General features: G+C 42.5%; 9 protein-coding genes and 4 non-coding genes across 18 annotated transcripts; 10 read left to right on the forward strand and 3 right to left on the reverse strand.

Annotated features, from left to right (window-relative positions):
- Positions 1-23,174: 23,174 nt before the first annotated feature.
- On the reverse strand, positions 23,175-36,761 carry gata2a (GATA binding protein 2a). Of its 4 annotated transcripts, none has more exons than XM_005450242.4 (6): positions 35,988-36,761; positions 31,359-31,762; positions 30,010-30,585; positions 27,175-27,332; positions 25,096-25,221; positions 23,175-24,375 (listed from the first exon to the last, which is right to left on the reverse strand). In XM_005450242.4, exons 2-6 carry the CDS (start codon positions 31,585-31,587, stop codon positions 24,076-24,078), a joined length of 1,389 nt encoding a protein of 462 aa, XP_005450299.1. In that variant the 5' UTR covers positions 31,588-31,762; positions 35,988-36,761; the 3' UTR covers positions 23,175-24,075. The 4 variants fall into 4 exon arrangements, with proteins under 4 accessions (XP_005450299.1, XP_005450298.1, XP_003442719.1 ...); XM_005450241.4 differs by lacking the exon at positions 35,988-36,761 and adding an exon at positions 32,009-32,301; XM_003442671.5 differs by lacking the exon at positions 35,988-36,761 and adding an exon at positions 32,009-32,299 and having other exon boundaries at positions 27,175-27,320.
- Positions 36,762-46,492: 9,731 nt separating this feature from the next.
- rpn1 (ribophorin I) lies at positions 46,493-52,116 on the reverse strand. The gene is made up of 10 exons (XM_003442752.5): positions 51,750-52,116; positions 50,738-50,802; positions 50,196-50,502; positions 49,894-50,103; positions 49,620-49,812; positions 49,431-49,530; positions 49,195-49,333; positions 47,920-48,039; positions 47,540-47,785; positions 46,493-47,452 (listed from the first exon to the last, which is right to left on the reverse strand). Exons 1-10 carry the CDS (start codon positions 51,987-51,989, stop codon positions 47,270-47,272), a joined length of 1,803 nt encoding a protein of 600 aa, XP_003442800.1. The 5' UTR covers positions 51,990-52,116; the 3' UTR covers positions 46,493-47,269.
- A 254-nt stretch (positions 52,117-52,370) lies between these two features.
- trnaf-gaa (transfer RNA phenylalanine (anticodon GAA)) lies at positions 52,371-52,443 on the forward strand. Its single transcript has one exon. It is a non-coding gene; the product is annotated as a tRNA-Phe (tRNA).
- Positions 52,444-53,958: 1,515 nt separating this feature from the next.
- trnaf-gaa (transfer RNA phenylalanine (anticodon GAA)) lies at positions 53,959-54,031 on the forward strand. The gene has a single exon. It is a non-coding gene; the product is annotated as a tRNA-Phe (tRNA).
- Positions 54,032-55,917: 1,886 nt separating this feature from the next.
- trnaf-gaa (transfer RNA phenylalanine (anticodon GAA)) lies at positions 55,918-55,990 on the forward strand. The gene has a single exon. It is a non-coding gene; the product is annotated as a tRNA-Phe (tRNA).
- A 561-nt stretch (positions 55,991-56,551) lies between these two features.
- rab7a (RAB7a, member RAS oncogene family) lies at positions 56,552-61,292 on the forward strand. Its single transcript, XM_003442670.3, has 6 exons — positions 56,552-56,899; positions 58,508-58,586; positions 58,770-58,896; positions 59,409-59,627; positions 59,801-59,929; positions 60,010-61,292. Exons 2-6 carry the CDS (start codon positions 58,534-58,536, stop codon positions 60,103-60,105), a joined length of 624 nt encoding a protein of 207 aa, XP_003442718.1. The 5' UTR covers positions 56,552-56,899; positions 58,508-58,533; the 3' UTR covers positions 60,106-61,292.
- hmces (5-hydroxymethylcytosine binding, ES cell specific) lies at positions 60,174-63,901 on the reverse strand. 2 transcript variants are annotated; one of them, XM_013270012.3, is made up of 7 exons: positions 63,741-63,901; positions 63,359-63,580; positions 62,886-63,029; positions 62,580-62,774; positions 62,231-62,385; positions 61,962-62,154; positions 60,174-61,872 (listed from the first exon to the last, which is right to left on the reverse strand). In XM_013270012.3, the coding sequence occupies exons 2-7, from the start codon at positions 63,545-63,547 to the stop codon at positions 61,684-61,686; spliced, it is 1,065 nt and encodes a 354-aa protein (XP_013125466.1). In that variant the 5' UTR covers positions 63,548-63,580; positions 63,741-63,901; the 3' UTR covers positions 60,174-61,683. The 2 variants fall into 2 exon arrangements, with proteins under 2 accessions (XP_013125466.1, XP_019214217.1); XM_019358672.2 differs by having other exon boundaries at positions 63,359-63,485; positions 63,741-63,892.
- A 392-nt stretch (positions 63,902-64,293) lies between these two features.
- On the forward strand, positions 64,294-70,053 carry LOC100704329 (tubulin monoglycylase TTLL3). Its single transcript, XM_025907445.1, is given in 15 exon segments — positions 64,294-64,392; positions 64,988-65,112; positions 65,874-65,977; positions 66,069-66,240; positions 66,331-66,386; positions 66,503-66,631; positions 66,717-66,831; positions 67,529-67,590; positions 67,727-67,778; positions 67,781-67,910; positions 67,988-68,166; positions 68,245-68,488; positions 69,124-69,383; positions 69,527-69,702; positions 69,792-70,053. Coding segments are annotated over 14 exon segments (1,854 nt in total). The 5' UTR covers positions 64,294-64,392; positions 64,988-65,012; the 3' UTR covers positions 69,867-70,053.
- Positions 70,054-70,774: 721 nt separating this feature from the next.
- Positions 70,775-77,501, forward strand: uqcrc1 (ubiquinol-cytochrome c reductase core protein 1). Its single transcript, XM_003442669.4, has 13 exons — positions 70,775-70,932; positions 71,899-72,039; positions 72,159-72,245; positions 72,362-72,491; positions 72,714-72,912; positions 73,583-73,662; positions 73,767-73,882; positions 74,039-74,182; positions 74,607-74,767; positions 74,860-74,945; positions 76,635-76,723; positions 76,809-76,884; positions 76,978-77,501. Exons 1-13 carry the CDS (start codon positions 70,870-70,872, stop codon positions 77,040-77,042), a joined length of 1,437 nt encoding a protein of 478 aa, XP_003442717.1. The 5' UTR covers positions 70,775-70,869; the 3' UTR covers positions 77,043-77,501.
- A 4,696-nt stretch (positions 77,502-82,197) lies between these two features.
- On the forward strand, positions 82,198-85,065 carry LOC100704776 (urocortin-3). The gene has a single exon (XM_013269918.3). The coding sequence runs from the start codon at positions 82,318-82,320 to the stop codon at positions 82,723-82,725; it is 408 nt and encodes a 135-aa protein (XP_013125372.1). The 5' UTR covers positions 82,198-82,317; the 3' UTR covers positions 82,726-85,065.
- Positions 85,066-85,720: 655 nt separating this feature from the next.
- cidec (cell death inducing DFFA like effector c) lies at positions 85,721-90,496 on the forward strand. Of its 2 annotated transcripts, XM_005450237.4 has the most exons (7): positions 85,801-85,936; positions 86,884-86,988; positions 87,269-87,337; positions 87,459-87,612; positions 88,310-88,459; positions 89,045-89,238; positions 89,973-90,496. In XM_005450237.4, exons 3-7 carry the CDS (start codon positions 87,285-87,287, stop codon positions 90,193-90,195), a joined length of 774 nt encoding a protein of 257 aa, XP_005450294.1. In that variant the 5' UTR covers positions 85,801-85,936; positions 86,884-86,988; positions 87,269-87,284; the 3' UTR covers positions 90,196-90,496. The 2 variants fall into 2 exon arrangements, with proteins under 2 accessions (XP_003442798.1, XP_005450294.1); XM_003442750.3 differs by lacking the exon at positions 86,884-86,988 and having other exon boundaries at positions 85,721-85,936.
- A 1,032-nt stretch (positions 90,497-91,528) lies between these two features.
- Positions 91,529-105,506, forward strand: LOC100703794 (probable G-protein coupled receptor 22). The gene is made up of 2 exons (XM_005450236.4): positions 91,529-91,804; positions 102,472-105,506. The coding sequence occupies exon 2, from the start codon at positions 102,583-102,585 to the stop codon at positions 104,119-104,121; it is 1,539 nt and encodes a 512-aa protein (XP_005450293.1). The 5' UTR covers positions 91,529-91,804; positions 102,472-102,582; the 3' UTR covers positions 104,122-105,506.
- A 2,332-nt stretch (positions 105,507-107,838) lies between these two features.
- On the forward strand, positions 107,839-107,911 carry trnaf-gaa (transfer RNA phenylalanine (anticodon GAA)). The gene has a single exon. It is a non-coding gene; the product is annotated as a tRNA-Phe (tRNA).
- The last annotated feature ends 2,164 nt before the right edge of the window (positions 107,912-110,075 follow it).

Consider the following 110,075-nt stretch of genomic DNA (forward strand, 5'->3'; position numbering starts at 1 on the left):
GAAAAAGTTTAAAGTCTTAGATAAATAGTTTATGTTTTGAAAGAAGATGACATATGACCTATATATACAGATCACCAAATATTGGTCCTCAATTAGTCAGTATTGGTTGGGTTATATGTAAAAGTAATGGCAATAAAGGCGTTTATATAGCACATTTCCTTACAGATCATCTCAATGTGCTTATATAAAAGATGGAAACATAAAAACGTACGTAGGTTTGCCGTCCCTTCAAGTATCAAAACAAGAACACCAAGTTTACAGAGAAATAAATTCCAAGCTAACACACAAAGAGAAAACACACACAGAGCAATTAAATGTGCACCTTTGAGAATAAAAAAGGTTTTAAATTTGTTTCCACCTTTTTTTTGTCCAGTTCTAAAAATTTTCTAGACATCCAGCAGTTGATGTCTACTAATTTGTGAACAGAGGTTAGATCATCAGAGAAAAACAATGGGTATAACAACTAAGACTGAAACTCTGAGTCGCTGTTGATCTTTAGGTCATTGATGACTTTAGTAAGAGTCATCTGTCCTTTGATTGGTTCTGAAACCTGATTGTTGCTTATCATAAACTCTATGAGTTGAAAGTTCATTCAGTTATTTCACATTTCTTAAAAATATTTTGTTTTAGAAACATGAGTAAATATAATATGAGTCTATGCTATTTTTCTTAAGTTGTTGAAATACAGATTTGCACATTTTGATTACGATCACAGCAAGAAAAAAAGTGCAAGACTTTATCTGATCTTCCAGTTTGTTTGAATTACAAGTGAAAATGTAGACACCGAGTTTCGTGGCAGTCATTTAATAAGAATGTGAGACAAGAATATGCGCTAGATAAATGACTACAAGAGGCCTAGATATTACCTTGAATATTAGAAACTTTACTCAGGAAATTAACAAATTTGTTGCATTTAGTGTTGGAAAGAAATCCAGTTGGTATGGTTGTGACGGGATTAAATAGTTAACAATGGATCAGAATAAAAAAGTAGAATTACACTAATTATTAGCCAATGGCTCGGGCTTTACACTGGTCTAAATGCTCAGTTTCACAGTGGTTTCTCTGTTCTTGAATCTGTTTGATATCAAAGATAGGACATGTCCCCAACAGGGTTATCACCTTCTGTTTAAACTTTCAATTTGGGTTGGGCAACCAACCAGAAGACAGTTGGTTTGCGGATTTTTTGCTCTTCCCTCATAAGAGACAGAAGATGAGGCTGCACCAAAGCCCAGTATAAGAAAAATAAGGATAATTGTGAACTGTGAATTATTTGAAACTACTCTAACGAAGTCCAAGAATAGAAATATAGACCTGGCAACTGTAATCTCACAGGCAATCATCTCAGATTAGTGTTGTGTTGAGGATGATGCAGGCAAACCGGTTGACCTAGTGAGACTTAAAGTGTGATTTAATCATCGCTGCCTTCTTTCTGTGATCACCTGTACTTTCTGTTACAGCTCAACTCATAACAACGCTGTATGAATGTTTCCTTTGCCAGATTGACTGATCAAAATTGATTAAATGACACTGATCCAGGAATATAATAATGCCTGTGGTAATCATCACATCAGCACACGGTTCAGGCTTTCAGTTCTTATAATTTAGAGGCATTTTTGCTGGAATAGAGGAAAACTAATATGAGAAAATTTTGTGCAACGCTGAAAATGTTTAAACTCACAGTAAGAAATTATATACCAATCTTAAAGTGCTATAAAACTGTGCATATAAGCAGACATATAAAAGCAGATTTCTGCCTCTGACGGGCCTCAAAAACAATCTAGTATGGATCGAGCGTTAAGCTAGGTTGGCCGCCCTTTCACTTTGAGACGAGTTTAATAATGCTTTGCTTTGTCATAACAGAGATCACATTTCTGAACACAGTGAAATCAGTAGTTTTCTATGAATGACATGATTCAGTGGTTTTGGGGACATATCTCAGTCCCCTAAGGCTCAGCTGTTGAAACATGCACAGATCCTCTTACCGTAGACCAAAAAGATAGTGCTTGTAAGTGCAGAGGCATTACGAGGCATCCTAGAATAGAAAATTATGGCACTTTTTATGAACTGTGTGTGTGTTGTACTTGCTTTTCTTAGGTAACACTCAGGCTGCTCTCGTGATTAACATTAGTCTGCCCTTGCTGGTGATATAATTAAGGATTTGTAAGTGATAAGTGAGGAGTTGAAAATCTGACCACTTGACAGCATTATCTAACAGTTGACCGATTAAATAGTTGTGGGCTGTGTGCTTAAAGCATGTTTTGACACCTGTGGGCTGCTGGAGTGGATGTGCTCAGTTTGCGCGTGTCTGCATGAAGGGCAGATGGATTTAGGATAAGTAGAAGTGAGCACTCCCCATCACTCTGATGGATGGAGGTCAGGGAGGTGCGGGGTTCTCCTGCCCACCCAAGGAAGATTTTATTGGGGATAGGAGGAGTGCTGCCACGGACTGCTTTACCAGTTCAGGACTCAGATTCCTGGCCAAGATTCATGATTGCCCTTTACAGGAATGTGGTCAGGCAACAGGAACAGTGTGTGTGTGTGTCTGTCTCTCTCTGCATGTGTGCGTGTACATGTTGTTAGAAGTTTTTGTGAAGTGCCCAGCACACAAGCAAACTGAAGTGTGCGCTTAGGGTGTGTGCCGCTACACTCGCGTATGTGTTTGTTCTAGACTAGACTATACTTTTAAACCTGGATTGAGAGCTGACACTTCAGGATGACTTAGTGGGAGCAATGAAAGACAGTCAGGGCTTGTCTTGTAAAAAGTACAAATTTGCGATTAGGGAGAGAAGAACCAGCATTAGGAAGGAACACTGGCCTGAGCAGCTTTATTACTGCCAGAGATTTACGCTCGACTTTATTCCCAACTGTCACTCGTAAAACTAAAGGAGAGGAGAGGCGCAGAGAGGGAGGGGATGATAAAGTAGCACGGCGCTATATGATAATCAAACCCAAACAGGAAGTCAGGCGGAGGACTTGGCAGGGGACGAGGATGTCATCGCGAAGCTTGATGCTCTGATGGGGAACGATATTTCTGTTATTACTCAATTCACCTTCAGTCAATGCCCCCCCCCCCCTCCCCGAACCGTCTTTCAAATGAAACCCTTTTTATGGTCTTTCAGAGAAAGAAATTCAATACAAAAGCTAATAATAATTTCACTTACATCATGGCTGACTGCCTTATGCAATAGGATAATTGCCGTATCCTTATTAATTCCTTTCTAACATAAACATCCTCTGTCACACAGGCGCACACATGATAGTGTGATCATGAATGTGTGTGGAGGGGCATATCCTCGGGTGATCTTTCTAAGAAAAAAAATAGGAAAAAAAAATGCTTTGACAACTTGAGGAGGAATTTGAAAAACTGTCCTGAGGAGTGTTTCTGAGAAAACAGATAAGATAAACCGATGGAGGAGTTCAATGAGGCATTCGGAGAGATCAACCCCTTTGATAAACTAGGAGATAGAGAGAGGAAAAAGGGAGGGGGGGGGTAGTTCAGGTATGTGTGAGGTAGTCAGATTTAAGAGATGCAGTTGGCGGGTTTTGTGTACGAGATTGTTGTTAGATTGCGGTATCTTATTTGAGAAAGCTAGATACATAGAAGTGGTAAGAATCACTTTTGAGCGCGGTGCCTGAGCATGCGGGATGGGCCGCGTGCTGTTGTTCAGCCACGCTTGGCTCTACGAGCCCCTCACTCGGACTGCATTGTAAAATCACATTGATCTGGCCTGACAAGGCGTTGAGTCTTATCCCCGCAGCGCAAGCTTAGGGGTTGACGCCACCGGCTGAGGAGGATAGCAGCGGCGGATAAGATGAGGGAGAGGCGAAGATCCTCTGCCTCATCGGCCGCATTAAGAGATGGGAGGAATCTAAAGTGTAAAATCGGCCTCTTTTGCGATCAGTTGGGATTTAGCACTGGTTTATGGCAGTCGGCGCTGGCGCTGAGTTCTCCTTCCTGACAGGGTAATCGCCCAGGGGCTTAGCGCAACAGGAAGAACAATACCTCCCACTTCCTCTCATCTCATCTCACGGATGATCTGGACAAAGTACACGTCCACATCGACCATATCTGCCGGAGCGAAGCAGCCTGGGAGAGACAGGAGGATGACAGGCCGAGGCCTGAGAGAACGCTTAGAGGACCAGCGTGCTGTCAGTGAGGGGCAGGCATGAAAGAATGTTTGTGTTTGTCTGATGTGTGTATGTGTGTGTTGTGGTTGTTGTGTATGCATCCCTCCGTGTCTCTGAATATACTGTTTATGCATTTGTGCATCACTTTGTGAGTTTGTGGGTTTTTTCTCTCTCTGTGGTCTGTTTGTGCGCACACAGCTTTATTAGATTACGTCTTTGCACACCTTAATCATGTATGTGTGTTTACAATATTATTGGACGTGTGTACCTGCACTCAAATAATATGCTTATAAATGTATGTGGGAAAAAAACACAGCAACCAAGATAGGGGAGGGGGGGTCAGTGCTAATCTGCCTCAGGTTTTAGAATCTCGAATCCTTCCTGTTCCCACTAATAAGCACCCTAAATAAAGCTGTATCTCTGACACATGCAAATGAAGCAACGCAGCAGTTTAAAAAAAAGATCAAAAGATGAGAAAGGCTGCTATTACAGTAATCTACCTCAGCGGAGATGAGAGGCTTTTATCTGGCCTAAATTAACTGTCTGATCCGCAGTCCATCATCAGCCACGGGATCAGGAAAGCGTCAGGTACCGCTGCGCTGCACAAATGTGTTTCCAACATAAAACACTAAAAAACAGCCAGCGGTCTGCTTTTATCAGTTATGCAGAGTAAACTCATTTTAAATCTTTTCATCTCCGCCGAGCTCTTTCGGTGTGGCTCCTAAAAAAAAAAAACGCTGCATGAGGGGGTGAGTTTGGCAAAACTGAGGAACTGCTGAAGTTGTTGAATGCAAATGGGATACACTTACGATCTGAATCAGGAGGCAGACGCTACTCTGCCAGCTTTCTCTGTTTCATCTGTGCGGGCTGAGCCGGCTGCATTGTAACTCGAGATACAACTCTCTTCCACGTAGTCGCTCTGTCCAGGTGCTGGGCTTCACTGCCCGTCTAAATCTGTTAAGTACAGTCTCACTCCTTTCTGTCTAGCACCGTGATAAGAAGCAGAGTTTTCCCGTCTCTACCTCACACGTGCATTCTCATATAACCCGGCCACTACTTTGCATCATTGGGGTTTATTTTACACGATAAGCGCACTGAGGGTCCATTCTCTCACAGCAGATCTTAAGGAGGACCCGGAGCCCTAAAAAAAGGTTTTTGCTCTCTGAGGTATGACGGCCATTTTTATGGCGCTGGCCATTGCACTTAGCGGCTTGTTGCCAGGTTCTCATGTCAGGCTTTTGCACAGCAGAAAAGTACACCACTGTGTAAATAAAAACAATCAGGGGTAATTATGTTACCATAAAAGTCCGCTGCTCAAAAGCCTGAGAGTCATTAGAGTGAGACGGAGTTGTTTTTGCACGCATAAATCACTGATACACACACATCGGCACACACAAACACATCTGTGCATGCACACACAGACACGTAATGTAGCCCGAGGCATGACCTCTGCCCTGCAAGAGCTGCTAATATGCTTAAATGACTGCCCGACAACTTAAAAAACATCCAAAGGGTGACTGCTCAGCGTAAATGACATGTGCCTTTGACCATGCAATTAGCACCACAAGCGGCCACAAGAGGTCCCGCCTGTATGTGTCAGTGTGATACAAACTGAAGTTCATATCGATGCTTGTTTGACAAGCGTATATTCCCGTCTTTGTTTAGTGTGTGTGTGTGTGTGTTTGTTTGTGTGTTACCTGCTTCTTTTGGCTGGAAACTGTCACTGTCTCCGTCTAATCGGATTGAGAGAACACCAGCGGCTAATGCAGCCTGCTGCCATCAAGTCGTCCATTTAAAGCAGCGCTGATCTGATTGCCAGGGTTTATTGATAAATGGAGCAAGCAGGGACAGGGCCGAGCACCCCCACGTTCCCTCTGCTGTAGCTCTTTTCACTGGGAAGTGCTTCAGCTTTTACCTAGTTAGCACCCTTATCAGTCACAGTGAGTTTGGGGTCACTTTGGACAGGGACCTAGAGGGAAATGTTAAATGTAATTTCATTGACAGGAAATGGGGCTTTGGATGCGATTAGATACTTGTGGGACAGGTAGGGGAGAAGAGAAGTGCTGTGTGGAGTTTGTTTAAAAGCTGAATGTGCGGCCTGCGGTCCTTGTATCGCTCAAAGGAATCAGCCGCACTGCAAAGTCATTCAGTCACTTCACTTCAACCTCTGGCTGGGATTAACAGGCTGCTACAGTGCATCCATTTGGTTTTTATTTTTCTATTATTTTTACCGACTCGGGGGGAACTGTCTGAGAGAGCCATAGGTGCCCTGCTGTCACCCAGTAAAAAATGTTCGTAACACACTCAGATTCAAGAAAGCAAACTGCGAGGGTGAGCAAGGCTGCCTCTCCGGTGCAGCAGAAAGACAAAGATTTCCAGATTGAAATGTTTGTGTGAATAAATAGCTCTCCCCAGTGACTTGCGTTCAAGTATGTGTGTGTGCAAATCCTTTACTAGTCATCTCCCTCGTTTTCTATGACTTCCTGCGACTCCCCCACCCCTCGCAGCCCCCCTCCCCCTCCCCCTCACGCTTGTGGCCACCACTCTCCCAGTTTCTGTCGCTCTGCGATCTTATCACACCTCTTCTGATTTCATTTGACCGTCGACGGCTAATCAGAGGCCAACATCTGGATGGTTCCCATGGCAACCGGCAGGACCAAATATTCTGGGCCTTAAAAGGTGGGTTGAGGTCTCGGTGCGGGGGTGCTGGGGAGCAATGAGAATTTCCCCGAGATTGACAGCTTTGATGGAGAGAGATGAACAGAGGCCTGAATGGTGCTACACTGCCACTGTGTTTTGTTTAGGGGGTTTTTTTCATGCAGTGTGTCTTTGTGTGTGTGTGTGTGTGTGTGTGTGTGTGTGTGCGTGCGTGTGTGTGTTTGGGTGGGAGTATATGTGTTACCTCATTTCCCCTGAGTCCGCTGCCCATCCCATGGACCCAGTGGGAAAGGGTGGAGCGGAGGGCTGTTTGTTTGTGAGTCTGTGTGTATGTGTGAGTGAAAAAGAGTGCAGGTTTAGCAACGGAGCTATTTTCTAACTGTACCAAAGGGCTACAAGCAGCCACAACAGTGGCCACAGCTTATAAATACATTCATACGCACAATAGTGTTTTTTTTCCAATAGTGGGAGAGAGGAAGTGCGCTGAGCGGTGTGTAGACCTCTGCCGCCTTCATGTTGAGTCACCGAGAGCTTTACAGCATTACCAAGGCTTTAGTTAAATCATCTAATGTCATAGCTGCCGGTAGACGTCAGTAATTCTGTTAGCTTTCTTGTCTTTAGGATGCAGCTTTGTCGCCACCAGCAAGACAGATAGGTTCACATTGGATTGATCAGTGGATTGAAGGATCACTTCACCTGTTAATTACTGTCACTCTCCTTCTTTCTCCTCTCATATGAGCATCCCTCACTGCACTGGCCTGCCTCTCTTCTTCATGTATTCATTAACCAAGGTCCATTAAAGTTGGACTCCCCGGGGCAAGTAAAAACCTCATTTAGTGCAGTCGGCTCAGCCAAGACGGGAAACGCCAGACCCCCTTAGCTCTAACTGGATTAGGAACCAGCCAACGGATGGGCCGCAGGACAGAACTCTCTGGTCCAACCACTTAAGACCATGCTACACCAAATGAGAGGTGGATAGGATGTGAGTGAACCGCTCGGCAATTTGGGGATTTCCATAAAAGAACATTAGCATTTTACTATAGTCTGTCTTTGCTTGCTTTCTTATCTTTTTATAGTTTCATTTTGTTCCTTCTTTAATGTAAGGTGTGGAGAAACGCACAGAGGATCATAAATATTTACTGACTGATAAAGGGGAGTACTTAAAGCTCCAGGAGATGGGATCTCAAGTAGTATTTCTGTTTCATTAAACTGCCGTAGCTAACGTCAAGGTTAGCGCTGGAAAAAGTAAGAGTTTAACACTGAGCAGTTAGTGATAATGGCTATGGGGACTTCACTGATGTGGTTTGATAATAAAATAATCAAACGGTCCCATGAATTAAATGATTTACATCTTGCTGATTCACTATTGCTGCGTATTTGATATATTTTCAGCTGAGCCTACTTCAAACCAGTGAAGCAAAATTTAAATTTAAATGAAAAGCACTCCACATTTGGAGGACCTATTGCTCTTTTTTTTTAATTTAGGTAATTTTTTTTAATCTCTCTTTTTTTTTTTGTGGTGTAAAAAAAAACTAGTGTCATTGCCAGTATTTTTTTTTATTTTAATTTTTAAAAAACTGTCAAAGGAAAAAGAACTATTACTATTAAATAAAATTATGTTTTAAAAAAACACTTGAAGTAAAAGGTGTGTTTTAGCAAGTAAAAAAAAAAATATTTGGAGATTTCAGGTCATTCAAGAGTTTGAACGATCACTGATAAACACAGCGGTATGCAAGCACTCCTCTCATCCTTCCAGCCCTCCCTCCCCGACTCGCTTATCTGGCTCTCTCTTGTGACACATTTTAGGACTATTCTTTGATGATTTACACGTCTTTTCAAAACAGGATCACAGATCCCGCCAGCTCAACCCGTGTGCGCCGTTCTCTCCCTTTCAGATATTACTCACACGGGACATTAATATGTTTTATTACAAGAATTTTGGTTTGTTTCTAACCACAATGATTCATTTCTTATTGTTGTTAGTCATGTGTAACCATTGTGTTTCATAAGAAAAGGAATTTCTAACTATGAGACTTTGCACCTGATGTGTTTTTCCTTTTTCTGTGAGGTAAAAAATCTCGAACTTTATTATATTCGAAGAAAAAGTTTTAAAGAGGTAAAGGTGAGGTTACGAGTCAGAGACAGGGTGGGACTTTCCTCAGAGAGTGCAGCATACCAAGAGAGGACGGGAGGGAAGGAGAGAGGAAGACACGTTTTAGACCTACACTAACACAAATGTTGTTTGATCTGTCGGGGAGCTGTAATTCACAACAATAAAATTAACTGCTGTTTCATCTCCCCTCCCCTCTCTTTCCTCTCGCTTTGACACCTAAATCAATCACCTCGTTTCCGTGCGGAGCTCTGACGCTCTTTTAGAGGTCAACAGGCGATAAATTTCTGCACAGTTTACATTAAGGTCTTCGAATGCCTTTATGATGTCTCATCATTTAATTTATGTTGCTGATTATTAAACCCCCACCCACCCACCGCCTTTTTTTTCTGGCTGCTTAAAGCTCAGGATTATGTGTGATGTGATCATAATCAGATACAGTGATATTATCCAGTGTTGTTAGCTCATTACCAAGTAAAAGCACAAACAAAGCCCGCAGCAGGATGACGTCTCAGTTGACAGTTGTGGGCGTTTCCTCATTATTGCCATGCACTATTGGTCAGTCTGAATCATTGCACACCAAAATACATCAACCATGCCTGCACCAGACTGGCCTTATAAACCCTACCGTTAGAAGTAATACTCCAGGGAGCACAGAGAAGCTGAGGGTGTGTGCATGTGAGCATGTGTGTGTGTGTGTGTGTGTGTGTGTCTTTTGAGGGGGGGGGGGGGGGGAGTAGAAAATGAGGGAAATAGAAAGTAGAGAGAAAGCTACTGAGTGTCAGGGGGATTGTATGGATCCATTATGGTGCAGCTATAATTAAGAGGGACAAACAGAATGTGTAGGAAGAGCACTGCGGCGCTAACCACAGCCCGCTGGGATCAATAAGTCTCTATTTACATCAGGCTGGACAGGAGCTGTCCAGCTCCCTGAGTGCTGAGCCTCACTTTGTGCGGTATGACTCAGACTGAAACATCAGGGGCTTCCATTGAAATGTGAAATATTATCTACTGAGAGGTACAGTGTAACACGCCGTGCAGACAGCGCACTGAAAGGATCTCATGTCTAACACCTGTTGAAGGCAGCTAAGAGTACATGGGAGTAGAATAAGAGAGGGACCTGTTGGGGAAGATAATGAAATCAAAATGACAAGACAAGAGCGACGGATAACAGGAGCCCACGTTGAGGAGATGATGACAGGCAGAGGGAGGAGCGCTGATAACCTTGCTAGCTAAAAAGCTTCCTCTGGAGCTTAATCAGGCGTCCCCATTACAAAGACGAGCTCCCAATGGCTGCCCCCTCCCACTGCTTCCTCCCTCCACCCTTTCCAGCGCCTGATGCTCCCCTCGATAAACGGCATTATTAATTAAAAGGCTCCAATTGAATCTGTGTCTGATGGACGAGCCTTGGGACGATTAGCTACAGGACCTGACAGAGCTTATTTCTACATGACGGAATCTGTCGATAAAGGGAAGGAGACAGGTTCACGCACCAATACAATGTCAGACGCACAGAGACGGGAACGGTCACACTGACGGAGCCTTTTAAGTGAACATTTGTTTTCTGTTTGGGATTTGGCTGATAGCTGATTTTTTTTTTCTTGTCTTTCAGCTCTTCATCATACAGTTTACAACATTTCAGTCAGTGCAGAAGAGACACAATGCAACAAACAAATATTAGCCTCCGACACTGCCAAATGCAATGCCATGGTGCAGATATCTGAACAAAATCACAGAGAATAACAGCATTTGTGTCTTTGTACCTGTTTGGTCACCTAAGAGGTCGTTGTCTTAATTTAGGATTGTTAAAACAACAGCAAATAGGATGATACCTTCACCACCTCAGACTTGTCATAGAGATTTCGAAAGCTTACCTGAGTTAACCTGAAGTTTCTACCTGCACATTGCTGTGTGTCTCGAAATGCTTGGCCATCTAGGGGGCAAGAACAGTTTACATTAAGGTCTCATGCATGTGTGTGTAGGGAGCAGTTACAGAAAGCATTGTCAAAAAGAAATGTCTTGTTTTCATTTTACAAGGTTCTATTAGGTAAACTGACTTTGCATCAGACTAAAATTTTCTCAGACGGATGGTCTGTCTACTCACATTAACACAGTTTTTACTGTGTGCACAGTCAAAGAAAATCAAAATAAATCCAGGACTGTTGTCACTACATTTTTCCATAATTGTGCAGCAACATCGACATTAAAATGCTGCTTAAATGTGAATGTATTAGTCATAACAATTTATTTATTTTCCAGAATATGGAAACTTGTCATTTATAGCTCTATTCCTTTTGGTTGTCTGATGGTTTTCAACAGCTTCATCTAGTCAGAGATGTCTAACTGTTAATATATCCTCAGCTTCATTTAAATATATTTTGTGACATCGATCATATATTAGGACCCGTGAAACCACCTATTAGGACACATTCTCACAGGTTGTACGTCTCTGATTGAAGGTTAGGCAATAACTGCTTATTGGGAGGTATGTAGACATGGCTTGGCTTGGCTGGGACGCCCCATCACCTCGGCTCCTCATCCTCAGGGGAAGCCTGAGGGATCAGATAAGACCAGGTTCCCAGATCCGGGTCAGATTGACAGCTGAATGCCTGAGGAAGAGTGATTGGCTTGGGACTCAGATTGGGAGGAGGATCCCTTATACTGGAGGGCCCCCAAAGGGACCTCCGGGGCCCAGAAAACATTTGGACCATATTGGTACTGATTGCTTGATTGGAGAGAAATCGCTCTGGTGACAATTCATTACAAATAATAAAATTGGTTATTATAATAGATTTTATCCAGCTAATTTTATAGGGCTGTGTGTGGTAGACTCATCTGTTTGTTTGTTTGTATCTAGCTGGCTTGTGAATAGGCAATAAAACATTTATAGCTCATGCAGTTTGAAGAGAAAAAAAACCTTGACAATTAAAGTCTCCTGGGATGCTTCGTGTCTTCCTGCTGTTGCAGGGCAGAACAAGATAGTTTAATAATGATAGCTTTAGTTGTGGTTGATTCCCACATATGTATCAACCATTGATGCAACCACATGTTGAAGTAAAGGTCAAAGGGTAAACTCAAGGATTTTATCTAGAGAAAACCATTCAGTATAAGCAGTAAGAGTCGCCCCTCAGGGTCCAAGCTTGGCATGGCTTTTAAAATAAGACTGGAGTGGTAGATTTTGGTTCATCAACTAAATAGACAAAGTTAGCCCTTTTATAAGTTGTAATTCATTTTAACTACATTTTATAACTTGTGGCCTTGTGATTACGAAGTTGTGTTTTGTAATTTTTATTTTTTGCTTGAACATGCTTATTTAACATAGTAAACTAAAGAACAGATGTAGCTTTCAGCAGCTTCTGGGAAAGGGATTGTACTCTGTGTTATTCTGTGTTAAAAGGAGAAAAAATAAAAGAATATTGAGGGTTGCTAGAAAAAGAGGCGACTTGCTCTCAAGGCCATCTAGGACTCCTCCGGGGCTTCTGACTTAACCAGAGAAATAATGTTGGTGCAGACACAGACGGCATTATTGTCCTTAGCCTGCAGACAACCTTTCACATATTTTCCCTTTTTGGTTGATGGAGCTTTGAGACTTTATGTCTCTGGTAGACACACATACAGGCGCGCGCACACACACGCTTGATTATATACACATACACATGCCCTTTATAACCGTGAACTGACCTATTAACCTACTACAGAGCGCCATTTACATCCAGTCACACACGCTCACATATGATTACGCACTCGCACGTCGCACTGCGTACGCACGCAGACTCGTGGACTCGGGCGCTCCGCAACCGTCTCCGTGTGGCACATACACGTGCTGAAACGCACACGGTGATGGTCGGACAGACTAACTGGCTCTTGGGCTAATTGAGTGGAGTGTGTGGCCCCGGCCTGACCCCTCTGTAGCCGAGGACGCCGCTGAGCCTCGGCTTTGATACATTTGATACGGTTTAAGTGAGGAATGAAGACCTGAGCTTGTTTACATTTGACCTGGATTAGCGTTGGTGATGGTGCAGTAACGACAGAGAGAAAGTAACTGAGAATGAGAGTCAGAAAAAGCAGAACCTTTGAAGGGCATGAAAAGAGGAATCAGTTGCGTGTTGTCATTGTTTCATGCACATCTTTGTCATCTCCACTTTTTTTTGTTGTTGTTAATGCTAATTGTGTGGACACAAGATGAATATGTTGACATCGCTGAAGCCGGCTCGTGCTCAGTGTTCAGCTTGCCTCTTATGAAAACAGCTCGCACATTTGCAAGGCCTGCCCAGAGTAAAGGGAGCAGCGTACTCTCTTTGCTTTACTTTGTCTATCATTCCTTTGTGTATTAGTAAAATCACTACCTGGGTATTATTGTAATTGACTGACTGAAAACAGGACATATCTGATATCTCTGTCTCTGTTTCTGTATGTGTCTGTTGTTTGATCTCTTACTCCCTTTCTCGCTCACTCTCTCCTTTTTCCTCCAGTAATGATTTGATGTTGCTAATGGCTTCCTAAATTTTGTAGAAAGGGCAGAACTAGCAATGTCTAGAGTTTCAGGCACTGGAGGTCTGCCAGACAAGAAGGGGAAAGCATGGAGGGAGGGGGGATTCAAGAGAGGTTAGGCTGGATTGGATAGTTTAGGTAAGGATATTGATTACTGAGGACTGACAGGGTGTTATCCTCATAATGGTATGCTTTCAAGATCTTTATATTTCATGTTGTTCCAACATTCATCCTTAACAAAATTGAGAAATCCCCCCAAATAAATCAAAGTGCATGAAGTCTTAATTTTCTTTTTTCCAGGAAATGTTAACAGCAGTGGTGTCGTCAAAAGACGGAGCATAAAATAGCGTGGAAACTCTGATTCATAAGTAGCATTAATTGACTTGTCACATAGAAAAACAAGTAACAAATTCTGGATTGGGCAAGGCCATAAGTGCAGTGAGTAAGTGATAACATTTTGCCTCAAGGTGTGTCTGGCCACTGCTGGGACTAACACACACGGACACACAGCCTTGATGCTGCCAGTAGAATGGATTCTATTGTTGAGAAGCTCCACTGCCCATTCAACTTAGCCCACATGAAAGCAGTCAACGGAAGGGAGAATGACGAATGAGTGTGTTGGTGCTTGTAGTTTACATGCTTCTACATCTGCTGATGTGTGCGCGTGCGTTCCCGCGTGTGCCTGTGTGTGTGCACGCGCGCGCTGCGGCGGCGGCATGTTTTTGTGTGTTTGCTTGTTTGTCACATGATGTCCTGTGGCGATCCCTAACTAACCGTACAGGCGCCAGTAGAAGGTTGGGGGGTGGGGGGTGAGGGTGGGAGACGGGCATGAGCAGACACAGAGCAGGGAAGAGGAGCTATGGAGCCGTGGAGGGGGGCGCTCTGGCTGACTACTGTCACATGATGGGTATATAATGAAGCCAAACTACATTCAAACTGTTGAATAACTGCGCAAATGACTCATGACCTGACTTAGCATTGTGTAAACATGTGGCTTCAGTTCAGTCTTCTTAATAAACCACCATATGAGAGGATGCACTGCTGTCAGTGCTAGAAGCAGACAGCTTCACACTCTTTTAAGAAGTCTAATGAACGCTAAGAACCTGTGCCATAGAGCTGGGACCTGCTAATGTTCTCCCTGTCCTTTGATAGTATATGTGTGTGTGTGTGTGTGTGTGCACGCGTGTGTGTCCTAGAAACTTGGATCTTGGATCTCCTGCCAGCTTTCAGTACACGGCCTGTGAAGTATAATGTCGGTATTAAAAATACTTCACCGAGGCAGAGCATTTCATCACTTTCAAATTAAAAACGAAAGATTATGCCAAGGTGCTGTTTCAGACCACTTTTCCTCGCTGGCTTGACAAGAGTCCATAGTCAATGGACAATGTATGGACGCAAGCGATGCTGAAAGGAACCACAGTGGCTTTCTGGAACTCTTTATCACAGAGGCTTACTAATCCTGTCATATCTAATGCTCACACTCCATTAATCAGCCAGGCTGTGTGTGTGAGTAGGATTGCGTGTTCCATGTGGCCGAGGTGCTGGTGTTTACCCAGTGCGCAAGCCTCGGTTGGCCGCAGGCCTGGTAAGCCTGGCCATGATAGGCCACTGTGAAATGCATCTGACAGAGGCAGCCCATTGCCCTCTCCATTGTAATTGTGTTTGCGTTTGAGTGTGTGTGTGTGTGTGTGTGTGTGCGCATGAGCATCTGTGAATCTGTCTCAATCACTGTAGACTCTGCTGACTTTACTGCGTTGTGTACACATTGTTTCCAACTTTAGTGTGTACAAGTGTTTTTGTGTCAGTGTATAGGGATTATTTTTAATACTGAAAGGAACAGCAGACGTTTAGCAAATAGCTGAATAGTTGAAGAAGGGATAGAGAGAATGTTAATAGGGTGGGAAAGGGGAAGTGAATCAATGGAAGGCCCTGGCATTTTAGCTTGGTCAGCCCGGCCCCTCTCCACCAGTCTGTCGACTATATTTTCCCCTCTTTTCGTTCTCGAGCTTGCGATCAGTTCTCTTTCCCCTCTCCACTGCATTCCACACAGTTTTGTCATCCTGCCAAGGAAACAAATCAGAGAGCCCTCTCTCAGCCGCCACACTTTTCCTTTGTCTCGTTCTGACTTTCTCCGCTTCTGTGTGCTCCGCTTTCCTGTTCGGTCCCGCACCCAGCGGTCTCACCAACACTTCGCCGTGACCGGCCGCAGCCTGTGATGTCACGCAGGGAGCAAAGGCTGTTGGGTAGTGACCCGAGGTCAAACGAGCTTGTGTCCAGCAAGCATTTCTGCTGCCTGAAAGCGTGTTGTAAAATGCTCATTCTTCCTTTCCAGGAGAGTGCTTCCCTTGTTTGGAGAAAGTGTCTCCTGTTTCAAGAAGTCCGTCCTGCCCTTTTAAAGAGTTTCAAAGTGGCTCCCCGATTCCCTATTTTTCTTCCTCAGCTAATTTGATGTGTCTGTACTTGCCGGTTATCATACTACAGAGCCTGTTATTTGCGCCAATAATTGAATGAAGCCATTTACGGCGCTGACTTTTTAATTAATTTTCATGGGTTGTTTTCTTTTCCTTTTTTTTCCCCCGAGATGATCTCCAGTGAACCATGGCAGTTGTGAAATGTTTTAATCAGACGTGTAAATGGAATAATTCTATCAGTCAATTTGGTCTTGTTTTTATTTTTTACACGGGTGATTAACCATGTTACCAATTGGCTGGGTGGATTAGCTGGATTAGATGTTCCGTGTTTGTGTGTGTGTGAGAGTATGTGTGATGCCAATTAATGATGGTTTGGCAAGCTAGAAGTCAATCAGGGGCATAAACATAGCAACAGGGAAATGTACTCGACTTCACCAGAGCAAGAGAAGTGAGATTATACCTGCCCACATGACCGCAGGCCTCTTTAAGTGCCCCACCTAGGTGGAGGAGGAGTAGAGGACGGGACGCCTGAGATGTTATGCAGGATCTGTTTGAGAGTTTCTTGCTGGATTTCTGCAGGTGTTGATGCACCGGGAGCATGTATGAAGAAGCTCCCTGTGACAGTTAAACCTCTCACCATCATCTATGTTCTTGGCAACCCTTAGTACCGTGAGCAGCTCCGTGGTAAACGTGTTGCTCTGCTGTCTCCCGGCTCTTATCAGTTCAGATAGCCCTCACATAGACATTCATACCCGCACAGTCAGATCCTCTGCTAGCCACAGCAGTAGATGGAACTGATGCAAGGCTTCTATGACGACAAGAGGACAGGGCCTTATCTGAAGTTATGGTGATGGCCATGATGGAATGATGACAATCTGCTTCTTGTGTGTTTTCTTACGGGTAGTACTGCGCAGATGTACACCTGTGCAGGCTTACAAGCACAAGCACGGTCCGCGATCAGGTGCTTTACAGTGTACGAATGCAAATAGCGACGTTTAACATGGTGCATCCGTTGCATTCGAGACGAACATCCACTTGGCCAAAGAGTCCATGCAAACAAGCAAATGATCATGGTCATGCAGAAACCACAGGGAAGTGAGTTTATGTCACTGGCCCGTTTTTTTTGACTCATCGTGCTTTCACCGCTGTGTCTTTCTTTCCGACAAATATGACAGATGCATATCAAGCTCTGCAGTCTGCTCAGGGGAGATAAGGACCAGTTAGGTGCTGGGGTTGCAACATCCCACTGAGCCAATGAGTGAGCACAACACCTTTCTCATACCGATCGTCAACAGATAGGCCTGCAGTGCGTGTGTGAGTGTGCGCACGTATGATGCCTCTGATAATTCCTGTCTCCACTGAATTCTGGCATCGGCAGTGTTATGGTTCCAGGTCTGCGCACATCTCCTGTTCTGAAACTTGTTTGAAGTAAAACAGAAGTTGTGTAAGCAGATTTGTCTGTCCGGTACACAAAAGTTAAGGTTTCTTGTTGTAAAATAGTTCAAGGCTGTAGTCTTACTGACCTTACTTATTTGTTGCTTTCTTTTTTTTTTTTCTTAGTGCCAATTCACAATGACAGTCTTCTCAATGTGCTTTATAAAGTAAGGTAGATTCCCTTGAATATTAAACAGAGAATGCTGCTTGGTGAAGTGGCAGTGGTGAAGAGAAAGAACTCCTTTTTAACAGGAAGAGCTCTCCAGCAGACCCAGGTTCAACGAGGGCAGCCATCTCTTACAGCTACATAGAAGATGAAGGGAAAGCAAAAAGAAAAGTTCAAAGCATAGAGTAAAGAAATGCTATGGAAGAGACAAGACAAAAGTAAGTCATGGATAAATATAGTGACTGCAAAAACAGGTTTGTGATATCTAAATGTTAAAATCTGTCTAGAAACCAAAAGGTTTTCTTCTTTTATCTATGATTTGTTTCTAAGAGCAGTCATCATGCAGTTTTTCCTATTAAAAATAAAACTCTGACCTCTCTCATTGATCACATTGTGCCTTTTTTAAAAATTTGTTTTTGCTGAATAAAAATGTCCTGTATATGTTACCATGTCTTCTTATCTGTATTAACAAAGTCAGAGACACAACAAGATCTTTTCCTGGAGATAAACAGATAAATGTTGTCTAGGAATGCACACAACCGATGTAGTGTTTTCCGCATGAGCGACTGGACTCGCAAGACCGAAATGAGATCTGGATCCTGTGAAATTTAGCAGGAAGGTTTCTCTGGTGTACCAGCGCATTTATGCAAACTTGATTCGTGCTTTTAGTGGAAGCAGGTAATCTGGGAGAACCTGAATACCTCAGTGCATTAGGGGTAGCCATGCTTTGTTGCAAGGACAAGTTGGTCCATGAGAATTAAGGAGGCTTGAAATTAAATTCAGGGCAGCCACAGAGCAGCTCTGTCACTTAATCCACCTCACAAGCAACTATCGTTGGTCTACAATAGCGACTTGAACAGCTTGGGAGTCTGAGCTTGGCACATCAGGTCTCTGTGGGCTTCTACTGTCCTCCTGTTCTCTGTCTGGTCATCATTTTCCAGTGGGAGTGTCCAGAGGATCCATCCAGGGGTAGGCACCTGGGTCCTATCCGTTCACTCCTGGCTTTGTTCCAGGATGCCCTCAACTCCCCCACTCGTAGCTTTCTCCAGTTACCTGTGAATGAAAGCGAGAGGAGCGGGACCGGGGCTGGGAATGGTGTGGGACATTATATGGGTGCGGAAGAGGATGGCAGGTCCAGACGCCCACTCCCCTGAGCCCTCCGAGGTATTTGTACTGTACTTGCCCCCCAGTTTGTCAATGGGAGCCTGCAGATGAATGGGCTCATTTGTCCTCAGACAGTGGGGATGAATTTTGCCTGTTGGAGCAGGTGAGCAGGAGGGCCTTAGTGCAGCATAACACAGCATGAATGAGAACGTGAACACTACCTGTCCCAGGTGAACATCCTGAATGCTCCCTGTCCCAGGTGTGAGGAGGCTGACCTCGTTTTTCAGGGTGAGCTGAGGGAAGGGTGCTCTGCATGTCCACACCCTGCTTCCGACATGGACTTCTCAGCAGGTTACAGACAAATTACACAAAGGATGAACGCATCGGTACAAAAGAGTTCAACAGTTGGATGACTGATGCTAATTTATAAAGGTCTCAGGCTTAAACACTACAAACTTCCTGTGGTTAGGAGAGCTGGAAGGTGTAGGAATTTTGTATCCGCTGTGTTTTAGCACGGAAGCAACTTCCCCAGAATAGGACAAATAATCATTGTAGAGTACGACGTGGGAAGCAGAAAAGAACTATAACTGTATGCATAATTCAGAAACGTCTCTCAGTATTAGAGCACCACTCCCAGAAACCTTTTCGTTAACCACAAACTATGACAGTAAGGTGGGTTTTCTTTCCCCCTTTCACTTTTCAAGTTTCATATTAACAAGCTATCCAAACTTACTGATGCTGACCAAAAAAATCATGAACTAGTCTCCTGGGGTTAAAACATATTACCTTTTTATTTATGCACTTGTTTTTTCTTTAACTCTTAGGCTGTAGGGCCTATTTGGAGTGATTCAAATGATGTAACATGATCTTGGGTAATTAAGAGATATATATTACATATAGAAGAGTTGTATGGTTGGCTCTCATGCCCTGATATAGTTTGTCCCGACCTCAAATAATTCAACAAATAGTGAACATTTTTCTAAAGTCAGTGGCAGAGTGATTTTTAGCATTAGGTACTCATACCACAAACTGAAAGCTGCCCTGAAGCATGAAACTTTGCACGGAATTACTCTTAAATACTGTACAACCATGCACCCCTTGTAATCAATCTCTTTTTTCGCTGTCTCTGTCAGACCTCTGTGGTCTTAATTGGTCTTAATAGTACAACAGAAGTATTTCCTGTTTGAACTTCTCGCTTCCTGTTTTTCTTTTTTTTTTGCAGTGCTTTGAAAAAGCTGTGTCCTCAGTCAAGCTTGGTATGCAGCTGTCACTAGCTGGTGGCCTTGCAGTGCTCGGCCCGAAGGGGAAGAAAATAAAGCGTCAAGGGCCTTGAAGGTCATAAAAAAGCGAAAGATTACCCAAGATCAAAACACTTCTTCTGAATAATTTTCGACACATGGAGAGATCATTAGTGAGATTTGGTGTTCTAGCAGGTCAGGATGCGGTAGTTTCCTGTCAGCAGAGGTCATCGCTGATAATCTCCTGTCAGCTCTGGATCGCTCTCTGAGTGACAGCTATGACTGTCAGAGCCCCGCTCATCACATCATTGCTACGTGCTATACTTGATTAATTTTAGAAGAGTTGCTCGAGTGGCAAATGGTGTGTATCAGTAGAGGTTTCCATGAATAGTGTTCACCAGGTGCTTTACTGAACATACACACCTTTTTCCTGTCAGGCTCAGTCAGACGGGTATTTCTATGAATTTCTCTTGATCCGTGAAAAGAGGAAGTTCACGTGTCGGCCTCTTTATATAGCACAAACACTAACTTGATAACCATTACAGTTCAAACAGCTAAAAGCTCAGTTAATGCTTCATCATAGCGTGACTTAAGTTCTGTTTTCGCTCAAGCTCGACAAATGAACTATTTGGGGAACTTTATAGCGACCCAAGGCATGAATAAATGCCCTGTGTTTGGATTATCTAAATACTGTCCTGACTAGCAGTCTTAATATCCTTGTAGGGGTCTGAGGAAGGAGGGATGCTTTTTTAGCTAGGCCCAGGCAAAGGTCAACCCCCATTGCAACACACACGCATTGGGAGACCTGCATTTGAACTGCACTGCACTTCCTTTCATCTTCTACGTCTTTCTCTCCCTAACTCAACTTTGCGAGGGGATGGTCGGGATACCTTTTGATTCCGCTAATTCAATTTGATGGAAAAACAAATACGCTGGAGGAGTGGGAGACAAGAAGAGAGTGGGAGTAGTAGGGAAATGGGGGGGGGAAATGAAGAGGTGGTTAGTTATATGCAAGTGCAGGGGGGAATGAGTGGTGGTGGGGATGGTGGCGAGGGAGGTTGAGTACAAGCGGAAGAGCAGAGGGGAGAAGGAGAAGGAGGCAGGGAGTGGAGATGAGTTGAAACATCCAGTTCCAGGTTGAAGTCGTAAACCTCTCGGTGCTCTGATCTAGGTGGCCACCATGTTAAACCCCGCCAACGCATCTGAGATCTCTCCTCTTCATCTCCTCTATGGAATGCCACTCTGATAGGGAAGATAAGTAACATCCTATTTTACAGCTTTTTTTTTTTCTTTTTTGTGTCACATAATTCAGGATGTGAGTTAGAAGGAGATGTCTTCTTCAATGTAGCTGTTGGTTTAGTGAGACCTAGTGAGTAAAAAGGATACAAAACCCTCTTGTTGCAGAAACTGAATCAATTTAATGGAGTAGAAAATTGAGCAGGAGTGGCACATACAGACACCGAAATACTTCACCAAGAAGTAATTTCACGTGCAAGCGTGCGTGCCTTGTGCCTGCTACCTAATGCTACCTAACCCTTGTGAGGCATGTGAGTTAAAATGTAGGCCTGCTTCCTACAAATATGCACCCCAGGTTTATGATGCTTGGTCACACACCACACCGACCTTGTATGCATGTGCACTTGCATGTTCATGTCTGCATGTGTGCTTGCGAGCTGCTGGCCTGGCAGACTCTGGTATTATTTTTGGGAGAGCTTCTCCTTCCCTCTGGAGGGCCTCATTGAGGAGTGCTGGCTCTCTCCGTCTCCCTCTCTCAGTCCGGGAGTCCGGCCAAGCCCGGCCGAGCGGGCTCGCTGACTATAGCGGTGCACAACTTGCTGGAGTCGTGGCCCGTGCGAGGCCCAGCTCCAAAAACACTGTGCTACACACAGATGCTAGGCTGCTTGCTGGCAGTGGAGCGTTACATTTTCACTGGTGTTCAGCAAGTGGATCAAGATGATCCCACCCCCTCAGTGAAAACAGACATTCACATGCAGTCCTTCAGTGCTGTGTTCATGCATGTTGAGCCAGTCAGTGTTGGGAGTTTGCTACAATGTAGCATATGCTAACCCCAGAGCCTTCCAGCTCCACTGGATAACGACATGGCCTCTATATGTAAAGCCTGGATAAATATTATCTTCAATGTGAACTGATCAAGCCTCTGGGAAACTCCAGCAGATCAACCTCTGCAGCAGTCCAGCAGATGTGAAGAGGGTGGGGGGGTTCAGGGAGGGGTAGTTGTCTGATTTCACCGTAGACCATTTAATCGGATGGTTTGTGCTGTGGGTGTGTGAGGGCATGCTGAACTCAGTGATGATGACCTCAAATTGGCCCTAATCGAGCAGGCTCATTAGCGGCTGGCTCTGTTCAAAGTTTCTCCAGCCCCTTTATTTTACTGTAATCGTCCAAATGGGAGGGAAGAAGCAGAACAACAAGCGCGGAGGGAAGAATAGAAGACAAACAGAAAATAATGAGCGAGCACGAAGAGGGAGAGTGAAAAAAAGATAAACAAAAGAGAAAGAAAAAGAGGAGGAGATGAGGGAGAAACAAAGCTGACGCCTGCTTCCTGGCAGCCTCAGCTGCGAGCACATCTGTGTGCGAAGGGTTCAAGCAGACCCCCATGTGTTTGCTCAGGTCGCCTGATTGCCTTTCCTTCCTCTTCTCTCTCCCACTAAAGACCCACTGTCCTTCCTCTCACTCCAATCACCCTGGCCAAGGCAGAGAGAGTGAGAGAGGGCTACTCCGACAGACGCGGGGAGCAAGAGCAGCTCCTGCTGAACTGAACTCATGACTCAGTATTTTTCACATGCAAATTCATCAAGAATTTGGCTGTTAGAGATTGTTAAAAAAAGAAAAGAAGAAGGAGACCATGCATGGATTACTTGGTTAAATTAGGGTGTGAATTAGTGTGTGAGAGCATGTGGGTCTCTGCATATGTATGACTGTATGACTCGGGAGCCCTTGGCTGGAGCCTGCTGTCTGGGTACAATGGTCCAGCCCGGGGCTTTAACTCCACAAAGAGGCCTTCTCTTAACAACGAGCCATCACAGATAGAGGAGGAGCCTGACCAAAGCATTACCACGCTTAAGGGATCACAGAGCTTCCCTTGATACATCTGATATCACTTATGATTTTAATAATCAAGCAGTCTTCATTAAAACGACTGTTCAGGCCATAATGTCTGTCTGTGTGCACAATACTGTGAAAACACTTCAGACACATGATGTGTTCTATCAAAGAGGTACATTATCAAACCCTAAACAAACAGAATCACAATGAGAAATCCACCAACATAGCAGGAGTAGTTTAAAAACAAACTGGGCTCAGGTATAGAAGTTGTTGTTTTTTAAAGGCAAGGAGTGGTCACGCTGTTTTTCTTCTCTTTACTGCCCTTTGTCAGTTGGAATGTGTGCAGCGTATAAGGATAGAGACAGATCTTACTTCAGTATTAAACTTTATTTCCTTTTCTGTGTGAGATGGAAAAATGATAAAAACGTACAGCTCAGGGACTTTTTCATCTAAGACAGGTCAGTGTTTTCTTTACATAATAACCACGAAATTAAAATCAGACGTTTTCGTGTGTTGGACGAAAGCTTAAAGAGTGAAAATAAATTATCGTAGCAATAATTATAACAATATAACAACAATAATAGCAATTAAGCATTTATAAACACTCTATTTACTGCGGGGTTTTTTGTTTTTGTTTTTTTTTTGCTTTGTTTTCATAAAACTCTGTTATCAAAAACAGGTGGTGTGTACAATCCAGCATGTTAGAGGGGCACTGGTTTTGGGGTGTACTGTTGGTTGGGTCTGACTGGTCGGTAACAGGGGCGCATGACTTCTGCGGCAGTCTGAAGACTTCCAGCACTGAGGAGCAGTCGTGAACGACAGCCTGGGGACGGACAGGGCGCGTGTGTCTCTGTATATAATGAGATGGTCGTGAGGTGAAAACAGCGGTTCTTTTTAAGACCTCTCATGAGTCTCCTGTTGCAGGATCAAGGAGAGGTGGGTACCAAAGTGACTTAGTAAAAAATAAGCAAAAAAAGAATGACAAACATCTCCAATCCTGCTAGCTCCTGTCACCCAAGGCCTAACAGACCCCTCCTCACATTAGCTCTTCACAGAGTCCACTTAAGTCTCGCTCTCCGCAGCGGCTCATCAGTGAAGTCAGGCGTGACGCAGCCTTAAGTCATCAAGTCCGACTGAAAGTCTTTTCCCTACAACCACTGTACACAAAACAAGGCTGCTCAGCTGTCGGCATGATTCGGGAGGCCATTTAGTGTTTATGGCGATGTGATGACTCCTACAGGCGAAGGGGGCTCTGGGTCTGAAAAGGCCTCAGTGAGGCTCAGCCCAGACCGGCGAGCGATTGGAGTGGTGGGGGTGACCGAATGAAGGGTGAATGGGCGTGGGTGTAGGCAGCATGTGTCCCGAGTGGCTGAAGGGGGGCAGGTGACCCATGTGGGTCATGTGACTGGCGAGGCCGGGCGCACCACCAAAGGGAGAGGCCTTGTCCTGCATGCATTTGGAGAGCTCGTCAAAGCCATCCCCTGATCGTTTGTTCCTCTTGGACTTGCTGGACATCTTGCGGTTGCGTGTCTGGATGCCTTCTTTCTTCATGGTCAGAGGTCTGTTGACCTGTGAAGAGCAGAAGAGCGGCACATTAGCTCAGGCGTGGCGAACAAAAGCACCACTGACAGTGTGAATACAGCATTGTAGACATTTAGGTTCAGGTTACTGTCACAGCTCCTTTACAGCCTCTTTATTTTAAATCTTAGCAGAAATATGTCACATGTTGCAATGACTTTTTTTTATTTTTACTATCCCAATAGCCTTTTATGAATAACCTCAGTGTTATTCATAAAAGGCTATAAATAATGAGCAGCTGTTTTGCATATATAGCTCCATTATAAGGCGAGTCAGGGGCGTGTGTTTTTTTTTAATCTTTTGTTTAATTGTCCAAACCAAACAGAACCACAGTGGTCATTAATGAATACACGGGGATGAGGACCAGGCTGGCCTCTGAAAGGAGCAGCCAGCAGACAAATCCTCATCAGTGTAACCGACGCCGTTACACTGAATGACAGTCCCACCCGGCAGCCTCTCCGGGGAGTAACGCCCCCCATTGAAACAACGATGGTTTAATAAAAAAGCCGCCCGGTGGGTTCTGCTCGACAGGGTGAGCAGGCTTTGCCTCCGCACTCTCACTTTCTCTGCTCCTAAATCGATACGAGCTGTCCGCCCACTTAACCAGTTAAGGACCAGCAGCCCTCCCCTCCTCCTTCCATCCCAAACCCCACACTCATTTTTCTTTTTACTTTTTTTTTTTTTTACCACCCCCCTCCTGAAGCTACTTACATTGTGCAGTTTAAAGTAAAGGCCGCAGGCGTTGCACACCGGATCTCCGTTCCCGTTGCGCCTCCAAAGGGTGGTGGTGGTGGTCTGGCAGTTTGCACAGCAGGTGCCTGCACGTCTAGCAGCGGACTGAAGGAAGCAGAGAAAATGCATCATAAATACTAAACCCGTTCACTTGTGGAAGGAAGGTCAGCGCAGGCGCATCACAGCAGATATCGTTTCTGAACCATCAGCAGCAGCAGCATCATTTAGATTAAACAGTTGTTGTGCCAAAAAGTGATTGTGACACCCCATTCCAGAAAATGTGCGACACGACGGGAAAGTTAATGGGAGGTTTTTCTTAAACTTCTTAAACGGCGGCACGTGAGGTCCCATCTCTGACCGCACAAGTATGTGCAGACAAGCATCAAAAGAAGCGACACACAGACTGGAGAAATGACTTAACTTCTCTATTGAATCAATTGCATGTATGTCGACCGCTACAAGCATGATCAAATTTTGTAATTTGTGCAATAAGACATGGAGCCATTTTTTTTCTTTCTTCCCCCCCCCGCAGATGTCTCTCACGCTACTCTACAGGCCCGCTAGTAATTTTATTTAATGATAAGTATGCTATTAATGGAGGTCTTGCGTAAACTCCGCATTTTATCACGATCCAAGAAAAAAAAAAATGGGCCGCGAGTCGTGTGAGACACGGTGTCCTGCCTGACAATATGCCACTGTGCCCATTACAGATCGATTCTTCACACATAATAAAAAGCATTAGTTTCACATGCAAGGAGCCTCCGGTTCCGTGCCGTGCGTGCAGCATTCAGGTTAGTCTTTTAATTCATTTCAGGTGGAGTGGTTGCTGTTTACCTGGAGAGCAGCAGCAGCAACAACAACCCAGGTCATTTTCATACGGGGTAAATAAATCATAATTTAAAAAAAAAAAATGGAAAGCGGCTGTGCATTAAGCCTAGCACTGCCCACCGATAATGACAAACAAGAGAACAACATAAATCCATTTATTTTCCAGTCCCCGCCCCTCGCGGTCTGTCTCTTCACACATAAGCGGCTCCTCCAGTGTTGTGATAATCTCTTTATAGTATATGTCAGTCTAGCCATAGAGAATGCAGCGCGCTGGTTGAAGGCGGAAACAGCCGGGAGCCTGACTTCCTTATCTGGGCCGGCCAGATATCCGGATAGGAAACAACTGGATGCCCCTTTGAACACAACTCTGAAAAACACTTGAGCTGAAAATGCAAAAGCTACAGCCACATGGGCCGACCCAGTGGAAAATGTAATGGACTTTTTTTTTTCTTTTACGAGTAGGAACGACGTGGAAATCGTCAAGGAACAACACGAAAAACGATCATTTCAAAAACGAGTTTTAGTGTTTCAGAAAAAAATGCGGTGGAATTTTTAGAATTTAGCAGAAAGTGTTAATGAAGACCATCAGAGCCATCATAATGAGGGTGTGTGAACGAAGTCAAAGGTTACGCAGCTCAAAACAATTTATTAGTTTAGACCTTATTTTTTAATACCTTAATTAATATAAATCGACACATTATTATTATTATTATTATTATCATTATTATTATTATTATGCAAGCATTTTGGTTAAAAATTATACCTATAAAATATTTTAACAAAATATATATAAAGCATAGTAGATAGATAGATAGATAGATAGATAGATAGATAGATAGATAGATAGATAGATAGATAGATAGATAGTCCAGTTTTAGCAGGTTTATTGTGAATAAAGACTGAGCAGCCCTGTAACATGGCACAGCCACCTCTCTGTCCTTGCTGCCTTTCATTTACTCAAGCATGGTGTTAACTAAAGCAGCATGGGCATTGGTATCAGTAACAGTATCAGAAGTACCAGCAATAATGATAGCAGGAACAATGGCAATAGTAGCAGTATTGTAACAGGCCATGAAGGCGGATCATCGGGGGGTGAGAGGGACAAACAATTCCAGGAAGATCATAGGGAAAATATAACTTTCCTGGAATTGTGCTGCCGGCATCTGCTTTGTGCTCATATTTGGGTGCCTTCTCTCAGAGTGAGGGGATGGAGCGAGAAGTAGGACTCACCAGCCTCCGTTTGGGCTTGATAAGCGGTCGGTTCTGGCCGTTCATCTTGTGGTACAGTCCGCAGGCGTTGCACAGGTAGTGGCCGGTACCGTCCCGCCGCCACAGCGGGGTGGATGTGGCACCACAGTTTACACATTCACGGCCCTCTGCATATAGTTCAAGAGGAAGAGACAAAAGGAAATTTTATATAATTAAAAAGTTCCACCCTCTTTGTGGAGCAGCATCTAGCAGCTGTGTAGCACAACCTGGTCAGGTAGTTATAGTAGAGTTATAGTAGAGTGGTGCATGACCTCAGATGGCCTTGTAATATGAAGTCAAAAATTGGGGTAGTGACAAATGTCCATATGAGTGTGCAGGTGTACCAAGTGTGCACGGCTGCCCAGGACACAGACACCTCTATGTAAACTGATCCGGAGTGGGGAGGCCAGAGACAGCCAGAACATGTCCAGAGGTGTCCAACAAGAAGAGTGAGACACACCATCAAATTAAGCCTACATTATTGATCAGCTTAGTGCGCACCCACGAGAGGAAAGTAAGTGTGTGTTGGTGGTATTAAATGTGTCGGAAAGTGTTTGATGAGAAGCTGATTGGTGTCAGAAAAAGCAGTGAGACAGCATTGTATCAGCACAAGTTGTAATATAGTTTCTATCATTCTTGGTGACTGGATCAATACTCAGTGTCCTGTGTGTGTGCATTCTCTTCTGTACAAAAAGCTGCTTAAAAAAAACAAACTATTCCCACAAGTTTTTCTCCCCCCATTCAGGTTTGACTTCAAACAGCCTGTTGCTAAACCAACAGCTCATTTAATTCAAGTGTTCCCCTCTCCCTAGAGCATCACCTCATTATTTCTGTTATAATGCCAGCGACACCCAAAGTCCCACCCTTGCACCACAATGGGATCTGACCTGAGCAAAAAGGGGGAAAAAAAGGCTAGGTTCCTTTTGAAATGCATCTCTTGTGTTTTCGTACCTCCCTTCTCTTCCCCTTAAACAATTTCACAAGTCGAGCGACCACACAGAAGCAGTCTCATTAATATGCTTTACATATTCGCCCACAATGACTTACAACTTTTTGCCTTGCACAATGCTCAGTGTCGAAATACGAAAAACAAATGGGAAGGCGAAACAGCTCGGTGCATAAGGTGAGCTGCACGAAGGGAAGGAGCTGTGGGTTTGAGGGCCAGTTCCAACAGGAAGCGGTACCGTGAGGTATTCGTGCTGACAGAGAAAATGTCATTGTGGCATTTTGTCCAACAATCAATCACAATTACTGGCACTGGACATTGACTTTGATAGATAAGAGCCTTTTTTTTTTTTCTAACGTCGTGGCAGATATGTTTGTGTTGCTGATTCAGGCACAGTCTGGCCAGGCTCTTTTAAATGTCACAGTATAACATTTCTCCACCACAACAGCTCATATTCGCTCAGGATTATCAGGTGTGTTAAAAAGCACGGCGACAAAGGATGACAATGCAGATAATTGCAAAGCTACATTCGGAACAATTTGTTAACACACTGCGTTTTTTGTTATTTCACGTCCATTCTTTCTTTTGTCCAGTAACTCAGTGTACCACAGCTGGAACAATGTAGGGAAATTACACACTCATTAAGTAGACTGAGTTGTTTTTTCAAATGTCTGCCCATTAGTGTCAGGCATAAAGTCTAAGTATCCCCCCTTAAATTTGACTCCCAGCACATGCAGCATATTGAATCAAGTTCCTGTCCAGACAGTCAGAAAATATGCTGCTTTATTATGAACATTTTAATGTCTTTAAAATTAAGGGGAAATGGGAAACTGCTTGAGTTCTTTTTTTTTAATTCATGGTTGCTCATTGCGCCAGAATGCACTCTCATCTTCACAGAGAATCAGATCTGCTGTGAACTTGCTCGCCCCTCCACTTCATGTCAGCGCAGTGGGCCAAGGCCGTGCTTAAAAACACAAACAGCAGGGCTCTGTCGCCTGTGCTTTGTTAGTGCTAGGGAGAGCGGTGGGCGGGGTGGAGGTCGTGATTTGTTCACTTGGAGGTATACAGGATATGGCAGGAGCCAGGGCGTCGTGACTCCCTCGTTTTTTAAGCGCAATAAAAGCCACATTTAAAAGAAAACAAGCCTATGGCACGAACATGTACCTGCCTGAGCACCGCTGATGGTGTGGAGTCTGAATGTAAAATTAGTGTGTAAAAATGTCAGTGTTGGACTTTTTTCTCTCTGCTCAAAAAGCAGCTGAATTATTTCACTTATTTTTAAAAACCTATACTTAACCAGTTTATATGGATCGTTCAGTTGTTATCTATACGTAAAACCATATACACATATATATATGAGTAACCAGTCAGTCCCAAAAATTATATAATCCCACTTTCGTTCTCTATTTTTTGCTAATTCGCCTCGATTAGACTGACATTTTAAGTGAATGAATCACACAAGTATGAAAAAAAGTGTAATGGGACAAATAAGACTTGACGGTGTCGATGTGGAAATTATCGCTCTTTTTTTTCCGTATAAGCAACTCACTGGAGCAACAAGTCTGAGCCTCGAAGTTTACATAATACAAGCATTACGAAATTGATAAATGCAGTTACTAGGAATAAATGAAAGAGAAAATAAAAGAATAAAATGATGCTCACACCATAGTGGAAATACTAATATCACCTTTACATGGAGACAAATGAAATATTCATCAACCGATGATTGGTTGTGTAAACTAACCTATATTGCGCAACGCTTCACCGCTCAGCTGAATAAACCATAACCATTTAATTAGGCCTTATCGATTTGATCTGCCATCTGATGAGAGAAAGGGGGGAGGGGGGCTCAAAACACACGTGAGACTCACCTGAGCTCGATCTGGCTTTGCTTTTGCATTTGGGCGTAAAGCTGGACGAGGACCCGCCGAGCAGGCTGCCGGGGTGGAAGAGACTGCCGCCGTATTCGTGAGGTGTAGGGAGAGAGTAGGCCGGGTAGGTTGGGATAGGGTGATGCGTGGCTGGGGCCTGGCTGTTCATCGAGGCCAGGCCGCTGCGGAGCGGACTACAGCTCTCCATTTTCATGCCGTCCGTCAGCGGCACTTGGTATTTTATCGACTCCTTCTCGTCCATCCTAGTTGAGGTGGAGGTCGGAGAGGTAGGGCCGGGGTCCGGGGACACGTCTTTGGGAGGGGTTGGGGGGAAACTGTACAGGTGCGGGCTGGAATGCGACGCTGGAGTGAGCGAAGATACCGGAGCGGTGCCGGTGCTGCTACTGCAGGGGTAGCCGGAGCCGGCTGGGTGAAGGCCGGGTTTGCTGAAGTGGCTGACCGCCCATGCGTTGTGGTGGTGTGCAGCAGACAGTGCTGCTTTCCCGGGGTCCAGCCAGGGAATACCGGGGCTGTGGATGAGGTGTGGCCGGCAGACCTGGTTCCCAGTGAGGCGAGCTGAAAACCATAACAGTCTATTTAATATGGCTGTATTTTGCTTTAATTTCTCAGTAATTCATAAGTCTTGTCATTAGTTTGCAACTCAGTTAAAAAAAAATCTTACCTGTTAAATTCCCTGAATTTCTCAAATCCGACATTTAGCTCCAGATGTAGATAAAAAATTCGTAGTTGATTTAAAATAATAGATTTAAAAAAAAAAAAAAAATCGAAATTAAGTAACCTCTCTACAAATAGTTTCCATTAAATGAAAGCAGCCGACATAGCATTATTGAAGCCTACAAAAGTGTTAAATAAACAGAGCTCCTTGTCTGGGCATTATCTTTTCGTCCGCAGCAGCTCTCGGACTAAAGGTTGTTATTAGTAAATTTGCGCTTTTTATTTTATATCCGGGAAGTGCCTCTCTCCCTCCAGAAACTCCTGCCCCAACAGAGAGGGGTTAAGTGACATACTTCCCTTTCCTCTTGCTGTCATTTGTTAGAAATTCCTTTTATGTTGGTGAATTGACCCAGGAAAGTCAAGAAAGACTTTTTCTAACTAATTGCTGCACAGGTTTTTGTTGTTAGGCTGGTAATAAGCCTTTTTACACACAAAAATTATTAGCCTTTAATATCACACACACACATTAAAATTATGGTATTATACGACTCTTTTAAAACATGGATATATAAATGGAATATTTTTTTAAATACAATTTTATTTATATTATATTTTCAGACATCTTATCTTATCTGGCCTCACACTTGGTTGTCGTAAACTTGAGCGCATCTTACCGTGTGCTTGGCTGTAGGTGACCCTTGCTCGGGAGTTGGTGTAGTAGGGGTTCCCTTGAGAGTCCAAGTGGTTCAGAAACATATCAACCTCGTCCTGCGGCAGTAAAGGCGCCATGGGCTCCATGTAGTTGTGGCTCAGGCTGTGGTGGTGAGAGTCCGGGTGCTGACCGTTCAGCACAGCATGATGGTGCGCCATCCACCGAGACTGATCTGCCGCTGCGACCTCCATGTCTGAGCTGACAGTCTCTCTTTTTTCCCTCTCCCCTTGAATGCCTCTCTGTTTAGGCTGTATTTGCCTCCAAGTGGAAGTCGATTCCTCCTTAAAATATAGTTCCTGAACTGTGATTTACAGCAGAAATAGAATCCTTAAATAACTCGCTCTCCCTCCTTCTCCTCTGGGATACCTGCAAAGAGACGAAAGCAACATATTAGTTTAACAACACGTCTCTTCTTCCATGCAAAATCGAAGCATCCTTCGTTACTTTTATCTAATTATAGCGGATGACACGTGAAGTAAACTTTGCACATGCAATTTAGGGTTCCTGCCATTACAAGTCGGGGGAAAAAACAAAGTACATCGCTGTCTCCAAGTCGAAGCAACGTATCCTGTATCCGCTTAAAGAAAACACTTAAATGTCTCATCTGGATACCTGTTGCAGTTGTGATCAGCTGATGGCATACAGAGCCCTGGATGTGTAAACCTCTTGATCCTTGCAGTGCTCAGGCGCATTAATGAGATGTGGGGCAGACTGCTGCGGCTGGCGCCAGTAAATTCCCATATCAAGCCACGTGGGGCGGGGCGTCGGTCTGGACCAATCATAGTGGGCACTGCCGCAATTGGCTAACTGCATCCCTGCTCTCCTTCTTTCAATTTTAATTTTCCTGCACCGAAAAACTAAAAGACTTATCAATCAGCAGTGTAATTTCTCGGGGATCTTTTTTTTCGCTCATGAAGCTCAAACGAAATGAGCAATCGACCTCTGATAATCTGCCTTTTTAGCGACGGGCTGAAGACAGAGCCTAACAATGTATGAAATTTACGCCATATATATGGCCTAATGTTAGCTTTTTACAACGTACCCATGCAGGCATAGCTCCCCTTGCTCTCTATAAACCCATTTACAAAATATCCTTAAACTTTTCTTTTTTTTAAAATACTTGTGGGTGATGTTTAAAATTCGCACCCACTTGCAAATGTCTTTTCTTTTTATGCCACAGTTGACTGCTTAAAGCTGCATATCAATCCTTATTACTAGCAATAAGCGTAAGTGTTTTGGTTGTTGTCTGCCCCATGTAAATACAAACAGCAATTTCAGCACCTCTTAAACCAACAGAGGAGGAGTCGATTTATGACCCCGAATTGCCCCCCTCCCATTGTTGAGAGCGCCTAATTGTCTTTAATTAGTATCACGACATTCCTTTTGTGAAAACAGTGGTTTTTGTCTCGGGGGCAGAGCAATCAAAACATAGTTTGCATTTCTAATGACGCCCGTTGATAATTTGGCCAGACAAAAGGGGATGGGCGCAAGGCCTCACGTTGCACGTAGGTAGGGTACGAAAAGCCAGTGAGTGACTGTCAGAGCGTCTCCCAACGCGCTCATTCACAAACTGCCCACAAAAACAAAAATGAAAGCTGGCGGGGTATTTAATGTTTAGACAAAAAGGTAAAAAGGGGCTTCTGTCCAATTATATTTTTTCTTGTATTTATTTATATCTTTGTTTATTGAAAGCGTGCGTAAAATGAGCAGCACATGCGCTGTTATTTGTGCGCAAGTAGATCTACGTGCACTGCCGCTGCGTTTGTGTGATTGACAAGGAGTAATTGGAAGGTGCCCTGAGCAGACTGGCCGCCACGCCGACGCCGGGATCCAACGTCACAGAATCTAACTAGGAGTTGAGCAGTGTGGGTGAGGGCCTGCGGGGGGGTTGCCGGGTAGCCACGTGAGACCTTCTGATACCTGTGCAAATTCTTCAGGTAAAAGAGCCGTCATAAGTCATGATGACACGGTGCAGGTCATTTAGGCGATAATCACGTTTGATGTCATACCTGCGGTATAACTGCGCGCCTGTGTATGTGTGTGTGTGTGTGTGTGTGTGTCAGTCATCAGTCATTAAATCTCGGGCATGTTGCCAGAGGCAGCGAGTTGATGAGCTCAGCCCTTTGAGCTTGTCAACTCCTAAAATCAACAAATTAGAACATGTGTGGCAGCAGAGGCCCAGCGACTCCAATAACTGACATTCCAGTGGAAAAGAAGCCACAGTTGCCAGGTGGAGTGAAGTCTACCTTAATATGCTTATTAATTGTCACTGACAAATATTGTGTTGTAATTTACACTGCATCAATCAACAATACTGCAGCAATTACGCACAATTTAATGCTGCACAGTAATTGCTGTCACACGTTTGAACCCTGAGCAACAAGGACTCCCTCTGTTTGAGCCTCAGTGAGTATGCAGCGATGCTCTTGATCTTGTAGCCATCAGTGAAAGGACACTGCACACTGTGGCTCAGACTGGCCGGTCTGTGTTGCATTCTGGCTGTGTTAACCACTGGGAGAGTGGGTCAGGCTCAGGATAGCTGCTGTAGTATTCCCATTGTTGTTTGCATGTTTGCCAAATGGATTACTCAGCAGGATTTAGCCCCTCTGTAATTTATACCTTCATTAATCCCATTTGTATCTTTGCTGGAACAAAAAGATGGGAGAGGGTGATGGAGGGTTAGTGGGAGAGGATGGGGGGTGGGGGAGTTTCTGTTGCCTTTTCCCCTCTGTCTTTCTCAAGGACACAGCAGTATTGTTTCACCCGGCGATGCTATCCAAAGAGCGGAGAACGCGTCCCCTCGCACAACGCCTCCTGAGCTGGGCGAGAACTGTGTGCAACAACTGTATCGCCGTGCAGCCACAGTGGCTAATGAACAACAAGATTATCATTCCGATCCATGCTGTTATTAAATGGGATTGGCTTTATCTACCTGTTTGTTCCCATTGGGCACGGTCATCCATCATTATCCAGAGTGGAGGTGTGTGACTGTGTGCCCAACTATGTGTGTGTGTGTGTGTGTGTATGTGTTTTGGGGGGTGGAGGGTGTGAAGAGCCACTGTGGGGCTTGTGAAGATAAGCAGAGCCAGAGAGAAGAGAATGACACAAACCAGCTGAAGCATTATTGTCCCCTTTACTCACGGCTAATTAGATCGAGCCAGGGCACAGGGTGGGTGGGGGGCTTTATAGACACAAGCACCCACCATATAACTGCTGAGAGAGGGGGCCTAAGAGCAGCACAGTCTCCCATTTACGTCGTTTCGGAATCAAAATAATAACATTTCAGAAAAAGCGGGTAGGACATTAACATGGACTGCACACACTCAACAAAAAGTGATTACGGACCACAAGATGAACCTAGTTTTACAGTCAAAACCACATATTGGAGCTATAAATAGAAAAAAACCCACATTTGGACCTCTTACAGCATTTACTCACAACTCCATCTTCATGCCACTGTTCTTTGCTGTAATCAGTTCAATTCAATTCACAGCTTTATTTATACAGCCCCCAAATCATAACAACAGTTGCCTTTATATCGCAAGGGAGAGACTATGCAGTAACACAGAGAAAAGCCTCCATGAGCAAACACTTGGTGACAGTGGGAAGGAAAACCCCCTTTGTATCGTCACACACAATCACGCCATGCCTCTTAAATCATGCACACATAAAGCAGACCCAGCAGCACAGGTAAGAGAGGATGAAAGAAAAAGAAAGGTGCTCCTGCGTGCCGGCGGAGACCCCCCAGCCCTCCCCCTGTCTCAGCTCCGCCAGTGTAGTGATGTGATTGCTCCTTCTACTGATCAAAGAGGGTTACTCGAGTCATTATGCGTTTTAAAGCGTGACAATTGAATACCTTTGTCGTCACTAATATCTCGCTGATGATACACTAAACAATTTAGTGATCGAGGTTTTTTTTTTTTTTTTTTTTGGACCAGAACTCCTTGCCCACGGCAACACGAAAAGTGAGCCACATTAAAAAGGATTATGCGCACGGATTAATTCGTCGATATATATATATATATATATATATATTATTGATTGATTTATTTTAAGAAGCTATGGCACACATACATCCGTTCTGTTAACCCGGACTTAATCTTGAACTTTTTTTATCGATCATTCGGGAAAAATAAGCGGTGCTGTAGAAATTAAAAGAAAAACAGAGCGCGCTTCCAGTGAATATGAATAATAATGATGAATAATAATATGAATAATGAATGATAAAATACATTACAACGTATGACTGCATCAAACAAATATAGAAAAATAATATCACTGTACCGCTTTAGAGATGTTGCGGAGAGTTATATTTGACCTAATATCCAAATATCTGTGACAGCGGGATGTAGAATTATAAATAAAGAGTTCATAAAGAGTGCACGTGCGATCAGTGTACTTTATTCCTCGATAGCCATGAAAATATAGCACAAGCAACCGTTTTTCTTTTTTATGCTGAGCCTGTAGCAATTATTATTACCAGTACCTTACCTTGAATAGCCTCACATATAATTACAAAATATCAAATAAAATAAAATCATAAATAATATTTTAAAGTTCAGATAGTTTAAAAACGCAGTAACTGACTTACCTCCACCAGTCTTGAACAACAGACAAAGTCAAACCGGAGAAAGTGGAACCATCTGATTCACTGCGCAGCTTCGCGTCTTCTCTGCCCTCCCCTCCTTCTCCTCCTCCTCCAAAATAAATGATAACAATAATAATAACGGTGCAAAATTAACGACCAAACCGAAGAGGTGTCCAGATCTGCCCCGTTTTTATGATGCTGTCGAGACTAAATGGAAAACCCGGTGGCCTGATGGTCGCTCTGTGTGCTCTGTGTCGTCACCGAGCGGAGAGCGGTGAGTGTCTGCGCGCAGTATCCCCCCTCTACTCTCGCTCTGTCCAAACCTCTGTGAATATGAGCACAAAAAAAAAAAATGAAGAAGAAAAAAAAAAGTTGTGTGCCTGTGTGAGAGGCTGCGGGCACACAGCAACGTAATGGCACGTCAGCCAGCAGCGTGTCTTCCGGGTCCTGGTTAAATACAAAAAACTGGCAGCGGTACCTGTTCCCGAGAGGTTCTCAACATACTTTAGGATAGCTTGTCCCTCACAAGCTTTTCAGCATTTCATCCTTTTGTTTTTAAAATGTATATCAACGTTCCTCAAGGTCACTGTGAGCTCTGCCCTGACAGACTGATGTGCTGCTTACCTGAGCCTGACTTGCTTTTAAGCTTACTTTGGTGTAATTTGTGGAGTTAACATAAGGTTTACATACATGCAGGGAAATAAAGAACTGCGCGAGATGTTGGAGTCACCAAGGGAGCGAGCAGAGTCCCCGGACCCAACTTGTCCCAGCTGCATAATGCGCAGTCATTATGATTAATTTGGGGCTGAACCTGAGGCTTGTGACCGGGAAAGAGAGAGAGAGAGAGAAAGAGAGATTGAGGGGGTGGGGGGGTTGAACTTAGAAATTGCATAGCTGGGAAATGCACGGTGCTATTTCTAAAGCTTTCCTTGCTCAACAATTAAAGTCCAAAAGCTACTTTTTAGTGATAATAAATGTTCTCTCTTCTTTACTTGTTTTTTTTGTTTTTGTTTTTTTTGCGTTTTTTGTAACAACTCGGATAGACCGAAAGCCTCGGTCCTAATTGACTTACCGAGATATTTTTTTTCATGATCCCCCCAACACTGAGCTAAACATGTTAAAAAAGAAAGAAAAATACCCATCCCTCTCTCTCCACCCGGTCTTTTTTTTTGTTTGTGTTGTGTGTGTGTGTTGGGGGGGGGGGGTGTTATATCCCACACAGCAACAACAACTTTGTAAAACATGCAAAGCCTCTAAAATCTCTTGCACGCGACCTGGGCTCGTGCGTTGTGCCGAAGCCAGGCAGGTGCAAGGGGCGCGAGGACCTCTGCATCTCGGGGCCCGTGCTCCCCAGAGTGCGCACACACACACATACACACATGCAACAAAAAGGGAAGAGAAAAGAAAAGAAAATGTGAGGTCTGACTGAATTGGTAAACATTTGTTTTAATGTTTGGACTCGTCACAGCAAAAAGCTTGGAGGCACGAATAATAGAAGCGTATAGGTTAACATAAGCACTTCATACTTTCTCAGTATTATTTGGACTCTTAACAGTCTAAAAGTATAAGGTTTTGCGGATTTGAAATAAAAGCTTTCTTTTTTTGTTTTATTTGTTTTTAATATTTTAAATCTGAAAAGTGTTGGCTTGTGTTAGCTTATTTTAGCGAGTTGTTGTGGACTAAACAACGTTGTGTATTATGATTAAGTTGATAATGCAAACCCAATAAATGTGAGTTCACATATGTGTCTTTTAACAACAGTTACTTACAATTTATTCGGTAGTTGTTTTTTTTAATGATGTCTCTCAAATACAGCATTATTATTACTTTCCAGTAAGTTGAATGTTTCTCTCAAATCAAATTCACAAAAACTTAATATAATAATAATTATTTAACAATATTTAATAAATAGTATTTGTTTTGTTAATCCGTTTTCTGTGCATTCTGCACATACTCCGTGTGTGTGTGTGTGTGTGTGTGCACAGCTTTCGTCAGGGAGATATTATATGCACACTGCATTAGATGCCAGGGTCCTTCTCCTTCTGATTATTACCAGGGGTAATATTTCATCGGCACCGCGCAATCTTTGTTCTCTGTGAAGATAATAAATGGCCTAATCGTTATCAGCAAACTGCTGGGGGTGTCAGCACCGACCGAGGCTGGAAGCGGGGTCCAAAGTGCTGCTGAATAAATTGGTGTTCCTTATCTCTCACTCCCAGATTATCGCCGCCTTTTCAAACTTGCACAACAAATACATTCAATGCATCTAATGCATCATTTGTGGGGGGGTGGGGTGGATCCCGCAGGTTGATAGAGACAGATAGGCGCAGGGAATGAGACGTATTTACACGTTTTCCGCTGCAGCTAATATAAGCTCTATTTGACATTAGAAGGAGTTTATTGGCCGGACCACTGGTGCACGCACTTTACATATCACCGCACGCCGTATTAACCATACATCAATGCGATATGATGCTATCTCTCTGATTAGCCTCATCCTTTGCTCTGTGTTAGATTAATCTCTCTCTCCTCTTTCTTCTTCTTCTTCTTTTTTTTTTAAATATGCATCCCATCTTTTGGGAATTTATGATACAGGTTATTTTGGGATTTTACTAAATGAGGCAATATTGTCACACATTTCCAAACTAAATTTCAGTTGTTTTTTTCGTAGGTTGGGAATCAGTCAGGCTATCTACAGTACAGATAAGGTGATAAAGCTCAATTTCCAGCTATAATTGCACTTGTGAAAATGATTCCGTCCTAATAAACACATCGGAACACGATAGCATTATCTTCATTTCCACAATGGGATAAGCCGCTTAACATGCACCGTTAGTTTTCTCTGATTTGTCCGGTCAGCAGGCCTGCTCCTCCACAGCAGCAACACGGGCCTCGCTTTAAAGGCCCGTGTTATCACTTAAACAAACTGCTGTGGCATTTGGTTGAATGAATGCGCCTCGTCCGCCACAATTCAGTTCAGCTTCGTCTAAATTTTACAATTGATGTCAGTAAAGTGCATTTTAATCTGCCCGATCCACTATTCTGAGGACTGACCTTTCTTTAAAATGGAACTTGTAATTTCACCACTTAAAAAAAAGGCTTCGTTGTAAATGTGGTAAGAAAATAGTTGTGCGTTCTTAATCGAGCACGAGATGCAGCATTCAAGAATGACACTTATAGAAAAAACAGAAAATAGAAAAAGAAAACACTCTCCAATAGACACACACACACACACACACTAGCACGCACACACTCTCCCCCCTTTTAATACCACGGCATCTCCACCGGCCCGGTGCTCTGATGGTCTCCTAGACAACCGAGATAACGGTGCAGCAGTTTTCCATATCGGTCCCGGAGTCTATTATAGCTCGGGATTAGCTCTCTTTCCGAAAAGGTCATATACAAAGTCACCAAACCTGCTCTTTTCGCTGCCATATGGCCCCACGTGTGAGGGCACATTCATAAACATGCGTGTGTCATTTGATTTAATGCCATTAGACTAATGGCACTGTCCCGTTTTACTGCGCTTCAAAAACTAGTCATGTAAACTGGAGCCTTGTGAGGAGACAGCGAGACCCCGGTTATCCCCAGGACTGAGACTGCGAGTTTCTGCAGGAGAGACAGCTGGCGAGGAGACCATGTGCTGTTATATAGCGACCCCTGGCGAGAAAGGGATGTAAGGTAGGACAAGTGCTTGGATTGAGAAAGCAAATCACCCTCACTTTAACACTTGTGTTGCAGTCCTGCTCTACAATCAGCAGTTCAAAACGTAATATGGATTTTGTTTTTAAATTAAAAGTGTTCCAGCATGTTTTCAGCAGCAGAACACTGGATCATAGAATCTGCAGGCCTGGATTAGTGCACTTTATCACACTGCTCTTGGCTATCGTCTCTCTCTCCGAGCTATAGCAAGTGTACCCACATCCACCCACCTGAAATAACAATTTTTGCTAATATTCATCACCTCTCTACAGTGCACTCATAACTCATTCACATTTATGGTTTCACACTCTTCCACACCTCTACCACAGCTAATTTGAAGTTCGCCTTTGCTGCAGTTGCTGGAGCTACACACTGCACCCAAATTCAAATAAATACACACTTTGACACTGCTTTGTGCTCTTCAGTGATGGCGAGGACGTGTGACTAACATTGCTCTGTCATTGAGGAATTGCATTAATATGTTTGTGTTTTGTTTCCCACCTTTTAAATTGCCTGTCTGCTGCACCAGATGCTCTGGGTGGAGCTGGTTCAAATACTGAGGTCTAACAAGCTGACTAAACCATCTGCAGTGAAAGCATAGGCTCCATTTTTATTCCTGTAGTTTCCCCACTTTGTTTCCATAATCGTTTGCTCTGCTAGTATATAGAATTATTTGTCTTTATATATTTGTATAGTTTTTTTAAACAGCATTTTCCAATACTCTCCTCATTGATCAGCCTCTTTTGTATGCTCTTACTTTCATTGGCCTGTATCTTTTATATTTTTTAAACCCTTTGGGTAAAACATTCCAGCACTACACCTCTGCGTATGTGTCCTTGGACGCTGTCAGGCTGGATAGGAAGCTGTGCTATGAAAGCTGGACTGTCGCTCCAGTCTCTGATCACTTTTTCAGGGTCTTCGGTGTAATTGGCTGCATTCATTCTTCACTCAGTTCAGTCCAGTCTCCCTTTTCCTGCTGCTGAGAAGTTCCCCTCTAGTTGCGATGCCGCTGTCACCATCCTTCTCTGTAGGGATGGCTTTAGTAGTCGAAGTGATGAACACGGGGTGCGCCAGACACTGTGCTTGGAGCTTTGCCCAGATAGTTCAGCTTTTATCTCATCAGACCAGAGAATGTCCTTTAATGTTGTTTTTTACTAAATATGTGGATGTGGCAACATTATATAGTTACGGTGGCTGTTCTAAGGGTAAATGTCTGACTTGATGGAGGGCAGCTGAGAGGGATCAGTCTCTCTGTTACTATTTCACTGTTGTTGATGTTTCACAGGCTTCTTGAGAATATCCAAGACTTTCTAAATTATTTCATACCTTTGAAATGTTCTTTTCCAAATTTCCAGCAGAAGTCTACAGAGAGTTCCCTTGACTTTGTGGTTTAAAGTGAATTGTGAGCTCTTACACATAGAGGTACTCTCGTACCTTAGTCTGTTCAGTTTGGCAAATGTCTCTGTCTTTTTCTTTAAAAAATTAAAAATAAATAAATGAACATATAAAATGTTTTCTCTCTGTCATTATGACACTGGCATTGATATACAAAACAAATGTGCTCGCGTTCCCATGCATCACATAAAGCAGGCTAAACTGTGCAAAGAAAGTGAAAGGGTGCAAATACTTCCCGAGTCTCTGAAGACTGGGTAACAAAGAAACTGGTATTCAAGCAGCACAGCAAGGGAGGGAGACTAGTGCACAGCTGGAATGTTCCAGCTGGGATTCCCGGTGGCTGGACAGGAAGTTAGAGGAGTTCTAACAGGAAGTGTGTTCTCAGAGAGGGTGGAGAGAGAGAAAGAAGGGGGAGATGTTTCCTGTTGGTTCTCCCTACATGTTTTGACGCCTTGTTCATTCTGGGTCCTCTTCACACCCACCGTGCACACGTACCAGTATGCAAATGCTGCTGGTAACATCCACCCGTGCTAATAACAGACTGCTATTAGAGGATAGTGGTAAGCTGAGAGAGTAAATCATGTACGCAGGGCAGGATTGTGTCACAGGATGCAGATGTCACCACATGAAGTGAAACTTCCTGCCCATCAAAGCAGTCAGTACCAGTTTAATGGACTCACAATGTGGAGCCCATGTAAATTAGGCTTCCAAAATTCAGGAGGGAGAAATGATGGAGGAAAGGAGTAGAGAAAGAAAAAAAACGTGTGTGTTTGCAGGGGGGTGGGGGGGCTGTATTGTAGGAAGAGATTTGATGGAGTGATATGTGGATTGCGAGAGGAAAAATCTCTTTGTCTCTTCTGAGCTCAGTGGACAATCAAAGTTTCCTATCAGCTCTGGAGTAGGGGAAATTGGCTGCCCTGGGAAGGAGAGGGCCACTCTCACAGCCAATGGGAAGTGCCCCTGTCACTCTAATCAGGTCTGATAGAGAAAGTAGGAAACGTGTGTGTGCCCGTGCACGCGCTCAGACGAGAGTGGCTTTTAACAGAGAGCAGCTTTGTTTCACTTGTCTTCGTGTGATCCAAGATGATACAAAGTAGCGTCAGGCCTTCATCTGCAGCTTATCCCCTGCACTGAGGGACATACATGAGCTGCACGGGCACGTTTTTTTTGCCAAAAACTTGCCCTGAGAGGCATGACCATCGGTGCTTTGATGGAGCGCCATGTGGCAGAGATCAGTGGGTCTTAGTGGGAGCTGTGGACAGTTGCACATAAGGGCGGCAAGGGAAGAGGATTACTGTCTCATCAATACAAATCCATACAGGGAAGGAGGCTGACATCAATATGCACAGAGATATAGGCAGGGGCTTTGAGTGAGAGTGCACGGTGTAAACATCTGCACAAGAGGAACACAACGGTGAACTCTGGATTCATGCGGGGGGGTGGGGTGGGTTTTTTTGTTGTTGTTTTTTGTGCCATCCATCGTTCTCACTGTCCCTCCATCTCCACCTTCTCCATAGCAGACAAGAATGCCCCCCCAACCCCCAATCCTCTGTTTGAAGTCCCATCTCCATCTCTGCGCTCCTACACTGTCCTTCCCTTCCTCTGCCTGTCTGAATGTCATATCTGTCAGCCCTGCTCCTCCCCGCCTCCTGCAGCTGCAACCGGGGCTACAGACGCCTTCATTGTCCTCCTCTTCCTCACCCTGACGCTTCTGCACCCGGCCACATCACACCTGCCACCTGCACAGGACGCAGAGCCCTGGGACCTGAGCCGCGGGGGCTTTCATCCACTCCTCACCTCGCCCTTCAAGAGCCTCTCATCCCGGCGCCCTGTCACTGAGGAATGGCCGGTGCAGAGGGCCGCGGCAGAGTGGGACACAGAGCTCCCGTTGTAAAAAAACAAAAAAAGAAAAAAAAAGAAAAGAAAAAAGCGTGTTTTAAGCGGAGCCAGAGGGAATCAGTGCAGGTGAGGCGTGTGTTTGAGGGCGAGTTTTGCGGTTAGATTTGACTCATATTTCTTCTTTTTGATGACATTCCTTTATGGCTGAGTATGAGGAGTGGATGAACTGAATGAATGTATGTCATGAGGAGCGTGGACCTGAGAGTGTGCGCATAATAACATGCTGACAGTGAGGGTGGTGGCTCTGTCTCAGTGATTTATGAGAGTGTGCCGTGAAGGGTCCTCTGAGCAGGATATTGTTCCCTGACTGGTGACTTCTGCCTCTCTCTCTCTTTGTGTGTGTGTAGTTGTGTGTGTGTGTATTTGAGAGCAAGAAAGATTAAGAGGGAGAGTACTGCAGGTGAGCCCTCAATGTAATCAATCACCACCACGTCACCAGGCCTGGGGACTTGTGGATTACCTCTTCAACTGATATCTAGTTTGACTCCAAATCTTTTTTTTTCCCTTCTTTTTTTGCATATTCATTATTTCTGGCAGATAAAGAATGAACACACTCTGCATCATTACTATACTTCAGGAAAGGAAGATAATAATCGACTCCATGCCTCAGGGGGGACCATGACAGCTCAACCACATGGCCCAACCAGTCCAACACCCTGCACAAACCCCACCATCCACCTCAAACACACACACACACACACACACACACACACACACGGTTTGCCACATCAGGATACAGTGCTGCACATGAATTCCGGTTCAAACAGTATTTTGCTCGGTTTACACCAACAGATAAACCGCAGCTCTTCTGTGACCGGTAATCATATCCTGGCCCAGAACTGAAAAGACTGAAAGGCCTCCAATGAGCCACAACAAGACAATGCTCTCTCAGTGAAGAAACAGCCGTGTAGGGAAGCGAATGCATCAACAGACTCATGTTTGACACGAGCATTGAGGTGCAGCCACGTTCGATGGCATCTCCGTCAGTCACATCAGAGTAAAATACCAGAGACAATACAAGTACAGTTTAAGTACAACTTTAAGAGCATTCCCATTTCAAGCTTTGATACCTTCACGTCCTTTTGTAGGTTATTCAGGGGGAAAAAGGACACAGCCTACAGTAGTGTGCAAAAGTCTTGAGCCACCCTTTATTTCTTAATATCTTCTGATGGGCCAGACTTTCTTTTCATTTTTAAAGTGAAGTTTTTATTTGGACATTGACTGCTTTTTCACTCATTTTAAATTGTATCTTTAGGCTGTTCCCATTTCTTTAGCTGAATCTATAGAAATGCTAAAGAAAACAGTTTGATGGGTATAAACTTGTATTGCAACAACAAAATGATTCCCAAAGAGCTATAAGCTGATAATTTGGCCTACTTCAGCATGCTGTGCAGTGTGTCCTTGAAGAAATCTGAGGAAATTGGACAAGTGAAGGACAAAAGAAGAAGCGGCAGGCCTAAAAAAAGACCTACAACAGATGAACAGTATCTGAAAATCACGTCCTTAAGAAATAGGAAGTAATCCAGCAAAAACCAGACACGGGGCCTGAAAGATGCCACCGTGTCTTACAGATGTCTGCAACCATCTGCAAAACACGGTGGAGGCTCTGTCATGGTTTGGAGCTGCATTTCAGCAAGTGGTGTTACAAATGCAACAAATTATAGTCTATTATAGAACTATTCCTGAAGACTACTTAAAGAGACTAGAGGACAGCTTAGCTAAGAGAGTTCAGGTTGCATTGAATCATATCTCCCATGGAGAAAGAAATTGATTTTATTACTTGAATCAAAAACTTAAAAAAACATAATTTAATTTCAGTTTGGACACGCGGTGTTCAGTGTGTGACTTAAATTACAAATCATGATTCATAATAATGCCTAAATTAAGAGCTTTAACTGCTATCCCTGCAGTCCCTGACCCCAAATTCATCCTCTTATCATTTCATGTGGGGAAGATAACTTTAAATGGCATATTTAAATGTAATTAATAAAAAAATCAAAGGTAATAAATTAGCCCAGTAGTTCAATGCAAAAACATTTTGTTCAGTATGTGTTTGCTGATATACGATACACAACTTAGTCTCTGTCATGATTGCAGCCATTAAGGCAGAAACTCGCTTCAATTTAAAGTAAACATTTAAAGTTTCGTAACTCCATGGAAGATTAAATAAATGAGTTAATGTTTAACTTGCAACTTGATAAATTATGTTGATGTCATTCATTCTAAAAGATGTGTTGCATATATATTAGTCTCCATCACAAGGTTACCTCTGTATGATGAAGTGCTGCTCTGAAGTTAGAGAGCAGATGAACTCAGACTCCCTATTTACTGAAGAAAGGAAGCTCACTGGCCACTTCATTAGTTACACCTCTCTAGCAGATCCAGTAAGGTGTTCTGAAAATTTTGTCTGTCGTCCAGTAGATTTGTCCAATTTCCTATTCACCCGCATCCCAAAGGTGCTCCATTAGATTCATGTCACGTTCAAGGAATCAGTTTGAGAAGATCTGAGCCCTCTGACATCAACAAGGCATTTTCACCCAGAGAACCGCCGCTCCCAGTAGATCCACAGTTTCAGCCCACCTGGCACTAACATCCATGTCACTTAAATCACCTTTCTTCCCCATTCTGATGCTCGGTTTGAACTTCAGCAAGTTTTCTTCACTACATGTTGTTAGATTGGCTGATGAGGCATTTGCTATAACGAGCAGTTGAACAGGTATACCTAATTAAGTGGCTGATCGATGTATTTGTCAGTGTTCTGTCTTTAACGTCTCAATGTCATTTAACACTTCCACATTAAAAAAACCCGTCTCTGGTGCTGAGGTGGACGTGAGCCCGCTGCTGTGAGAATGAGACTGTGTGGCTCTCTGGACTCGCGCCGCTCCAAATCTCCACTCAAGTAAAAACATACAAACAAAATCACCATTGTGTGGTCTTTCACCAGCAACCAAGCATCAGTGCTAACAGACATTGTCTTTGCTCTCTCCCTGCTGCGTATTTACTGAATGATTATTGTATGGCACATACAATATGTGCACACTGTCATTGTGAGGGGAACTGGGCTGTTATTATGGAGCAGGAAATGACCTGCCAGGACCCCTAGTGACCTCTGAGGGAAAGCGATGACCTCAGACTGACCCTTCTGTTTGTCCTGAGCTCATACTGTGATTGAGGCAGGTCAGCTCCTCTGCTGACTGGGTAGGAGAAGGCCATAGGTGGGGTTACTTTCAAGCAAGGAATGCAACAATGAGCAGGAAATTCCCTCTGAAGTGCCCATTTTAAAAGAACTAGTCAGTGTGGAAAAGTGGCTTTTTCTTGTTTTGATGATGTCAGGATGGCACAGTGTTAATTTTAGTTATCTCAGTATTTGAAGGCACAAGCGGGATGAAAATGCAATTTAATAGTTTGACTTTTTTTCTCCAGTATGGTAACATGCTAGTTATTGACACAAGCACACCCCCTTATGATGAACCAGGGGTACTGCATGCCAAAATCACAACTTCCAACAAGAATGAGTCTCTCAAAACTTTATTTCAAATTTGACAGTTTTCCACATTACTGCCCATTTCACAAATGTGTTTTCCAGCTTCAATGTCTTTTCTCACATACAAGCTAATCTCTTTTATTGTTTAATCTCACAGTCAAAAAAAACATTTATACCAAGAAAAATGTAGAAAATAAGACTGAGGGACATCTAAAACAAGCATTTTGGGATGACAGAATCAGAGCTTTGGATTTGTTCAAATACACACGTCAGGCAGGGGAGAGTAAATAAAAATGCAAGTGCAAAAAAGATAAACAGATGGCAAAAAAAGCGAGTCATCTTCAAACTTAAAAGTTAAAGATGATTCAGTTTTGAAGTACAGTATACGAGTAAAGACAGGAGACTGAAAACACTCGGGCCTTTCAGCTATTCATTTCAAAAACAGTCCCTTAACCCTTAACTTCAGAGTGGAAAAAACAAAAAGACAGATTTGAACATGGAACGGAAGAACAAATCTGCGACAAAGTTTTAGCTCCACTGAAAAACCAACAAAAAGAAAAACCAACAAAAAAAAAGCCAAACAGTTGTGATGAAGCTGCTCTAGAACTGAGTGACTTCAAGTTTATCGCAAGGCACGAGTGTTTGGATAAACCCATCACTACCGTAAGAGCCGGTGTTCATAGTCCATGTCCGGATGGTAAAATACTAAAACAAAAAGAGTGTGTGAGCATGAGTCATTTCATCAGATTCTCATACAAACAGTTGGTTTATGTTACGGCGAGGGTGCCTGTCAGCGTGTTGCAGTTTAAAGGGCATCCAGCAGACTGTCAATGCGGCCGACGAGCTCTTGTCTCTTGCTGGTCAGGTTCTTCTCGCTCTCGATGTAGGCCTCCTTCTTGACTTTCCCCGCCACCAGCCGCTCTGCCTCCTGGCAGGAGCGGCACACCAGCTCCTTCACCTGGCCGTCCAGCTTCTGCACCTCTCCGACCTGATGGGACAGAGAGGTAAGGCACTACTGCTGCGCGTCCCATTAATCAAAATCTAATTTTCCTCACAATCTCCCAAAATCACTCACCTTGTCGGCCAAGTCAGAGCCCTCTGCCTTGAGGCGGGCCTGCAGCGAGCTGATTTCATTGGTGAGAGTGCGGTGGTCAGCCTCCAGAGTCTTCCGGCCGCTGTTGAGCGCCCCCGTGTCGCGGGACTGCTTGTAGCGGTTGACGACCTCATCCATGTGGCGGTACAGGCCCAGACGTTTGTTGACCAGAGTTAGCACCTGCTCTGTGATGGATGCGACCTTCATGCGAACCTCAGCAGCTGGATCCTGAGCAAAGACGAGAAAACAGAGTGAAAAGAACAGAATCAACACCATAAATCTACTTTTGTGCAGGGTAGCTGCTTAATGAGGAGAGATCAGGTAAAATGGGGCCAACATCAACTAGAAAGGTGTTTTCATACCTTTGTGATGGCGAAGTCCAGACGTACATAGATGATGACGGTGAAGAAGAGTATGTAGAAGGCACCTACAACCAAGAGAGGCTCCTGCAGCATCAGGATCTTATTGAAGTTATAGTGAACCTGGTGATCAGGAGAGAGGGGGGCACATAGAATCACGTGGAAACAGTTTAAATGTCAGCGTTGTCATCATTATATAGCCAGTGTGTTGTACAATCAATAATTACATCATGATGATTAACTGGGAAAAAAGGAAAAAAAAAAAAAATCCCGATTACTGCCAGTTTGATACAGCTTTCAATTTTACCGCTCAGCACATTCACAAAACTCTTCTGGGAGTCTAATCAGGCTGCAGTATTTCTCCCAACAGTATCGAGCATGAAGCTTCTTTTTTTTTTTCTTTCCCTTTCTTTTTTTCCATTTTGTCGCAAAAATAACATAAAATGTGTGGAGAAATAAAGAAAAGCACGCAGTAAGGATCTCTGGCTGACCTTGAGCCAAAGCCACTGTGATCCAGTCAGTGTGTCAGCCTATAAGTTACAATTTTTCCCTAAACTGAGAAATTAATTTCAAAATAATTAACAGGTACTCAGGTAAGTTAACAAAAAGATTTGCCAGAAAAGTTTCTTCAGCGTGAAGTGTTAACCTTTTTTTATTTTTGACGGATAGAAAGAGATTACAATCGTAAAAAAGAAATGTTATGAATCAATATAACCTCTATGTAGATGATATTAAATACCTAGCTCACTGAGCTAATGCTACTGCAAGAAGAAAGATTATCAAGTTAGCAAATAATTAAATCCGTGTGTAAAATGTTGCTGTTGTGAAGTATTCAGTGCAGACAGGTGTCTGCCAAGATCTGCTGAAGCCAAGAAAAAACAAAGACTGTACAGCTCTTTAGATGATCTGGCTTCAACATACTTGGACATGTGGTTCATAAACTTGTGGTAACCAACTCAAAAACCTGCTTGTAAATATTAATGTTCGTGTGTACACATAAAACACGTCGTTATCACGTTAGCATCAGCACAGATGGACGTCACTGGAGACCTATTTTTGAACTATGAACTCAAAGACTTCATAGTTCACAGCAAAGAGCCTACAAGCCTAAATTTACTGTGGTATTATACCCTTGCCCTGATGATACCGCATATTGATAAAGAGTGACAGGTTCTAACTGCTTCCTTAGTTACAAAGAGAAGACCACTTCTGATCTGAATAACCTCAAACCTGAGACACCATGCATGGATTTTTGTCTTCTTCTACGGTGCATCTTACCACGAAATCCTGAATGTGCTGCTCCACCAGGTTGTTCTTGGTGGCCACCAGCACTGGCCGCCCAAAGGTGTCCAGGTATGTATAGTGCAGCTGGTTTGGCATGCGACTGATTTTGTAAGGTGTATCCACATGAATGTTTCTGAGAAGATAAGACAAAGATATAGAAGGGAAAAAAAAAAATATCAAGCCCTGTAAACGCTCCTCAAAGGAGATACTTTAGGTGTGTTTGCACTGACCTGGCTCCCTCTGGCAGGATGATTTTCACAGTCATTTCATCAATCACCTGGTCATCATACACATGGTCCACTAGTCTCATCTTCAATGCATACTGATCACCTGGAATATACAATGGCACAACATATAAGCTAAGGCATCCAGAGATTCAGTGTTTAATTAACAAAACTGGTTATCAGAAATCGACTCACCCAGCATGTAAAGGTACTCATAACTAGGCAGATTGTAGCCAATTATGTAGTGAGTCTTCCACCCTCCAAACAAAGGAAAACGAGGCCTGACCTCTACCTCCACTGAGTCATCCAGAACCTGCAAGTGGGAGGTGGAGATGTTTCCAATCTCATCCCGATAGTAAACGTCTTGGGCCGAGGCAGGGAGGATAGTCTGGTGAGGAGAACGGATATAATTATCAGAGAAACTGTGAAAGCTCAGGTGACAGTGGTTGGGTGTCTAGAAGAAACAAACCTTGAAGGACTTGATAGATGAGATGCCGCTGTCTGACTGACGCTGGTAATCATAACGTGAAAAGGGGCCCTTCAGGATAGCTCCGGTGTGCCTCAGGTCGATGGTTTCTTCCACTGCAATGTTGCCCCAGTGAGACACCTCAATGGTACGAGTGATGCTGCTGATGGTGAGGAAGGGTGTGTTGTTTTCATAATGGATCTTCATTGTGTCCTGGACAGCGGAGAACACAAGCAAACAGCAGATCAGTTTAGCAGCTGTTTGCAGCTTTGCTATAAGCTAATCAAACCTGGTCAGTGCTGTACCTCGCTAAACGGAGCAATGTTGCGGAAGGGTCCGTACTCAATAATCTCATCGGTTTTGCTTGGGTTGCCCAGCTTGGTGTAGCTCTCCACGGTCTTGGACGCAAGGCGGACGCGTGTGGTCTGGGTGCGGGTGGGATACGGGGAGTAGAAGTAGTGGTCCCCCTGGAAAATCACCAGCTGACGCTCAGCCTGGGTGATGTATGTGGGGAAGGGCTTCAGGACGTGGCTGAACGTCATCTCCACCTTGGTCTTCAGCTGAGCACCTGCAGCCAAGCTGGAGGGCAGCTGCACTTTATAAAACTCCCCACTGTTGCAGAAGAGATGACAGAGAGGAGCACAGGTAAGACATATTTGATGGCAAGTTAAGAAATCCTGTCGTGGATATTGATCAAAATAATCGTGACTGCGATTTTCGCCAGAAACCAGCAAACCTACCATCTTCCAGAAAATAAAATGGTGCTTTCAGTGCACCAGTTCTGCAGTCTTTTTTCATCATGTAAGGTTTTTATAATCTGCTTAGTTGACAGTTTCTGATCTCTCACCTTTGACCCTGAATTGTTGTCTGCTGTAATTCAAGTGTGCCATCCTCCTCTTCTTCACCCTTGACCTGTGAAAGCATGGCAGTCAGAGAATATTTGTGTAATGTATGCAGTTACTTGCACGGTAAGTCTCTTCTAGAATAAATGGTAAACGATTCAAGTAATTTCTTCATTAATTTATGCAATGTAACAAATATTTTATCGAGTTAGGTTTGTTAGCCAATTTAGGTTAGTCGCGTTGGTTTTCTAGTGACAGTTTTTGATAGCATTAGCTAACTTCTTGGCTAATGCTAACTCCATTGGTCAGTAGCAATGTTGTTACTTGACTAACATTGTTATGATGATACAGGAGTGCCACAAACACAGGCATATCGGATCGTGCTACAACACTATAGGACTTTGAGGGAATCGTGTGTAACGTATCTGTTATTGTGTCATTATTCTGTCAAACAGGAGCATTGTTACGGTTTCATTCATAGTGGAAGGGGGCAGGCCTGTGCGCAGTCACACACGGAAGTAAGCTGCCCAGCGCATACGTGTCATTCAATCACTGACAGAGCGTGGAGCCCTGCGGAAGTCAATGTCTTGTTACCCGCATCCATGGCACTTTAAAAATAAATATGGCTCGTCTGGGCAGAAATAACTACATTTCCCGAACTGGGGTGAATGCACTGCACATACCCATATCCAGCTCTTAATACTTGCTACTGTTAGCTAACTGTGGCTATGTGACTCCCCGCTTGCAGAGCTCACTGCCCACAGAATCACCCTGTATCATAGCCAGTAGCTTTGCTTCCATGCATTCAATGAACAAGCCGTGACCCTTTCCTGCGGGAGGGCACTGACTTCTGCAGGTTTGCTGTTGGCACCTCACAAAAAGAAAAAACTGCAAGCTGTAAAGACAGTGCACAGCAGATATGTGTAGTTTGCAACAGAATAGCTAACAAGCTAAAGCTAGCTAGCCGGCTACAGGCGGAGGTGTTAGCGCCGTTTCATTCACTGATGTTTAGCTCACCGAAGCTCCGATGTATGCCAAATGCGGAGCCAGGCCCTCCTCCACTGCGAGTATGAAACTGTGCACGGCCGAGTTCCCCTGGTTGGACAGCACAATTTCGGCAGTGATCTTGGCCAGATGCGTGCTCAGGTCCACTGTCCTCTTCACATCCTCGTTTACCAAACCGTCCGCTGAAACCTGCGGACCCAGGGCAGCCAGGAGCAGCAGGTAGGCGGTGAAAAGCAGGGAGGTTTGGGTCATGGTTAAAATAAGATAGGAGCTGAAATGCTGTAGTTACTGGGTTAAGAGTGGAAGAAATGTAGAGCAGCAAAGAAAGGCCGCCGTGCCGCTCTACATCGGAAAGGATGACGCCTCATTCAGTACGACGTGATGACGTCACTACGCGCACTTTTGCAACGTGCAGTGCGCCGGAAGCGGTTGCGAAACAGAAAAGTGGCTTTCAAAAACTGTTTTGCAAAATAAAGGAATCAAACAGTTTGTCGTTTTTTTCTACAGCGCAAAACTCAAACATAATGATGGTGGTCGTCTCAATTTATCACTAGAGTAAAAACAAGCTTATTCTGTTGCTGCCATTTTTGGCTGTGATGACGTAGATTAGCATGTTTGCACAGAGGACAGCAAGCCGAAATAGCTCAGTTGGGAGAGCGTTAGACTGAAGATCTAAAGGTCCCTGGTTCGATCCCGGGTTTCGGCAGAAGTTGGGGAACATTTTAAAGATAAATCTCGCCCTTGTGTTACCACTGTTTTTCTCTTACCACATTGGTTTTTGGTTTTACAGGACACTGAGCGCATTATCACAGTTATTACATCATATCTGGTATTACATTTGTTAAAACATGTTAAAAATGTTAAAAGATGAAGGGGGGGATTCAACTACAAAACTAATTACAACAACACTCAACTAGCTTTTCTTCTTTGGCAGATTTTTTTTTTTTTTTGCTTTTTCATATATTTGTGTTGCTACTACAGACTGTTGACTGGTTGCACAGTGCATTGTTTGTCCGAGATTCTGAGATAAGCTTTTATTTAATACAGCATGAAAAAGGTAGTGGTATCACTGAGGGCATATATACGTGTGCTCCACTGACTGTTTTTCAGTTTAAAATGAGTAGTCTTGAAAGTACAGTCATTAACTCTTTGGGTTCTTTAATAGAAAAACAAACAAACAATGATTACTCATGAATCTGCATTGATTAGTGTGTAATACATCTTCCAACAAAATGATGCATTCTCATACACTTAGAATCCATTAAATCAACAATCAATTAATTCAGTAAATATACAGAGCAGTGGATGTTTTTTTGAAAGCCACCATGTTTTCCCACCATCATCAATATACTGTTCTGCCTTAATCCCGTTACCAAAGGCAGAAGAGAAGAGAAGAGAATTGGTAGACACTCATGTTCCTTGGAGGCAATTTTAAGTTAATGTCTGAACCTTCAAGGATCATATCTATATTTTATCATCTGAGAAGGGGTCACCTTCACAAAGAAGTGAAACATGAAGGAAAGAAACAACATGACCAGCTTCTGGGTAAAAGGTCATCATCTTCCTCCTCACCCCAAGCCGCATCTTCTGAATTATATAATACACATGGGACTAAACATACTCCTTTATTCCAGATATTGACACAGTTACTTATTATGTTTAGCTAGCTCTCATCAGTTGTCTGACAAGAGCTACCTAAACAGCTCGTTATAAGCTGATATTATACCAGGTAACATCCGGCTCAAGTGACCTAAACAATTTGATTACATTTTCACATCGTATTAAAGTTTATTCACTAAGCGTCCAATGTTAGATCGACTTCAAACACAGTTTCATTAATGCCGGCTATCAGCAGAAAAACAGCAGCATTTACCGACAGAAAAGTTTGGGATATCCAATGACAACTCACCTCAATATCACTGTTATCGGTCAGAATTTATCTTCACTGACTTTACTATTACTGTGATTACTTTCACAAAGGTTTACAGCCTCTAGAATAAATAGATGTGGACATATATTGACAGCTGAGGTAAACAGCAGACTAACAGCTTACACTCACAAGAGAGACACAGTGGCCACCGTAGAAAGAATTGTGCAGGGATTATATAATTCTGCCACAGCCGGGGTCAATGACTGATTCTCAGTGTCAAGCAATCGTAAACATTTTAGTTATATTATAGGCTACTGAGCTGTATGTTTGTCTTTTCATGTAGCTCAAGAGGCCGAAATAGCTCAGTTGGGAGAGCGTTAGACTGAAGATCTAAAGGTCCCTGGTTCGATCCCGGGTTTCGGCAGAATTTGGGGTGGCTTTTAAAGCCTTTGCCATCATCAAATATGTCTCTGGTCATATAGTACACTGTGTTTAGTTTGTATCACAGAAATTACAACAATATATAAGGAGGTATGCGGCTTTGAACCTGTTATTCATATTGTATGACATCCAAATGCTAACCATTGTATGCATCACTTGATCAACTCACATGTCTGCATCAAGGCAGCATCTCTTAAATCATCCTTCACCTGTATGATCTTTTTTCTTCATGTGCATGTGATCACTCCTGTGCTGTTTTACCATTTCATTCTTTGAGGTTCTCCCATCATCCCTCAAAGACCAGCAAATTTTTGTCTTTTTGGGGAACCCACAGTCACAATTCTCAGGACAGGGTTATGGTCATTCTCGAATTTTGTTTCTATTGTACTATATACGATAAAAAGCACCCTTGTTCAATCCTGGGTTTTGGCAGCTAATACAGCAAATTCTAACCATGGGTCAGATAAATAATGTAGCAAATCCCTCAGAAGAAAAGAGGAAGAATCAGAAAATAGCAGCAAGCGAGTTGTAGAAACACAAACTAATGAGTGATTTAAACTTCGCGGTAGGTAAGTGGCTAATGTCGTTGGTGTATTTATGCTTGTGCTGGTGCATAACATATTAAATACCCTGTGGTCATGTCCTGGTGTTTTATATGCAGTACAAGCCAATAGAACATAGAATACAATACTTATTTCTCTCCTGTGTCCCATTACACAGCACCCTGATAACGACTGTGTTTAGTCTGTTCCTTCCCATTCCATGCAAGGCCACCTGGGTTGGCTGGAAGACTGTTTACTTAGCTTGGCAGGGCGAAGGACACTGTCTCAGCTCTCTGGACAGAACTCTGGACACGCACACACATACATATACTGATACTGATAAGCACTCACCGACGCATCACCCTCCCTACCCCGGATCCAACGCCACCTCCAACGCTTACCTCCCCTCTGATGTGGACATCGGGTCAGTTGGAGGCGCAGTCGAAAGATTGCAGCGGTCCCAGATCAGATGTACACACTGTAACTCTTTCCCATGTTGCTTGTCTGTGTTTATTGTGCTATGGTGTGTTGATATCTGTGCATTCCTGTATTATCCTTTTGTGTTACACATTTCGATGTTTTTTTCCTCGCTACCTGGCCTGACCTGTCTCCCCAATGGGATGTTTGTGTATTGTATGTATGGTCGGCAAGGTCTGTCATCTCGGTTGCGCGCAAAAGACCTGCAACTGACAAATAAAGGCTATCTCATCTCATCTCATCTCATCTCATCTCATTATTTGTTGTGGTGAGTTTTTTTTTTTTGTACCCCAAGTTTTTTCACTTCTTTGTACATACCCTCACACTCATTCTAATATTTTCAATGATCTCCTCCAGGAATTTACTTATATCAGTCTAATGATTATAATTCCCTGTATTGAGATGATGATTGTTTTTTCTCTAACTGGTAAATTCAAAAACTTTGTTGAAAAAGTAGCAGGAAACTCACAGGAGGAATTGATAGTAATGAACAGGCCAGTCATTTGCCATGTGTAGCTTCATTTCATGTACTCATAGCCTGTAGCACTTTTCTAATCTAACTAAGCACTCAAAGCAGTCTTTACTATACCTTTGTACATTGTCTAACACTCACACATACACTCCAATGGATGCATCAGAGGCAGCTCTGTGTTCAATATCTTACCTCAGGACACTTTGAAATGCAGACTGAAAGAGCCAGGGATTGCGTCACCAACCTACCAATTAGTAGATAGTGTATGTTTAATTCTGCCCCAGCTGGGGTCAATGACTGATCCTGAATGTCAAATAAACAATCTCAAATGTTTCTGGCCAGTCGCCAGTGTGTATTTTTCTTCCCACTCCATATATAGCCGAAATAGCTCAGTTGGGAGAGCGTTAGACTGAAGATCTAAAGGTCCCTGGTTCGATCCCGGGTTTCGGCAGGTCAGGAGTGGTTTTTGACTTTGTGCGAATAGAATATCAGCTCAATGAAAAACCTTTCTGCGAAGTTTTTCTATTTGTCAAGTAGGTTGGATAAACTGACTACATAGATTTCCCTGCATGGTTATTAAGTTTCAGCTTTTAACAAAAATTCTTAAGTAAAAAAACAAACAAAAAACAATAATCATAACAATAATAATCTGATGAACTGATGGAAGCTCTTTAAAAGGTGAGGTGATATTGGACAAAAACAACTTCAATTCTTATAAGTTATAGAGAGTCGGAGAGTCATTATGGTAAGTGGGTCTTATATCAGTGAGAAATAACATATACGACATGGTTGGATAGGTAATTTTAGCTTCATAGTTATAGAAACTTCGTAACGAAATAAAATAGTGGAATTTCATAATAAGAATAAGTTTCCTTACTTTTATCATTGATTGATAGTCAAGGTTGTTTATTTTACTGCATATATAAAGGTCGAAGTCCTTCCATAATGTTATACAGTATGGGCAAACATTAGCAGCTGTGTGTCACGGTAGCGCGTGACGTCAGCGCTCATGACGGTTCTTGTTTTGGAGGAAGTGAACACAGCTCTGCTAAAAGCTAGCACGTTAGCTCGACAGGAAAAGCGAGCGTCAACGGGAACTGGACAAGAGAGCATTTTACCAAATCGTTAGACGAAGGGAGTTAAACTTCGGCACTGGCAGTATTGATTTCGATTAAAAGGGTCATTTGAGGGGCTCGCTGTCCGAAATAAATTAGCTGTCGACGCTGTGTACGTGTTGTTTTGTTACGCCAGACATTTGGAGGAGCCGTTAGCTTGCTCGCTAGCCTGTGCGTTAGCCTTCCAGACGAAGCAGAGGAAAAGTCCACTTTTGACATCTGTTTGTTGAAGGACCACTGCCCAGGTTGGTTTGTGGTGACTTTGATTGTTTATTTTAATGATAGCATATGATAAGAGTCTAGATGTCGTTATCTAAGTTTTAAATTGGTCAATCAGGCTTGCGTAGCTAACGAAACGTTAGCAAAAAATCAGAAGTGTCACAGATGTGGTAGCTAGTCGACACTATGTCCAAAAAAAGAAAAGGAAAAACGCCCAACCCCCATTGTTTTGAAATTGTTGCATTTATTAGTGACAGTGTTTTCAAGCTTCATCCTTTTGTTGCATTTACTCAATTAACTATGTAGCATTTAGTGTTTTAAATGTCCATTTCTTTCTGACTAGCTAGCCCCTTGCAAATATGTTCAAAGTGTTCACGACCGTTTGCTTCGATGCAAGTGCAACATTGTTTTACAATGTATAAAGTGAAAATAACTACAGTTAGCCGGATTTACAGTTGAGTCCTTATCGATGGATCCTACCCCTTGGTGCACCGAGGCCAGCTAAAGTACTTATTATGCTCAACATGCTTGCCAAGTCATGGTTCCGTTGGTCCTGTGTTTTAACCATGTGATCAGTCGCTGACACAGTGTCATGGGGCACAGATTATGAGAGCCGCACCGATAGCGCTATGCTAGTTTTGCCTCGAGCCGTGGCTACTTGTTCTCATAATGGGGTGATCTGTGAAATACTGCATGATCTGTGATTAGGATCTGTACCTTCTTTCAGTAATGCTGTCTCCAACATAAAAAAAAAAAAAAAAATCCCGGTTGGACTGATAAAGCCTTTCTGTAATTGAGTTTGGACTTTGGTCACTACAGCAGTGAGAGGTAGTTATTAGTACGTAGCACACTCGGTCAAAGTCGGACGTGCTCAATGATGTCTTGAGCAGGCACAAAGGATGAGGATATTTGACATCTGGATTTTAGTTATACACATACAAACAAACAAACAAACAAACAAACAAACAAACAAACAAACTAGACTTGTGATCAGCAGGGTCTGGGATGTTTATTGCAGCTCTTGGATTTTGTGTCACCCCTTAACAGAGATTAAACAATGAGAGCAGGATGTAATACATTTGAGAGGGGGGGGGGAAGAATAGAAAATGGCTGACAACTATAATACATTTTCCCATTTCCTCAAATTTAACAAACGGGAACTGTTTATTAAGACTTATGAACTAAATTGTGTAGCTAAACGGTGTGCAATACCTGCCTTGTATTTGGATAAATGCAGATTTCCGAGAAGACATCATCAAAATTTATTCATATCCTTTAGGTTTTGGAGTAACTGGGCATGCTTCCATTTCTTGTGACGTTCATTTTTATAAACCTCCAAGAATGGTCGCTTCAAAATGAAACAATGTAGTTTATTCCATTGAATGGTGTATATGCTATATAAATAGAACAAAATGAATGCTTTACAGCATAACAAAAAGGACCAAATGTCAGCTCAGATCAACAGCCTCAACATTGCATTGTTATATTTTGAGCCTCGTGGTACAGTGTAGCCGTTTTCTTTGTTTCCAAAGTGAAGAAAAGACAAGTACAGGAGCAGTTGGTGCACTTAGTCTCAGTCTCGTTTGTCTTGTTTGAGCTTTTCTAGTGCTTACTTCTCTTCTCTTCGAATAAAGTTTGTTGTCTTCGTGGCTGTGGCACAATGACGTCGAGGAAGAAAGTATTACTCAAAGTCATCATCCTCGGAGACTCGGGGTAAGTGATGCTGAGCAGCTGCTTCAATACTAAAAGGGTCTGAATAATGGCTCATTTAAATTAGACACCAGTAGGAATAAGTAGGATTTATAAGCTTTACAAATGAGTTCATTGTGGTGACTTTGTTTCGTTTGTTTCTTCCCTTCATGTGTGTTAAATACTGTTCTGCAATTTTTGTTCTAGAGTTGGGAAGACCTCGTTGATGAATCAATATGTGAATAAGAAGTTCAGCAACCAGTACAAAGCCACAATAGGCGCTGATTTCCTGACAAAAGAAGTAATGGTGGACGACAGACTTGTCACAATGCAGGTACTGCCAAAATATGCTTGCAAGAATACTGAAAGACAATGAAATGTTAAGTCTTATGTACCATGACAACTTTATTCATAAAGCACTTTACAAACAGAGGCAGCAGATACAAAGCTCTATTCACAAAAATTAATAAGTACATTGAAAACAATAAAAAAGAAGTAAAAATAGGCAACTATAAAATAGTTAAAACGAGTAAGATCAATGTCTCATGCTGGGTCGAAAGCCAGAAAGTATAAATGTGTTTTAAGATGAGTTTTGAAACTGGACAATGTAGGTGACCGTCTGACCTACAAAGGCAATTAACCTAGTTATATTTTTTTTCTCTGTTTTATTTCTTAAAAACTACAAAAAAAGTGACAAAACTTAAATTAGTGTTAAAAGTTAGATGTGGTTCATTTCAACCATACAAACCAGTGTTGTTGGGTTTTGGTTTTTTTTGCTGTTTTTTGTTTGTTTGTTTAATTTCTGTTTATTTGGGGCCTGTAAGCATAAAGATTCTTGTCTCTTAGATTTGGGACACAGCAGGTCAGGAGAGGTTCCAGTCCTTAGGTGTGGCATTCTACCGTGGAGCAGACTGCTGCGTCCTGGTGTTTGACGTCACTGCACCCAACACCTTCAAGACCCTAGACAGCTGGAGGGACGAGTTCTTGATTCAGGCCAGCCCACGAGACCCTGAAAACTTCCCCTTTGTGGTGCTGGGCAACAAGATCGACTTGGAAAACAGACAGGTGGGTTCAAATTTAACTGTGCCAGATGTGTTACATCATGTAAGTGATGCATCATCTTTTATCGAAAATGTCTGACAGGTGTTGGTAATTTGTGATACGAATGGCTTGATGAAACAAGAATAACTTGTCTTTTGCCAGATGTTTTTAACCTCACCATCTTCTTTGTGTTTCAGGTAACAACCAAGCGAGCACAAGCTTGGTGCCAGAGCAAGAACAACATCCCATATTTTGAAACCAGCGCCAAGGAAGCAATCAATGTGGAGCAGGCCTTCCAAACTATTGCACGCAATGCTCTTAAACAGGTAAGGTCATGTCAGCAGGAGACTCATGGAGACTGAGCTGTAGAGCGGCACACAGACTCTGTTACCTTGTTTGATTTCAGGAGACCGAGGTGGAGTTGTACAACGAGTTCCCTGAGCCAATTAAACTGGACAGAAACGAGCGAGCCAAGCCGTCAGCAGAGACCTGCAGCTGCTGAGGACTCTGAAGATCTTCAGGGGGTTGTCATGCCCTCACTACCCTGTCTTGCCTTGTCTATATATCCTCTTTCCCATGGCTCACTATGTTATTCCCTATTGCCCAACATACAAGCAGCATCCCACTTATTGAGAATACTAGTATACACAAACATGCTGCACTCACCTCCTTATGTATACAAAGTACACATTTTCTATAAAAATCTAAATTTCCTAGCCCAAAGAACACCTCGAGGGAACAATACAACATTTATTTGTATTAAGCCTATGACTTCCTAGTGTTTTCTCATACTTTTTCATGGCAGTGGTGGTATGGGCTGATCTCACTTGGAGTTCTATGTTTATCAATGCTTTCAGTCCCAGTTTTGGTTGTAACAGTTTTTATTTGAATATGTCCAAGTGGGAAATCAAAGCATTACTTCTTTAGTTATTTGTATTTCTAATTTAAGTTAAACTTTTTTCTTTTTTTTTAGTGGTTTTCTTACTTTCACAGCCCGCTGCTGCATGAATAGTAGAAACACTGTTCCCCCTTTTTACTCATTTGTGTTGTGGCTTATGTTAGTTTCACTCTGAAACACTTGTTAATGTGGTTTCACTTGACCTCATAAAAATCTTTAAAAAAACATAATAATTCTGACACTTAAACAGGGATACTGTGTAAAAGTGTAGATGATATCATCATACTGCCTGCTGATTCTTAGTAATTGGTATAGAATTGTAAAGGCAGATCAATAACAAGTCCATTAGACAAGTGTGTACAGATAATTTTTTTTTTTTGCTTTCATCTTCGGTAACTGAAAACTTGGAGCCATCTCATTTTGGAGCCACAATAAACATAATTGTAGCTCAGGTCGAGAACATTGTGTGAATACAGACTCAGTTCCTGCGTCCAAGTGCTGTTCCTCTATCGGGGAAATGAAGGTTGTAAAATTCCAGATAGAACATTTGACATGAACCAAATCAAGACAGCATGTCAGTCTACCGGATAGTCCTAGAGGAGAGATTTTTCTCAAATACAAATTGTCATTCATAACCCAGTACTATTAGCTAGTACATTTCTTTTTATTGTCAACTGTTGCAACTTTGTATATTTGCAGACCTCTCAATCATTGTGTGGGGAAGACATAAAGTTGTGTTGTAAATCTCCATATCTGACTCTGCCAGATGCTCGTGTTGGCATACGATTCAAGTGCTTGACATTTCTTTTAACTGATCAGATCTTTAACTGTCTGTTCGTATTATGTTAAAACTTTGAAACAGGATGACATACATACTGTAACTCTGAAGGACAAATTTGGGGGAGAGAGTGTTGGCATTCATCATTATTATATTATTAATATGATAATGCATAGCATCTACATTGTTTCAAGTAATAAGGGTAATAAAAAACCTTGAATAAAGCATTATTGTGTCTGACATTTATTGATGAACTCTTAAATTGTTGTAGAACAATGAATTACATTTAAAATATTCTTAAGTACAAGTAAAAAATGAACTTTTTCTTATACAATTATACAGTAGCAGAGTACAATAAGGCCTGAATGGTCTTTCAAACACTATCGAGTTCTCAGTTCATGTATTTACTTTGTTCTTGGTTTCTTGTTGGTTCCCTGAAGCCACTGCTGAAGTCCTCCTGCAGACTTGCGCTGATTCTGTGGCTTGCTTTCTCGCTCTTCTTTACTTTCACTTGTGTGGGACTTCCTCTTTGAAGGTGAACTGCTCGACAGCCAGTTTGTCATCATCTTACTGCTTGCTGTGGACTTGGGCTCCTATGAGTCAGAGTCAAATTTCTTATCTGTAACTGCTCTTGTTAGTACAAAATGGCTGAAGTTCCCAACCACATCATTATATCTGATACCTTTTTGCTGTTGAGATCCACTGGTTGGAGGCATTCTGGAGAGTTGTTGCGCGTGTTGTTGACTAACGAAGAGACGGGGTGAAAAGTCAAAATATTTTTTGACTGGAGCAGTTTGAGAGCTTCTAGAGACTTCACCTCCCCAAAATCCAGCCAGCGCCTAACCTCTTCCTCCCCATCAAGGATCGCTGGCATCCTAAAAAGCAGTCACAATGATTTATGATTTTACACAGCATGAATTAAGAGCATGTTTCCTGGTCTGGGATTCTTACCTATCATGGATGCTTTGCAGATTTGGGGAAGCATTCACAGTTATTACACTATATGAGTAAAGGGGTTCTCCACCTCCTGGTGGTGTCCAACAGTCAAACACTCCTGCCATAGTCAGCAACCTCCATCCTGTCCACTCACCTGCAGCTTCTCCTCCCTGTCAAATACAGAGTATAATGGGTATTTCAACAATGCAACAGAAACACCTGGTGGACACATGCACATTTTTGTCTTGGCTCATCTCCCAGACAGGAAACCTAATATCCGCCTAAGCTGCATTCTCTCTACTTTTGAAGTAGATGAACAAAATGTTTGTGGAGCTTATATTGCAACAGAAAACCCAAAGCAAACCTTCATCAAACCAGAGGAGACTTTGGCTGGAGGGCGCACTGACTCAGAGTCCGAGTTCTTTCTTTCCTCCTGGCTGGGTCCTGGCTGAGTCTGAGGGAAGTAGATGAAGAAAGGCTGCTTGCCTTTTTCAACCTTTTGCCACTCATAGAAACCATCAGCTAGGATGACGCAGCGCTGTCCTTTCAACATAGGGTCCTATAGGGAGATGGTAAAATGGTTAAGACACTCCTATGTAACAAAAACTGACAAGTAAAGCAACACGTAATGCACAGGAAATGTAACATCACTTGCTGCTAGTGAAAGCACCTTGTAGGACTTCTTCTGCAATATATTCTCACTGCGGCAATTGCTGGTACTGTAGTGCATCTTGCTGGGGTCACTCTCCTTAAACCATGAGGGTACCAGACCCCACCGCATTGTGGCCAACACACACTTATCCACAGGAGCATCCTGAAGACACAAGACAGACACAATATTCAATGCAAAAAGCCCAGAAGGACAGAACATGTTTTTGAAGCCTGTAATATTTAATACATAGTCTGTCCACAAGAAATACATTAGCAAATGTTACTATCACTGTTTTAGTTCTATAAGTGTAATAAAATATATAAGGTTTTATTACGAGGTTAGACAGTGACTGACTTCACCTGGGGTCCTCTACCAAAAGCCCTACTTCACTTAAAAACGTCAAATCTTCCACCGTCCTCGGGCGCTTCCCCAAAATAAGTTAAGCTATAACAAATTGTTGACATGTTAGCTTCTGTATACGCTATAATTACCTTGTCAAAATGCCTCTGTGACAGCAGGACGGGACTCATGGACTGCGGGTTCTTATTGTAGGAGGGTCGATAGTTGTCCGCGTCTCCATCCCTCCAGCGGGGATGTCTCCTCTGCCCCCTTCGGTTTCTGTAAGAGCAGGCTCGTTTCAGCTCGTCAGGAGCAAGGGTGCATGCTGTTCTTCCACACATTTTAAACAAGACGAAGCAGAACTTTTCCAACACCTGAGAACGACATTAAACATATCGTGTTAGCATGTTAGCCTGACTTTTTTTTATCGACCAAAACATAGCTCTAGAGCCGCTGACACTATTTAGGACTACTTGCCCCACCACTTTTCCAATGTTGTGGTATATTTGACGTGCATGAAAAAGCTGTACTTACTGTATCTGAGCCACTCTTAACCTGTGAGATTGTGTCCGAGGTGAGGGTTAGAGTTCGGTGTATTTTTTGAATATAGGGCGGGGATTTGCCTGGGCAAGAGCCGTGAAGCGGGCGCGGATGTACACACCGTGACGTACACCAGCCCTGCTTCCATCTAGCCAGAGCCAAGATGGCGGCCGTACGGAGAATATTTTATAAGAATAAAATAAAAAATTAAAGAATTATTCAAATATTATATTATATTATATGATAGCTACAATGTTAAATTATAAATAAGTACCTAGCTCTTCTTTGTGCCACCAAAAAGTACCAATACAACTGTGCAATTAAGGCCACTGAAATTATTTATGCCAGTGCAACAGGTAAAATGTAAAAATTAATAATAACAAAGAATGAAAATGAAGAATTAAACATATATTGCATTCCATAAAATAATATTTGGCATAAACGTAAAATGTTAAGCGATTTCCATCAATACACTAACCAAGCGGAGTGGCTAATGTTAACGCCTAAATAAATAAGTAAACAGTAAATAAATAAATATTGCCCACATCGCAAATCGATAAAGACTTTCCACGAGTTGCCAAGAGAACAGTAAGCGGGTAACGGTTCAGGCTCAGCATGCGCTCCTGACACCTGTGGATCTCAGCAGGTGAGAGGAGAAACTGTACTGTGAGGCCAGTACTGTGGGAGTTGAACTTACCTTGTGAGTTTACGGTGGTTAGCTGTGATGCAATGACAAGACGGTGTGGTTTGTGTTTTTGAGATTCGGCGATGCTAAAGTTCACTGGATTTATTATCGTGTTGGATTCCTGGCAAACATGAAAAATAAATAAATAAATAAATAAATATATATATATATATATATATATATATATATATATATATATATATATATATATATATCTTGTTAGTTTTGTGTCTAGACTAATGTGTGTAAATCTTTGGCTCCACTTCTGGGCTTCCGTTCAAAAGGTAACTGAAGGACATATCACACCCTGCAGGGGCATTAGGTACAAACCTGACAGGTGTATCAGGTTTGTTCACAGAGTTTTAATGTTTGATGTTACACATTATTTTTACACACATTTATTTTTGTGCATTCCTTCTCTATATATGATTGTCTTCCTTTGCACACTAGCAGAGCATTCTCATTTTGGTGGGCAAATTATTTCCCCAACGGACGGAGAAATTAATTGCCCGCACCTGCACTAAACCGTGTCCCCGTTTTGTGTGTAACTATGAAGCAGACCACAATGATCCTCCTGAGGAATGAGAGCTCATGTCAGTATGGAGTCTCATCGGTCTGCCCACATGGACCAGGAGGGACACCAGACCACAGCTGGACACTGTGCTCCATGCCCAGAGAGTGGTGAGAGACACAAAACTACAAAAGAAAACACTGCTTCTGTCTGAACTTTCCAAGGAGCAGGCAAATGCAACTGGAAATCACTGGGTTGTATTTTCTTTCTGGCTCCATCAACATCAACTGATGCTCCCCAGTTGATTCCCAGTTTTTGTGCCAGTAATCCTACATTTATTTAAATTTTATTACCCCATTTTTTTGTTAAATGTACAGATTATAACTTTAATAGAGGAAATTCTTTCAGAGGAAGCCATCATTGTTGAACTGAAACATGAACAGTATGTTTTCACACCTCAAGACAACTTGGCCTCTTTCTTGACAGACATGGCTTGTAGATCACAAATGCTGAATTAGTCATGAGGTCACACACACTCAGGACAGGTGGCTAAGTGTTTGAATGACAAAACCGTGCATTAAAGTTTCATGAGCTTGTTCCTTGGTCTTCACTGAAAATACTAAGCCTTAAGCCTCTGGTACTACTATCCTAATCTTCGTTATGCTGTACCTATCATGTACCAACAACACTTTTGTTTAGTGTCCTTTATGCATTTTATGTTACATATTTTTTGCATAGTGTTATTGTTTTTAGGTTGTGATGCATCTATTTAGCCCTCCTGTCCACTCTGCTGCTGTAACAATATTAATTCCCCTCCTCTGGGACTAATAAAGGTTATCTTATATTAGGATTATTGTCCAGCCAATAAATGCAGTCAATATATTCTTTTCAATGACTGGAATGTGATTGTTTATATGGTTGTGCATGTCAGCTACCCATCCTGAGGCCAAAGTCTGCCGTAATTTTGTCAGCCTGCCTGCTCTTGACCTGGATAGACTGAGAGAAGCCAGGGTTCTCGTAGACAAAGCTGTCAAGGTAAGCCTGCACTCCTGAACGTGTTCAAATTGTTCATGTGTTTTCAGGATTGCGAAGACATTGTTTGTTTGTCTGCTCTCTGTCCTCTCAGATGCGTATGGTGTTCTCTATCCAGGACAGGTATCCTGTCATCAGGGAAGGGCTGAGGGCTAGAGGCTGGGTTGAGCGGTGTATGGTCTACTCTAAGCGTCGAGTGCGTCGCCATCAGAGCAGTAGGAACAGAACCGGCTCGAATGATGCTGTGTACAGCGGTAGAGATGATGGTGAGCTAGAAGCGTGGCTGATTCAGAATACTAACCGTGGGTATCTCTGCACACACCATCATTTTATCAACATTTGGTTGTTCTTTTCAGACAACTCAAATGATACTGAAAAAGAAAAAGATGCTGACAGACTTCACAATGTCATGGTAAGACCAGCTTTTCATGTTGAGGAAGTTTACGTTGTTAACCTTGGTTAAACTGATTAAAATTACAGCCAATCCCAGATTCAGATCTCATCTCTTTCCTCTGCTCATTTCTGTAGTCTCGCCTGGTGTGGAATGAAATGGTTTACTTCTACTGGACAAACCGCAGAAAGGCCATCAACACAAAAAACCTGCATAAGGAACAGATAACTAATTATTTTTCAAAGGCAGGCAACTTGACCACCAAGGTACATTTATTTGCAGTTGTTATTTCAGACAGCCTTAGGATCCACCTCTGTGCCCCCCCATCATTACTTCTCTTTTCTGTTACAGACAGGCTTGTGTTTGAATCTGAGGAAACTACACTGGTTTGATTCGGCTGACCCGGACACCTTCTTCCCCCGCTGTTACAGACTAGCAGCACCGGATGAGAGGCATGCCTTCATTGGTTAGATCTCATTTTATGTCTTTTCAAGCTTGACCTCTTGTACTGTACCTCTTTGTAATGGTTTTTTTTTTTCAGTTTTCATTTCTGCTTTACTCATCTCGTGTCATGGTGCTGGGTCGGTGACCCACTGTTTTGTGTTTATTAATATTATCATTATGATTATTATTATTATTGATTATATATTCTAGTTGAGAGGTTTTCTTCCCATGCCTCCTTGTGTGTCTAGTTATCCCTGTCGGTGTGCTCTCTCTATGCTCTGTTTCATGTCCCTGAGTCGGTGTCGGTAGTTCTTTTGATGGTTCTGGTTTTACTTTGAAGGTCTGTGTCTCGTCTTGTTAATTAGGATCAGCTGTGCGTCCCTCCGGTTTGCCATTTCGTGTTCCTCTGTGTGTATATTTATAGTGTGGGGTTGCAATTGCTGGTTGTCGGTCCGTCTCCGTTAGTTGGTGTTCTCTGCGTCTCTCTCTGCGTCTCATCCTGTGTTTCTCCCTGCATGTTATCGTTTCAGGTTCGTTTATTAGTTGCCCCAGTTTAGGTTATGTCTTAGTTCTGTCCTCGCCATCCTCGCTTTTGTTTGCTTTCACCTTCTGTAAATAAAGCTCACTCGCATCTCAGCCAGTGCCTGCATCTTGGGTCCTTTTCTCACAACACCACACGGCTTGCCCCGCACACCATGACATCTCTAATCTCTGTGCAGATGACTACAGGAGGACTGCGTGCACCAGTCTTCTGAAGTACATTGTGGAGAAGGACCAAGATGTTCAGGGAGAGAGAATAAGTCACACCATACAAGCTGTTAAGGGTACGACCTTTTCTCACATAAGTGTATATTACTCTGTTCAAAGAAAAAAAGAGAGAGAGCGATCAGTCTTTTTCCTTCTTTTCTTCAGGTAAGAAGAAACAAAGCAAACGGCAGTCTAGCCCAGTGAATATTTCCCAAATGATCAACATGCACTCAAAGTTTCCAAGGACTTTCTGCAGAGTCTGGAGCACAGTGACATAGACACTAACTTGGAAACACAGCAAACACCTGCACAGGAGTGGGCAGAGTTTTTAGACAGTTACTATCTAGTTGTGCAGTGAGTATGCATCACCATGTGCGTGTTAGAGAGCGATCCAGAGGCTTTAGCAGACCAACATGCTCTTCTCAGTCAAGTACAACTCTGTTGTGTGCTTCCTTGCTCAGTGGTGGAGCAGAGATTGAGAGCAGTGATTATTTAGTGTCCCACTGCAAGGCTATGCTGCAGAGGATGAAGATAGTCAATCCCCAGCTGGAGATAGAAGGCATCCATAACATCTGGATCATCAAACCTGGAGCAAAGTCCAGAGGCAGAGGTGAGAGGCCACGCACAATCAGGCCTTTCCCAGATTGTCTGACAAAGTCATGGTTGACCTGTTTTACTTTCTTTCTAGGGATCAAATGTGCTAATCGTCTTGATCAGATCCTCGACCTGGTGGAGGGTGATCCAAAACTTATCAAAGAAAACAAATGGGTGGTACAGAAGTACCTGGAGCGCCCCTTCCTTATCCATGACACCAAGTTTGATGTGCGCCAGTGGTTTCTGGGCACCGACTGGAATCCTCTGACCGTGTGGTTCTACAAAAAGTGCTACTTACGCTTTTCCACAGAACCTTACACACTAGATTCAATGGACAGGTGAGATGAATAATATTACTAAAACATAAGAGGTGAAAATGAGAAAAAGGGGCAGACATGAAACCAGTTTGACATTAAAATAGAAAAACAGGAAGTGAAAGGCTGCAAAGGGGCAACATTATTTTGCATGTCATTTTTGGCGGGAAATTTGATTTTCCATCTGTGCATCATTTGAATAGTTGTTAGCTTTCTCCTCTGGGTATAGTCAAATTCTAACATCTGCCTCTGCATACTTCAAACAAATAGAAAGCCAAAGTGCACAGTCTGTAAGTGCTTCCATTGAGCTGAGGGGGAAGAAATGTGGGAATCCTCGGAATTTGTGTATTAGAAATATATGAAGAAATTATATGAGTTTTGTCAGGAGGAATTAAGCTGTTGCAAACCCCAAATGTGGGATTTGGTTAACTATATTTACCGGCCAATTTGTTAGGTCCACCTGTTTGATTTCTCATTAATGCAAAAATGTAATCAGTCAATCACATGGCAGCAACTCATGTAGACATGTAGACATAGTCAAAATGACCTGCTGATATACAAGCATGTCCTGAGTTTGTGTCTCCTGTAACACTCTTCTATATCCTAGTCTAACAAACTCTACCTCTGTCCAATAACAGTTTTGTCTTTTATTTTTTAAGCTCCGTGCACTTGTGTAATAACTCCATTCAGAAGCGCTTGAGGCCCTTGGTACAACAGCACAGAAGCATTCCAGCAGACAATATGTGGTCGGTTGACCAGTTCAAAACATTTCTGTGCACCAAGGACTGGGAAGCTCAGTGGGATACTGTAGTAGTCCCAGGAATGAAGAGAGCTCTCATCTATGCGCTACAGACAGCACAGGACCTGATAGAGTCACGCAAAAACACATTTAAGCTCTATGGTGCTGATTTCATGCTAGGTACAATGGGCATACATGACACACTGTATTTCACATTACACTCTCTGCATTCATTTCATTTAAATAACATTTAAATATTTTTACTGTTATAAGAACAGAATAATTATCAACAACTAACATGTTATGACATGTTCATTTTTCAGATCGTGACTTGCATCCGTGGTTATTAGAAATCAATTCTAGTCCCACCATGGCTCCATCAACCCCTGTGACAGCCCATCTCTGTGCTGCAGTGCAGGAGGACACTTGACGAGTTGTTCTGGATCGGAGAGTTAAGCGCACCGCAAACACAGGAGACTTCCAGCTCATATATAAAAAGGTCAGGAACAGCTTTCCCTTCGTTATGCTTTATGTATATTTAAATGGAGACAATGATGGAGTACTTCAGATGTCATTTTTCATCTTTAGGCTGCTGTGAAAGTTCCTCAGTATGTCTCTCAACACGATTCAGAGTTAAATGCCCCTGCTCGCTTCCTCCCTTGAAGTCCTCCAGCTGTGCAGTGTCAAAACACCGTTCCCCATCAAAGACAAGAGTCCTTCAGCAGAAAAAGTAAAGTCTCTTCCTAAGATACCATTAAAGGATGTAGCTCAAAAACACCAACAGTGGGTTTCTGCCACCTCCTCGTCTTCTTTCTCTCACCCTATGATGGTAACTCAACAATGTCTGATAACAGAAGAGATGTGTAACATCTAATAAGATGGTAAATGGCCTGTATTTGTATAGCGCTTTCTAGTCCCTAAGGACCCCAAAGCGCTTTACACAACCTGTCATCCACCCATTCACACACACATTCACACACAAGATAACAGTGTGGAAACTAGATAAACGATTTTGTTATAGTGGTGATTTTGCATTAATTGCAGTTTTATATATGGAAAGCCCAAAATAATCATGAAAAGGTCAGAAAAGAAGTATGAGGGGTTAAAATATACCAACAGCGATCAGGAGGAGATGGACTGAAAGAACTGGGGTCGCTGTGTTCAGATGAAACAACCCATCATTAGTGAAAAAGGGAGATCACTTCACTCTCACTGGCATTTTACTCCATCTCTGTTAGAAAGAGATCTCTTTCTAACAGAGATGGAGTAAAATGCAAAAAGCTAATGAGGCTTAATATTATTTAATATCGCTGACATTGTGACTCTCTAATGAATTCCTCAAACAGAAGATAAACAGAATGGAGAAACTGTCAGTAACGACAGGGAACAGGTGGCGGCGATCATGCACAGCTCAACGGTACTGTAAGGGAAGTCCAGGCGAAGAAGACACATGAGCGCGCCTAGGTTGTACTAGATTGGATCAGCGGGAACTCTATTGTGTTGTGATTGGCTGCTTTCCTTCGGCTAACGAAGTCTAAACCAATAATAGCAGAGGTGCTGGCGCCTGCATCACACTGTAAGAACCAATCACAGCGTCGTCCCTTCGACAGATCCAATCTAGCACCAACCGAACAGCCGAGACTGCCTTCTGTAACCGTACGAAGAAATGGCTGCGTCCGTATGCCGAGTGGGGAGCACTGTGGGTCGAGCCCTTGCCAAAACCCACAGAGTAAGTATCTCTTTAAAGGTTGGACAGAATACTTTGTTAAAAAATGTGGAATATCTTGGCGGAATGCCGGATTTATTTTCCGCAACACTAAAAGTGTTCTGTTACGTGCTAGCCAGGAAGCTAGCTAGCTGTGCTATCCGCTGTACAGCTATGGAGAGTCTCTAACCGGTTAGCATTAGTTAGCTATCACTGAATGCAAGGTCAATGGGCTTATGAATCAATACATCTTATAACAGCTACCTAAAGCGCTTTGTCCACTTCATAAAAGATCTTTCAAGCAGTCTTATTGTCGTTTTAGTTACCTTTGGTCATTCACAAGGTAACATTTGCTATTTGTCCTCACTTGCCCTCAAAGACAAGTGAGGCTAGCACCGATAGGGTAGCGACTTTGGAAAGACACATGATGACTGTTGTTGATGCGGCTGAAGAGCTGGATAGGAACTACCACGTCAACTCGAAAATAACATGAAAACGTCGTAATAACACCCAGGTTGGATTATGCTTGTGGCATAAATTCAAGATTTTACCAGATTTTGTAATAACAGTACAGTTCTGTTTACTAGTGACAGCCCCTGACATGTCATTACAGCTGTACCGTCTTAAAAAGAAACTGCTCTAGAGGGATTTGGGGTTAGCCTTTCGTTTTTTGATCACTTATACTGCAGGTGATAACGATTGTGCCGATGAACTGATATTTATTACCTATTAGCACATACAAAGTCAGAAAAAACACGCTTTCCTCCCAGGTAATCAGTTGTAAACACAGAACAAAATGGATCATTTTAATTAAAAGCCACTGCTAGCAGGAGAGTACTTTTGAACTTGCAGATGATTGGGATGGTACACCTGTAGGACAAATGTTCTTATATTGGGATGTTATGTAGTGTAATAAAATATAAAAGTGGTTCTCCAGAGTCATTTTTTAAAATTTATTGTTGTAATGTTTTGCATCTGTAACTTCTCCAGCCCATCCTGCTGTCCTTGAGGCGTGGACAGGCCTCAGTAAGCTATGCCCAGAGTCTGTTAGGAGCCCCTGAAACCCGTCTTACTACACTGGACAATGGTTTGAGGGTTGCATCTGAGGAGACTGGACATGCTACATGCACTGTAAGAACACGTCATAAATCATGCTATAAGTTGGAGTTGTTTAAGCACACGATAGACACTTTTACTCATGTAAACCTCAGCATATTTATTCAGCACATGCCATCTCTCCTTTGTCACAGGTTGGACTGTGGATCAGTGCAGGCAGTCGCTACGAGAGTGAGAAGAATAATGGAGCAGGCTTTTTCCTGGAGCACATGGCTTTCAAGGTAAACTTCATGACCTTTGCTATCCTACAGGGCTATTTGTTAAAGTAGAATTTATATATCCAACATGACCAAGGTTACATCCCCCCTTCAATAAATGTGTTTTGTCTTCTTTGCAGGGAACCAAGAAGCACCCACAAACAGCCCTTGAGCAGCAGGTGGAGTCTATGGGTGCTCACTTGAGTGCCTACACCTCCCGGGAGCACACTGCATACTATATGAAGACCCTGACCAAAGACCTGCCTAAAGGTGAGAGGCAGAAAAATGCACAGATTGTTCTCCAGTTATAATAATACAGTGATTGCAAAGAAATCACAGTGAGATAAAATATTGAATGAGAATATAAAAATAAATCAGTCACTTATATTTGGTTCTCTACTATGTAGGGAAGAAATTCCAACTTTCATTGTTTTTTAGTACAAAGTATGTGCATTTCTCCTCTTAGTTGTGAACAACATCTGTGTTTTCCAGCTGTTGAGCTGCTGTCAGAAGTCGTGCAGAGCTGCTCCCTTAACGAGGCTGAAATCGAGCAGCAGCGGAGCGTGGTCCTGCGTGAGTTGGAGGAAGTTGAGAGCAACCTGCAGGAAGTTTGCCTGGACCTGCTGCATGCCACAGCCTTCCAGGGGACTGCTCTGGGACACAGTGTGCTGGGCCCCTCCAGCAGTGCCAGGTGGGAGGAGCTGCCTGCTCATGAATATCTCTAGATTATTATTATTATTATTATTATTATTGTTATTATTATTGTGTCTTAGAACAGCTGTCAGGAGAAAGACCACTCGGGCTATTCGGGTTGGCCCAGTATAGCTTGACTCAGTTTTTAGGGTTTTCCATTAGGAGGTACTACCTGATACCAGGTACTACTTTTACTACCTACTTGGCTGGGGTTCCAAGTGATCTTAGGCGAGCCGAAAATGTGACATCATCAGACTGTATGCCACCGACTTGCTAGTCAGTGTTGTCACTTGATGATTCCCGAAACCTTCACGAAAATCAAAATTGCCATTTTTGAAACCCAGCAATGAGGTTAATATGCTTATATTGTGCTTTTTGGGTTTTTTTTGTTTTTTTGGAGCTACTAAATTGTCACCTATCGGTTTGCTATCGCAATGATTTTTATATTGCATATATATCTATACTGGTATTATTGCAGACAATATGATATGGCACAGCTCTAATGATAGTTGTTATAATATGTGTTGTTAACTAACACAGCAAAAAAATCACACAATTTGCACCTTTATGTAAGAAAATGACTAATCTTTTATACAATGCTCACATCTGTATCTCATTGCACAACTGTATAGTGACAATAAAGGCATTCTGTTCTATTCTATTCACAGGAATCTGACCCGCCAGGATTTAGTGGATTATGTCAACAGCCACTATAAAGCTCCTCGCATGGTGCTCGCTGCTGCTGGAGGTAGGTGTTCTTCCTCTTACGCTGTTATGACGGATTACGGTGCATTGTGGTGCTCTACATTTCCTTGAAAGCCTTGATGCTTATCTGGTGTGTTTCCTCTACAGGTGTGAGCCACGATGAGCTGGTTGGTTTGGCCAAGTCTCACTTCAGTGGAGTGTCTTTTGAGTACGAGGGAGATGCTGTCCCCGTGTTGTCACCCTGCCGGTTTACTGGCAGTGAGGTGAGATGTGTTAATTAAAAAAACAAAAACTGCATGTTAATTTTTTTTTCTTCAGTATTTGTGTTTATAAAGATTTCAAAAACCTGGCTCTTGTTTAGAATGAGGCATGGTAGGGACATTCACAATTATGGTAAATGGTCTTCTTCCTCTCCTCAGATCCGTATGCGTGACGATGCTTTGCCCCTGGCACACATTGCCATCGCCGTGGAGGGTGCTAGTGCTGCTAGTCCAGACATCGTGCCTCTTATGGTGGCCAACGCCATCATCGGCAGCTATGACCTTACCTACGGTGGTGGAAAGGTTGGAAATGTTATTTATTTTTTAAAATGAACACAGTGTAGAAAAGACGGCAACGATGAAAGTGTAACTGTAGTATTGAAATGTCCACAAAAATGACATCATCATGTTGTTTCTTTATCTTTTAAGCTTTATTTGTTCTCAGGTAAAAAAGTGTTGCTGCCACAATGTATAATATATCAGATTTGAGATTTAAACTCAGAAAGGAGGATCTTGCTGAGATGAACAAGTCTTTGTTATGTCTGACAAGAAAGTGATTAAACTTTAAACAAAAAAAAGAGTACTTTTTTTTTAGTAATACTGTAATTATATTGTGAGTGTCAGCTATTGAATACACGAAGCAGTTCAACTGGAAAAACTTGATTCTTGGTTTCTTCTTTAGTTATGAAGAAATATAATAACATATTCCTTTTCTTCTCTTTTTCAGCACCTGAGCAGCCGCCTGGCTCGCCTGGCGGTGGAGGACAACCTCTGTCACAGCTTCCAGGCCTTCCACTCCTCCTACAGCGACACCGGCCTGCTGGGCATTTACTTTGTGGCCGATAAGAACAACATCGACGACATGATGCACTGGTCCCAGAATGCCTGGTCAGTAATGGTTCACGGACAGAGAGAAATGCACATCACAGACTGTGATTTGTTGTTAAAGGTTTAATTCCTTCATATTTTGCTCCCTGCAGGATGAATCTGTGCACCACAGTGACTGAGAGTGATGTCGCCAGAGGCAGGAATGCTCTGAAGGCTAGCCTGGTTGGACAGCTCAATGGTACGTAATATCTGTAATGGATTATACACGTGCATAGTTTTTGCACACTGTTGAAAACCTGGAATTTTTAGATATTTTTCATAAGCTCTTTTAAAAAAAAAGTAAAGTCCTAAATAGAGACGGACCGATCCGATATTGGGTATCGGTATCGGTCCGATACTGACGTAAATTACTGGATCGGATATCGGAGAGAAATAAAAAATGTAATCCGATCCATTAAATATCAAAAAAGCACCTCACAAAACTTGCGACACAGTGTAACTCGCCTCATAACCGTAGCACGTCGGAGCAGTGTGCTCACATTGAGCAGCTGTGTGTATTTGTAGCCTCGCTAGCAAGCCAGCATTTCATCTCCGAGAAAGTTATCCCAGAGAAGTAAAGCGAAGTAAAGTAAGTTCATCTCTGAATGTTTGTAAAGCGTACCCACGTTAAGCTTAACAACCTATGTATGGAGCGACTGCCTCTTCTTGCTGCTACTTCAATCGTGAAACTGCTTAATGATCAGCTGATCGGCTTTTCTGTCGCAAGTCCGTCTCTCTTCTTTGTTTTTGGCCCACTTTGCACCAGAAAGAGGAAACCAGCGGCTGAACAACAGCAGCACGTTTAAGCTTGATAAGCTGTCGTTAGAATTTATTTAATATTACTTTCTAGACCAGGATCGTTTTCTACGTAGCTGACGGCTGGTAACTGTGTAGGGGCGGATCCAGCAAAGTTTAGCCAGGGGGGCCGATAGAGCATGAACAGGGAAAAGGGGGAACAAAGACATACTTTTCTTTCTTATTCTCATTTAAAATGTCTAGCTTTTAATAAATAACTATCTGAATCTTACACCGAAAGTTTTAATCTGATGTAAAATGTATAGAAGTCCATTACTGTATATAGTAACTGTTAAGTCTAATATACCCTAGTAAGCTATAGTACTTTTTCCTTTGGGAAGGTACCATCTGTGCAGTCTGCAATTCTGTTGAAGAAAGATGTTGAATCTATTTAATTATTCTTGAAAAATAATTTATTTTTGTGCATTTTTTTTCACACTGCATCAAATTGAAGTTGATTACATCGATTAAGCATCATGAGGTGGAGGGTGGGGGGTGGTTCCCTATTTTTTTTTTTGCTGGGAGTTTGCAACCCTATTAGTTAGGTTGCTTAATATTTCTGCTAAGTACTCTTTAAAATACCAGAATAGGGAGGATGGAGCAGGTTTAAGTTTATTAGATTGATCAGTATTGCTGAACTATGAAATATTTTGGGTGCAGTGTATTTTTCACATACAGGTATAACAGAATAGCTTTAGTGTTGTTGTTTATTTAAACTTGAGTATGAACTTATACAAAATGAAGCAAGATATTTAAAAAACAGTTTTATTGATTAAAAAACACACTATATCGGATTCATATCGGTACCGGCAGATATCCAAATTTATGATATCGGTATCGGACATAAAAAAGTGGTATCGTGCCATCTCTAGTCCTAAAATGTTTTTGAGCTGAACATGTTCACTATTAAGCAGCAGAATGAATTTGAGAGCAATGACACAACCTGATGATACTGTGTACATTGTATCCCCTAAAGTCTCACACAGTACAGTTTGTTTTAATCATAGAAAAAAGAACGAAAATGTTGTCTTTTTAAGAACTCTGACACACTGCTCTCATGAATTATAAGTTGACACTACTGTTTACCTTCTAGGAACAACACCAATCTGTGACGACATTGGCAGACACATTTTGAACTACGGACGACGTATTCCTCTAGCAGAGTGGGATGCTCGGATTGATGTAAGTTTACCGTACCTTCTCAGATTTGGCTTAGTCCTGTAGTCTCTCCCGAATGAGCGTTTTAACTCTAAATCTTTCCTTTCAGGCTGTGACTCCCAAGATGGTGCGTGACATCTGCTCCAAATATATTTACGATAAGTGTCCTGCTGTGGCTGCTGTCGGTGAGTTCTGCTCTACTTTTAGTCTCTTCGCAGCAAGGATGCAGCTCATGCTGCAACTATTTTCTCTAACCTGTCCCTCCTTTTCTCCACCAGGCCCCGTTGAGCAGTTACCGGACTACAATAGAATGCGCAGTGCGATGTACTGGCTCAGGTTCTAAGATGATTAGTTATGATGTGTCTCCATTTTTGCTTCTCTTCTTCCTCACCCTTACTTCACCTTCCTCCCCTTATCTCTGCGAGAGTGAACAGTGGATCGTCCACATGTTGGTGTGTCAACAAAGGCAGCCATCCAACCTCTGCTTCCCGTTTTAGTCCCACCAGCTCATTAACAGTAGCCATCAGGGGGCAGCCAATCTGCATATTTTGTCTTTAAATTGCATTCTGGTTACATATTGATTGTACTGCACAGGTACTGCTCACCTTATACTGATTTATAAAGGGAACAGAGGGCTGACTTGAATATTGAATAATTATCAGTGTGACATAATACGGTCAGTACTGAATATCACCAGATGGAGCAAGAGTATATTTATAATTTCTGTGACATTTGTTTCTGTCCACTATTGTACATAACAGAAGCTCTCATTCCAACAAAAATAAAAAAAAAAACTGTAAAATATTTGTCTTGTGTCCCTTTGTTAGTCATACAAAAGGATTTCTTAATGATTAAATTATTTAAATACAGAAATGTTGAATATGAATGTAAACAGTACAGGTGTGCAAAAGCCACATCTTCAAACACAATATAAGCAAAGCGATAACCTGGTCTTACTGTGACTCACATTCACACCTCACAATGTTTTTAAAACATAGGTTTGTAATATCAGACTACTAAGGAAATACTTTTTAAACACAGCAAGGGCTTTTCAACATAGCATTTCTAAACTTAAGTTTCCTTTAGAAAGTATCAATTGTGTTTCCACATAAGATTTTTTTTCAGCAGAAGGAAAAACTTTTTAATTGAGCCAAAGCACAAACCACTGCTGTGCAATGATGCACTTTAACTTTGTGATGCTTGAAACTTGTAAAATCTGGTTAAAGCTGAGGGTTATCTTCCAATTTACAGACTGTATAAAAACTTCAGCAAGGGCTTGAACTTTCACTTCAAATTAAAAGAAAAATTCAAAGAGTGTGCCACAGAACAAGACTAGGACTGCACAGGAATGGATTGTGAGGTTAGCAAGAGAAAACTATTCATGCAGAAGAGACACCTTGAAGTCAGACTGAAGTATACTAAGGACAAGAACAGATGAGATGAAGCTACAGCTTTTTAACCATAAAGATGCTGCTCATGTTTGGAGAAAAAAGGAGCAGCTACAACCCAAAGAACACCGTCCCCACAGTGAAACACAGGAGTGGGAGTATTATGCTGTGGATCTGGAGAAAGAAGGATATAGTGGCTTGCAAAAGTATTCGGCCCCCTTGAACTTTTCCACATTTTGTCACATTACAGCCACAAACATGAATCAATTTTATTGGAATTCCACATGAAAGACCGATACAAAGTGGTGTACACGTGAGAAGTGGAACGAAAATCATACATGATTCCAAACATTTTTTACAAATAAATAACTGAAAAGTGGGGTGTGCGTAATTATTCAGCCCCCTAAGTCAATACTTTGTAGAACCACCTTTTGCTGCAATTACAGCTGCCAGTCTTTTAGGGTATGTCTCTACCAGCTTTGCACATCTAGAGACTGAAATTCTTGCCCATTCTTCTTTGCAAAACAGCTCCAGCTCAGTCAGATTAGATGGACAGCGTTTGTGAACAGCAGTTTTCAGACCTTGCCACAGATTCTCGATTGGATTTAGACACCAGACAGGTCAGGGATAAAGTTATTGAGAAATTTAAAGCAGGCTTAGGCTACAAAAAGATTTCTCAAGCCTTGAACATCCCACGGAGCACTGTTCAAGCGATCATTCAGAAATGGAAGGAGTATGGCACAACTGTAAACCTACCAAGACAAGGCCGTCCACCTAAACTCACAGGCCGAACAAGGAGAGCGCTGATCAGAAATGCAGCCAAGAGGCCCATGGTGACTCTGGACGAGCTGCAGAGATCTACAGCTCAGGTGGGGGAATCTGTCCATAGGACAACTATTAGTCGTGCACTGCACAAAGTTGGCCTTTATGGAAGAGTGGCAAGAAGAAAGCCATTGTTAACAGAAAACCATAAGAAGTCCCGTTTGCAGTTTGCCACAAGCCATGTGGGGGACACAGCAAACATGTGGAAGAAGGTGCTCTGGTCAGAGACTGGGGCGGAGGTTCACCTTCCAGCAGGACAACGACCCTAAACATAAAGCCAGGGCAACAATGGAATGGTTTAAAACAAAACATATCCATGTGTTAGAATGGCCCAGTCAAAGTCCAGATCGAAATCCAATTGAGAATCTGTGGCAAGATCTGAAGACTGCTGTTCACAAACGCTGTCCATCTAATCTGACTGAGCTGGAGCTGTTTTGCAAAGAAGAATGGGCAAGGATTTCAGTCTGTAGATGTGCAAAGCTGGTAGAGACATACCCTAAAAGACTGGCAGCTGTAATTGCAGCAAAAGGTGGTTCTACAAAGTATTGACTCAGGGGGCTGAATAATTACGCACACCCCACTTTTCAGTTATTTATTTGTAAAAAATGTTTGGAATCATGTATGATTTTCGTTCCACTTCTCACGTGTGCACCACTTTGTATTGGTCTTTCATGTGGAATTCCAATAAAATTGATTCATGTTTGTGGCTGTAATGTGACAAAATGTGGAAAAGTTCAAGCCACTGTATGTGAAGATTTTGAAGAAAATCTCAAGCTGTAAACAACAAAACTGAGTCTGGTCATTGTTTTGTTTTCCAACACAATAACGACCCAAGACATGCTCCTGAAGAAGACCAAAGTGAATGTTATTGACTGGCCTCATTTGAATCCCACTGAAAATCTGTGGGGTGAACTGAAGGGCAAAGTCCACGCTAGAAGACCATCAAATCTAGAGAAGCTTGACAGATTGGCTAAAGAAGAATGAGCTGAGATTACTCAGGCAGCGTATTTGAGACTTGTTGAAATTCACAACAAGTGACTGCAAGCTTTAATCCATCAAAAAGGATTCACAATTATCAATTAGCATTGGGTGGCCTAATAATTTTGACCCTGGCAGATTTTGTAAAGTAAATTAGTAAAATAATGTAAGCATCCAAAATAAAACCAGGATGTTTGGAAAAGCTGTGTGGGGGCTAATAATTCTGTCTGGAGGTTCTTGGACGTTTAAAGCACTGATGATGTGCTTACTAGACTACCTTCACTTTTAAATCTTAAATGTCACAGTTTTTGAAGTGTTGTAAACATAGCACTTTTTACTTTTCTGAAAATTTTTTATACATTAATGAACACATTATCATTCATGTTGTCTTCGTAAACCAGATGTGCCATTTGTATTATCTGTGCTCAGACTTCAGATGATATGTTGGGTTAATCTGTGATCTATGGCCAAAACACAGTTTACCTACTTCAGTTTTGCCACAGTGAATAAGGATTTGCAATTGTGCTCTAATAGCCTGTCCTTACTGCTACCAATTGCTGCGTTTTATTAACAATGTCTTTAGAACTTAAACATTTCATGAATATTAAGCGGGGTGAACAGTCGGAGAATAAAGTGCTCTCTGATACGCATCAGGCTCATTGTAAACAGCCTACGTCATTAGCCAGTTGAATGGGCAAGTAAGACCTGCTATGACGTATGCTTTATCTCGAATCACACAGATGACATCGTCTTAGGTTCATGTGCTGCTCTGTGTCATGTTGAATAATGCTGCTGGTACAACTCAGTGCATCTGTTTGTTGCTGTGTGACATTACTGTGACCTGTGGGTAACTGAAACGGCTCGTAAGCCTGAGGCCCTCAAGGACCCAGCAATCGTAATCTGGCTGCACTCGTAATATATCATTAGTCGGATGAGAGTAAGTTCTTTGATGGGCCCGAATGGAGGTGACTCAGGAAACGAGATAGGCTTCGTCTTGTTGAGTTGCCCTCCTGGCCCTGTAAGACTTTTCCTCCTTGTTCTTCTCCACGGGGCTTTGTCTGCAGTCACTTCTCCTTCTAACCTCTTTATACTCACCTCTTCTCCTCTGTGCTCTGTAGAAAGGAAGAAAGATGTGTTCTCACAGCATGTTCCTCTAAGAGTCAACAATGCTTTTTTTTTTCTGTGGCATAGGCGTAAAAACACGTCAAGGAGCGGCTGTCATGCACAGGGTCAGATCGAAAAGACTGACATTAGTCAAAGAACAAGTTTCAAAACTGGCAGCCGGTGAAAATCCTCTAACTTTTATTCTGTGTTGTTAATTTGTATTAACAAACACAAAAAAATTAATTCACCTCACTCACCTCATGTGATGATGTCTTATTTAGTTGCTGTGATTCCCAGCTAATGCATGTTACAGAACAGACTCACACTGTTTTCAGTAAATCTAAACCAGCTCCCAGCCACCTTAATGTTTCAAACTCCTTAAATACATTTAGTTAAATTAGACCGAAATGGGCATGTCTCCCACAGTGTTCTTATCACTGTCATGTTTGCATGTTCACTCAGTCTGCACGGATGATTTCCAAAACACAAACTAACAAGCAAGATGAAAAGATGAACAATTTATGGGACATTTCAACACCCACTGTTTTACTGTTTTCTCGCACTGTCTCCGTGCTTAACTTCTGAATGGACGTGGAGGTGGGCTGTGCGTTGACTCCAAATTGGGGCAACTTTTCAAGTCACTCCAAGCAAGCTATTGTGATTACTTTTGTGTTATTTTTAGAAAGAATAAGATAGCACTGAGTGCAAAGGAAATGAGATGAAATGAGGGGAGGGCGATGGGGTGTAGAGATGTAAACGATAAACAGAGAGGGGAAGGGGCAGTGTCACGGCGAGGATTAAAGTGGTTGAAGACGAAGCAAAGGACGAGCGGCTCATCGTCAAGTCCAGTTCAACATCCGACCGTGTTTGGTGCACATTGCTCCTCCGGTGAAGAAGCAGAAGCTGTGAGACAGAAAATACAAGATTATAGGACATCTGAGCATAAAAAGAGCTGCTGGCTTTAACACAGAGGAGGGAGAAGTGCCTTTTTGTCAAGTTACCAACTTTTGATATTGGTGACTGAGTAAGTATTGATTTTGGCTGATTCTTGATGAGATTTGCAAAGATTTATCTATGCATGTATCAGAGAATACTGCAGACTATAACAGGAGGATCAAATGGATGGATGATTGAAAGGTTAATAAACTAAATATTCAGATGATCTAAAATGATTTGCAAAGAACTGTATTAAAGAATTTAGTGTTTCATCATCTTTTTATTGCAGAAGAAATAAAAAGCTATTTTTATTTTGTACATCAGTTGGATATGTTGTTGTCTTTCCATGCGATCACTCACTGAAGTCTTGCACTGTCACAGTTGTGTAATATGGAGCTGATTCTCTGCTTGCAGACAGTCCTGACCATGAGAAGTGTGCGTGCGTGCTTCTGTCTGGCTCTGCTGCTTCCTTTGTGTGTTCAGAGCCAGAGGAGCAGTCTGGCTGTTGCCAAACTCGATGAAGACACAGAGAGGGACATGCTGGCTGTCGACATCTTAAACCGCAACGGTGCGTTGAGCTCACTGCTCCGATCACAGCATCATCTCGTGCTCAGGCGAGCCCCGCGCCCTGCCTCCCAGGTGCCAAAGAGAGCCCAGCAGGGGTCCCGTTTTGCTCTGTCCCTTGATGTTCCCACCAGCATCCTCAGTGTACTCATAGACCTGGCCAAGAATCAGGACATGAGGACCAAGGCAGCAGCCAATGCAGAGCTGATGGCACGAATAGGCAAGAGGAAATGAAAGCCCCCTGGAGAAATTTGAAGGCTTGATGGAGGAAATCTCACTTCACAACAGAGCTAACACATTGCGGCACTGACACCTGGTTAGAAACAATGTTAGTTCACGTGAAAGTAGTCATTGCGGTCAGTATCTGTCCTTTAGAGCTTAGATCTGCTTTACTTTTATACCGTACTTATATTTAATCCATTTACATTCCACACACAAACCACACCGTGGACTGATTAATCACTACAGTGATGTAAAAACAACAACAACAACAACAACAATCACAACAAGGACACTGCAAACAATGTAAGATGATGCTGGTGTTTAGTCTCAGCTACTCACCACTGGCTCCCAAACTGTGACTCGGAGAAGTGTTTTATTGTATTTGCATGCAATCCGTAGAAAACATACAATTAAATCCAATATCATAATCCATTTTTTCTCAAGTCTAATTCATTTCTGCACTGATATCAGGCACGCTTGCCATAATTACAAGCATCAGCAGCCCATAAAGCACAAATGAATGGGTCTCAGCCAAATGAGCCTGCGTCACCCACAGCAGGCGCTGATGTGTGATAACAGGACAAAGACACACGCAGGATATTGACCTCTGAAAAGAAGAAGAGACCCTTTCTAAAAACCTTTGTTCACTACTAATACATTTGGCAAACAAGTCACAGCTATTCTTAGCCTGAAGCCCTATCTGCTCTGGATTAGACTAACATCTATGGCATAATTAATCTGTGCTCTTACACCAAGCAAGAAATGTGAAGCAACAGAGTGAAATAAACTGCTCATCTGATTTACACTGTGAGGCTTTTTTCTTCTTCTCTGTTTTATGCTGACCATGACTTTGGCTTGATTTAAATATCATCTTCACACTTTTGGACCTCAAAACTTGTGCTGATATAACAGAAACTATATGAAACAAATAACTTCCGTTACTGTGATTATAATACAATAAATATAAGTAAAGAAGCCACTAATACCCTGCTGAGCAGCAGACAAACTATCTGGAATTAAAATAAATGCTCTGACAGTTATTTACACAATAGTATTAGATTGTTGCCTTAGCTGGCATTAATTAGCTTGGGGTTGTTTACACTGCCATGAGAATATTATAACAGTATTATCTCTGTTTTTTTTTTTAAACCTTTAGCCTAAAAGCATCTCTTGTAGCAGTTACCACGGGCGGTAAACCACAAATAAAACAAGTGTTTCTGCTTTTAAACAGTAATCTTACTCTGTGTTTAAGCTGGAGCTTTGTTTCCCATGGCGCAGCTCTATAGTCTGACGTAACTGTCTGGTGAAGCATACTTAAAATGTGAACTTATTATGAAGTTCAAATAAATAAAACTCACATCATCATCACAAGGCAGTTATCACCATAAACCGCAACTGGAGTGTACTCTGATTTATGTAATGAGCGCTCTCATCTGTGACACCGCAGTCTTTATTTGTCCCTTTCAGTTTGGCTTCAAAGTTGCTGCACGCATTGGCTGAGACAGCTGCTAAGAGTACAGGAAATACACTTGGACTGAACATTTCAGTCACTGAGTAACCATTTTTTCTCCTAACAAAACCTACAGTGTTTGCCTGTCTGAGCATTATTTGAGTATTCCAAATTTTCACTATTCCACTGATGATGAGATGAGAAATGCTTTGTTTATCCCATATCTTTTGAATTGGACACTTTTATAGTTGTGATGGAGAGGAGGCTTGTGAGAGGAGGCATATTTGGGAAATTCTTTTGAATTTACCAAATAACCTGTTGAAAAAAATCTGGCAGATGGTTCTTTGTCAGACAGATATATTGTGTTATGAAGGATGCTAACGTGTGGTGTGAAAGATTTCCCGTGTGTTTCTTTGTGACAGCAGAGCTGAATCAGTCTGTTAGAGAAGGAGCTCTGCTGCCTGTCCAGTAAGTCATGCAGAGGTTTTTCAGGATTATCCATGACGGATGATGGTGTTTCAGATGCCTCGTCTTCATCACAGCTATAAAAGTGTCCAGTTTGCAGCCAGTCAGAGGGCCAGCCTTCCTAATCAGTTTATTCAGACTGTTGGTGTCACCAGCTCTGATGCTACTCCCTGAGCAGACCACAGCAAAGGACACTGAGTGATGGAAAACCTCCATCACTCAGTTGCACATTGAAGGAGCTCAGCTTTTGTAGGAAATAGAGCCTGCTCATGCCCTGTTTATACAGCCTGTGCTGGTCTTCCAGTTGTACTCCTCCACCATATCCAGATCCTGTCCTGTAAACGACAAACAGAGAGGGGAATGGATTGTGCAGCCAACCTCTTCCTTCTGAAGTCCTTCACCATCCTGGTGGTGTCACTGCTTCACAGATGATTCCTCACAGACCACCCCACAAATAGTTTATTCCTCCCGTCATCACTAATACATCCAACCACCGCAGAATCATCAGAGTACTGCCTGTAGGTAGCATGACCAGGAGTTATAAGGGAAGTCTGAGGTGTACCAGGTGAACGGGAATGGAGAGAGCACAGATTCCTGTGGAGCTCCTGTACTGCACATCAGCTAAATCACACAGAGCTCTGTTCAGCATACTGCAGCCTGTCTGTGAGGTAGTCAGTAATCCATGAGATGGTGGAAGTTTCCTGACATTTCCTGTAGCTTTTCTCACAGCAGCAGCCGATTCATGCTAGATGCACTTGAGAAATCAACGAAAGTGAGCTTCACTGTTCAGTCATTACTGCACAGATGCACCAGCATGCAGATGATCTCATCATCTTATCACGATGTGGTCTGTATGTGGTATTTCTGCCAAACTGAATGTTTGGCAGGATGGTCACATTTGAAGATTAAAGATTAATTTCTGTATATTTAAATATTTTGTAATATAATAGATTATGTATAAATTGCCCAGTAAAGTTACATATGTAACAGCAGAAAGTTCCTACCTGCAGTTCCTTGCTCATCCACAAGATGTCCTCTTTGCTTTTTTTTACTTTCGTAATTAATTGATCTTTATCCACTAGCCTTTGAGGTGCCATTTTAACATTTTGGATGAATAGGTGTTTTCACAAGTAATCAGTATGCCCACTGGAGAGCATGTTGTTTTAAAAAAAAGAACGACACTAACCTAAAATAAAGACAGATACATTCAAAATGGCGTAGGCTTTAATTGCAGCCGTTAGCAGGTGGTATTAATTAGCGGTTCAGCAAGCTAGCGGGAAGGCGCTTCACTGGACGAACACGACAAACGTAAGGGTTCATCTAAGGATTTTCCTTCGCTGTGATTTGTTTTAATTACCACGAACAGATTTAATATAAACTGTGAACTTTCATGAGCATTTTCTTTATTTTTCTTCTTTTTGTGGAGCCATTGTCTTTATTTGTGACGGTGTACACTTTATTCACGGGCGAGAAAGCCTAGTTTAGAAATGGCTAAATGAGGCTGTTCAGTGTCATATTGAACAGCCTCATCTCCCATGTATAATATGTGAACTCCAGTGTCCTTTAATTCATGTATTTTAAATTCTTAGCGACTTTCATTCGTGTAAACATCCGTTTTAGCTGGACTGAGCCATAAACGAGTACATAGAAATGTATCTGGTGCTTTTTCCTACTGCTTGACTTTTAGGATTTTCTTTTGGTGCGCACAGGTGATGTCAGACAATGACGTGTAGCCCAGTATGGTAACACCTGCCGGTGCGCACACACCTCGTCAGCGTGAGCCAATCCTCTAGTGTCAGATGCAGCGTGTGCTGAGCAATGAACCATGACCTAATTTGTGAAAAGTGCATGTGTTCTCATGTCCTCCAGCATTATAACATCATGCTGTAATTAAAGCGTACATTCCCCTAAATAACATTTTTCCTCAGATCACCTCAACCGCTTTGGAGCCTCACAGATTCAATTCAATTTTAAAGCCACTAAGCAGTTGAGTTGGTTAGAATTAGGTTAGTGCTGCTCTGCTGAACACACTGCCTGATTCTTCATGCAGCTGTGTATTTTTAATTTTAGCTGAACTTTCTTTAAGATACTGGGTTATTATAACAAATTTGAATCCAGGGCCAGTGGGAGTGTTTATGCAGGATTTCTCAATAAAGCTGACGACTTGCAACCAGATCAACAGTCATCAGCACAAAGGTCAGTGACCAAGTGTTGCAAGAAACGGCAACAAGAGAGGAGCGTGTACTTTATTTCAGAGACTTTTGTGGTCCACACTGCTGGGAGCAGCGCTTCGGGAACAAACGATCAGCATAAGGATTATATTCAGACAGGGTTGGGAGAAGTCTCGAGTTTCCTAAACTGTAAGATAATATTCTTGATTGTTTCTTGTCTTTTCTTTTTCTTGGGACATAATCATGAAATTGAAGGAATGTTAATCATACAAGTTATATTTATAAATGTGTAAGACTGACTGCCAAAAATGGCCTCCACTTCCAGAATTTGCTGTAATTGTTTTCCTAAATTTATTGCTGGTATTTTCTGTTTTAAACTGCAAAACGCACTCAAAGCTGCTGCTGTCTCCTGATTTGTTATTTTTCACATGAAGCCTAGCTGCCACACTGATCATACCTACAATTGCAGGTCGAGTTGTTCTCATATGGATTATGCTATGAGGTCACTCAGCCTTTTCACGCCATCTAACCTCTCCAAGTAAGTGCTTTGTGATGGTTGTCACCCTTAGCGCTTTTGCCCTTTTTTTTTTTTTTTTAAATTTTTTTTTTTTTTTTTTTTATATGAGCTGATGACCTGACGTCTTACACCTTTTTCTCAGGTGTGTAACAGCGAGCATGTCAGCTAGTGCCTCCATGACCCAGCAGCTCCTGTCGGGTCGAGTTCCTCGACCAAAGCCTTTCAGGGTCCTGAACGCTGACCGCAGTGTGAAAAAGGGTATAATGGCAGACACGCTAGAAGACCTGACGAATAAGGTGAGAGAAAGATGTGAGGTGTAAAAATGCTGTGTGTGTGTGTCGGGGGGACTTGGTCAGCAGCTAATAATCATGGTACAGTGGTCACAAAGCATTTGGACTAAAAACAGAGGAAGCGGGGGGAAATTCTGTGGTGTGTATTGACCATTGAAATTAGACAAAGGTTTGCCACTTGTTGCTGCACCATCTGAAGTGGTTGAGTGTGTTTCGAGCTCATGTAAGTGAAATGTAACAAGAAAAAGGGCTGATGTCAGACTATAATAATGGTATATTTATAAAAAGGCCAAATTTAATAAAGCCTAAAGTGTCTTAGCAAGATCTGAATGGCTTCAGTATGCCTTGGCATTAATTCAGTGCTCCTTGTACCTTTTGGTAAAGGGATGAAATACAGGCTCCCTGAAGCGGCTTCTTAATGATGGCTGTGGAGAGTGCCGTCTGACAGAATGGTGTAAAGTCTCCCATAGGTGTTGAGCTGGGTTGAGAAGGTTATCATATATGATTCATAGCGTTTTCATTACTCATCAAGCCATTCAGACATTGCCTTAACAATGGGGTCATCACAGAAGAGACAGCTCCCAAAATAAATGTTTCAGAACAGCTGTGTAATAACCTCTTTATGGTTTGCGGCATATTTTCTTGTGATGGGGTCAGTGTATGTATTTATTTTTGTTTTTTCCTCATCTCTACTCTCTCTCAGGCCAGTGACTCATTGAGTATACTGTGCATCAGTGCATTGGTGCTGGATGAAGATGGCACTGGTGTGGACACAGAGGAATTCTTTCAAACGCTCCCAGAAAATGCTGTTCTAATGGCTCTGGAGAAGGGACAGAAGTGGAGCCCACATCCTGTATGTAGTTTTGATTAACCACTAGATGGCACTTTTGGCCAGCAATTTTACTTCATTGTGGCCGCGCAAATATTAACATATTGATAGCCAGTGATTCTTTGATGTAGACTGATAGAAAGGCATAATGCAGCAGCCATGAATATGGACCAGTCTGTGCTGTGATACATTGGCTATCCAGTTAAATATTTTATCCATCAAATTAAATGGAAGGGAAACATGCCATTTGTTGAGCAAAGGCAGAACGCAGAGTGAACCTCACATTAGTTTCTCCCCTCTCAATATTTTTGGGAAAATGGAAGACAGGGGTGTGATACTAATTGGACATGAGGGGTTCGTTAAGATTGAAGTAACATTCACCCAAAAGCAATTAACTTTCACAGAAAGTGATACATGCATTAATTTGGACCCCTTCCCAAATGTTTTCTGCAACGACCCCTCATTGACCTTTTCTCATTGTCATTTGCTACTCACGTCATCGCTGGCAGGAGCGCCATCAGTGTGTAGTTCAAGTGTGTGCCAGTGGAGTTGAGCGCTGATTTGTGCCCATTTGTCCTGACTCATATCCCTCATCCTGTCGCCCCACAGTACAACACCTATAGAGATTGCCTTAGTGACTGCAGGCAGCAACAGCAGCGGAGGGATGTGGCCAAGCTGACCTTTGACCTCTACAAGAACAACCCCAAAGATTTCATTGGCTGCCTGAATGTGAAAGCAACACTGTATGGTGTTTATACTGTGTCCTATGACCTGCGCTGTTATGCTGCCAAAAAGATGCTAAAGTGAGTGATGGAGGCTGCCAAAATATTCTGATATTTTTGTGTTTTGTGTTGAACTATTATGTAACTGTGGTTTTTTTTCCAGAGCATCTCTGTGGCATCTTTACTGACACATATTGTTTGTAGTGATAGCTAAATCCACTTAGAGCTGAAAACTGATCAGTGTGAATGAATTCCGAATGCATAAATTAGCACAATTATCTTTTGAGAATTTTTAGTCTTTTTTTTTTTTTCCCTGCTGTGCTTCTCGTATAAAAGTAGTAAAAGCAGATCCTTGTGTATAAATGATGCACTCAGGTTTGAGCGTGTACACCTGTGTGGGTGGTGAAATGCGCAGACCCTAGAAGACCAAAGGCTAGATTTTACTGAGATTAATTTTGTTATGTCATCGCTGCCGAGACCTGCTGGTTTTCAGCTTTGGCTCGGAGCTTCAGTTGAGAGGATTACATTTTGCAGACTTGTCAAATGCGATGCTCCTATTGCAGGATATGTGGTTTAAAAGGTCGTGGATATCGGTTTTATGAAATGCAGTTGATGTCAGAAGTGAGCATCTGAGGTCATGACTACCAAGACTCTTTCTTGTGTTGTGACTTGTCTGAATTATACCAGACTGATACTAATATCTCGTTACATGCAGGCTGTTTGTGTGGGCCTATTGGTTTCCACTCATGTCGCTGTAAAGGGGAACTGGCTATTTATGACCATCCTCCCTCTCGTTCTCATGTGTCTGATTCCAGGGAGGCTCTGCGATGGACCATCTTCTCCATGCAGGCCACAGGCCACATCCTGCTGGGCTCCTCCTGCTACATCGAGCAGCTGCTGGAAGAGAAGGAGCGAGCGGAGAAGAGCCTGGCGCTGCCGCTGGAAGAGGAGCGAGCGGAGAAGAGCCTGGCGCTGCCACAGGAAGGCAGGATCAGACAGCTGCAGAACATGCTGCTTGGAAAGATTTCTTACTTATGATAGACTGACAGTGGTGAGGTTGAGCTCTTACCCACTCTTAGATGTACATCACAATGTAGTTGTCACAGATGAAGCATGCAGTCCGTTTCATCATCTCATAGTTTCCAGTGCAGTTTGGCAACGTCATAAATTCAGCAGTCTCTTTTCATTGTCACTGTTTTTTGCTGTTACATTTGTTTGCATCTTATGTATGTATAAACCAATGCCACAATTTATTCATCTGAAATCACTTTTACTCACTATTGTGCAACTTTTTCCTATGATGATATAATAAATAAAAGCAACTGTTTTTATTTTGCCATTCCTGAAAGTTCATTTAGATGTGAATGCAGCAAACCCACAAGACACTTTAGAGGGGGGGTGTGTGTTTATGTGAGTGAGAGTGAGTGAGTGGGGTCACAGAACTAGCAACAGGTCCAGCTGTCTCTCCCACGCTTCCCTAATTGTCCCCTGGGCTGCAGTGTCCTGTCAGCTGCAGCCTGCCTCTGTCTCAGAAAACCAGAGCAAAAGGGAAACAGCTAGCAGCTGCATGGGGTGAGGGGACGGAAGCAAACCATTACAGAGAAAGATGTTTTCAGCTGGCAGCAGAAGTGCCACTTGTGCCATCTTGTTGAGGAAGGCGGTGGCAAAAGCAGGACCGATTTTAGCCTAAGTGGCTGTCTTGCATAACCTGATAAACTGAGTGCGACTGGTCGTTTCGCGCAGCGTTATCTATAAGATTCCTTTTTGCTTTGAAATTATCTACAGAAAATAACTTGGTCACTTGATATTCAGTCCATGTCTCACCTATAAATTCATGAACTACTTGCACAGATTCGTGTATACACAGCGCAAATATGAACAATGGCCGTTTCTTCCAAATTCTTTGCAGTGAAATGAGGCATGAGGTACTTTCTGTGTGTCCTGCTGTCCCACAATCATTGTCTGGAAACAAGGAGGCACCATTGAAGTGTGTGTGTGTGTGTGTGTGTGTGTGTGTTTAAAATAGCAAGGATTCAATCAATGTTGATGGCTTTGGCTTGTGTTGGCTCTTTCGGGCTGTGGAGCTTGTCTGCATTGAAAAGGGTTTTTATGCACAGGTGCACCAGTAAAAATAACTGGTCATGTGTTGCTTTACTATTAGTTGATCTTGACCAGGTTTGATTGTAAAATTATAGCTGTATTGTGTAATCTGATTCAAAGAAAATAATTGGATCGCCATGCTACCGACGTAAAAAAAAGTTATTCAAACTTTTTTTTTAGCAGCTTCTTGCTCAAAAACATGCTCCTCATAATCTAGCTCAGGCTTCAAAGCTGTTCCTTAAATACCCCTACAACTACATTTTCAAATATTAGTCATTTAACTTTGTGTGTTTGGTCGTGATGATCCCGCCTCCTTCACCCAGTCAGCTGAAGTCATCCAGACAGCAGAGTCCTCTGTGGATCCAGCAGGGGGATGAGCTGCAGCCGTCTGTCTGTCCCACTAGGCTGTGTTGCTGTTAGCATTCCCTCCTGGAGCTGCTACCGCTGAGCATGCGCTCGGCTCGTACACACCACTGGACAGAAGGGACGCTTCTCATCAGCACACTCACGGTGAAGGAATGGATCGCTGAGCCGAATGTTCTGAAAGGTAAGAGTGCTAATTGGCAATAAATAAATAACGCATTTAAAAAAACAAAAAAAACAAAAACGAAAGCGAGTTTATCCACGTATCAATGAATCTGACGGAGACATTTCAGTATATAATGCGCAGCGCTTGGCAAGTATTTGACGTGCAAGTAACCACCATCCATTATTAGAAGTTACTAATTAAAGGTCTGTTGATTAGTATGGATAGATTTCACATATTAAAACACCTGCTTAAGTTTTTGAAAATGCTTAAGTTTAACTTTTACGCAGCGTATGTTAAACGCAAATTTAGAACCTGATGTTTATGAACTATTATGACTGCACATAGCGCCGATTGCATCTAACTTAATGTGTTGATTGGGCTATATGCAGCTTTGTATGCAGAGTTCGTGTGTGATTAAAGATGCTGTTGCGCATCGCTCCGCGCGCTTTTTGGCACAAAGTGCTTCACGAAATATCGATTTAGCAGAGGAATCTGGGTTTTATTAGAACCTCCGGCTGTGTGTGGGAGTGGGTGCTTGACACAGTTACGGGCTCCGAAGCTCTGTGTTTTCTCCCACGCTCCTGAGGGAGTCCTCAACGCGGTCCGCTGGAAACATTTCACCGCGCGCATCAAAGTGTGGCTGTCTGTTTGGATTGTGTGTATGCCTGCGATGCTTAACAGTTTGTGTTTTGCTGTGTGCTCCAACGGCCTTGGGGACATGCCCAAGTCCTAATCTCACAGCCCGCCAGCCTCCAGTTATTACTGACCATACCTACTTCACCTTTTTTATTCATGAGGGTAAGTTACCACAAAATCTATATTTTGGCCTCATATGCACCAATTTAAAACTTAAAGTTAAGATAGACTTCTCCCTGCACTTTATTTTGGTTAAGTATCAGCAATTTAAAACATTTTAGGCAAAATAAATGTCTTATTTTTTCTGTGGTTAAATGTCTGAAAAAGATGTGATTGCAAGTCTGCCTTTAAAAATATTTTTAGATTGAATGAACAGTCAAGAAAACAATCTGAAAATTGATGATGGAAAAAGGAAACCCTATTAGCTGCAGTTAGTGGTCCAGATGTATTTATTTTCAGAGGCGCAGAAGACAAACAATTTAAATTTGCTCTGGGCGGAGTCAGACTTGCTGTCTGCCATTATAAAGTCAAATAAATAACTTGATACTCGTGCAATCTGCGGGCTGCGTCATGCAGCTTCTGTCTCAGTGGTTAATCGTGAGCAACACTTTGTCAAAGAACAAAAACACGAAAAAAAAGATGTGCAGAGGACAAAGGACGACTTTGAAAATGAAACTAGATGCAGCAGGCGAGATGAGGAGTAACAGAGAAAGGAGGGGGCTGGTGACAACAGTGTGGAGGTGGAGGAAAGTAAAGAGAGAAAAAGGGAGAAGTCTGATGAAAGTGTTTGGTCCGAGCTTTGTCTCCACCATATGGTCCCTGTGTTCTGCTGTGAACGGCTTTGATTGTGAACATGAAGGAGAGAAAGCAAATCCTGCCGAACACATGAAGGCAGAAAGTGTGTGTGTTTGTCCATGTGTGTGTGTCTGTCTATGTTGCCATCTCACCAAATTGATAAACTGTCTTCTAACTGGCTCTTTTGCCAAGTTAAACAACCTTATGAGCTTTGACTAGGAAGCTATTTGTCCCATATCTCTCATTCACAACACACATCTTCTCTCCTCACCTGTTCTGCCTCTTCCCTCAGCTTAGGTTTTCTATGGCTGGCTATTTCAGGTCCATATTTTGGCACTGCAATGAATTATTCAGGTAACAGGACAACATAAAGGCCCTCAGTAGGATGCTTTGCTCAAACCTGAATTACCCCTCTGCCATCTGGGAAGTCTGCCTGAATAATGGATTTGTTTCCCCAATACCAAGTTGTTTGATGGTCTGTAACTGAAATGGCAATAGGTGCACTCACAGTGTGTGTGCAAGTTAACTCCTCCACTCTTCCCAGCCATCATTTAAAGAAATGAATGCATTAAATTGCTTGATTATACTCCCCATATCTCTCTTGAAGCATTCTCTGGAGTTCTACATATTTCATGCCTTCCCGATTGCTTTTTTTTTTTTTTTCTAGTCTTTTTTTCAGCTGCATTATGAAATGAATGGAAATATTTATGACATGAGGAAAAATATAGCTATAATCTACCATAGAAAAAAATGGATGCAACTTAAACAGCGGTCATAAATTAAAGATTATAAAAAGCCCAGACAGTCGATCAATAAAGCAATCAAATGGACGCAGACCATTTACTTTGCCCCTCGGTGCTTGAAAACTGTGGTGAGACACTACAGTACTTACAATATTATGTTGTAAAGGGTTTCTTTATGCACAGTATAAATTGTTTGGTTCCCTTTTGTATTGTTTTGTATCCTGTTCAAGTGCAAGCAAGTAGAAATCAGCTAGTTTTGATTCCTACAGTTTAAATTTATTTTGACACCAACTTGAATTTTCATGTCATTTCATTTTCAAGTCACCAGAAAAAGAAATGCCACATTTATCAAAGTCTGAGGGGTCTCTAATGAACACAAGCGGATGCACAGATAGTGACCCCCAAGATTAGCAGTTATTTTGTAGGTGGAGTCACGGTTAAATTTCATTCAGTGGAATAGTGAATAGCTGTGTTTTTATTCAAAATAATAGGAATCTGTCAAAAGTCAGATCTCCACAACTCCTGAGGAAGTGAATAACGGTACGAACAAATGTAAGATGCTGATGATCGTCGGGCTGGAGACGCATCTCTGAAGAGTCTGGACTCCACCAATCCACTGACAGACAAATGAAGGAAACTGAAGACCTTGTTACCCTCCACAGGAGTGATCAGCCAACAGAGATCAGTTCAGGAGTGGGGCATTTAATAGTCGCGGAGGTCTAATCAATGGAAGGTCTCTCTCACATTGACTAACGTTCAGGTTTATGAGTCCACCATCAGAACAGTTAACAATTGTGTGCCTGACAGGGCTGCAAGGAGAAAGCAGCTGAACATGATCCAATCTGTGAAACATGGTGGTGATGGTATCATGGTTTGGTCACATTTCGATGGCTCTTAACGAGGCTCACAGACACTGTTAGAGCGATGAGTTCTGAATCGTGCTCTCAAATTCTAAAATACACAAACGAGATGAACTGAAATATTTAAGAGAGAGTATGCATGCAGCAAGACAGTGATGCAAGACATACAAGTTGCTGTGCAAAGAATGGACAAAGAAGAATAAAGATGATGTTTTGTGGTGGCTAAGAAAAAGTCCTGATCTTAATCCTTAAGAAATGTTGTGGAAGGACAAAAACATCAGAGGATGTTTTAGGTCATATTAGTAAAATTGTATTGATGATTCATCACAAAACATTTTTCTTGCTGATGCTTCCTCCCCTTTCCACTGTAACCATTGTTGTGATGTATGTGATGCAGTTGAGATATTCAGAATAAGTGGATCTTGAGTAGGAATGGTTTTATAAAATGAACTCATAGAAGTTGTATTGTGCAGTGTTCATGCTGTCATATCTACACGTGAGGTATGATGGAGATGTACAGAACAACTCAAACTAAACTAAAAACGAAAACATTTTAGTTGACCAACATAAAATAAGAACTAGACTTTTGAAACCATATTTTAATCTAAGTTTAAGGACAGATTCACTCAAGGATCTAGACTTCAGTTTGGATTTATTAACGTTTCATCTGCTGGCACACAAATAATGCCAAACATTTGCACCACTGTGAGACAGTCTGGACTTTCATCTTCTCTTCTTTCACCTTTTTCTCCGAGACCACTTACTGTCGGCTCAGCAGGCGTCCTGTTGTAAAACTCTGTGTGTGTGTGTGTGTGTGTGTGTGTGTGTGTGTGTGTGTGTGTGTGTGATTGGTGGTGACTAGAGAGAGAGCTTGATGTCTCAACAGGAGTCTACATGATGCACATACACACACTCTCACACTCACATCGTGCTGGTGGGTGTTTATTATACCGTCTGAACGTATATGTTCTGTGTTCTCATGCTAGCTTCAGCCTTTTTGTGTTGTTCTTCACCCCCTCACTGTAGACTTCAGTGCTGTCATTCGTGCTCTTCTTCTTCTTCTGTGCTGCTTTCCTTTGTAATGTCTTGTGAGAATCAGAGCTCTTCCAGCTTGTTGGTGGCATTCTTGTGATTAAGCTGCCTTTCATCCTTTTTTTTTTTTTTTTTTTTTGTACAAAAGGTTGAATGATCAGATTCCTAGAAGCTAGATTTTATGATTTTCCCAATGCAGTGATTGCAAAACATAAATGTAACATGATTACATTCACGCTGCACATACTGATCACATTATCTTTTTATTTTAATGCGACTTTTTCTGTCCTGCTGCCACACTGACTCACTCAACAGCAGCACAGGCAGAAACTTTATCCTCTCCTCGCACTTTTCTTTGTTGGAATTTCTAATCTGATTAGATTTTCAGGTATCTTGCATAACTTTATAATTTAGTGGAGGAAAAACACTTTTACTCAGCTTCTAGCTCAAAAACAGTTTTTAAGATGTAGAGCAGCCTACACATCAACCCCTAATGTTGGAGATTGTGTACAACATCAGGCTGTTTTAAATGTTTCCAATAGCCAGCCTGAGTGTATGATATGTTGAGATTCTCCTTAATTTTAGCGTGTGATTTTAACCACCAATTGGGAATACATGCATCGGGTAGCATGTGCTTTGGTTAGTGTTTAAACTAAAGAAATAGCTTGCATCTGAGTATAGCAGCTACAGTCTTCATCCTAAGGAGCATGTGCATGAGTGCTTTTCAGCTAAGCCCAATCTCACAGAAACATGTGAAACACGTGAGCTCTTAGAAACACATTACACTGTGAAATGTCATCTATGAGCCCGGCTGTGGTGCATGCATAAATCCCTCAGAGGGGACGTTGCATGAACTTCAGGGTAGCACAAATCAAACCAAGCAATGTCAACCAGTGTCCCCGGGTTTGACTCTCCTGTGGACTTGATGGACTGTTTATAGGAAACGATCATGGTTGCAATTGTATAAAATAGCACATGTAAATTCTCTAACCCTTCATGGCAGGGCTCATCATGCTGTCACAATAAGAGCTGACTTCCTGTGGCTCCACATACGTGTGAAAGGGATGAAGAAAAATCCAAGATCTAATTTTAATTTCTTCTAACCTCCCCTTCAAGGCCATCTTTCTGTGTGTCTTTAGACTGCTTTCATGGCTGCTGCTATTTTTAGATTTCTCCCTTTGAGTTTTCCTCTTGCAGTACATCCATGCTTATCATCCAGTGCTGTTTGCTTCTGCTTAGGCTGCCACTGGGGTCATAAGAGTAATGTATTCAGTGCCACTAACCTTCTTATGTATTCATAAAAACATCATTTTCTGCAGAATTCCCATTTAAAAAAAAAAAAAAAAAAAAAAAAGATCCAGTGCATTTCCCATTCATGTATGTTTCTTCCTCTGTTCTCACTAGCCGTGCCACTTTGAAAACCTGTTACATCAGCTTGTCTCAGAGGAAAAGCAAGATTAACTTTCATCTTTTTAATCTTTGTCCTGCTGCTTCTGGGAATTGCTGATGTGCCTAGCTGTTTAATTATACATGCCATATAGTGTCTTTCACACACTGTCTGGTTTCCCACACCAGAGGGGAAGAGGTTGCAAGGCATCGCTTAGATCTGTGTGGAAAGCATTAGCTCTGAACGTGGTGCATGGCTTTGCAAATTCACCTGCCCGCTGAGGCTTTGATGCACCGTTAGAAATATATTCATTATACTGACAGATTATTGTCTGATGATTAGAGGTTTTGTGCTGGAGTGTTGCTTAAAATTTGTCCATTTCCTACATTTCTCAAAATGACTTCACACAAACAAAAAAACACAACAATCCTTTTTTTAAAAATTGCATTTTGGAAAAACTATTTATTTTCAAAATAAAACAATAATGACAAAATCAGAACAAAGATATATCAGTCAGATTGCTATTTTTTCCCCCCTGTGTTTGGGGCTGTTGTCTATTGTTTATGTGGTTACGTTGAAGGCTTTTGTTAAAATAACAGAAAAAATATATAAATATATATAAAAAAATATAAAGAAATATTTATATTACTTGTATGTGGTCATGACATAAAAAAATTAACAGAAAACATCACACAGTCATTTTTATGAACTAAAGACTACACTATACAGTTGGACTAAGGCTTTTATTGTGAAAGTCTTGAAAAATATATGCTTATTTTGAGTTTAAAAAAACAACAACAACAACAACAACCAAAAAACAAAACAACAAAAAGTTGGCTGTCTTCATTCACTTTCTCTTTGGGAGCCAAACCACTCATTCTTCTCTGATATCTACCTGGTTAGCTATTTAGCAGTTAGATTTTTGGTTTCATGTAGTAAATGTTTTCATTGGGTGAGAAGTCTGGGGTGCGGGTTGGCCTGATGAGATGCTTTTATTGTGGCGCAGAGCTGCTGTAATGTGTGCCAAATGTTAATTTTACTGTAAGTCTACAGATTCTGAGGTTTGTAACATTTAGGTTTTTTTGTAATTTGGCACTGTTTAGAGAAACTGCAATCTGACCTTGCTGGGACACCTGGATCCTCCAGACCAGCAAATTGCCAAAACATCTGCTTTTATAGAGGTGCTCACACTTACTGATGATCAGTTAATTGAGTACATCTGATTAGTTACCCTTTTAAGTCCTATGAAAGTAGTTCTGATGTAGCATCCAGGATTTTGGAAACTGAATCTAACGCCATGTATTTTAGGGTATGATTTTTGACAAATACTTAGGAATATTTAAGTAGCCTTCATTTGATTTTTTGCCAAGAGTTTGACAGGAAGATAACCACTGCCAGGTAACCAATCAGTACCCAGGAAGAAACTGCTTTCCAGGCTCTAACTGCAGGAAGTAATATTCAGCTCACCACATTATAGTCTTCTTTATTTTACCCAAAGTGTTAGGACATAGCTCACTTCACATGCATCCAACATTCCATGAGGAAGAATGGGAATTTACTGTGCCAAAACAATTGCCAACCAGAAATCCAGAGTGTGTCTGGCTAACTCTGAAATTGCCGTCCTTGCCTTGGGCTTTCCATGCCTGCACATGAAGTGATGGAAATGTCCCGCAACATGACATCATTTTAAAAATATAAACTACAGCAGATTGAAATACCAGTCATCTTTTCACTGGAATAGCCTTGGCTCAATTTACAACTTTAGAGAACACACAGAGCGCAATGTCACAGTTCTCAGCACTACCTGTAGAGTTCAGCTGAAAATGTGTCACTGCGATCAAGCTGAACCTCATTACCCTGTCCCAGGTTTGAAGGGAAAAGGTGTTGCCGAGGTAGCCCAGCCACTTATCAAATCTAGCACCTCAATGTGGCCTTTTCCTGGCTCTCAGCGTGCCGGGGCCTGAGTGAGAATACTGCCTTATTATTATATTGTTGCAGAGCCAGAAAATGGACACACACACACACACACATACATTCACAGTTACCTGGAGAACTCCCCGGTGTGCAAGTTAATTAGCAAAGCATCTTAAGAAATGCACCTGGTTTCACACTTGCTTTCCTCTAACAAAGGGATAGGGACAAAGCGCGGCAGTGCTGGTTTCTGAATTCAAGCAACGAACGCCAAATTTGACTCGCTCATTCTCCTTCTGATTGGCATTTTTCAAAGAGGAAGCAAATTATTAATAAGCAGCTTGTGAATAAAGAGCAGTGTGAAACCGCGCGTCGTTCTCCAGGGTCAGACATGAGTCACTTTGGTTCAAGCAGGAGGGGCATACTGATTGATTTTGTCTGCATCACACAAATGCCCTTTGAAACTGAGCCTTTTAACATATAGAGTGATGAATCATATTTAACTATAAAACATACCTTTACAGTAAGACAAAAGAGCACAGTTTGAAAAAACCCCAGAGCCACAGTTCTTTTAAAGCAGAACACTATAAAGCCTGTGATAACAGTCCCCACAGAAAAGCCTTTCGAGCAGGTTGATTTTCTGCTGTAATTTTACGCTCTGTAATATCTACACCTTTCCTGTGCTGAGCGTCTAACCCGTGCAGTCATCACGCAGCTTTTCACTCAGGCAATCATGAGTGGAGTCTTTGGGGACTGAAGCAGTCTTTTGGGGACTGGATGCAACCAGGAAACCAGCAGCAGTTAGAGGAAGGCTGATGTAAGACTGCCACCTCTGCTCCCTGGGACATCTTGTTTACCGCTGCGTCTGGTTCACCCTTCTTTTCTACTTCCTTCCCTCACTCAGGCGTTTGCTGTAATCTGTCTCTCAGTGCATGCACACTTTTAAAGGTATGAATTCATTTAAATGGATTCATACCTTCCCCTTGCTACAATCAGACAGTCTGTGGACGATCAGGCCAGCTGGAAACCTCCAATACGAGTCCAGCAAAGTTGCTGCGAGAGTCTGCGCTCTTGCACACCATCAGTTCTTCACTCAGTTTTTGTTGTTGTTTATTTTTTCCCCCACCAAACCCATGTTTAGTTCTTTCCCCAGTGGCCCCTCTTTAATTTCTCCTTAAATCCCCACGAAGAACAGACAGGAGACAAATTAAAGGAAAAACCCGAACCCTTGACCCCAACAGTTTCATCCTTTTTATCTGTCACTGCGTCCTCGAGGGACACTTTTACAGTCGAAAGTTGATGCGGGAATCTGCATCCTTTCTGGCTTAGTCAGTGCTGCCATAACTTAGATTTCGTAGAATTTGCTTATATAAATTAAAAGAGTTTAATCACAATCTCGAAATCTCGTGGGACTTTGATTTCCTTCCACACTGAGTTGTTTGTATTGCCAAGGGAAAAAAGGGAACGCACGAAAGTCAACAGAGTCATTGTGATATGGATTAAAGACATGTTATTCAAAACATCTGTAGCACAAGGGTTTTACCGCTGCTGGCACTGTTGGCTCAAAGCTGAGCAGAGAGCAGGAAGCCCCATCACGACACTTATCACGACCTCTGTCTTTTCCGCAGGAATGCGGCGCGTTTCAAGGTCTCCGATTTGTTGCTGAGAGATGTTCTGACTACTGCTACTCTACTGCTCAGTGTCCCGCACTTCAGCGCCGGGGTACCTGTGCCCTCATTAATGTAGTTCCTTGTAGTGTGGTTTCCGCGGTAACGGAGGTGAGGAGAAAATGAGTCTATCACTCAGCTGAATGCCTTGTTACCAGAGCGGAGGTTGATATTTCAGGCTCGACTTGTTGTGCTGGAGTCAGTTTCCCGTGCTCTCGACTCGGAGGCTAGTCATGAAATGTTTTGAGCACCTGATGCCAAGATATTCATTCAGATAGCAATTTAGAGACATACGAAGCCGGGATTTCACTCGTTCAGTTGATTTCCCGCAGGTGCAATTAGTTTCCGCCCCCCCCACAATCAGTGATGAGCGGCTGTGTTTTACACACTGACTTTAATCTTGTAGCTGTCGATGTAACAATGAGATACTGCTGGTGTTTATCAGTAAGGATAGGCTGTGTCTGTGGGCACACAGAGGTTAACTATAGTTAACTCTTTAATATGGTGCGCTGGAAAACTCAGTTTTAGTTAGGTGAAGTAAAAACTGTTCTTTAGAAAAAAGGAAAACACAAATAGTTTCTTTAGTTTTAGTCTGTGTCAGTATAATTCTTACTTTGTCTAACATTTTCCAATCCATCAGGGCAATTATTTGAGCTGTCATTTTAGCGTTTATCCACATCGGCAGGATCACCCGTCAAATCTCATATAACAGGCTTAAAAAGTTGCTGGCTTTGCCCCGAGAATAAGGTTTTAAAAGCGTTACATAAGTGGATTTCCTTGTCATCTTTCGGACTCACGTTGTTCTATCACTACAATCATGAACACTAGGCACATAATAAATTTAGGGTATTTAGGAAAGGCAGCTCTACCCGCCTTTGCCCTGGCCCTAAAATGACCAGTATCTGTTTTAAAAGTGATCGCATTAAAGGTCTGCATTATGATTGGTTATGATTGGTTATGTCTGGAGTATTTTACAGTCATTCCTTTGGGTTTTTACAGTACTTTAAGGGAAGTAGTGTAACTCTTCAAATTACACCCTGATGTTGGCATCAATGCTATGTGTATGTCTGTATGTATGCTTGTCAGCTGGCAAAGGCTTACCAACACTTTCCAATAAATATGCCCCTTTGGTGCCAGAGCTATTTTAAATGCATTATGTGGTCTGTTACAGCTGGCAGAGAAAAGATCATAACCAATTTTGTGTAACCTGCTGAGTGTGTTGTATTTACTGATCCACTGAGAACAGTTGATTGCTTGCAGGTCTGATTATTTAGCTCCATTCAATTTGGGTCATTCCCCAGAGCTCCAGTACACATTAGCGATGGCCTGTTGCGGCGGACTGCTGTTCTGGCAGCTTGTGTTCACATCTCAAGCTGTGGCTGAGTCAGAATGGTAATACTGATAGGAGACAGAATGAAGGATGGATTGATGCATAATGCAGCACCTGCTCAATCTGCAGATGCTGGAGTTAATGCATGCAAATGTGTTAGACAGACAGAAAGAATTCTTCTTTTGGTAAACATGGATAAGTTATGATCTCTGTTTTTATCCAAAGTTATGTTGTGATCTCTGTCATGAGAGAGAATAATGTGTTTTGATTTTCTCCTGCACAGTTCATTTCTCATCTGTCTGCATTGTGTTCCCTTCTCCGCAGCGCTGTCACAGAGCTGTTATTCATCCCTGCATCATGGAGGATCGGCCGGGTGCATCATGGGAGCTCATCAGCAGTGTGACAGATACAATATATGAAGACTGAGAGGTCGTCATGGAGACTGGCAGCTACACCTCAGGCCCGGCCACTACTGATGGGGCTCGGACAGCGGCTGGGCTGGAGGGACTCGGAGTCCTTCAAGAGCGAGGAGGAGGCGGCTCTTTCAGCACCCCTGCGTCCTGGTACCCTCCGTACTCGCTGGGCTTCCAGGTGTCGCTCACCGCCTTCCTCATGCTGGAGCTGGTGTTGGGATTCAGCAGCAACCTGACTGTGCTGGTGCTCTACTGCTCCCAATCCAATTTAGTGGACTCTGTGAGCAACATGGTAACCGTCAACCTCCACGTGCTGGATGTGGCGGTGTGCGTGCTGTGTGTGCCCCTCACTCTGGTTGTTGTTCTTCTGCCTCCGGGACCCAACCTGGCCTTGGTGTGCTGCTTCCACGAGGCCTGTGTCACATTTGCCAGCATCGCCACAGCCATCAACATCCTGGTTATCAGCTTGGACCGATACGACATTTCGGTACGACCGGCCAACAGGCTGCTGACGACACACAGGGCGGCGTTGCTGCTGATCGCCGTCTGGATCACCTCGGTCGCTGTGTTTTTTATCCCATTCTTGGAGTTGCAGTGGTCCACTGAAGAAGAAGCAGGGGAGACGGGGCAGGAGAAATCCTTGCCTTTGTCCTCGTATGACATTAGTGCCACTGTGGCGCCAGCATGGCGTAACCGGACCGTACTATGTGTTGGTGGTCAGGGCTTTCACACCGGCCCCGGTAGGTATTACCATCTTATCCTCCAAGTGCCCATCTTCTTCACCACTGTGGCAGTCATGTTGTTTACCTACTCCAGAATACTGAGGGCTTTAAACATCCGCATTGGCTCCCACATGAAAAAGGGCCAGCGGTTCAGGGGCCCCTCCTGCAGGGGGCGCCACAAGAGACAAAAAAAGCAGAAGCCGGGGCTTATGACTGATGGTGGGGAGTTAGGAGGAGAACAGTGCACTACAGATAATACCAAACAGCTCAGCCACCCTCCCCTCATCCCATCCCCAACCCCGACAGCTACCTCCCCCCATGCCCTGTCCTCCTCTGCTCCGCTCGTCAGCTCTGACACGGGCGCTGCCACCCCCATGCCAGCCACAGTGGGCGTTCAGGCTTCCGTGTCGGCCATCATCGCCCTGCGGCGGGCAGTGAGACGACATCGAGATCGTCGAGAGCGTCAGAGACGTGTCTTTAAGATGTCCCTCATCATCATTTCGACCTTTCTGGGCTGCTGGGCTCCCCTCTCAGTGACCAACGTCCTAATCCTGGGCATCGGCCCCAGCGACGTCCTCGTCAGCCTACGCCTCTGGTTCCTCGCTCTGGCTTACGGGACCACCGTCTCCCACCCGCTGCTGTACGCTTTCACCCGACAGAAACTGCGCCGCGCCCTTCGCGCCAAGGTTAAAAAGAGGGTGGTGTCCCTGCTCCAGGTAGACCCTTCGCCAGGTGGGACTGTTATACACAACTCCTGGGTGGAGAACCGAAAGACCAGCAGGCAGGTGCGTCTAGAAGCGAGCGAAGGTACCGAACGCTGCCTGGGAGAAGCCCTGTGAGACTGAAACATGCAGGTCAGGCTCCATAATGAAGCTCACCGGTGCGAGAAGCCGGTGTGAGAAATGTGCAAATCATATTTTCACCTTGGGGAGATGTTTAAATGTAACCACCAGCAGCAAGCACCTGCTACACTCTCACCTCAGCGCAGGCTGCAGTGGAAGCAGGGTGTCACAATCACTGTGGCGCTCACAGCCTCTGCAGAGAATCATTCAACACACAATGTACATAGTTTGCACTCTGTGAATCACTGAAGTCTATTTACATATGGAGCTGAATAATAGAGCATCCTCATAGTGGTGCTTACATAACCGCTCCAAAGAATGTGTTTAGCCAGCAGAAGATATGATCTGTCTTCTCCCACTTAAAGCCTCCAAGGCTTTAAAAAAAAAATGTCGATACACTTCAAACATAAATTCTTTGAATGTATTTAATATTATCTCTGCCTTAAAAGTTCCGCTAAATGGTATACTGTGCATTCGGAACAAAAAAAAGGGAGCATGTCAGATACTTAAATGGAAGGCTCAGTGACAGCTGATGAACTTTGAACTTTTCAGGGTCAGCCTGGGGAGAGACAATAAAGAACAAGTCAGAGGACAGTTAAAAGTGTAAATTAGTAAATCAAGTTTTGCTTTAATGTGAGTGTATCGTGTGTTAAGATATTAAAGCGCTTACATAAGATTTCGCAACACTCCTTGATATAAATGCAACACTTTTGCCCCCCCAGTTTATAGCAAATGGTGTAATATATTATTTTGTATTGCAGTCTAGCTGTCTCCCCCTGTTTCCACTTGTTATGCTAAACTAAGTTAACTGGCCGCTGGCTGTAGATTCGCATTCACTGTTAGCATGAGAAATCTTCTCATGTGACTCGTGATGGGAAAGAAAAGACACAGATCATCATTCACAGATACTGTGTCTATTCCAGGTCTATAGTCTTAGACTGCATTTTATATGTAAAGCTGTTTAGAAGAAAATTCATGTAAATGATGTAAATACTGCCCACATGATGAAACAGAAGTTACTTGGTTGTGTGCGGTTATAAAACGACTTTCCTAGAGCAGAGGAGTGATCCAGCTGCCTCGCCGCTGTGTCATTGCACCCAGACATGCGGTCCCAGCTCCTCCCAGAGGTTGTCAGGAGTGTAACGGTCACCACAGCCGGGCCCTGACAGCTTGCTGGCATTATAAAGAGTAGTGTTGACTTTACCTGCTTGTGTCATTCATTGCAGAGGCCGTGTGATTTATCACACTAATAATGCATTAGTGAATGTTAACAAGTGAAAATATATATTATATGTAGACCAAGAATATCTTTAGAAGTTTTCTCCACAGTGTTTTTATGTGAATGTGTCACAAAACAGTGAATTAAAAGAATGAATGTAAAACGCTGAGTTTTTCTTTCGCGCTCATGTTTGTGTGAACTGTGTTGCGAGTTTGTTTGAATTTCCGGCTGAGGGTCAGAGCTACTCAGACTTCGTCCAAGTTAAAAAAAACAACCTGATAATGTGAGGTTTTACATTTCCTCACTAGGTTTTTTTAAGCCTAGAGGAATGACATGAGGACAACGTGCAGCTCTGTACATATAGCCTATATACTCACTCAGGGCTATGCTGCAAAAGAACATAATGTCCCCACGGACTCTCGCTAACACATCAAGGAATCTCTGTATGTCCATTTGGTGAAATTGCACATAAGAGCATACAGAACAGAACAGAACATAAGAACTACATCCAACCGATCTCGAACTTCACAATGAACTTCATCAGCAAGTATGATCAACACAAAGATATGATGCGCACATGCATACAGAGATTCCTCCATTTGTTGGTGAGACGAACAGTCGCTTTAACATTTGCTTTGTGTGGTCTCTGTGTTGAACAAACAGTACATTGTGTTTGTGGATGTGTTCATTTATCACCATCAGATGCAGCCAATAATGAGTGGGTAGTGCCATTTACATGTGATAATTTTAGTATTGTCTTACCACTGGTTGGTGTGCTAAACTCAAACCTCAGCGCTGGACTGCTTATAGGCTTTCTCATGTGAAGATGTGCTATTTCAGTCTGTGCATTCATGTTCAGTAAAGGTGCCCTCTGTAGGAATGCAGGCACCTATACCTGCCAGTGATCATCACATGCCCCTCCCACTGAGCTCTCCTATGGCTCAGTGCGGCATAGCGGCTCAAAAGCTGCCTGCATGTTTGAAAACGTGGCGTGGGCTTCGTGTTGTGTGGGAGGGAGGCGCTACAGACCTCGGCAATATAGGAAAAAAAGAAGGTCATCCATGTGGGATGAAGCCTGCAAGGTAAAGTAGGCTAATTCAGCAGCACTTAAACCTCGAAAGAACAATTAGGCCACTGCAAATACCAGTGACATAATTTTGGTTAAAATTAAATGACATGTAAAATCGTAAATCATTTTTAATTTATTTTTTTATAAATGGAAAAAAAATATAACCTTTTTACACTAATGGAGAGTGTAACATTTACGCTGAAACTCAAGGGTTATTATCTAACATTGCACAGCGGAGTAGGGATATGAGAAAGTGCCCTTTTCTATCCTATGTGCTGTTTCGGGGTTAAAGGTTAAAGCTAATTTAGTTGGACAGACACCAGGAATAAACTGTCGGGAGTGGCTACCCTAAAAGGTACCTCGTTTTTTACTTTTTAAATTAACCATCCATAGGAGAAGATAGAATGCATCCATGTCTCTTGGCCCACAGCGTGGCTACCAATTTCTATAAATCATGTGAGGACTAAGAAATGTAGAGGACGGAGTGTTGAGTATCCGTGCAGATACAATTTTATGGGAAAACCCAGCGTTCTTTCTGGCACACAGTGAGGTGATCACAAGCTACAGTGAAGGATTGCATGTAATGTGAACCAGTAGAAACTGGTTTTATGTGGAATTTTTGGAGCTGATGGCTCTAAGCATCTAAAGTCCGTGTCTCACTTCAGCAGGCGCATGTTTCAGCTCAGTGTTTGCAGCTTTTATGTCTAAAGCTAGTTCTCATTAGAGCATAACAAACATATGGGAATACAGGAAAATGGTTCAGGTGGTGTGTAACCTCAAAACTGAAAAATGTAGTAGGTTTGTGTAAAGAGGAAGACGCATGATATTGTAAAACTGGGGTCAGTTTAAGCTTATATTATATTAGATTGTATTGTACTGTGTATTGGCCTATATACAACTAGCCATACACTGTATGACGCACTGTATGACTGCATACCATAATACGCTAATTTAGGCTGATCTTTCAGTGTATCGTAAATAACATGTTATTGGTAATAGCAAATGGATGCAGGAAAAGTAAAGAATAGCGTTCAAATCTTGTCCACAGGGCTTGTGGCACTTAATGTCCTGTGATAGAGCGCCCTCTGGTGGGGAAGTTGCAAATTACAGGCGTAGATATTTCATGACCGAGTTTGTGGAGCCTCGAACTATACATTTAAAAGCACAGGCTACATGAGATATGCAGTCCTCTAAAGAAGTTAGAATTATTATTGTTTTTGTTTTTTAATCGACATAAACTGAAATGTTCGTGTTACTCAGTTAATCCATTTATGCGTTTTTAAACGGACATGTGCAAACTACCATTAAATGAAAAACGCTCTATTTGTATACGTTACAGTTTGCATTCGTTAGTCATCGCAACCGAAATATAGCGGAACATGTCCATTTTGTTATAGCCGGTAGATGGCGACGACTACACACGCCAGCCGAAATAGCTCAGTTGGGAGAGCGTTAGACTGAAGATCTAAAGGTCCCTGGTTCGATCCCGGGTTTCGGCAAGCGGGCAATGGGCAAATTTTTTAAGTGTTCCAACTCTCTTCATGTAACATTTTTAAGTGCTACTACTTTAATTGTGATTTTAAACTACATCTGCATTTATGGACTTGATAAAGAAGTATGTCCAATGTACTGCCAACTACTAGGCCACAAAAGAGTAGCATCTGGTTCAATAGGTTTTCGAGAGGTCTGGCTAAAACAGTTGAAAATTATGTAACTATGCAATGTAATGTGCTTGTGTTAAATACCAGTCGCAGCAGACAGCAGAACGCACCAGAGGAGCCCCAATGGGACTGCGGTAGGTTTATGGGACCTCCTATGGTACATTTGGATGTTCTGACTGTGTCTCAGCTGTTCTGATCTGTCTGAGTGCCAGCTGGGGTGTGTACAAGCAAGAAGGCCTCAGTCCAAGAGAGCAGGCCTGGGACCACAGGGCATCAAATGGGTCACGAATTTGCGTCATTCCTTTTGAAACCGGAATGAACGGCCAACTGGCTCTCTGTGGTGATGTGTTAATCAGCAGCGCAATGATAATGAAAAGACAGAAAGCGGTTCAGTGATCTAACAAGGTGCAAAGTGTTCAGATGGTTTGTGTTTGCATACATAATGGCTGCAGACTCAGAAAGACACTGAAGAGGACTGTTAACAGGAAGGCAGTTGAAGTAGAACAGGTCTGCAGCATTTAGGACTTAGAAGCTGCAGTAATAATCGAACTTCCTGTGAAGAAATGTGAAGGCGCTCAGCTGAATGTACTGCAGTTACCAAATATGATATCAGAATACTGAACACTTAAATTATCCTGTAAATAAGACAGTTTTTAAGACACTGGGGGACCAATGTTACTCTGCATTTTTAATATGGATTGTTATATTTAACAGTGACAGTGCTGAGGATACAATGTACACCTTTTCAGCTTAGCCACACTTATTTAAAACCCCAACTTTGGCAGATCATTCAAATTAATTGTATGCCTTTTCATTGTGAAGGATGCTCTCCTCCCTCATTTGTTGCCATGTAATTTGTCACCACGTAATATCCTGTGCTGTTGGTTATGCAAGGTTCCCTCTCTCTTCCTCTTCATTGTCGTTCACACTTTCCACTGCTGTCATCTGGTTTCCTGCTGGCTGTTTTCCCAGTGGTCTTGGAGAGCAACAAAGAATGCCTGGAGAAGCCAATCAAGCCCAGTTCACCAAACCAATTCAGTTTGGTGGTTGAATAAAAACCTCACAGGTGGAGAGCAGTCCAGCCAGCCGGGCGGATGGACAGGCACAGGGAAAGGATGTTTTTGCTCTAATTAATCAAAAAAAAAAAAAAATCTATTCAGTGGCGTTCCATTTTCAAGCAGCTCCCACAGACGTCTCGACTAATTTGGAATGGCTTCAAGGCTTGCATAACTGGAGCAAAGTGACTTCTAACCGGCAAACTTTCCTCATTTCTGTGCCATTTGCCAAACAGATTGAACAGGTTGAACTAGAAGCAGAGTGGTTCATGACATACGACTCCAGAGGTTTTAGAAATATGCTTTCATAAAGTAAAAAAAATAAACGATCATCGTTATTAGACATTTGACATGGGTTGAAAGCGTGACATCACGCTAAATTCCTATGATGCACTGCAATCTATGATTACGTTTATTATTTATGAGAAAAATACAGAAGAGAAGCTGCAACTGCAAAACTGCAAAATTAAATTGGTATCATACAACTTACAGAAAAGTTTGACAGTGCTAAGAGACTGTTACTATTATGCTTTTTTTGTTTTAAAGACTGGTACTGGTTTAACTGTGTCTGTCTAAATCTTGCAGATTTCTTGGATTATTTTTCCAGCTATATATAAAGCAGCAATAACTTTTCCAGGTTTTATATTCCTGTACTATTCAGTGTCCTACTTAAGTGTAGTAGAACAGGCTGTAAACACCAAACATGACACGAAACATGACCTGCTAAAGTTTATATGCTGATGGTGTTATCAAATAAATGTCTATTTACACATTTAGCATATACAGAGCATCATTACTGTTCTCTGGGAGTCATGTTTTTGGTCACCGGATTAAATTAAATCCTGTGTTTACACTCTCTCTGCTTTTGTTTATAACTTCAATGGATAATTAAAAAAATCTGTCTCTTCAGCTGCTGAATGTTCTTCTATGTCACCGACTATAAACAA

Source organism: Oreochromis niloticus, linkage group LG5, assembly GCF_001858045.2.
Source record: "Oreochromis niloticus isolate F11D_XX linkage group LG5, O_niloticus_UMD_NMBU, whole genome shotgun sequence".
Lineage (NCBI taxonomy): Eukaryota > Metazoa > Chordata > Actinopteri > Cichliformes > Cichlidae > Oreochromis > Oreochromis niloticus.

Bases quoted from the DNA above. Each gene is read 5' to 3' on its own strand.
- LOC100704776 (XM_013269918.3), top strand. From the start codon at position 82,318: ATGGAGCTGATTCTCTGCTTGCAGACAGTCCTGACCATGAGAAGTGTG.
- rab7a (XM_003442670.3), top strand. From the start codon at position 58,534: ATGACGTCGAGGAAGAAAGTATTACTCAAAGTCATCATCCTCGGAGAC. The intron at 58,897-59,408 runs GTACTGCCAAAA...CTTGTCTCTTAG, and splicing joins ACAGACTTGTCACAATGCAG to ATTTGGGACACAGCAGGTCA. The intron at 59,628-59,800 runs GTGGGTTCAAAT...TTTGTGTTTCAG, and splicing joins TCGACTTGGAAAACAGACAG to GTAACAACCAAGCGAGCACA.
- uqcrc1 (XM_003442669.4), top strand. From the start codon at position 70,870: ATGGCTGCGTCCGTATGCCGAGTGGGGAGCACTGTGGGTCGAGCCCTT. The intron at 74,946-76,634 runs GTACGTAATATC...TTTACCTTCTAG, and splicing joins CCTGGTTGGACAGCTCAATG to GAACAACACCAATCTGTGAC. The intron at 76,885-76,977 runs GTGAGTTCTGCT...TTTCTCCACCAG, and splicing joins TCCTGCTGTGGCTGCTGTCG to GCCCCGTTGAGCAGTTACCG.
- cidec (XM_003442750.3), top strand. From the start codon at position 87,285: ATGGATTATGCTATGAGGTCACTCAGCCTTTTCACGCCATCTAACCTC. The intron at 87,613-88,309 runs GTGAGAGAAAGA...ACTCTCTCTCAG, and splicing joins TAGAAGACCTGACGAATAAG to GCCAGTGACTCATTGAGTAT. The intron at 89,239-89,972 runs GTGAGTGATGGA...GTCTGATTCCAG, and splicing joins GCTGCCAAAAAGATGCTAAA to GGAGGCTCTGCGATGGACCA.
- rpn1 (XM_003442752.5), bottom strand. From the start codon at position 51,989: ATGACCCAAACCTCCCTGCTTTTCACCGCCTACCTGCTGCTCCTGGCT. The intron at 50,803-51,749 runs GTGAGCTAAACA...ATGCTTTCACAG, and splicing joins TGGCATACATCGGAGCTTCG to GTCAAGGGTGAAGAAGAGGA. The intron at 47,786-47,919 runs GTATGAAAACAC...GTCTTTGCTCAG, and splicing joins TGGACTTCGCCATCACAAAG to GATCCAGCTGCTGAGGTTCG.
- LOC100703794 (XM_005450236.4), top strand. From the start codon at position 102,583: ATGGAGACTGGCAGCTACACCTCAGGCCCGGCCACTACTGATGGGGCT.
- gata2a (XM_005450242.4), bottom strand. From the start codon at position 31,587: ATGGAGGTCGCAGCGGCAGATCAGTCTCGGTGGATGGCGCACCATCAT. The intron at 27,333-30,009 runs GTGAGTCTCACG...CTCTTCCTCTTG, and splicing joins CAAAGCCAGATCGAGCTCAG to AACTATATGCAGAGGGCCGT. The intron at 25,222-27,174 runs GTGAGTCCTACT...TGCTTCCTTCAG, and splicing joins TCAAGCCCAAACGGAGGCTG to TCCGCTGCTAGACGTGCAGG.
- hmces (XM_013270012.3), bottom strand. From the start codon at position 63,547: ATGTGTGGAAGAACAGCATGCACCCTTGCTCCTGACGAGCTGAAACGA. The intron at 62,775-62,885 runs GTGCTTTCACTA...ATCTCCCTATAG, and splicing joins TGCAGAAGAAGTCCTACAAG to GACCCTATGTTGAAAGGACA. The intron at 61,873-61,961 runs GTATCAGATATA...TCTGACTCATAG, and splicing joins TGGATCTCAACAGCAAAAAG to GAGCCCAAGTCCACAGCAAG.